Source organism: Acipenser ruthenus, chromosome 55 (assembly GCF_902713425.1).
Source record: "Acipenser ruthenus chromosome 55, fAciRut3.2 maternal haplotype, whole genome shotgun sequence".
Lineage (NCBI taxonomy): Eukaryota > Metazoa > Chordata > Actinopteri > Acipenseriformes > Acipenseridae > Acipenser > Acipenser ruthenus.
Genome location: NC_081243.1, coordinates 6,880,218 through 7,024,396, shown reverse-complemented (window position 1 = coordinate 7,024,396; position 144,179 = coordinate 6,880,218). Strand labels below are relative to the sequence as shown.

General features: G+C 42.1%; 4 protein-coding genes across 6 annotated transcripts; 2 read left to right on the top strand and 2 right to left on the bottom strand.

The window, feature by feature from the left end:
* Positions 1-6,815: 6,815 nt before the first annotated feature.
* LOC131723390 (macrophage mannose receptor 1-like) lies at positions 6,816-13,135 on the bottom strand. Its single transcript, XM_059017120.1, has 4 exons — positions 13,069-13,135; positions 12,201-12,521; positions 10,624-11,003; positions 6,816-6,827 (listed from the first exon to the last, which is right to left on the bottom strand). Exons 1-4 carry the CDS (start codon positions 13,133-13,135, stop codon positions 6,816-6,818), a joined length of 780 nt encoding a protein of 259 aa, XP_058873103.1.
* Positions 13,136-68,163: 55,028 nt separating this feature from the next.
* Positions 68,164-86,116, top strand: LOC131723428 (zinc finger protein 286A-like). The gene is made up of 3 exons (XM_059017242.1): positions 68,164-68,733; positions 69,698-69,795; positions 81,959-86,116. The coding sequence occupies exon 3, from the start codon at positions 81,994-81,996 to the stop codon at positions 83,374-83,376; it is 1,383 nt and encodes a 460-aa protein (XP_058873225.1). The 5' UTR covers positions 68,164-68,733; positions 69,698-69,795; positions 81,959-81,993; the 3' UTR covers positions 83,377-86,116.
* Positions 86,117-97,984: 11,868 nt separating this feature from the next.
* LOC117417532 (B-type lectin plumieribetin-like) lies at positions 97,985-115,226 on the top strand. 2 transcript variants are annotated; one of them, XM_034029680.2, is made up of 7 exons: positions 97,985-98,101; positions 98,471-98,518; positions 99,558-99,575; positions 99,693-99,710; positions 101,422-101,439; positions 105,525-105,609; positions 115,059-115,226. In XM_034029680.2, exons 1-7 carry the CDS (start codon positions 98,001-98,003, stop codon positions 115,071-115,073), a joined length of 303 nt encoding a protein of 100 aa, XP_033885571.1. In that variant the 5' UTR covers positions 97,985-98,000; the 3' UTR covers positions 115,074-115,226. The 2 variants fall into 2 exon arrangements, with proteins under 2 accessions (XP_033885571.1, XP_033885570.1); XM_034029679.3 differs by lacking the exon at positions 115,059-115,226 and adding an exon at positions 105,835-107,262.
* LOC117417538 (zinc finger protein 883-like) lies at positions 115,056-125,217 on the bottom strand. Of its 2 annotated transcripts, XR_009320276.1 has the most exons (5): positions 124,975-125,217; positions 123,681-123,938; positions 122,567-122,987; positions 117,179-118,745; positions 115,056-115,226 (listed from the first exon to the last, which is right to left on the bottom strand). XR_009320276.1 is itself a non-coding variant. In XM_059017236.1 (4 exons), exons 1-4 carry the CDS (start codon positions 124,981-124,983, stop codon positions 117,478-117,480), a joined length of 1,956 nt encoding a protein of 651 aa, XP_058873219.1. In that variant the 5' UTR covers positions 124,984-125,217; the 3' UTR covers positions 115,517-117,477. The 2 variants fall into 2 exon arrangements, 1 of the variants encoding a protein (XP_058873219.1); XM_059017236.1 differs by lacking the exon at positions 115,056-115,226 and having other exon boundaries at positions 115,517-118,745.
* Positions 125,218-144,179: the final 18,962 nt, after the last annotated feature.

The window sequence follows — 144,179 nt, the reverse complement described above, 5'->3', positions numbered from 1 at the left end:
CTGGCAGGCTGGTTTATAATGGGCACATGCCTGGCAGGCTGGTTTATAATGGGCACTTGCCTGGCAGGCTGGTTTATAATGGGCACATGCCTGGCAGGCTGGTTTATAATAAGCACATGCCTGGCAGGCTGGTTTATAATGGGCACATGTCTGGCAGGCTGGTTTATAATGGGCACTTGCCTGGCAGGCTGGTTTATAATGGGCACATGTCTGGTTGGCTGGTTTATAATGGGCACATGTCTGGCAGGCTGGTTTATAATGGGCACATGCCTGGCAGGCTGGTTTATAATGGGCACATGCCTGGCAGGCTGGTTTATAATAAGCACATGCCTGGCAGGCTGGTTTATAATGGGCACATGTCTGACAGGCTGGTTTATAATGGGCACATGTCTGGCAGGCTAGTTTATAATGGGCACATGTCTGACAGGCTGGTTTATAATGGGCACAAGTCTGGCAGGCTGGTTTATAATAAGCACTTGCCTGGCAGGCTGGTTTATAATGGGCACATGCCTGGCAGGCTGGTTTATAATGGGCACATGCCTGGCAGGCTGGTTTATAATAAGCACATGCCTGGCAGGCTGGTTTATAATGGGCACATGTCTGGCAGGCTGGTTTATAATAAGCACATGCATGGCAGGCTGGTTTATAATGGGCAATTGCCTGGCAGGCTGGTTTATAATGGGCACATGCCTGGCAGGCTGGTTTATAATGGGCACATGCCTGGCAGGCTGGTTTATAATGGGCACATGTCTGACAGGCTGGTTTATAATGGGCACATGTCTGGCAGGCTGGTTTATAATGGGCACATGTCTGGCAGGCTGGTTTATAATAAGCACATGCCTGGCAGGCTGATTTATAATGGGCACTTGCCTGGCAGGCTGGTTTATAATGGGCACATGCCTGGCAGGCTGGTTTATAATAAGCACATGCCTGGCAGGCTGGTTTATAATGGGCACATGCCTGGCAGGCTGGTTTAAATTAAGCACATGCCTGGCAGGCTGGTTTATAATGGGCACATGTCTGACAGGCTGGTTTATAATGGGCACATGTCTGGCAGGCTGGTTTATAATGGGCACATGTCTGGCAGGCTGGTTTATAATAAGCACATGCCTGGCAGGCTGATTTATAATGGGCACATGCCTGGCAGGCTGGTTTATAATGGGCACATGCCTGGCAGGCTGGTTTATAATGGGCACATGCCTGGCAGGCTGGTTTATAATGGGCACATGCCTGGCAGGCTGGTTTATAATAAGCACATGCCTGGCAGGCTGGTTTATAATGGGCACATGTCTGACAGGCTGGTTTATAATGGGCACATGTCTGGCAGGCTGGTTTATAATAAGCATATGCATGGCAGGCTGGTTTATAATGGGCACTTGCCTGGCAGGCTGGTTTATAATGGGCACATGCCTGGCAGGCTGGTTTATAATGGGCACATGCCTGGCAGGCTGGTTTATAATGGGCACATGCCTGCCAGGCTGGTTTATAATGGGCACATGCCTGGCAGGCTGGTTTATAATAAGCACATGCCTGGCAGGCTGGTTTATAATGGGCACATACCTGGCAGGCTGGTTTATAATGGGCACATGCCTGGCAGGCTGGTTTATAATAAGCACATGCCTGGCAGGCTGGTTTATAATGGGCACATGTCTGGCAGGCTGGTTTATAATGGGCACATGTCTGGCAGGCTGGTTTATAATGGGCACATGCCTGGCAGGCTGGTTTATAATAAGCACATGCCTGGCAGGCTGGTTTATAATGGGCACATGCCTGGCAGGCTGGTTTATAATGGGCACATGTCTGGCAGGCTGGTTTATAATGGGCACATGCCTGGCAGGCTGGTTTATAATAAGCACATGCCTGGCAGGCTGGTTTATAATGGGCACATGTCTGGCAGGCTGGTTTATAATGGGCACATGTCTGGCAGGCTGGTTTATAATGGGCACATGCCTGGCAGGCTGGTTTATAATAGGCACATGTCTGGCAGGCTGGTTTATAATGGGCACATGCCTGGCAGCCTGGTTTATAATGGGCACATGCCTGGCAGGCTGGTTTATAATAAGCACATGTCTGGCAGGCTGGTTTATAATGGGCACATGCCTGGCAGGCTGGTTTATAATAAGCACATGCCTGGCAGGCTGGTTTATAATGGGCACATGCCTGGCAGGCTGGTTTATAATAAGCACATGCCTGGCAGGCTGGTTTATAATGGGCTCATATGCCTGGCAGGCTGCTCATTTTTCACTAAAGTTAGATCTTTTTAAAAGTGATTCTATTATTTGTAATGTTAAACTGCAGTTACAGTGTGATTTTATGAAGCACTAGTTTTTGTTGTGAATGAATGCAGGCACGTTCCTCCTTATTCTGTGAGTGATGCGGTTTGCTCAGAATTCCACCTGCGGTCGGGTAGTCTTCGCTCGAGCTTCATCCCAGCCGTGGACACTTTGTGGGTGTTTATCGGGTTAAAGTTTCTACTTACATGGAGCTACCCTTCAGTTCAGACACCTCGTACAGAAAAGTGAACATGTTTTGTGAACTGTTTGTAAAACATGTTAAGAATAAAAGCACAGCTAACTTTTTTATTTTTTTTATTTGGATTCGAGTGCATGTTCGTGTTTTGGTCTCTGTGTGTGTTCCCAAGTCAAAGCCTCCTTCCTGGCTTTAGAGAAGAGAGTGTCATGCCTGTGCTGTTATGATATGCTGAAATAAAGTTGCTGAATGTAATCAGACTGCAGCCAGTTGATTTTATCAACTCGTCATTCAAACCGGAGACTGGTTGCTATTGTGGTTACTGTGTTGACGCCGACAGCAAACACTATTCCAGTCCACGCACCTGGACTCGCAGGGCCCTCTGGTGGTCCTTTAAAGAGAGTACACCTGCGGCAACTTCAGGTGATATGTGGGACAGCACTCCCTAGTGGTCATGATGGGAATGAGTATCCATTGTTTGACCCTGGGGCCCCACTAGACTAAGTGAGGTCATATCTACAGAGGAGAGAAAACAAAATGAACACAAAAATGCAGATATGTGACCATAAAGTGGCATAGTCTGCTTCATGACAGGCGGCACTTTGAATGAAGTCATGCTGTAACCCTTTCAAGACCAGATTATTTATTTAAACCTGCAGACAATGTCAGCAACTGCTGGTGAGCTGGTGATCAGCTATGACTTGGGAGCTGTTACAAAATGAACATCAAATAGATTCATTTAGGAGTGTAGACAACAAACAGCTGATATAGATCCATTCAACCAGCACCCAGTCACATGAACCACACTGTATAGAAAGGGATCCATCGCTATAGAGCAGCCTTGTTAGAGGACTGTAGTCTCTGTGAAAATAGTAATAATAATAGAAAAGATGCAATAGATTTAGATTGAAACTTTATTGAAATAAATCAGCAAAAATACATTCAAGAATACAGAGTAGTAGAGTATTGTTATCATGCACAACCCTTCATACAATACAGTGACATGAATCACGTATTTTCTTTGGTACAGCTCGTTTGATTTCTATGTGTTTGCATGAGATGAACATGTTTCATGAATGCATGGATTTGCCCCCCCTCCCCTGCTCCCCATACACTATAATGAGAAATAAAACTTTTTCAGTGACCCTGTTATTTTTTGTTTTTACAGCAATATAAATTAAATATCAGAAAAATAAGGCATTTCCATTGAAATCATAAGCTGTAGCAAACCACCCTACTCATAGCCTTAATGACTGAACCCCATGTTGTATTGCACCCTGCAGACTGCACATATATTTCTGTGTGATAATGCAGACCTATTTAAATACCATAGGGGGCGCCACAGTGCTAGTTTATGCTGCAGCTTCACTTGCATTGCGACAGGCTCCAGTCCTGGAGGGCTTTTCCTCCAGGTAGAAACACAGCCATGGTTGGAACACAGACCTGGACTGGAAGAGACCAGCTTGCTGAGCTGCACTAGGACAACTCCTCTCACTTATCCAGACAGAGGCTTTAGCTGCCCATGTCATTGCACTGGAGGATCATGTGAAAAAGAGAACTGTCCTTCATCTGCCATCTACCTTAGCCCTGTCCCCCTGATAAGCAATTCAACACCTGTATCCTGGCTGCTGTTTGTAATGTACTGCAGCATCAAGACCTTGCAGGTGATTGTATAATTATACAGGAGCTTGCTCCCTTCCTCCCTCAGTAAATGTGTTTGTGGTGCCCTCTATGGGATTTAATAGTACACTGCAAGTTATACATTCATTCTGTAAATCCATGCTCTGCCATGCCCTGGTGAAGAGGCCTGTTACTCTGTTACCACTCTGAATATATTCTTTACAAGGTGAAAGAAACTTGCACCAGTAACTAATGTAACCTCTATTAGAATCATTTACTACATTAAAACACACACCCCAGCACCTTAATATAAATATGTGCTGCACCAGTAAATAATTGAACATATATTTAAATTATTAAAATATATGTTCAATTATTTACTTTAACTTATCATTAAATTAAAAACACACACCCCATCACCTTAATATAAACCAGTGCTGCACCAGTAGATAATGTCAGAGTAATATAAACCAGTAGATAATGTCAGAGTAATATAAACCAGTAGATAATGTCATATTAATATAAACCAGTAGATAATGTCAGAGTAATATAAACCAGTAGATAATGTCAGAGTAATATAAACCAGTAGATAATGTCAGATTAATATAAACCAGTAGATAATGTCAGATTAATATAAACCAGTAGATAATGTCAGATTAATATAAGGCAGTGCTGCTCTGAAAGCCCCCGCTTGTCATTGTGGGTGCTGGTATCTCACAGCTCGAAGTACTTCTCCTTCTCCTCCTCCTCCTCCTCCTCTTCCTCCTTGTGGAATATCTCCCCGTCTTGTTTTCTCCAGCGCAGATTAACACCGTCCATTGGAATGTTCTTGGAGAGGTGCTCCCGAATCTGAAACAGCAACACAAGAAACACAGTGTTATCAAGAGCACCACATCTCTCTGTGTATCTATCAGGGAAACGAGAGGAAACTAGAAGGAACTAAAGAGAAGCAAAGTCAACGTGAGATTAGCTCATCAGTGTCACACGAAGCCCAGTACACAGGAAGCAGTGTCAGTTTGGATTTCTGAAAGGGCGTGTCACCTACCTGCTCTAAAATGGCTTCGCTCACTTTGGGGTCTTCAAGATTCACTCCTTTGGGTACGTTTAGTTTGACCCTTGCTGTTGCCATGTTATCTGTGCAGACAAACAGAAGAGTTCACACAGCCATTAAATAAACCCCATGTCAAACAATAAGACCAGTGAGGAACCTTCGATGATGCACTAACCCTTTGAATGTATTCATTTTGTTGCATTATACAATTTTGAAATATAATTTAATTAAAAAAACTGCCTTGGTTTAATATTGCTAATTACAGCTTTATTAAAACACAGGTAGCATAGAAATAAATAAAGTAAACAATAATTAAACACACAATTCATTTTCCTTCAATACTTCAGGAAAGCCCCGCCTTGAGTGCAGTGTCTTAGACCTCAGTTTTCAGCATAGTGAATGCAGTGTCTTAGACCTCAGTTTTCAGCATAGTGAATGCAGTGTCTTAGATCTCAGTTTTCAGTATAGTGAATGCAGTATCTTAGACCTCAGTTTTCAGCATAGTGAATGCAGTGTCTTAGTCCTCAGTTTTCAGCATAGTGAATGCAGTGTCTTAGATCTCAGTTTTCAGTATAGTGAATGCAGTGTCTTAGACCTCAGTTTTCAGTATAGTGAATGCAGTGTCTTAGACCTCAGTGTTCAGCATAGTGAATGCAGTGTCTTAGACCTCAGTTTTCAGCATAGTGAATGCAGTGTCTTAGATCTCAGTGTTCAGCATAGTGAATGCAGTGTCTTAGATCTCAGTTTTCAGTATAGTGAATGCAGTGTCTTAGTCCTCAGTTTTCAGCATAGTGAATGCAGTGTCTTAGATCTCAGTGTTCAGCATAGTGAATGCAGTGTCTTAGATCTCAGTTTTCAGTATAGTGAATGCAGTATCTTAGACCTCAGTTTTCAGCATAGTGAATGCAGTGTCTTAGTCCTCAGTTTTCAGCATAGTGAATGCAGTGTCTTAGATCTCAGTTTTCAGTATAGTGAATGCAGTGTCTTAGACCTCAGTGTTCAGCATAGTGAATGCATGCTTTGCCATTGTTGCCATCTTATTTGCTTTCTTGTTTCCTCTACGTGTTTATGACTGGCAATATGATCTTTTAATGGTACTGACTCATGCATGATCAACGGCAGCAAAGCTTGAACAATAGTGTCCCACCATCCTCATAGAGATCATCAGATTTTGTTTTAGCTCTGTCTTTTACTGAAAGATTGTTTTTTTTTCTTCGTTGGTGCAGCTGTCATGTTGAGTTTCAGCAGCACAGACACGCGAGTGAAGTCACCTAAACTCAACTTGCAAACAAACGCATGTGGTATGTCGTCTTCAATCACTACACTGTACTGTACATTACATTTTTGACAGTTTCTAAACGCTTGATATGATGGTATTTCTGAAATGTTTGTTTTTTAAATAAAACAAAACCCGTGAAAGTATGAGTATTGTGATTTTTATTTAGGTTTATTTATGTTGACTATTTATACTTCTAAATAATGCAGTAAGATTGAGCTTCAAAAACGTTTTCTATTACATGATGCGTTCAAAACTGAGACGTTCCTAAGCAGCACCGGGCAGCCCTCTCCATAGAGGCAGAATCTCCAGATGCCTGCTTCGCCCGCCCTGCACTACTGGATTCACTGGAGCCCGAGCGAGCTCTGTACTAATGTGACGTGCATTTTAACAGGGAAATCAGAGAATCATCTGCAAGACACACGGAAACATGCTTATGTTAATGCTTTGCACAAATGCTCTCAAAATGAGATGTTGGAGTCTCGAGGGAGGTTGATATATGATAACTTGTAAAAGTTAATAAACTGAGTGGAAGGTTGTTGCCAGTTACTGTGTAAAATGTGCGCATTTCACCCTTAGAGGAAACACTGAATGTGAGTTAAGTGCAGGGCTCAGGTGAGGTGCTGGTACCTAGAACACAAGAAGTAGACGTGTAGAGGTAGACTTTCAGCGATTAACTCTTCTGTTTAGATGTTTAGATGAGTGTCTAATGTTAGGGCAGTTTTCAACAGTATAAACAGGGTTACCTGTAGACAGATTATTTGTACTGGACAATATAATGTAACTCTATACATTAGGATTCCAAACCGAAAGACAACCTTCTGCTCTCCTAGTGTTGTTGCTGAATAGTTGCACACAGCTCTCCCACAGCTTATATAGCTCTAGTGGATCACATGACACGTGAGGTGGGCTGTCAATCACACTAAACAGACTGCCATCTTCAAACTGCACTTACCTTGAGAGAGCGGAGTGGAAGGGGGTCTCGAGGATTCTGCTTCTTTTAAAAGAAAGAGAAAAAAGAAAGTTTATAACAAAGCCAGATTCCTGCAGTGGTTCTGAATCCACTGAAGTGATTACACTGCATACCTTGAGAGACTGGAGTGGAAGGGGGGCTTGTGGGGTCTGAATCTGTAAAGAAAACACACAACAACAAGATTTAGTGTTTCCTGTTTCAAGTGTATTGTTCAAATGCATTTAAATGAAACTGTGTCTATGCTGCTGTCTCCACCAGGGCAATGCTGACAATGACATGGTTTATTGTTTTAAAATAAATATAATGAATAGACAGTAAGAATGTATATCACAGCACACGCCTCTCCTGGGTATAACAATGAGGGGTAGCTGCTCCGTCTCACACTCTTAATGACCGGGCTGGATTCTGGTTCTTCAGATCTCTAGGCTACACCCTGTCCTGCTCTGGAGGTCAGACAGCTACTGTAGGATCAGATGGACTGAGCCTCTGAGTCCCTGCTCACAGACTGGGGTACAAACACTGAGCTGAATAATTAAATGAACCCATGCAAAACAATAAGACCCCACGTCGTCTGTAATGTGCAGCACAGAACGTGAGTTAAGTGCAGGGCTCAGGTGGGGTGCTGGTACCTAGAACACAAGAAGCAGGCGTGTAGAGGTAGACTTTCAAAGATGAACTCTTGTGTTTAGATGTTTATAGGAGTGTCTAATGTTAGGGCAGTTTTCAATAGATTTAAACATGTTGTCAGTCATGTAGTCAGTTGCCTCACGCTAGATTCAGCTTTCACATTATTGTTGCACACAAATCTCACATGGCTTCAATAGGTCTTGTGGTTCACATGACATATGTCATAGCCATTCTACTGTGGTTTGTGAATCACACTGAAGTGATTACACTGCATACCTTGAGAGACTGGAGTGGAAGGGGGGCTTGTGGGGTCTGAATCTGTAAAGAAAACACAACAACAGGATTTAAGTGTTGCGTCCGTCGCTATCGTTGCAAACCAGGCGGAAGTGTAGCGTGACGTACTAAACAAACGCAACGCTGTGAGCATCATTTTTCAACTTTTGAAAGCATGTTTTAAACAGTCGCAATTGTTGCTGACATTTCTCAGTCCAGTTTTTCTTGTGCGTTGCCAGTTGTGCTAAATGTACTTTTGAGGTGAACACCCAAGTACCTAGTTTTGACTAGTCAGGGTGTACTTACAAGCCTTGAAAACACATTTCTATGACATTTCTGGTTTTCCCAGCAAGTTTGGCTCAAGAGCCTGCACATATGCAGCAGTGTGGAGTGGTGGTTAGGGCTCTGGACTCTTAACCGGAGGCTAGTGGGGTCAATCCCACATGGGGGACATTGCTAAGTTTGCTACAGTAAAAACTGTATAAATGGGTAATTGTATGTAAAACATAATGTGATATAATTGTAGAAGTTGCCCTGGATAAAGGCGTCTGCTAAGAAATCAATAATAATAACGTGCACCTCTAACCCCTCCAGCTCATTCTGAGCATCTGTATAGGACCAGGATCTATTGTGTGTTGACTGTTTAAGCTACTAAGTAGACCAACTTAAAAATAATAAATTAAAATTAAAAAAACCCTAAAATCATTTAGTTTCAATTTAAAATAATCTTTTATTCGCATTGCACAGCAATGTGTACAAGGCAGCAGCATGATTTATTTGATGTTACCAGCAGGCTAAAGTACAAAAAAGTGCACTAGGTATTCATTTGATTTTAATACTGTACACTGTATAGTCCTACTGTACAGATTTCTATTTGTACATAATGTAATGTGTAGCCTCCCCAAAACACATGAGTGTTATTTCAGTGCAATGATTTATATTTAAAATACATTGAGAACTATGAATATATGTGTGTGTGATTGTATTGTATTGTATATATATAACAGTATTAAAATAGGTAAAATGAAGACAGAACAGAATGCATTGTACAGATGACGTTTACATTTAACAAAAACAATGTTATTTTGATTCTTGCATCCTTGCATGTACAGACGTTATTCTTCAGGCACCCTCTGCTGTAGCAAACCACAACTCAACTGCCACTATTTGTCACATGACTCTCGCTAGAGATCTTACTAAGGTGACGCAAATGATATTTAAATTAGTATATTGCAGCTCTTTTCATCAACACATTTTCTCTTCAGTACATATGACAAAATGGATATTTTGGGAATTGTCACAACGTAAATATGTAGTGTTCAAATGCATTTCAGTGAAACTGTCTATGCTGCTATCTCCACCAGCAAAATAAATAAATGCTAATAAATTCAAACAATAAGTCATTTATTACAAAGCCACATTCAAACTGAACTGATACAATGGTGAACTCCCTGTTAAATTATTGAGGTTGATAAGAGCACTGAGATTCATTTATAACTCATGGTGTGGGCTGTCAATCACACTGAACAAACTGCCATCTTCAGACTGCACTTACCTTGAGAGACTGGAGTGGAAGGGGGCTTCGAGGATTCTGCTTCTGTAAACAGAAAAAAAGAGAAAAAATAAAGTTTATAACAAAGTCATATTCCTGCAGTGGTTCTGAATCCACTGAAGTGATTACACTGCATACCTTGAGAGACCGGAGTGGAAGGGGGGCTTGTGGGGTCTGAATCTGTAAAGAAAACACAAGAAGAAGATTTATTGTTTCCTGTTTGAAGTGTATTGTTCAAATGCATTTCAATGAAACTGAACTGTGTCTATGCTGCTGTCTCCACCAGGGCAATGCTGACAATGACATGGTTTATTGTTTTCAAATAAATATAATAAATAGACAGTAAGAATGTATATCACAGCACACGTCTCTCCTGGGTATAACAATGAGGGGTAGCTGCTCCCTCTCACACTCTTAATGACCGGGCTGGTTTCTGGTTCTTCAGATCTCTAGGCTACACCCTGCCCTGCTCTGGAGGTCAGACAGCTACTGTAGGATCAGATGGACTGAGCCTCTGAGTCCCTGCTCACAGACTGGGGTACAAACACTGAGCTGAACAAGAGCACAGACTGAACAGGGAGCCTTCAAATCACAGCAGAACAATAGGTACTGATAGCTGCAATCCACATCACCCCATTACCTCTGGAAGGATATTGACCATCCCATCAGCCTGAGCAGGGAGCCTGTGACTGATTCTCAAAGTGGAAACTGCTAGATTTGTCACCACCAGGACCTATTGAAGATCTAATCATGCTTCCCTCTTTGAACCTGAAGGTTTGTACTGAAGTAAATGAGAACACAGTCAAAACAGTGTCCTCACCCTCACAGCACAAGAAGGACATCTGATTGTTGCAGCCATAGTCAAACCATCCACCAGTGTTACTCATCGCCACACAGTTCTCATCCCCTCCCCCATTGTTTGGATCCCCTTTGCTCCAGCTGTGAAATGTGTAGTTATCCCCCTGGTGTGACCACTTCCAGGGCTCATTGAACAGGCCTATCCAGAAGCGCTTGCCCTGCGCTTTCTTCACTATTTCTTCATTTTCACTGGCGTTCTTTATACTGACGAGGTCAGTGTGGTGTTCTCTACAGTACTGCTGAGCTTCAGTCCAGGTTTTCAGTTCTTCAATCAGGGTGTATCTCTCAGCGATGTTGCTGGTCTCTGTAAACACAAACAGCAGATCAAAATCAATGTCAGCTGTGGAGGTGCGCTGGCTCTCCTGTTGTATAGTGATTGAACCCGAGTCACACCCGGCTCAGCTATCAAGGTCATGAAAAGCAGCATCTCTAGCAGTGCATGGGAGTCTCTTTAGTTTATGTCTGAAAAGTATTTAATAGCAAAGTGGGGGATGGGGGAGTCTATTTAATGATTTAGGAATAATCATTGTTCTTTTTCAAATTGATCATTCATATTTTCCTCACAGTCGGTGCACAATCAATATGAAGCAAACAGTATCACTATAAACACCCCCCATGTGCTTTCATGTCTTTCCTGTACTGGCTGCTATTTGTCTGTTTAAAAGTTCCAATGACAGTTTCAACATTCTAAAGCTCTGAGGGTGTCGACTGCATGATAATGAGCACCCTACTAGGAACCTGATTGGCTGAGGCAGTGCAATGACGGCTTAGTTCAGGTGGCTGTGGTATTATTATTATTATTATTATTATTATTATTATTATTATTATTATTATTATTATTATTTCAAATGTAAATAAAAGCTACATTTGTCACAAGCAACAAGACTGGCTCATCACTGTGGAGGTTGTACCTCATGAAACATGGCACCTGCTGTGCTATCAGCTGTGTATCAAAGTCTGTCCTTCGCTCATGGTGACTGAAACTAACTTGCAACAGGGAGATGCAGCTTGTATATATTGCAGAATACCTGTCAGACTTAATTTGCATAACAAACAAATCAGTCATGTGAGGTTCAGCCCACTACACCCAATACAGCAAAACTGCAACCCTCTTTATCACCTTTTATTCTAATACAAATAGTTATTTAACTGCTAAACATATTTCTTCTACATGTCTGATAAGGGCTACATATTTAAGACGAGGATTTTGCTGTCTGGAATATAAACAATCTAAACCAAAAAATAAGAACATTTCTTTGAAGAATTCACATTTTCTTAAGTTTCTTATGAAGGAAAAACAATCATAAGAAACTGTTATGAATAACACACCTTCTTAACATTTTTTCTTAATAATAAACTTAGAAACATACTGTATTTGAGAGGATGTTTCTTCTTTTGAACGTTTTAAGATTACAGCCCCTGTGCAGTATCCAGGGAATCTGGCTTCATCCCCCAGTCCAGTCAGCTGTTTCATTAACAAAGGAATTGAATCTCAACTCACCGCTGTAGCACATGAAATAGTTTCCCTGACTGCAGAGTGAATCCTCCCACTCTCCCTTTGAATTGACTGAAGCACAGAAGAGGTATCGTCCCCAGTTGAAGTAGATGACATCACCTCCACTGGACCACTGCCAGTTCTCTTTATCATGATGCAGCCCAATCCAATACCAGTTACTATATGAAGGTATAAGACCTATAAGCTCATTAACCCTGGCCTGGTCTTGAATGCTGGGCAGGTCTCTGCCTTGGTTTCTGCAGTAGCTCTGAGCTTCCTGCCATGTCTTCCAAGCTCCTTCATAGAAACACTGACCAGAGGAGCCGCCTGGGGAGAGGGGACAGCACAATAAAGATGAGTGAAAACGTGTTCTTCAGTGAAAAGAATTCCACTGGAAATGGAACCAACAGTCACAGATTACTGGTCTTGTAAGAATGTGGGACACTAGTAGAAGTGTATGGTGATAATAAATATACTAACAACATGCTTGTGGTTTGTACTGTAACACGAGTATCATTCTGGCATGAGTGACGAAGGTCATGGAAACACCAGGTAGACAAAGAAATCGTTGTGAGAAAAACTCAGTTCACTGTCAATCAATGCTAATGTTATTTTAGAATGTGTAAAGGTACATGTCTTGTTATTATATGATATTGCACAGCACAGCACAATACCTTAAAGCCTAAGGAAATATAACTGGGGTTTTGTTTATTATTTTTACCCAATTTAGACCCTCTGTAATTGATTCTCAAAGTGGAAACTAGTAGATTTGTCACCACCAGGACCTATTGAAGAGATCTAATCATGCTTCCCTCTTTGAACCTGAAAGTTTACACTGAATTAAATGAGAACACAGTCTGAACAGGGTCCTCACCCTCACAGCAGAAGAAGGAGATCCAGTTGTTGCAGCCATAGTCAAACCATTCACCAGTGTTACTCATCATCACACAGTTCTCATCCCCTCCCCTATTGTTTGGTTGCTCATAGTTCCAGTTGTGAAATGTGTAGTTATCCCCCTGGTGTGACCACTTCCAGGGCTCATTGAACAGGCCTATCCAGAAGTGCTTGCCCTGCGCTTTATTCACTATTTCTTCATTTTCACTGGCATTCTTTATACTGACGAGGTCGGTGTGGTGTTCTCTACAGTACTGCTGAGCTTCAGTCCAGGTTTTCAGTTCTTCAATCAGGGTGTATCTCTCAATGATGTTGTTGGTCTCTGTAAACACAAACAAACAGCATCTGAGAGGCTGGGAACTGTGTGTTTTCATCAATCCTACAATTTATCAGAAACTGCAACTTGTCTACAGTCAAGTACATCTGTGCACAATAGAAAGAAAGAAACACTGATGTACAGGTAAGTAAGCTGGGCTGAGTTGAGTGGGGGACAGAGGGGGATGATTCTCGGACGCCAGAATCACCGTCGAGCCCTCTTGAGGTGTTGTGGGCTAGTCGACAAAACACAGAGGATGGAAGGTGCCCACTTGAAGACCCCAGAGATGTAGCCTACTTAGCTCAATCCAGGCGGTTGTCATGCTGATGTGCTGGGGAGACAGCTTATCTTTTATGACCTGGAGCCAGCATCGCAGCCTTGTGTGTGCTGATGCGACAGGGAGGGAATAAGCTGATCCCTGGAGCCAGCATTATACTTCAGCCATCAACACCAGACAGAAGGATATCTACATCATCATATGGAAGGAAGCGCAAATGGATGGAGACACATATGGATCACATTAGTTTACTGTAAAGCTACGTCTTAGTTGGTGCTTATCTTGGCGAGAGTCGAGTTCAAATCAGCATGAAGTTTTAACATCTACTCTCGTGTAATGGAAATCATTATATATAGTACACACACACAGGACACAGACACACAGACAGACACACACAGACAGAAACACACAGACAGAAACACACACAGATATAGGTAGGACACAGACACGCACACACACACACACAGACAGGACACACACAGGACACAGACACACACACACTGAGATGATCAAATGGCAATGTCAATCTACTGCTGAGCTGGAAGGCTATCAGCAAGACAATGCCTGGCAATGTGAGGAATCCAAAAATGAGATCTTGCATTTAATCCTGTACTTTAGAGTACTATAATCTGTCACAAGTGTTATTTAATCTGTAGTATTTTGTATTTAATTATATCCTGATGTAACTATCACTGACACTGTTATCTGCTCCGTTATTGAATGGTATTTTGTCATATACTTGTACTTGCTTGTATTTATCTTGCTCTTAATTGTATAAATACTTGTACTGTGATTCTTGAAATGTATTTTGTTTACGACTGTAAGTCACCCTGGATAAGGGTGTCTGCTAAGAAATAAATAATAATAATAATAATAATAATAATAATAATAATAATAATAATAATAATAATAATAATAATAATAATAATAATAGATATATAGACACAGACAGACACACACAGACAGACAGGACACATAGACAGACACCGACAGACAGACACACAGACACACACACACACAGACACACACACACAGACACACACACTGAGATGATCGAATGGCAAAGTCAATCTACTGATGAGCTGGAAAGCTATCAGCAAGACAATGCCTGTCAATGTGAGAAGAATCCAAAGATGAGATCTGCATCAAGAGTTGCCCACTATGCTGCTGTTGGGGGCGACTGGCCCTCAAAGATGAGATCTGAATCCAGAGTTGCCACTATGCTGCTGTCTGGGGCGAAAGGCCCTCAAAGATGAGATCTGAATCCAGAGTTGCCACTATGCTGCTGTCTGGGGCGAAAGGCCCTCAAAGATGAGATCTGCATCCAGAGTTGCCCACTATGCTGCTATCGATGGCGACAGGCCTTCAAAGATGTTGAAATTCAAAAGGACATGGTCCAGAAGATAAACTCTAAGGGTTCTATGTATTATTGATTTTTCAACCTGAACTGAGAACTAATGGTTTACACCAAGTCCATAAGTTAGCATCAACTATCAGCAAGTTTCAGCATCACCATTGAAGGACACATCAGTCATATGCAGGATATTATGAATGACTGGGGACTGACAAGTGATCTACATGAGGCCAGACTGCTCGCTCTCACACTTGTAGACACAGTACAGGAGTGGACCAGGAAAAATTTTGAGAAACTGTGTGCTGCCTTAACACGGAAATGCTCCAAGTATGGCGATCCCTTCACAGCCCTGCACACAGCCTGTCTCAGACAATCTAAGAAGGATGAGGACCCGGCGATCCCTGCACAGCCCTGCACACAGCCTGTCTCAGACAATGTAAGAAGGATAAGGACCCGAGAGACTTCTACAAGGAACTGAAACTCCTTTACTATGCAGGTGAAGCACATCCAGGGGACAATGTAGACAAGAGCGTCAAGCTGCTGTTCATATGTAACCTGTCTGCAGAGGTCAGAGCTGCCATGAGCGCAGTGGAAATGCAGACAACTCATTGCCCACCATCCTGGAAGCTGCCAAGAGTATGGTGAAATATACATATACTCTGTCCAATACCAGCAGCACTCAGGTACTAGGAGATGAAGAAGAGCCTGACTTTCCTGGATCTGAAAGAAATGAAGTGCAACAGAACTCCCAGAGAAAATTCCATCCTTCACACAGCAAGCCCCAGCCCAGAGGGGAAGGTAAACCTGACAGCCCTACACCTCACCAGAGGGGGGTAACACAGTGTTATAGATCCATCCATCTATCACTAACAAAATGTAGGTATCTTTTGGAACTGCCTCTGAAACACACCAAACACATCTAATAACCGTATGTTTTTGTATCCTTTCAAGGGCAACTTGGATTCAGGGTTTTGACTGAAAATATCTGCAAGCTGAAATACTTGAGATATTAGCAGCTGTAGGAGTGGGTGGATTTGCAAACTCATACAAGCTCCTCTCACAAGGATACTTAATAATTATAAGAACTGAAATAAATGAATAATCAATTGCAATATAGCAATAATTATGTCTTTACCTTTGTAGCACATGAAGGCTTTTTGAAGGTGACAGGGTAAATCAATCCAATTTCCATCTGAATTGACGGAAGCACAGAAGACGTCTGCCCTCCAGTTGGAGTAGATGACATCATCGCTGTTAGACCACTGCCAGTTCTGTGTGTCATCATGATACAGCCCGATCCAGGAACCCCAGAGAGAAGCTCCTGCAATATTTAAGAGCTGCTCTGCTTCTTCCTGGCTGCGCACAGTGGCCAGGTCTGTGTGCTTCTCTCTACAGTAGCTTCAGACCAGCTCTTCTTAGTTTCCACAAACACGTGTTTTCTGAACTGGTTGTACACAGGCACACAAAACCCTGATAAAGAATAAACAGCATTATTAACATGCTGATAGCTAGTGGAGTGAAAGATTAATAGACTGAGACAGGCTAGCATCCTAGACCAGCTCATTCTCAGAAATGTTCTGTCCCCGCCGAGGAACTGAAAAAAATAGATTTTTATTTGTCTTTAAATACATTTTAGAAACATATTTTCATATATTTTAACATCAATGGAGATTTATTCATTTTTAAATATATTGCAATATGTTCCACCAAATACATGAAGATATTTTGAAATCTATTCTGATTGATGTAAGGTATTACCCTGTGTGGCGCTGTAGCCTCCCAGATGGTATTTGCAGGCACAGACACAGAAAGCTGCACGGTTAAATGCACTAATGAGCCTTTTAATTAAACAAATGAACAACACAAAATGATACAAAAACTAACAAAACCACACTGGTCAAAATAAAAGGCACAAGGGCTGACAGCGGTGCGAGGTATTCCTGCAGCGTAATGATGCTAGAGGCAATGCTAACAGCTGTGCGGGGCGCTGCGGCAGAGGAAATGATGCTAGAGGCAACGCTAACAGCTGTGCGGGACGCTGCAGCAGAGGAAATGATGCTAGTGGCAATGCTAACAGCTGTGCGGTGCATTGCGGCAGAGGGAATGATGCTAGTGGCAACGCTAACAGCTGTGCGGGGTGCGGCAGAGGAAATGATGCTAGTGGCAACGCTAACAGCTGTGCGGGGTGCGGCAGAGGAAATGATGCTAGTGGCAACGCTAACAGCTGTGCGGGGCGCTGCGGCAGAGGAAATGATGCTAGTGGCAACGCTAACAGCTGTGCGGGGCGCTGCGGCAGAGGAAATGATGCTAGTGGCAACGCTAACAGCTGTGCGAGGTGTGGCAGAGTGGTTGCAGTGATGACGTCACGGACCAGGAAGAAGCAACACATAAACAAAGAAGGGAGGTAGTGAAACTGCAGCGCTACAGCGCTCAGCGTTTTATTAAATAATAAAATAAAAGATTTAAACAAAACAAGAAAGAAACAAAAGGGCACGTTGGCCAAACAAATAAACAAATGAGTATCGTGCTAGTGAAAACCAGCATGCTTAGCAGTTTTTAGCAGTTATTTTTAGCTCTCCTTGCTCGCTCTCCCGTACTCTCCTCTGTACACTCTCCGCGAGGGTAGACAGCTACAGGTTTATATACAGTGACCATCTCCCGATTAGCAACAATTAATCAATGAATTAACTCGGGAGATGGGCACCGTCTGCACAAGTTTAATAAGGATGTGTGACTGTCAGCTAGCTAAATAAATCACTAGCTGATCAGTCACGCATCCTCACAAGGTTTTTAAAATCTAAAAACTGTAACAAATATGCAGCGTTTTTATCCGCGCTGCAAACAATAATACAAATCATAATAACACAGTGCACATATATAAACATAGGGGCAGGACACTCCACCACACATGCCCCTCCTTGTGTGCAGCACACATGGTCTTTTCAGCCACCTCCCCCCTTAGTCCCCAAAGTCCCGGCTAGCAGTCCCGGCCCAGGAACAGGGACAGCAACAGGCCAAAGGTGGCGGCCACGGTGGGATGTCCTCCTCCCACCCAAACAGCTGTAGCGTCCCAGTGGACCGCGCACAGGCCGGCTCCTCCAGCCAAGGACATTTTGGGGGTGGTCTCCAGACCTCCCCCCCTTCTTCATGGCCATCAGCTCCCCTCCTTGGGGTTCCGGCCACCCGTTCTTCTGCAGCAAATTTGCTGCGGGGGGAGCTGGTCTCCTGACCCCCCCCTGTGGCTGGCAGCTCCCCTTCATGGGGCTCCAGCCACATTATTTCCTGCCGCATGGAGGGACTAGTAGCGACCCCAGGTGAAGCAGAACCCTCGACGACCCGAGGCGATGCAGGACCCTTGGGAGGCGACGGCAGCAGCAGCGGACCCTCGGGAGGCAACGGAAGCAGCAGCGGACCCTCGGGAGGCGACGGCAGCAGCAGCGGATCCTCGGGAGGTGAAGGCAGCAGCAGCGGACCCTCGGGAGGCGACTGCCACAGCAGCGGACCCTCGGGAGGCGACGGCAGCAGCAGAGGACCCTTGGGAGGTGACGGCAGCGGCAGCGGACCCTTGGGAGGTGACGGCAGCAGCAGCGGACCCTTGGGAGGTGAACTCGGGAGGGGAGCCCCTGGCCATGGAGGCGGCAGCGGGAGCTCCACTTCTCCCTCGTACCCTGTAACTGATGGCTCCACAGGCGATGCGGAGCAGCAGGCATCCTTGGGCAGTGCGAGGCAGGCATCCTTGGGCGGTGTAAGGCAGGGCAGGAGCAGTCCTTTCCATGGTGGTGGAGGTGGAACCAGCAGGTATTCACCCTCTGCTGGTGGAAGTGGGAGGGGCAGGAGCAGTCCTCCCACGGTGGCTGAGGAGGAACCAGCAGGCATTCACCCTCTGCTGGTGGAGGTGGCGGAGGCAGAGGCATCCCCCACTGCTCTGCTCCTGCTGGTGGATGTGGTGGAGGTGGCGGAGGCAGAGGCAACAGGTATTCTTCCTCTGCTGCTGGAGGCCTAGGTTCTGGACCTGTGGGTCTTCCCCCCTTGGGCTGTGGCCTCCCAAGTTCCCCCTTCTGGGCGCTGGACGCACGGGCTCCCCCCCCCTTCTGGGAGCTGGATGCACGGGCTCCCCCCCTTCTGATCGCTGGACGCACGGGCTCCGCCCTTCTCGGCACTGGACTCACAGGCCCCCCCTTCTGGGTGCTGGACACACGGGCTCCCCCCTTCTGAGCGCTGGATGCTCACGCTCCCCCTTCTGGGCGCTGGATGCTTGCGCTCCCCCTCTTCGTATTGCATGGGGCATATGGCCAATCTGTGCCCATATGCCCCACAGCTAGGGCACAACTCCGCCACGACGTTCGTAATATAAACCTCCCAACCATCCTCCCCGATCTCCTCCTGCTGTTGCTGCAGTTGCTGTTGCTGCTGCAGCTTACCTCTCCCCCTTCTCTTCCTGCCTTCCTCTCCTGGGCCGGTTCCTCCTCCTCGTCCTGGAAGAGGCAGATCGCTACCGTGTGCCCGTACACACTGCAAGCAAGGCACCAGCCTTTGTGTCCAGACCACCGAGGAGGTCCTCAAACACAAAAAACACTTTCTGAAAAAAAAACAACAAAAAAAAGCCCTTTGCTGTTCCTGGTCCAGCCCCTGGAGGCGTTGTTTGTCCCACGCAGGACACCATATGTGGCAGAGTGGTTGCAGCAATGACGTCACGGACCAGGAAGAAGCAACACATAAATAAAGAAGGGCAGTAGTGAAACTGCAGCGCTACAGCGCTCAGCGTTTTATTAAACTGTAAAATAAAACAAAAGATTTAAACAAAACAAGACAGAAACAAAAGGGCACGTTGGCCAAACAAATAAACAAATGAGTATCGTGCTAGTGGAAACCAGCATGCTTAGCAGTTTTTAGCAGTTATTTTTAGCTCTCCTTGCTCGCTCTCCCGTACTCTCCTCTGTACACTCTCCGCGAAGGTAGACAGCTACAGGTTTATATACAGTGACCATCTCCCGATTAGCAACAATTAATCAATGAATTAACTCGGGAGATGGTCACCGTCTGCACAAGTTTAATAAGGATGTGTGGCTGTCAGCTAGCTAAATAAATCACTAGCTGATCAGTCACGCATCCTCACAAGGTTTTTAAAATCTAAAAACAGTAACAAGTATGCAGCGCCTTTATCCGCGCTGCAAACAATAATACAAATCATAATAACACAGTGCACATATAAATATAGTGGTGGGACACTCCACCACAGGGGCGCTGCTTCAGAGGAAATGATGCTAGTGCCAATGCTAACAGCTGTGCTGGGCGCTGCGGCAGAGGAAATGATGCTAGTGGCAATGCTAACAGCTGTGTAGGGTGCTGCGGCACAGCTAGCATTGGCAATGCTGATGACAGAACATGCTGCCTCCTCCAGACCTGCAGCCAGCCGTGTCAACCTGTCAGTGTAAATGCTGCCTCCTCCAGACCTGCAGCCAGCCGTGTCAACCTGTCAGCGTAAATGCTGCCTCCTCCAGACCTGCAGCCAGCCGTGTCAATGCTGTCAGTATAAATGCTGCCTCCTCCAGACCTGCAGCCAGCTGTGTCAACCTGTCAGCGTAAATGCTGTCTCCTCCAGACCTGCAGCCAGCTGTGTCAACCTGTCAGCGTAAATGCTGTCTCCTCCAGACCTGCAGCCAGCCGTGTCAACCTGTCAGCGTAAATGCTGTCTCCTCCAGACCTGCAGCCAGCTGTGTCAACCTGTCAGCGTAAATGCTGTCTCCTCCAGACCTGCAGCCAGCCGTGTCAACCTGTCAGTGTAAATGCTGCCTCCTCCAGACCTGCAGCCAGCTGTGTCAACCTGTCAGCGTAAATGCTGTCTCCTCCAGACCTGCAGCCAGCTGTGTCAACCTGTCAGCATAAATGCTGTCTCCTCCAGACCTGCAGCCAGCCGTGTCAATGCTGGCAGTGGAAATGCTGACCACAGCGCGAGGCACTCCAGCCACTCCACCTGCTCCTTGTGGAGGGGGCAGTTCACTGTGAAGTGCCCACAACTCCCATAGGTGGAGCACCAATGCAAGACTTCCAGAGTGCTCAGGTAATCATCCTAGCTGCCCTCCTGTTGCGTAGCTGGCAGGGGTGCGGATATTCCGGCAGTGGTGATGGCCCCTGTGGCTCTGGAGCTGGCACTGGCTTCTTGGCTCGCCTCTGGGGATGACCCCCCCTCCATTTCCTCGGCACTCGAACTGGCAGCTGTTCCTCCTCCTCTTGGAGGGGGCAGTTCCTCCCGATGTGCCTGGACTCCCTGCAGGCAGGCGAGGCACCAACCTGAGGCCTCTAGCGTGATGAGGAAGGAGGGGGAAGGAAACACTGGGAAGGTGGGGAATCCACCTTTGTTGGTTGGAGAGCCTTGAGGCGGAGCCATTCTTCAAATGACTCCACTTCTTGGCCAAAGTAGGCCTTGAACAAGGGTCTACCCCCTTGCACTCACTATGGATGTGCCCAGAGTCCTGACATACAGTGAGCCTCTTCTGCTCCTCCACACTCTCATCCTGCTCCCTTTTCTTTCTCTCCATCTTCCTCTTTGGGGCAGGCGAGGCACCATGGAAGCACATCCTCCATCTGGATCTTTTGGGCAGGTGGCTGGGGTTGGATCCCCCAAAGGAGACCATCCCTCCTCCATCCTCACCTCAACCTGATAGTGGCCTTCATGCCAGAGGGGGTCTTCGTCTGTGCCCACGTCCTGCCGGTGCCCAAACTCCTTGGAGGTGGCTACCTTTAGCCAGCGCTGCTGCTCCTGCTGGATTTCCTTCTGCTCCATTTTCTTTACTTTGTTTTCTTTTACCCTGCAGTTCCTGGTCTGTCACTAGGGGCGCTGTCCCGCTTCTGACACCGTATGTGGCGCAGTAGCCTCCCAGATGGTATTTGCAGGGTCAGAGACACACACAGAAAGCTGCATGGTTAAATGCACTAATACACCTTTTAATTAAACAAATAAACAAAACAGTACACGCACTAACAAAACCACACTGGTCAAAATAAAAGGCACAAGTGCCAAAACTAAAGGTTTGACAAAAACCTCACAAAATGTAAACAAAACAGGCAGCATGGAACATGAAAAAACAGAACACAGCCCTCCACCTCTATCATATCAATCCTAATCCTTACCAAAGATCTGCTCTATACAGTAGATAGCCAACTATCACACCAATCCTAATCCTTACCAAAGATCTGCTACATACAGAAGATAGTCAGCTATCACACCAATCCTAATCCTTACCAAAAATCTGCTACATACACAAGATAGTCAGCTATCACACCAATCCTAATCTTTACCAAAGATCTGCTACATACACAAGATAGTCAGCTATCACACCAATCCTAATCCTTACCAAAGATCTGCTACATACACAAGATAGTCAGCTATCACACCAATCCTAATCCTTACCAAAGATCTGCTACATACACAAGATAGTCAGCTATCACACCAATCCTAATCCTTACCAAAGATCTGATACATACACAAGATAGTCAGCTATCACACCAATCCTAATCCTTACCAAAGATCTGCTACATACACAAGATAGTCAGCTATCACACCAATCCTAATCCTTACCAAAGATCTGCTACATACACAAGATAGTCAGCTATCACACCAATCCTAATCCTTACCAAAGATCTGCTACATACACAAGATAGTCAACTCTGCCTTTTCTTTAGTCCCTGTCGAAGTAGTGCATCATGGGAATCCAAAGAGTTCCCATAGCGCCTTATCCCCTATCTGTAGAATGTAAAATATGCTTCATTTCCTATTCAAAGCATTGTCTTTTTAAAATGATTGTATTTTTAAACACGATTCACTTAGATTTATTTTGAGCTTCCTTAAAACATACGTGTCATTATTTCTATGATCAATGTTTTCACCTGGCCTGACAAGAGCTCTTTATCGCTGAAGTGCTGTCAGAAATTGCCACTGTCATGCATATTCATGAGCAGTCAAGCAGTGTGGCTTGGTTGTCAAGAATAGACAACAACTAGTACTACAGTATAATACCTCGGAGGTTGTGGCAGACAAAGCTGCAGGTCTTTTAGAACATAAGAACATAAAAAAGTTTACAAACGAGAGGAGGCCATTCAGCCATATTGCTTGTTTGGTTGTTAATAACTTATTGATCCCAGAATCTCATCAAGCAGCTTCTTGAAGGATCCCAGGGTGTCAGCTTCAACAACATTACATTGGTTCCAGACCCTCACAATTCTCTGTGCAGTGTAGAGTAGTGGTTAGGGCTCTGGACTCTTGACTGGAGGATCATGGGTTCAATCCCAAGTGGGGACACTGCTGCTGTACCCTTGAGCAAGGTACTTTACCTAGATTGCTCCAGTAAAAAACAACTGTATAAATGGGTAATTGTATGTAATAATAATGTGATATCTTGTAACAATTGTAAGACCTGGATAAGGGTGTCTACTAAGAAATAAATAATTATTATTATTATTGATCCCAGAATCTCATCAAGCAGCTTCTTGAAGGATCCCAGGGTGATTTCAGGAGTTAAAAGTTAAAATTTACAAAAGATCATCCCGCGGAAGATTGAAAAGGGAGATATTACTATTTTTTTTTTAATGTGTTGCCACAATTAAATGAGGAACACCCCCGAGGCATTAGTACTACGCGTAGTAGTGATTGCAATAATATTAATAATATTAATAATATTAATAATATTAATAATAATCTGCCCGCTACCAAACCAAACCACGCCCCAGTCTTGACTGCTCATGAATATTCATGACAGTGGCAATTTCTGACAGCACTTCGGCTACAAAGAGCTCTCGTCAGGCCAGGTGAAAACATCGATTGTATAAAGAATAACACGTATGTGTTAAGGAGGTGTGTCTCAAAATAAATCTAGGTTAATCTTGTTTAAAAATGCAATCGTTTTAAAAAGAGAAGCCTTGGAATAGGAAATGAAGCAGATTTTACATTCTATAGATAGGGGAAAAGTCGCTACCGGCACTCTTTGGATTCCCATGATGCACCGCTCAGGCACGGAAGGAAGTTCCAATGTTAAACCAGCGGAGGTGACCATCTTGTGTAGATAGAAGATTTGTGTCCTTACTAATTAGAGCCTATTTAATCACTTAATCATGAATTCGCTTGTCGGCTCCAGCCACATTCCCACGTGATCTGACAGGGAGAAATGTAACCCCCTCCCTCTCTGCCAACCCAACATACCCCCTACACACACGCACACGCGCACGCACGCACACACACACACACGCACACGCACACGCACACGCACACGCACACGCACACGCACACGCACACGCACCCTGTGACAGGCAGACTGAACACAGAGGACTGGGAACCTCTCCAGATACATGTAAAATAATGTGTAACATACAGGCAGGGAATGTGGGAAATATCAAAGCAAATAGTGAGAAAAACAGAAATAAAGGAAACCCACCTGCAAGCAGAAGGATGAGAAACCCCCTCTCGCCCATCACAGCAGACTCTGCATTAGAAACGGAAGACTTTCTGTTAATCACCTTCATAGAGGGAACGCTTCAAATATAAAAAACACAGCAAAACAAAACAACAATAAAAACACAACACTCAATCACATTGGAACCGCAATAGAAATGTTTATTTCACCTCAATAGAAATGTTTATTTTTATTATTTATTGAGGAATTACATTGCATATGTGTTCCATGTTCCAAGACTGCTGTTTACAAAATAAACACTACAGTATATTTGATAGGTCTGTGATACCACAGTGCTGAAGAGAAATAATATCATTAGAACTGAATATTTTCATTTGTTCAGTTCAGTGTTCGGTATTGAAGAGTTTGATGCATGCCCGTGCTTAAACACTTAACAATTCCTCATCTGCATTGCTTTCTTTAGGTTCATGATGTATTGGTGCTTTCACAGTAATGTTTTACTCGTTAACAATTACAATAGAGCCTGCAATATCCGATTCAATTGAGACGAACAAAAAGACAAAAACATAATACTGTACATGGACAGGACGGGAAAACATGCTGTATTACATAACAACGGATCCACTTCTAACAGATGTGACAGCGGTCGTCATGGAAACGAGTTCAGAGCCCCAACACTGTCCATTTAAACATCATGAATGTGGACAGGTATATCGCATCTGTATCTCTACTGTACAGGTACTGAAAAGTGAGTCAGGACAGAAAGTGGTTTCGTACGGGTATATTCAATACCGAAACAAACTGTACCGATACAAGTGTGAACAGCGCTTAAAAACACTGTTGTGCCTGCTGATCTGATTGAGATCAGTCGATTGAATGGGACGTTATCAATCAAAAATCATCCCATAGGAATGAGCCAGTAGGTACCTACTAGCCTGCTAACCACTAAATCTACCCCCTACCCCTAAACCTAATGTCTACAACTAACCTAATCTCAACCCCTAACCCTAACTGTGTTACTATTAAAGTAATTTTTACTATTATTTCAGCACCGCCTGTTTAGCGCCCTCTAGCGGCTACTACATCCGACGTCCATTAAAGCGCTTGATCCGGACCGACTCTACCCGTTATTAGGAGGCTAGCAGGTACCTAGAGGCCCATTCCTATGGGATGATTTTTGTTTGATATATATATATATATATATATATATATATATATATATATATATATATATATATATATATATATATATTGACTTTTCCAAAATACATGTATTAAATACCCTGATGTCGTTTGAAAGGCAGCATCGCAAAAATAAAATAGTTAAAATAATCCCCTGTACCTAGAACAGCCAAAGCAGTCACTTTGACTGCCTTTTACAATACATGTTTTTATTTTTAATATAACCAGCAATATTCTATGTTTTTTTTTGTATTTTATTTTTTTAATATGGGGAGGTGGGGACAGCAACGACTGTACCTGAGGCTGGAGAGGTGGGACAGTAAGGACTGTACCTGAGGCTGGAGAGGTGGGGACAATAAGGACTGTACCTGAGGCTGGAGAGGTGGGGACAGCAACGACTGTACCTGAGACTGGAGAGGTGGGACAGTAATGACTGTACCTGAGGTTGGAGAGGAGGGGACAATAAGGACTGTACCTGAGGATGGAGAGGTGGGGACAGCAACGACTGTACCTGAGACTGGAGAGGTGGGACAGTAAGGACTGTACCTGAGGCTGGAGAGGTGGGGACAATAAGGACTGTACCTGAGGATGGAGAGGTGGGGACAGCAACGACTGTACCTGAGACTGGAGACGTGGGGACAGCAACGACTGTACCTAAGACTGAAGAGATGGGGACAATAAGGACTGTACCTGAAGATGGAGAGGTGGGGACAGTAATGACTGTACCTGAGACTGGAGAGCTGGGGACAGTAAGGACTGTACCTGAGGATGGAGAGGTGGGGACAGTAATGACTGTACCTGAGACTGGAGAGGTGGGGACAATAAGGACTGTGGAGAGGTGGGGACACATTTGAACAGCAGTGCTGAGGGCAGTTATTCTTCATGTTGTATGGCTCTGTCCACTCTCTCTAGAAAGATCATGTAAGAATCCTGCTGGTTTTTAGGCAGTCTGATGTGTTGTGTGCGTTGAGTATCATTACATTGAAACCATTCCTCATCTTTTCACACCCAGGCAACACAGTGGCCATGGCTGATGGTTTTCCTTTGTGGGAATTACAACCCTGTCATGCTTGAAATTGGCAAGTGCTGTATTAATTGCAATATCATATCATTTTAATGAACTCATAAACAATATGGGGGATAATTAATTCCGTGTTTGAATTTTAAAATGGCTCTATATAAATCTGGTCATACTGAGCAGTATGTTTATTTTCTAACTCAGCACAAGTGACATTCATTTTCGGTATGAATAAACATATAAAATGCATTCATGTCTTTACAAAATCATTTTCATTTCGGAATATTCTTTTAAAAACTGTAAACAGGATCATGTTATTATTCATGTCTTGTTGTTGTTATTGTTAAACTTCCTGCATCCCTCTGAATGAAATCTCTCCTGTAACAGTGTCGTTGCTTGCAATTGCTGTACTAGATACATGCTAGAGGCTGCGCCCCCACCAGTTTAATTTAATCTTAATTGTATAATAAGTAACACTACACACAGGGTCACTTTCAGTTCATTATTTAAAAGCACAGAGAAGTTAACAGTTTTAATACCCACAGCAACATAGATTTATTTGTGGAATGGAACGGTATCATTAAACTCCCGACCGTACCATAACAACAAAAGAGAGAGGGGGGAAATGAAAATCGTATTTCCTAAATTAACAAATTATTATTAGTTTCCCCAGTGTTGAAGTCACAAACAAATAAAAAAAATATATATTATCACGGATTACAATTTTGATCCAGACAGAAACACAGATGTGACCCCTGTGTGCTGAACTATGTATTCCATGTCTCCCTATTCAATGCAATGGAACGGTCGCAATTCACTCTGCCTAGCAACGACGTCAGGCAGCAGTGACGTCAGACTGCTAGCTTTGGGGTTCAGTTTCTGTAAAACTAGGACCACCCCGAAAATATATTAATTATTGCACATGTACACCCCCGGGATTATGTGTATGTCGAGCGGGGTTCTTTAATTTGCTATACTTAGAGATACAGGTGTATAAAAAAGCATCTTAATAATTTAAAATAAAGAAACTATGTATCTCAAAAAGTATTCCGCCAAGTGCTACCCCGTTCTCATGGTTTGTTGAGCCTGCATATCCGACCACACATAAACATGTTCATGCATATCGGTGGGATGTTACCTCCCTTTTGAGCTGTTTGTAAAATCGACTTTAAACAGGACCTTCTTTCAGACCTTAACGATGCATGTGCGACCGCGCAGACACAACATTAAACAGTTCTACAACCATCTCCACTCTTAACGAACAGTACTTAATCACAAAAATGTTTATGAAAAAATCTACATATTTCAATAAGAAACTGGGATATGATGATAAAGTAAATACGAGGTTTACTCTACAGTTTTATATATGCATTTGTTAAAAATGTACACACTGGCAACTGTTTCTCTTTTTAAAGCTTGTGACGCATAATAACTTAAATAACAGTTATTCACATTTTGGGTTAGTGTAGGCTCATATTTTAGATACTGCAGTAATCTGGCGTGTATCCGCACGTCACATATCCTAAGTGTTTATCCTCCACGATCAAGCTCTTCAGCAACGTTAGTTTATTATTGAACAGAGAAGATGAGTTCAGAGATTGTAGATCCCACCACAGTTTTCGTACACTGTGTTGTATGTGAGCTGTTCAGTGTGTTGATATGTAAATAAATCCTGCTCGCCTGCGGGGGGCGTATCAACTTCAACCTCTGTCTTGATCTCCTGCCTGTCACTCAGCAGTGAATGCACGCATCCACATGGCAGACGGATACTCTGTCAAGTCCTAATACCCGCTATTTTTTTTAAACAAGGGATTTAGGGGAGCTACCTAATAAAAGCTGAATCTCAAAACAAGAATTGTGTGAATATAGTAATTGTTACAGCTGTGTGTAATGGTATTTAAAACAGGATTCATTCATCCACTTTTTGCATATCCACCCTTACTCTGGTCCAACCACAGTCAGATATGAGACGGATTACTGTACTTTGCAATTATTTCTGTTCAGTGGAGTTATATACTTAAAATATGACATACTGCATTAAGAATCAATGTGTAATATGCATAATTTGGAACTGATTTCATTATTATTATCCCCTTCTTGTTTGAAAAGAAACAAACTGCAGTTACATCACTGACCACTTGGTGTCTGTCTCTCTGTGAGTCCAAATAATTATCTTTACTGAAATTATTCAACAGTTTAGATAACATTCCTAAAACTATGTATCAGGACACTTTTCTTGCACTAATTAAACAAATTTTATTGTAGCAAAAACTCATATAAAATGTATAACCACGTGTGTTGTAGAGGTGAATTTAACCCACTGCATCACCTAGCCATCCAGCTAGGACCATATGTCTCCAGAGAAAGGTGACAGACTAGTCTAGTGCATTAACATTAACCCACAGCACCACCTACCCATCCAGATTGGAACCCAGGCCTCCAGAGAAAGGTAACAGACTAGTCTAGTACATTAACATTAACCCACAGCACCACCTAGCCATCAAGATTGGAACCCAGGTCTCCAGAGAAAGGTGACAGACTAGTGTAGTGCATTAACATTAACCCACAGCACCACCTAGCCAACCAGATTGGAACCCAGGCCTCCAGAGAAAGGTGACAGGCTATCCTGATGCATTAACAATAGCCATCAATAACTATTACACACTCAATAGTGCTACATTTAGAAATACTAAAAGAAGGTGTTTCTTAACATTAACATAAACCCAGTGCAGCACCTAGACCCCCCCCCCTCACCCTGCCCCGCCCCCACGCTAGGACCCCAGGCCTCCACAGCAAGGTGAAAGGCAGGACACCAGTTTTGATTTGCAGACAGGTTGCTTTCCCTCATGTGACATATCTGAGTGCTTTGCATGATCACATTTGAATCAAAGGTGAGCCACAGGACTGGTCTGCTGTGGAGCGCCTTTGATTCAAATGTGATAATCAAAACAGACTCTTCTTTTTTGCTTGTTCTTTTTTTCTGTTCACAGTGAATCGCAGAACTTTTAACACTTTGTATCCAGGATTGTATTGTATTTCTTGCTCTTATTGTATTACTTGTATTGTAACAGTTGAAATGTATTTGCTTACGATTGTAAGTCGCCCTGGATAAGGGCGTCTGCTAAGAAATAAATAATAATAATAATAATAATAATAATAATAATAATAATAATAATAATAATAATAATAATAATCCAGGATCCACAAGCGAAAGGCTTGTAGACTATTCATTTATTTTTACACTTTTTTAATGATTTTGAGTAGGGCTGTCAATTAATCGCCGTTAACTTCTGTGATTAACGCGTTAATGTTTTTAGAGATTAATTATTTTAACACGTGTTAATCGCATTGCTGTGTCTTGATCCTTTCGGCACACCGTGCTTCAATCCCGGCCGTGGCAGCATGGTATTGAGTGTCTGAGTGCAGTTATTGTTTAAATAGAAAGTTAGTCACTGAACCGCTTAATGGTGAAAAGCACTAAAAATGAATGGGATTTTTTTTTTGACGGCTCACTGGACAGAAAGACGCTTACTTGTCTACTGTCAAAGTGAGTTCCAGTATCACACACGAGTACATCTAGGCTGCTGCGTGCTGAACACGCCTTCATCTCTCAAAATACACGAGCAGCTCTTCAGCTACAGACAATAACAACAACAAATTAAACCCACCAGTTTTGATAGAAATGCAGGATCTCTGCAAGCCCATATGAAGCGAAGAATGATCATGATAATAAATGAGTTAGGCTGCGTTGCTCCTTTTTTCATGTAGTATGTAAAGCCTGACAATTGTTAATTTGCAGTTTTTGGATATGATGACAGTTTTTTTTTTTGTATGTTCTCTTCACAATTAACAGTTCATTTCCTAGAAGTGCTTCCTATAGCTACATATTTATAATTTTATTAAAAAAAATAATTTATTTCAGTTCACAATCACATTTAAAAATAGATATCCTATGTATTGTGTTTTCTGATCTCTGTATGCTGCTGATCAAGCTTGAACCGCACATGTTATTGTGTTGGTTGTATTTGTAATTTCTAAATTATTGCCCCTAGTACATTTTGGTGGTGGTCTCAATGGGTACATTTCCTGGTTAAATAAATACATAAATAAACACATTTTAAACAATTTTATTTACAGTTAAGGATAATAAAAACAATAGCATCAGTAATAAAACACATTTATATTCAATGGATGTAGTAATTGTGACAATTTAATATGCAATTAAAACTGAGATTAACTAAGATTCATTTTTTTAATCGTAAGATTAATCGCGATTATTTTTTTTAATTGCTTGACAGCCCTAATTTTAAATTCTAGGCCCAATTAAGGGATTATTTAACTATTCAGACAGTTCACATGGGTTTCAAAATCACCAGTGTGGAGTAGTGGTTGGGGCTCTGGAATCCTGACCGGAGGGTCGTGGGTTCAATCCCAGGTGGGGGGGGGGGGACACTGCTGCTGTACCCTTGAGCAAGGTACTTTACCTAGATTGCTCCAGTAAAAACCCAACTGTATAAATGGGTAACTGTATGTAAAAATAATGTGTAAAAAATAATGTAATTGTATGTAAAAATAATGTGATAATGGCGTCTGCTAAGAAATAAATAATAATAAAAATGATTTACAAAGGATTTGTCGATAAGGACAGGGGGTGACCCGGCTGTCAGGAAGCTCATAAATATGGTAACAATATCTCAGAAGGGTGATACAGCAAACCTGGGCAGGTACAGACCTATCAGCCTTACATCCAGGACATGTTACACTATGGAAACAATAATAAGACCATCCTCAGTATACAGCCACAACACTGAGGTCTGCTGCTGGACTGATCAAACTAATGGGCTTGAAAATCCCTTTAAATATAAATTGTGGCTAAGTCGCTTATTTTTAAACAAACAAACTAATATTCCATAAGCTCCCATTGCCTCTGCTTGTGTTATCCCTGCTCTGTGGTGACATAAAGAGGACTGGTCTCCAATCCACCACCTTCAGAGGAATAGAAAAATAAAGAAATGAAAGAACATTTGAAAAATCACTGAGATGTGTGCTTACCGATTACTAGTGAGTGGAGTAGCTGCTCTCTGTCTCTGTGTCCTGCTCCTTCGATGTGAAGGTGCTGCTGTATTAACACCTGCACATGAATGAGATCACACTGTCAAACCCATCCCAACATGCAAATCAATACTGTGCAAGACATCGAGACATCTTTTATTATAGATTCACAAAGAAACCCATTCCCAATACAACCTGATTGCTGATCATTAACTTCATTTACTAATTCACTATCAACAATAAAAAAACCTCTTTACATATGTATCCATGGAAATACACAGTGGTATAAAAAACATATGCAGACAGATCCCTTAGGTTTCAATATGACCAATGTTACACTATATCAATAAAATGATAAGTAATCAGTATTTACTGATCCCTGGAGCCAGCATTACACTTCAGCCATTAACACCAGACAGAAGGATATCTACATCATCATATGGAAGGAAACGTAAATGGATGGAGACGCATATGGATCACATTAGTTTACTGTAAAGCTACGTCTTAGTTGGTGCTTATCTTGGCGAGAGTCGAGTTCAAATCAGCATGAAGTTTTAACATCTACTCTCGTGTAATGGAAATCATGAAGATCTGGATACGTCCAGTGACTGCTGTGAATAGTGCAGCTGGCAACAAGGGAAAGACCTTGTGACAGCCTGGAGAGACAGCTGACAGGAGGAAAGAGACCCCATTGGGGCTGGTAAGGGTTAGCTACCCTTGTCGGCAGTATCCAGCTCTGTTTACAGGATGAGGGAGACACCCGCCCAAGGCTTCTAAGAAATTAAAGAGAAAAATACCCCTAGAGTCTGCGAGAGCGGGGGCGGAAGATGACTCAACATTGGACAACACGGTTAACGACTTAGGAACGGAAACGGTTATGAGTATGGAGAGTACTTCACAAAAGAGCAAGGCGACAATGGTCAGGGGTTTGAAGATTCATCAAGGGAGAATGAAATGCTTGAGGGAGAAGGGACAAGGGCCTCACATTGATCAGTACTTCTTACGAAGTCAGTCAAGTCAGTTGAATGAAATCCAGCGACAGGAAGCAAACCACAGTTCGCAGGATATCAGCACCCCTGTCATAGATGTGAGGAGGACTTGCATGGACACAGTTAGTGATGAACCTAATGATCTTTGTGAACCCGGTCAGACAAACCAGCATAAGAGAGAAAAGAACCTCAACGGGCACAAGCCTGGAGTTAAATGGCCAAGAGCTTGTGAGAAAACTGCATGGGCCACAGTAAACACAGATCTCTGCGTTGCATTGGAAAGATTAAGTGGAACAGTTGAAAAGAAGCTGGATAAATTTGGGGACATCATCTACGCATATGGAAGTGAGAGGTTTGGAGTTGAAAAAAGGAAGGAAAAAGTACAAACTATTCCTGGAAAGTCTAGACGGCAGCAGGAGATTGAACGCTTAGTTAGAGAAAGGAGACAGCTGAGGAACCAATGGAGAAGAGCAGAACAAAGTCAGAAGGAGGGACTCAATCTCTTACAAAGGGTCATAAAAGATAAGCTTGCAACATTGCGCAGAGCTGAGCGCCTACGGAAACGCTACAAAAAGAAGGAGCGTGCGAGAGCTAACTTTTATAAAGACCCATTCAAATTTGTAAAGAAGTTATTCACCAGTGAGAAGAATGGCACACTAAAAGCATCTAAGGTTGAGCTGGAGAGATATTTGGAGGAAACACATACAGATTCAAAAAGGCAGGAGCCTATGTCAATTCCGTCAGACATCCCACCTATCAATCCACCAGAATACCAAATGGAGGACTGTGCACCTAAGTGGAAAGAAATAGAGCAAGCTGTGAAAAAAGCAAGGGCTTCATCATCTCCAGGGCCTAATGGAGTTCCGTACAGAGTGTACAAGAGTGCTTCAGGAGTTCTACGAATTCTGTGGAAATTGATGAAAGTGGCATGGGAAAAACAGGTTGTACCAAGAGCATGGCACCGAGCAGGTGGAGTCTTTATACCTAAAGAAAAAGATTCTACAAGCATCAGTCAGTTTCGTCCCATTTCCCTATTAAATGTAGAAGGCAAGATTTTCTTCAGCATTATTGCTCAGAGATTGTCAGCTTACCTATTAAAGAACTGCTTCATTGACACTTCAATACAAAAAGCGGGCATTCCAGGTTTCCCAGGTTGCTTAGAACACATCAATGTGATCTGGCAACAAATTCAATCAGCTAAAAAGGAGAGGAAGGAGCTCCATGTGACATTCCTGGATTTGGCTAATGCATATGGTTCAGTGCCACATGAACTACTTTGGGCAGCATTTGATTTTTTCAGTGTACCGATGACAATAACAAATTTAGTGAAAGCCTATTTTGGAGATTTGCAATTCAGTTTTTCAACTTCAGAATTCAGCACTACATGGCAATGCCTAGAGGTTGGAATAATGGCAGGATGCACCATTTCTCCACTGGCTTTTACCATGGCAATGGAAGTAATCATTAGGGCATCAAAATGGGTAGTAGGAGGAGAGCGCTTGGCTTCTGGAATGCGACTACCACCAATTCGAGCATACATGGATGACATGACAACCATGACTACAACAGTAGCCTGCACTAATCGATTATTGGGCAAATTAACCAGTAACATTGAATGGGCACGAATGCAATTCAAGGCCACTAAATCAAGGAGCATCTCTATAATTAAAGGCAAAGTAGTAGATAAAACATTCTTCATTAATGGTGAGGCAATACCAACAGTGTCTGAGAAGCCAGTGAAGAGTCTTGGGAGATGGTATGACGGGGATCTAAAGGACACAGTTCGTGTGGGAGAAGTTAGACAACAAGCAGTGGAAGGGTTGAAGAGCATAGACAGCTGCGCTCTACCAGGTAAACTAAAACTCTGGTGCTTTCAGTTTGGTCTACTGCCGAGGTTGCTGTGGCCACTGACTGTGTACGAGGTTTCTTTGACAACAGTAGAGAAGCTGGAAGCTTTAATCAGTTCATACATCAGGAAATGGTTGGGAGTTCCACGCTGCCTCAGCAGAGTGGGACTTTATGGTAAAGGAATACTGCAGCTACCAGTCTCTGCTCTAACCGAGGAGTTTAAGTGCGCCAAGGTCAGCCTGGAAATGACATTAGTAGAGTCACGCGATAAATGCGTAAGGGAGGCAGCACCTGTGTTGAAAACTGGAAGAAAGTGGGCGGCAAAGAAAGCTGTGGAAGATGCAAAGGCTGCCCTTCGAATTGGTGATATCATGGGGCAAGTTCAGCATGGAAGAGGGGGTCTTGGTTTCAGTTCAACTCCTCCTACATGGCACAAGGCGGCCCCAGCTCAAAGAAGGAAGCTGGTAGTCAACGAGGTGCAAAAGCAGGAGGAGAGGATGAGGTGTATAAAGGCCATTTCCCAGGCCAAACAGGGAGAATGGATGAGATGGGAGAGTGTGGAACAACGCAAGATTGGCTGGCAAGACCTATGGTCAATGGAACAGAGCAGGATCAGTTTCCTCATCAGGTCAACATATGATGTTCTCCCATCACCACAGAACCTAAACCTCTGGGTAGGAGAGGATCCCTCATGTCCTTTGTGTTCATCACCTGCAACATTAAGGCACATTTTGACAGGATGTAAGGTGGCTCTTAGCCAAGGACGGTTTACTTGGCGCCATGACCAGGTGCTGCGATGTTTGGCCTTAGCATTGGAAGACAAGCGTAACATGACCAATAAGTTGCCACCTGTTCCATCAAAACATTACACACAAAAGACAACATTCCTCCGCCCAGGAGAGCAACCACCAAGAAAAGGTGTTAAAACCAATCCTCGCCCAGGACAACTGGAAGCTGCTAGAGACTGGAATATGCTGGCAGATGTTGGTCAACGGCTTATTTTTCCACCTGAGATTGCCACCACTAACCTTCGACCAGATATTGTCTTGTGGTCTGGATCAGCACGCCTTGTTCACCTGGTAGAGTTAACAGTGCCATGGGAGGACGCTGTAGATGAGGCGTATGAGAGGAAGAAACTGCGGTATGCTCAACTAGCCACTGAAGCGGAACAGCGAGGATGGAGAGTTCGGGTTTACCCAGTGGAAGTGGGTTGTCGAGGATTTGTGGCACACTCTACAACCCGGTTTCTCAGAGACGTCGGATTCAGTGGCCAAGAGTTGCATCGCACAGTGAAGAACTTATCTGAAGCAGCAGAGAGGAGCAGCAACTGGCTGTGGTTGAGACGGAAAGATTCTGGCTGGGGACAGGTAAGTAAGCTGGGCTGAGTTGAGTGGGGGACGGAGGGGGGTGATGCTGGGACGCCAGAATCACCGTCGAGCCCTCTTGAGGTGTCGTGGGCTAGTCGACGAAACACTGAGGATGGAAGGTGCCCACTTGAAAACCCCAGAGATGTACCCTACTTAGCTCAATCCAGACGGTTGTCATGCTGATGCGCTGGGGAGGCCGCACTTTGGTTGATCCCCGGAGCCAGCATCGCAGCCGTTGTGTGTGCTGATGCGCAAGGGAGGCAAAATAAGCTGATCCCTGGAGCCAGCATTACACTTCAGCCATTAACACCAGACAGAAGGATATCTACATCATCATATGGAAGGAAACGTAAATGGATGGAGACGCATATGGATCACATTAGTTTACTGTAAAGCTACGTCTTAGTTGGTGCTTATCTTGGCGAGAGCCGAGTTCAAATCAGCATGAAGTTTTAACATCTACTCTCGTGTAATGGAAATCACAAAGACTTTGTTTAAACAAAAAAATACATTCAGTAAATCTGACACTTTACCTACACATACCCTGAACCACCTAGCCCCCCAGATTGGAACCCTGGCCTCCAGACAAAGATGACAGACTAGTCTAGTGCTTTAACATTAACCCACAGCACCACCTAGCCATCCAGATTGGAACTCAGGCCTCCAGACAAAGATGACAGACTAGTCTAGTGCATTAACATTAACCCACAGCACCACCTAGCCACCCCCTGATTTGAACCCAGGCCTCCAGAGAAAGGTGACAGGCTAGTCTAGTGCATTAACATTAACCCACAGCACCACCTAGCCACCCCCTGATTTGAACCCAGGCCTCCAGAGAAAGGTGACAGGCTAGTCTAGTGCATTAACATTAACCCACAGCACCACCTAGCCACCCCCTGATTTGAACCCAGGCCTCCAGAGAAATTTGACAGGCTAGTCTAGTGCATTAACATTAACCCACAGCACCACCTAGCCACCCCCCAGATTTGAACCCAGGCCTCCAGAGAAAGATGACAGACTAGTCTAGTGCATTAACATTAACCCACAGCACCACCTAGCCATCCAGATTGGAAACCAGGCCTCCAGAGAAAGATGACAGGCTAGTCTAGTGCATTAACATTAACCCACAGCACCACCTAGCCCACCAGATTGGAACTCAGGCCTCCAGAGAAAGGTGACAAACTACTCTAGTGCATTAACATTAACCCACAGCACCATCTAGCCACCCCCACAGATTGGAACCCAGGCCTCCATAGAAAGGTGACAGGCTAGTCTAGTGCATTAACTTTAACCACAGCACCACCTAGCCACCCCCTGATTTGAACCCAGGCCTCCAGAGAAAGATGAGAGGCTAGTCTAGTGCATTAACATTAACCCACAGCACCACCTACCCATCCAGATTGGAACCCAGGCCTCCAGAGAAAGGTAACAGACTAGTTTAGTGCATTAACATTAACCCACAGCACCACCTAGCCACCCCCTGATTTGAACCCAGGCCTCCAGAGAAAGATGAGAGACTAGTCTAGTGCATTAACATTAACCCACAGCACCACCTAGCCATCCAGATTGGAACCCAGGCCTCCAGAGAAAGACGACAGACTATACTAAAGCATTAACAATAGCGTCCCATAAATATTACACACTCAATAGTGCTGCATTTAGAAATACTAAAAGAAGGTATTTCTTAATATTAACATAAACCCAGAGCAGCACCTAGACCCCCCCCACCCCATCCCCGCCCCGCCCCCCCGCTAGGACCCCAGGCCTCCACAGCAAGGTGAAAGGCAGGATACCAGTTTTGATTTGCAGACAGGTTGCTTTCCCTCATGTGACATATCTCGAGTGTTTTGCATGATCACATTTGAATCAAAGGTGAGCCACAGGACTGGTCTGCTGTGGAGCGCCTTTGATTCAAATGTGATAATCAAAACAGACTCTTCTTTTTTGCTTGTTCTTTTTTTTCTGTTCGCAGTGAATCGCAGAACTTTTAACACTTTGTATCCAGGAATGTCTAGTGCATTAACATTAACCCACAGCACCACCTAGCCACCCCCTGATTTGAACCCAGGCCTCCAGAGAAAGATGACAGACTAGTCTAGTGCATTAACATTAACCCACAGCACCACCTAGCCATCCAGATTGGAAACCAGGCATCCAGAGAAAGATGACAGGCTAGTCTAGTGCATTAACATTAACCCAAAGCACCACCTAGCCCACCAGATTGGAACTCAGGCCTCCAGAGAAAGGTGACAAACTACTCTAGTGCATTAACATTAACCCACAGCAACACCTACCCATCCAGATTGGAACCCAGGCCTCCAGAGAAAGGTGACAGACTAACCTGATGTATTAACTATAGCCATCCATAACTATTACACACTCAATAGTGCTACATTTAGAAATACTAAAAGAAGGTATTTCTTAACATTAACATAAACCCAGTGCAGCACCTAGACCCCCCCACCCCATCCCCGCCCCCCCACCCCGCCCCGCCCCCCCGCTAGGACCCCAGGCCTCCACAGCAAGGTGAAAGGCAGGATACCAGTTTTGATTTGCAGACAGGTTGCTTTCCCTCATGTGACATATCTCGAGTGTTTTGCATGATCACATTTGAATCAAAGGTGAGCCACAGGACTGGTCTGCTGTGGAGCGCCTTTGATTCAAATGTGATAATCAAAACAGACTCTTCTTTTTTGCTTGTTCTTTTTTTTCTGTTCGCAGTGAATCGCAGAACTTTTAACACTGTATCCAGGATTGTATTGTATTTCTTGCTCTTATTGTATTACTTGTATTATAACACTTGAAATGTATTTGCTTACGATTGTAAGTCGCCCTGGATAAGGGCGTCTGCTAAGAAATAAATAATAATAATAATAATAATAATAATAATAATCCAGGATCCACAAGCGAAAGGCTTGTAGACTATTCATTTATTTTTACACTTTTTTAATGATTTTAAGTAGGGCTGTCAATTAATCGCCATTAACTTCTGTGATTAACGCGTAAATGTTTTTAGAGATTAATTATTTTAACACGTGTTAATCGCATTGCTGTGTCTTGATCCTTTCGGCACACCGTACTTCAATCCCGGCCGTGGCAGCATGGTATTGAGTGTCTGAGTGCAGTTATTGTTTAAATAGAAAGTTAGTCACTGAACCTCTTAATGGAGCAAAGCACTAAAAATGAATGGGATTTTTGTTTGACGGCTCACTGGACAGAAAGACGCTTACTTGTCTACTGTCAAAGTGAGTTCCAGTATCACACACGAGTACATCTAGGCTGCTGCGTGCTGAACACGCCTTCATCTCTCAAAATACACGAGCAGCTCTTCAGCTACAGACAATAACAACAACAAATTAAACCCACCAGTTTCGATAGACATGCAGGATCGCTGCAAGCCCATATCAAGCGAAGAATGATCATGATAATAAATGAGTTAGGCTGCGTTGCTCCTTTTTTTCATGTAGTATGTAAAGCCTGACAATTGTTAATTTGCAGTTTTTGGATATGATGACAGTTTTTTTGTGTGTTCTCTTCACAATTAACAGTTCATTTCCTAGAAGTGCTTACTATAGCTACATATTTATAATTTTATTAAAAAAAAATATATATATATATTTCAGTTCACAATCACATTTAAAAATAGATCTCCTATGTATTCTGTTTTCTGATCTCTGTGTGCTGCTGATCAAGCTTGAACCGCACATGTTATTGTGTTGGTTGTATTTGTAATTTCTAAATTATTGCCCCTAGTACATTTTGGTGGTGGTCTCAATGGGTACATTTCCTGGTTAAATAAATACATAAATAAACACATTTTAAACAATTTTATTTACAGTTAAGGATCATAAAAACAATAGCATCAGTAATAAAACACATTTATATTCAATGGATGTAGTAATTGTGACAATTTAATATGCAATTAAAACTGAGATTAACTAAGATTCATTTTTTTAATCGTAAGATTAATCGCGATTATTTTTTTTAATTGCTTGACAGCCCTAATTTTAAAGGCCCAATTAAGGGATTATTTAACTATTCAGACAGTTCACATGGGTTTCAAAATCACCAGTGTGGAGTAGTGGTTCGGGCTCTGGAATCCTGACTGGAGGGTCGTGGGTTCAATCCCAGGTGGGGGGGGTGGCACTGCTGCTGTACCCTTGAGCAAGGTACTTTACTTGAATTGCTCCAGTAAAAACCCAACTGTATAAATGGGTTACTGTATGTAAAAATAATGTGTAAAAAATAATGTAATTGTTTTTAAAATAATGTGATAATGGCGTCTGCTAAGAAATAAATAATAATAAAAATGATTTACAAAAGATTTGTCGATAAGGACAGGGGGTGACCCGGCTGTCAGGAAGCTCATAAATATGGTAACAATATCTCAGAAGGGTGATACAGCAAACCTGGGCAGGTACAGACCTATCAGCCTTACATCCAGGACATGTTACACTATGGAAACAATAATAAGACCATCCTCAGTATACAGTCACAACACTGAGGTCTGCTGCTGGACTGATCAAACTAATGGGCTTGAAAATCCCTTTAAATATAAATTGTGGCTAAGTCGCTTATTTTTAAACAAACAAACTAATATTCCATAAACTCCCATTGCCTCTGCTTGTGTTATCCCTGCTCTGTGGTGACATAAAGAGGACTGGTCTCCAATCCACCACCTTCAGAGGAATAGAAAAATAAAGAAATGAAAGAACATTTGAAAAATCACTGAGATGTGTGCTTACCGATTACTAGTGAGTGTAGTAGCTGCTCTCTGTCTCTGTGTCCTGCTCGTTCGATGTGAAGGTGTTGCTGTATTAACACCTGCACATGAATGAGATCACACTGTCAAACCCAACCCAACATGCAAATCAATACTGTGCAAGACATCGAGACATCTTTTATTATAGATTCACAAAGAAACCCATTCCCAATACAACCTGATTGCTGATCATTAACTTCATTTACTAATTCACTATCAACAATAAAAAAACCTCTTTACATATGTATCCATGGAAATACACAGTGGTATAAAAAACATATGCAGACAGATCCCTTAGGTTTCAATATGACCAATGTTACACTATATCAATAAAATGATAAGTAATCAGTATTTACTGATCCCTGGAGCCAGCATTACACTTCAGCCATTAACACCAGACAGAAGGATATCTACATCATCATATGGAAGGAAACATAAATGGATTGAGACGCATATGGATCACATTAGTTTACTGTAAAGCTACGTCTTAGTTGGTGCTTATCTTGGCGAGAGCCGAGTTCAAATCAGCATGAAGTTTTAACATCTACTCTCGTGTAATGGAAATCATGAAGATCTGGATACGTCCAGTGACTGCTGTGAATAGTGCAGCTGGCAACAAGGGAAAGACCTTGTGACAGCCTGGAGAGACAGCTGACAGGAGGAAAGAGACCCCATTGGGGCTGGTAAGGGTTAGCTACCCTTGTCGGCAGTATCCAGCTCTGTGTTTACGGGATGCTGGAGACACCCGCCCAAGGCTTCTAAGAAATTAAAGAGAAAAATACCCCTAGAGTCTGCGAGAGCGGGGGCGGAAGATGACTCAACATTGGACAACACGGTTAACGACTTAGGAACGGAAACGGATATGAGTATGGAGAGTACTTCACAAAAGACTAGTTCAAGATCTGCAGTTAACAAAGACATGGAACTCCAGGTTTGTGTCTGCGGCTGGAGCAAGGCGACAATGGTCAGGGGTTTGAAGATTCATCAAGGGAGAATGAAATGCTTGAGGGAGAAGGGACAAGGGCCTCACATTGATCAGTACTTCTTACGAAGTCAGTCAAGTCAGTCGAATGAAATCCAGCGACAGGAAGCAAACCACAGTTCGCAGGATATCAGCACCCCTGTCATAGATGTGAGGAGGACTTGCATGGACACAGTTAGTGATGAACCTAATGATCCTTGTGAACCCGGTCAGACAAACCAGCATAAGAGAGAAAAGAACCTCAACGGGCACAAGCCTGGAGTTAAATGGCCAAGAGCTTGTGAGAAAACTGCATGGGACACAGTAAACACAGATCTCTGCGTTGCATTGGAAAGATTAAGTGGAACAGTTGAAAAGAAGCTGGATAAATTTGGGGACATCATCTACGCATATGGAAGTGAGAGGTTTGGAGTTGAAAAAAGGAAGGAAAAAGTACAAACTATTCCTGGAAAGTCTAGACGGCAGCAGGAGATTGAACGCTTAGTTAGAGAAAGGAGACAGCTGAGGAACCAATGGAGAAGAGCAGAACAAAGTCAGAAGGAGGGACTCAATCTCTTACAAAGGGTCATAAAAGATAAGCTTGCAACATTGCGCAGAGCTGAGCGCCTACGGAAACGCTACAAAAAGAAGGAGCGTGCGAGAGCTAACTTTTATAAAGACCCATTCAAATTTGTAAAGAAGTTATTCACCAGTGAGAAGAATGGCACACTAAAAGCATCTAAGGTTGAGCTGGAGAGATATTTGGAGGAAACACATACAGATTCAAAAAGGCAGGAGCCTATGTCAATTCCGTCAGACATCCCACCTATCAATCCACCAGAATACCAAATGGAGGACTGTGCACCTAAGTGGAAAGAAATAGAGCAAGCTGTGAAAAAAGCAAGGGCTTCATCATCTCCAGGGCCTAATGGAGTTCCGTACAGAGTGTACAAGAGTGCTTCAGGAGTTCTACGAATTCTGTGGAAATTGATGAAATTGGCATGGGAAAAACAGGTTGTACCAAGAGCATGGCGCCGAGCAGGTGGAGTCTTTATACCTAAAGAAAAAGATTCTACAAGCATCAGTCAGTTTCGTCCCATTTCCCTATTAAATGTAGAAGGCAAGATTTTCTTCAGCATTATTGCTCAGAGATTGTCAGCTTACCTATTAAAGAACTGCTTCATTGACACTTCAATACAAAAAGCGGGCATTCCAGGTTTCCCAGGTTGCTTAGAACACATCAATGTGATCTGGCAACAAATTCAATCAGCTAAAAAGGAGAGGAAGGAGCTCCATGTGACATTCCTGGATTTGGCTAATGCATATGGTTCAGTGCCACATGAACTACTTTGGGCAGCATTTGATTTTTTCAGTGTACCGATGACAATAACAAATTTAGTGAAAGCCTATTTTGGAGATTTGCAATTCAGTTTTTCAACTTCAGAATTCAGCACTACATGGCAATGCCTAGAGGTTGGAATAATGGCAGGATGCACCATTTCTCCACTGGCTTTTACCATGGCAATGGAAGTAATCATTAGGGCATCAAAATGGGTAGTAGGAGGAGAGCGCTTGGCTTCTGGAATGCGACTACCACCAATTCGAGCATACATGGATGACATGACAACCATGACTACAACAGTAGCCTGCACTAATCGATTATTGGGCAAATTAACCAGTAACATTGAATGGGCACGAATGCAATTCAAGCACACTAAATCAAGGAGCATCTCTATAATTAAAGGCAAAGTAGTAGATAAAACATTCTTCATTAATGGTGAGGCAATACCAACAGTGTCTGAGAAGCCAGTGAAGAGTCTTGGGAGATGGTACGACGGGGATCTAAAGGACACAGTTCGTGTGGGAGAAGTTAGACAACAAGCAGTGGAAGGGTTGAAGAGCATAGACAGCTGCGCTCTACCAGGTAAACTAAAACTCTGGTGCTTTCAGTTTGGTCTACTGCCGAGGTTGCTGTGGCCACTGACTGTGTACGAGGTTTCTTTGACAACAGTAGAGAAGCTGGAAGCTTTAATCAGTTCATACATCAGGAAATGGTTGGGAGTTCCACGCTGCCTCAGCAGAGTGGGACTTTATGGTAAAGGAATACTGCAGCTACCAGTCTCTGCTCTAACCGAGGAGTTTAAGTGCGCCAAGGTCAGCCTGGAAATGACATTAGTAGAGTCACGCGATAAATGCGTAAGGGAGGCAGCACCTGTGTTGAAAACTGGAAGAAAGTGGGCGGCAAAGAAAGCTGTGGAAGATGCAAGCTGCCCTTCGAATTGGTGATATCATGGGGCAAGTTCAGCATGGAAGAGGGGGTCTTGGTTTCAGTTCAACTCCTCCTACATGGCACAAGGCGGCCCCAGCTCAAAGAAGGAAGCTGGTAGTCAACGAGGTGCAAAAGCAGGAGGAGAGGATGAGGTGTATAAAGGCCATTTCCCAGGCCAAACAGGGAGAATGGATGAGATGGGAGAGTGTGGAACAACGCAAGATTGGCTGGCAAGACCTATGGTCAATGGAACAGAGCAGGATCAGTTTCCTCATCAGGTCAACATATGATGTTCTCCCATCACCACAGAACCTAAACCTCTGGGTAGGAGAGGATCCCTCATGTCCTTTGTGTTCATCACCTGCAACATTAAGGCACATTTTGACAGGATGTAAGGTGGCTCTTAGCCAAGGACGGTTTACTTGGCGCCATGACCAGGTGCTGCGATGTTTGGCCTTAGCATTGGAAGACAAGCGTAACATGACCAATAAGTTGCCACCTGTTCCATCAAAACATTACACACAAAAGACAACATTCCTCCGCCCAGGAGAGCAACCACCAAGAAAAGGTGTTAAAACCAATCCTCGCCCAGGACAACTGGAAGCTGCTAGAGACTGGAATATGCTGGCAGATGTTGGTCAACGGCTTATTTTTCCACCTGAGATTGCCACCACTAACCTTCGACCAGATATTGTCTTGTGGTCTGGATCAGCACGCCTTGTTCACCTGGTAGAGTTAACAGTGCCATGGGAGGACGCTGTAGATGAGGCGTATGAGAGGAAGAAACTGCGGTATGCTCAACTAGCCACTGAAGCGGAACAGCGAGGATGGAGAGTTCGGGTTTACCCAGTGGAAGTGGGTTGTCGAGGATTTGTGGCACACTCTACAACCCGGTTTCTCAGAGACGTCGGATTCAGTGGCCAAGAGTTGTGTCGCACAGTGAAGAACTTATCTGAAGCAGCAGAGAGGAGCAGCAACTGGCTGTGGTTGAGACGGAAAGATTCTGGCTGGGGACAGGTAAGTAAGCTGGGCTGAGTTGAGTGGGGGACGGAGGGGGGTGATGCTGGGACGCCAGAATCACCGTCGAGCCCTCTTGAGGTGTCGTGGGCTAGTCGACGAAACACTGAGGATGGAAGGTGCCCACTTGAAAACCCCAGAGATGTACCCTACTTAGCTCAATCCAGACGGTTGTCATGCTGATGCGCTGGGGAGGCCGCACTTTGGTTGATCCCCGGAGCCAGCATCGCAGCCGTTGTGTGTGCTGATGCGCAAGGGAGGCAAAATAAGCTGATCCCTGGAGCCAGCATTACACTTCAGCCATTAACACCAGACAGAAGGATATCTACATCATCATATGGAAGGAAACGTAAATGGATGGAGACGCATATGGATCACATTAGTTTACTGTAAAGCTACGTCTTAGTTGGTGCTTATCTTGGCGAGAGCCGAGTTCAAATCAGCATGAAGTTTTAACATCTACTCTCGTGTAATGGAAATCACAAAGACTTTGTTTAAACAAAAAAATACATTCAGTAAATCTGACACTTTACCTACACATACCCTGAACCACCTAGCCCCCCAGATTGGAACCCTGGCCTCCAGACAAAGATGACAGACTAGTCTAGTGCATTAACATTAACCCACAGCACCACCTAGCCCCCCAGATTGGAACCCTGGCCTCCAGACAAAGATGACAGACTAGTCTAGTGCATTAACATTAACCCACAGCACCACCTAGCCACCCCCTGATTTGAACCCAGGCCTCCAGAGAAAGGTGACAGGCTAGTCTAGTGCATTAACATTAACCCACAGCACCACCTAGCCACCCCCTGATTTGAACCCAGGCCTCCAGAGAAATTTGACAGGCTAGTCTAGTGCATTAACATTAACCCACAGCACCACCTAGCCACCCCCTGATTTGAACCCAGGCCTCCAGAGAAAGATGACAGACTAGTCTAGTGCATTAACATTAACCCACAGCACCACCTAGCCATCCAGATTGGAAACCAGGCCTCCAGAGAAAGGTGACAGGCTAGTCTAGTGCATTAACATTAACCCACAGCACCACCTAGCCATCCAGATTTGAACCCAGGCCTCCAGAGAAAGGTGACAGACTAGTCTAGTGCATTAGCATTAACCCACAGCACCATCTAGCCACCCCCACAGATTGGAACCCAGGCCTCCAGAGAAAGGTGACAGGCTAGTCTAGTGCATTAACTTTAACCACAGCACCACCTAGCCACCCCCTGATTTGAACCCAGGCCTCCAGAGAAAGATGAGAGGCTAGTCTAGTGCATTAACATTAACCCACAGCACCACCTACCCATCCAGATTGGAACCCAGGCCTCCAGAGAAAGGTAACAGACTAGTTTAGTGCATTAACATTAACCCACAGCACCATCTAGCCACCCCCACAGATTGGAACCCAGGCCTCCAGAGAAAGGTGACAGGCTAGTCTAGTGCATTAACTTTAACCACAGCACCACCTAGCCACCCCCTGATTTGAACCCAGGCCTCCAGAGAAAGATGAGAGGCTAGTCTAGTGCATTAACATTAACCCACAGCACCACCTACCCATCCAGATTGGAACCCAGGCCTCCAGAGAAAGGTAACAGACTAGTTTAGTGCATTAACATTAACCCACAGCACCACCTAGCCACCCCCTGATTTGAACCCAGGCCTCCAGAGAAAGATGAGAGACTAGTCTAGTGCATTAACATTAACCCACAGCACCACCTAGCCATCCAGATTGGAACCCAGGCCTCCAGAGAAAGACGACAGACTATACTAAAGCATTAACAATAGCGTCCCATAACTATTACACACTCAATAGTGCTACATTTAGAAATACTAAAAGAAGGTATTTCTTAATATTAACATAAACCCAGAGCAGCACCTAGACCCCCCCCCACCCCATCCCCGCCCCCCCACCCCGCCCCGTCCCCCCGCTAGGACCCCAGGCCTCCACAGCAAGGTGAAAGGCAGGATACCAGTTTTGATTTGCAGACAGGTTGCTTTCCCTCATGTGACATATCTCGAGTGTTTTGCATGATCACATTTGAATCAAAGGTGAGCCACAGGACTGGTCTGCTGTGGAGCGCCTTTGATTCAAATGTGATAATCAAAACAGACTCTTCTTTTTTGCTTGTTCTTTTTTTTCTGTTCGCAGTGAATCGCAGAACTTTTAACACTTTGTATCCAGGATTGTATTGTATTTCTTGCTCTTATTTTATTACTTGTATTATAACACTTGAAATGTATTTGCTTACGATTGTAAGTCGCCCTGGATAAGGGCGTCTGCTAAGAAATAAATAATAATAATAATAATAATAATAATCCAGGATCCACAAGCGAAAGGCTTGTAGACTATTCATTTATTTTTACACTTTTTTAATGATTTTAAGTAGGGCTGTCAATTAATCGCCATTAACTTCTGTGATTAACACGTAAATGTTTTTAGAGATTAATTATTTTAATGCGCGTTAATCGCATTGCTGTGTCTTGATCCTTTCGGCACACCGTACTTCAATCCCGGCCGTGGCAGCATGGTATTGAGTGTCTGAGTGCAGTTATTGTTTAAATAGAAAGTTAGTCACTGAACCTCTTAATGGAGCAAAGCACTAAAAATGAATGGGATTTTTGTTTGACGGCTCACTGGACAGAAAGACGCTTACTTGTCTACTGTCAAAGTGAGTTCCAGTATCACACACGAGTACATCTAGGCTGCTGCGTGCTGAACACGCCTTCATCTCTCAAAATACACGAGCAGCTCTTCAGCTACAGACAATAACAACAACAAATTAAACCCACCAGTTTCGATAGACATGCAGGATCGCTGCAAGCCCATATCAAGCGAAGAATGATCATGATAATAAATGAGTTAGGCTGCGTTGCTCCTTTTTTTCATGTAGTATGTAAAGCCTGACAATTGTTAATTTGCAGTTTTTGGATATGATGACAGTTTTTTTGTGTGTTCTCTTCACAATTAACAGTTCATTTCCTAGAAGTGCTTACTATAGCTACATATTTATAATTTTATTAAAAAAAATATATATATATTTCAGTTCACAATCACATTTAAAAATAGATCTCCTATGTATTCTGTTTTCTGATCTCTGTGTGCTGCTGATCAAGCTTGAACCGCACATGTTATTGTGTTGGTTGTATTTGTAATTTCTAAATTATTGCCCCTAGTACATTTTGGTGGTGGTCTCAATGGGTACATTTCCTGGTTAAATAAATACATAAATAAACACATTTTAAACAATTTTATTTACAGTTAAGGATAATAAAAACAATAGCATCAGTAATAAAACACATTTATATTCAATGGATGTAGTAATTGTGACAATTTAATATGCAATTAAAACTGAGATTAACTAAGATTTATTTTTTTAATTGTGAGATTAATCGCAATTATTTTTTTTAATTGCTTGACAGCCCTAATTTTAAATTAAAGGCCCAATTAAGGGATTATTTAACTATTCAGACAGTTCACATGGGTTTCAAAATCACCAGTGTGGAGTAGTGGTTCGGGCTCTGGAATCCTGACTGGAGGGTCGTGGGTTCAATCCCAGGTGGGGGGGGTGGCACTGCTGCTGTACCCTTGAGCAAGGTACTTTACTTGAATTGCTCCAGTAAAAACCCAACTGTATAAATGGGTTACTGTATGTAAAAATAATGTGTAAAAAATAATGTAATTGTTTTTAAAATAATGTGATAATGGCGTCTGCTAAGAAATAAATAATAATAAAAATGATTTACAAAAGATTTGTCGATAAGGACAGGGGGTGACCCGGCTGTCAGGAAGCTCATAAATATGGTAACAATATCTCAGAAGGGTGATACAGCAAACCTGGGCAGGTACAGACCTATCAGCCTTACATCCAGGACATGTTACACTATGGAAACAATAATAAGACCATCCTCAGTATACAGTCACAACACTGAGGTCTGCTGCTGGACTGATCAAACTAATGGGCTTGAAAATCCCTTTAAATATAAATTGTGGCTAAGTCGCTTATTTTTAAACAAACAAACTAATATTCCATAAACTCCCATTGCCTCTGCTTGTGTTATCCCTGCTCTGTGGTGACATAAAGAGGACTGGTCTCCAATCCACCACCTTCAGAGGAATAGAAAAATAAAGAAATGAAAGAACATTTGAAAAATCACTGAGATGTGTGCTTACCGATTACTAGTGAGTGTAGTAGCTGCTCTCTGTCTCTGTGTCCTGCTCGTTCGATGTGAAGGTGCTGCTGTATTAACACCTGCACATGAATGAGATCACACTGTCAAACCCAACCCAACATGCAAATCAATACTGTGCAAGACATCGAGACATCTTTTATTATAGATTCACAAAGAAACCCATTCCCAATACAACCTGATTGCTGATCATTAACTTCATTTACTAATTCACTATCAACAATAAAAAAACCTCTTTACATATGTATCCATGGAAATACACAGTGGTATAAAAAACATATGCAGACAGATCCCTTAGGTTTCAATATGACCAATGTTACACTATATCAATAAAATGATAAGTAATCAGTATTTACTGATCCCTGGAGCCAGCATTACACTTCAGCCATTAACACCAGACAGAAGGATATCTACATCATCATATGGAAGGAAACGTAAATGGATGGAGACGCATATGGATCACATTAGTTTACTGTAAAGCTACGTCTTAGTTGGTGCTTATCTTGGCGAGAGCCGAGTTCAAATCAGCATGAAGTTTTAACATCTACTCTCGTGTAATGGAAATCATGAAGATCTGGATACGTCCAGTGACTGCTGTGAATAGTGCAGCTGGCAACAAGGGAAAGACCTTGTGACAGCCTGGAGAGACAGCTGACAGGAGGAAAGAGACCCCATTGGGGCTGGTAAGGGTTAGCTACCCTTGTCGGCAGTATCCAGCTCTGTGTTTACAGGATGCTGGAGACACCCACCCAAGGCTTCTAAGAAATTAAAGAGAAAAATACCCCTAGAGTCTGCGAGAGCGGGGGCGGAAGATGACTCAACATTGGACAACACGGTTAACGACTTAGGAACGGAAACGGATATGAGTATGGAGAGTACTTCACAAAAGACTAGTTCAAGATCTGCAGTTAACAAAGACATGGAACTCCAGGTTTGTGTCTGCGGCTGGAGCAAGGCGACAATGGTCAGGGGTTTGAAGATTCATCAAGGGAGAATGAAATGCTTGAGGGAGAAGGGACAAGGGCCTCACATTGATCAGTACTTCTTACGAAGTCAGTCAAGTCAGTCGAATGAAATCCAGCGACAGGAAGCAAACCACAGTTCGCAGGATATCAGCACCCCTGTCATAGATGTGAGGAGGACTTGCATGGACACAGTTAGTGATGAACCTAATGATCCTTGTGAACCCGGTCAGACAAACCAGCATAAGAGAGAAAAGAACCTCAACGGGCACAAGCCTGGAGTTAAATGGCCAAGAGCTTGTGAGAAAACTGCATGGGACACAGTAAACACAGATCTCTGCGTTGCATTGGAAAGATTAAGTGGAACAGTTGAAAAGAAGCTGGATAAATTTGGGGACATCATCTACGCATATGGAAGTGAGAGGTTTGGAGTTGAAAAAAGGAAGGAAAAAGTACAAACTATTCCTGGAAAGTCTAGACGGCAGCAGGAGATTGAACGCTTAGTTAGAGAAAGGAGACAGCTGAGGAACCAATGGAGAAGAGCAGAACAAAGTCAGAAGGAGGGACTCAATCTCTTACAAAGGGTCATAAAAGATAAGCTTGCAACATTGCGCAGAGCTGAGCGCCTACGGAAACGCTACAAAAAGAAGGAGCGTGCGAGAGCTAACTTTTATAAAGACCCATTCAAATTTGTAAAGAAGTTATTCACCAGTGAGAAGAATGGCACACTAAAAGCATCTAAGGTTGAGCTGGAGAGATATTTGGAGGAAACACATACAGATTCAAAAAGGCAGGAGCCTATGTCAATTCCGTCAGACATCCCACCTATCAATCCACCAGAATACCAAATGGAGGACTGTGCACCTAAGTGGAAAGAAATAGAGCAAGCTGTGAAAAAAGCAAGGGCTTCATCATCTCCAGGGCCTAATGGAGTTCCGTACAGAGTGTACAAGAGTGCTTCAGGAGTTCTACGAATTCTGTGGAAATTGATGAAATTGGCATGGGAAAAACAGGTTGTACCAAGAGCATGGCGCCGAGCAGGTGGAGTCTTTATACCTAAAGAAAAAGATTCTACAAGCATCAGTCAGTTTCGTCCCATTTCCCTATTAAATGTAGAAGGCAAGATTTTCTTCAGCATTATTGCTCAGAGATTGTCAGCTTACCTATTAAAGAACTGCTTCATTGACACTTCAATACAAAAAGCGGGCATTCCAGGTTTCCCAGGTTGCTTAGAACACATCAATGTGATCTGGCAACAAATTCAATCAGCTAAAAAGGAGAGGAAGGAGCTCCATGTGACATTCCTGGATTTGGCTAATGCATATGGTTCAGTGCCACATGAACTACTTTGGGCAGCATTTGATTTTTTCAGTGTACCGATGATAATAACAAATTTAGTGAAAGCCTATTTTGGAGATTTGCAATTCAGTTTTTCAACTTCAGAATTCAGCACTACATGGCAATGCCTAGAGGTTGGAATAATGGCAGGATGCACCATTTCTCCACTGGCTTTTACCATGGCAATGGAAGTAATCATTAGGGCATCAAAATGGGTAGTAGGAGGAGAGCGCTTGGCTTCTGGAATGCGACTACCACCAATTCGAGCATACATGGATGACATGACAACCATGACTACAACAGTAGCCTGCACTAATCGATTATTGGGCAAATTAACCAGTAACATTGAATGGGCACGAATGCAATTCAAGCCCACTAAATCAAGGAGCATCTCTATAATTAAAGGCAAAGTAGTAGATAAAACATTCTTCATTAATGGTGAGGCAATACCAACAGTGTCTGAGAAGCCAGTGAAGAGTCTTGGGAGATGGTACGACGGGGATCTAAAGGACACAGTTCGTGTGGGAGAAGTTAGACAACAAGCAGTGGAAGGGTTGAAGAGCATAGACAGCTGCGCTCTACCAGGTAAACTAAAACTCTGGTGCTTTCAGTTTGGTCTACTGCCGAGGTTGCTGTGGCCACTGACTGTGTACGAGGTTTCTTTGACAACAGTAGAGAAGCTGGAAGCTTTAATCAGTTCATACATCAGGAAATGGTTGGGAGTTCCACGCTGCCTCAGCAGAGTGGGACTTTATGGTAAAGGAATACTGCAGCTACCAGTCTCTGCTCTAACCGAGGAGTTTAAGTGCGCCAAGGTCAGCCTGGAAATGACATTAGTAGAGTCACGCGATAAATGCGTAAGGGAGGCAGCACCTGTGTTGAAAACTGGAAGAAAGTGGGCGGCAAAGAAAGCTGTGGAAGATGCAAGCTGCCCTTCGAATTGGTGATATCATGGGGCAAGTTCAGCATGGAAGAGGGGGTCTTGGTTTCAGTTCAACTCCTCCTACATGGCACAAGGCGGCCCCAGCTCAAAGAAGGAAGCTGGTAGTCAACGAGGTGCAAAAGCAGGAGGAGAGGATGAGGTGTATAAAGGCCATTTCCCAGGCCAAACAGGGAGAATGGATGAGATGGGAGAGTGTGGAACAACGCAAGATTGGCTGGCAAGACCTATGGTCAATGGAACAGAGCAGGATCAGTTTCCTCATCAGGTCAACATATGATGTTCTCCCATCACCACAGAACCTAAACCTCTGGGTAGGAGAGGATCCCTCATGTCCTTTGTGTTCATCACCTGCAACATTAAGGCACATTTTGACAGGATGTAAGGTGGCTCTTAGCCAAGGACGGTTTACTTGGCGCCATGACCAGGTGCTGCGATGTTTGGCCTTAGCATTGGAAGACAAGCGTAACATGACCAATAAGTTGCCACCTGTTCCATCAAAACATTACACACAAAAGACAACATTCCTCCGCCCAGGAGAGCAACCACCAAGAAAAGGTGTTAAAACCAATCCTCGCCCAGGACAACTGGAAGCTGCTAGAGACTGGAATATGCTGGCAGATGTTGGTCAACGGCTTATTTTTCCACCTGAGATTGCCACCACTAACCTTCGACCAGATATTGTCTTGTGGTCTGGATCAGCACGCCTTGTTCACCTGCTAGAGTTAACAGTGCCATGGGAGGACGCTGTAGATGAGGCGTATGAGAGGAAGAAACTGCGGTATGCTCAACTAGCCACTGAAGCGGAACAGCGAGGATGGAGAGTTCGGGTTTACCCAGTGGAAGTGGGTTGTCGAGGATTTGTGGCACACTCTACAACCCGGTTTCTCAGAGACGTCGGATTCAGTGGCCAAGAGTTGTGTCGCACAGTGAAGAACTTATCTGAAGCAGCAGAGAGGAGCAGCAACTGGCTGTGGTTGAGACGGAAAGATTCTGGCTGGGGACAGGTAAGTAAGCTGGGCTGAGTTGAGTGGGGGACGGAGGGGGGTGATGCTGGGACGCCAGAATCACCGTCGAGCCCTCTTGAGGTGTCGTGGGCTAGTCGACGAAACACTGAGGATGGAAGGTGCCCACTTGAAAACCCCAGAGATGTACCCTACTTAGCTCAATCCAGACGGTTGTCATGCTGATGCGCTGGGGAGGCCGCACTTTGGTTGATCCCCGGAGCCAGCATCGCAGCCGTTGTGTGTGCTGATGCGCAAGGGAGGCAAAATAAGCTGATCCCGGGAGCCAGCATTACACTTCAGCCATTAACACCAGACAGAAGGATATCTACATCATCATATGGAAGGAAACGTAAATGGATGGAGACGCATATGGATCACATTAGTTTACTGTAAAGCTACGTCTTAGTTGGTGCTTATCTTGGCGAGAGCCGAGTTCAAATCAGCATGAAGTTTTAACATCTACTCTCGTGTAATGGAAATCACAAAGACTTTGTTTAAACAAAAAAATACATTCAGTAAATCTGACACTTTACCTACACATACCCTGAACCACCTAGCCCCCCAGATTGGAACCCTGGCCTCCAGACAAAGATGACAGACTAGTCTAGTGCATTAACATTAACCCACAGCACCACCTAGCCATCCAGATTGGAACTCAGGCCTCCAGTGAAAGATGACAGGCTAGTCTAGTGCATTAACATTAACCCACAGCACCACCTAGCCCCCCAGATTGGAACCCAGGCCTCCAGAGAAAGGTGACAGGCTAGTCTAGTGCATTAACATTAACCCACAGCACCACCTAGCCACCCCACAGATTGGAATCCAGGCCTCCAGAGAAAGGTGACAGGGTAGTCTAGTGCATTAACATTAATCCACAGCACCACCTAGCCACCCGCTGATTTGAACCCAGGCCTCCAGAGAAATTTGACAGGCTAGTCTAGTGCATTAACATTAACCCACAGCACCACCTAGCCACCCCCTGATTTGAACCCAGGCCTCCAGAGAAAGATGACAGACTAGTCTAGTGCATTAACATTAACCCACAGCACCACCTAGCCATCCAGATTGGAAACCAGGCCTCCAGAGAAAGGTGACAGGCTAGTCTAGTGCATTAACATTAACCCACAGCACCACCTAGCCATCCAGATTTGAACCCAGGCCTCCAGAGAAAGGTGACAGACTAGTCTAGTGCATTAGCATTAACCCACAGCACCATCTAGCCACCCCCACAGATTGGAACCCAGGCCTCCAGAGAAAGGTGACAGGCTAGTCTAGTGCATTAACTTTAACCACAGCACCACCTAGCCACCCCCTGATTTGAACCCAGGCCTCCAGAGAAAGATGAGAGGCTAGTCTAGTGCATTAACATTAACCCACAGCACCACCTACCCATCCAGATTGGAACCCAGGCCTCCAGAGAAAGGTAACAGACTAGTTTAGTGCATTAACATTAACCCACAGCACCACCTAGCCACCCCCTGATTTGAACCCAGGCCTCCAGAGAAAGATGAGAGACTAGTCTAGTGCATTAACATTAACCCACAGCACCACCTACCCATCCAGATTGGAACCCAGGCCTCCAGAGAAAGGTGACAGGCTAACCTGATGCATTAACTATAGCCATCCATAACTATTACACACTCAATAGTGCTACATTTAGAAATACTAAAAGAAGGTATTTCTTAACATTAACATAAACCCAGTGCAGCACCTAGACCCCCCCACCCCGCCCCGCCCCCACACTAGGACCCCAGGCCTCCACAGCAAGGTGAAAGGCACAATACCAGTTTTGATTTGCAGACAGGTTGCTTTCCCTCATGTGACATATCTCGAGTGTTTTGCATGATCACATTTGAATCAAAGGTGAGCCACAGGACTGGTCTGCTGTAGAGCGCCTTTGATTCAAATGTGATAATCAAAACAGACTCTTCTTTTTTGCTTGTTCTTTTCTTTCTGTTCGCAGTGAATCGCAGAACTTTTAACACTTTGTATCCAGGATTGTATTGTATTTCTTGCTCTTATTTTATTACTTGTATTGTAACACTTGAAATGTATTTTCTTACGATTGTAAGTCACCCTGGATAAGGGCGTCTGCTAAGAAATAAATAATCATAATAATAATAATAATAATAATAATAATAATAATAATAATAATAATAATAATCCAGGATCCACAAGTGAAAGGCTTGTAGACTATTCATTTATTTTTACACTTTTTTAATGATTTTGAGTAGGGCTGTCAATTAATCGCCATTAACTTCTGTGATTAACACGTAAATGTTTTTAGAGATTAATTATTTTAACACGTGTTAATCGCATTGCTGTGTCTTGATCCTTTCGGCACACCGTACTTCAATCCCGGCCGTGGCAGCATGGTATTGAGTGTCTGAGTGCAGTTATTGTTTAAATAGAAAGTTAGTCACTGAACCGCTTAATGGAGCAAAGCACTAAAAATGAATGGGATTTTTTTTTGACGGCTCACTGGACAGAAAGACGCTTACTTGTCTACTGTCAAAGTGAGTTCCAGTATCACACACGAGTACATCTAGGCTGCTGCGTGCTGAACACGCCTTCATCTCTCAAATTACACGAGCAGCTCTTCAGCTACAGACAATAACAACAACAAATTAAACCCACCTGTTTTGATAGAAATGCAGGATCGCTGCAAGCCCATATCAAGCGAAGAATGATCATGATAATAAATGAGTTAGGCTGCGTTGCTGCTTTTTTCATGTAGTATGTAATGCCTGACAATTGTTAGTTTGCAGTTTTTGGATATGATGACAGTTTTTTGTTGTATGTTCTCTTCACAATTAACAGTTCATTTCCTAGAAGTGCTTACTATAGCTACATATTTATAATTTTATTAAAAAAAAAATATATATAAGGGATTATTTAACTATTCAGACAGTTCACATTGGTTTCAAAATCACCAGTGTGGAGTAGTGGTTGGGGCTCTGGAATCCTGACCGGAGGGTCGTGGGTTCAATCCCAGGTGGGGGGGGGGACACTGCTGCTGTACCCTTGAGCAAGGTACTTTACCTAGATTGCTCCAGTAAAAACCCAACTGTATAAATGGGTAACTGTATGTAAAAATAATGTGTAAAAAATAATGTAATTGTATGTAAAAATAATGTGATAATGGCGTCTGCTAAGAAATAAATAATAATAAAAATGATTTACAAAGGATTTGTCGATAAGGACAGGGGGTGACCCGGCTGTCAGGAAGCTCATAAATATGGTAACAATATCTCAGAAGGGTGATACAGCAAACCTGGGCAGGTACAGACCTATCAGCCTTACATCCAGGACATGTTACACTATGGAAACAATAATAAGACCATCCTCAGTATACAGTCACAACACTGAGGTCTGCTGCTGGACTGATCAAACTAATGGGCTTGAAAATCCCTTTAAATATAAATTGTGGCTAAGTCGCTTATTTTTAAACAAACAAACTAATATTCCATAAGCTCCCATTGCCTCTGCTTGTGTTATCCCTGCTCTGTGGAGACATAAAGAGGACTGGTCTCCAATCCACCACCTTCAGAGGAATAGAAAAATAAAGAAATGAAAGAACATTTGAAAAATCACTGAGATGTGTGCTTACCGATTACTAGTGAGTGTAGTAGCTGCTCTCTGTCTCTGTGTCCTGCTCGTTCGATGTGAAGGTGTTGCTGTATTAACACCTGCACATGAATGAGATCACACTGTCAAACCCAACCCAACATGCAAATCAATACTGTGCAAGACATCGAGACATCTTTTCATCTTTTATTATAGATTCACAAAGAAACCCATTCCCTATACAACCTGATTGCTGATCATTAACTTCATTTACTAATTCACTATCAACAATAAAAAAACCTCTTTACATATGTATCCATGGAAATACACAGTGGTATAAAAAACATATGCAGACAGATCCCTTAGGTTTCAATATGACCAATGTTACACTATATCAATAAAATGATAAGTAATCAGTATTTACAAATAATTTGTTTAAACAAAAAAATACCTTCAGTAAATCTGACACTTTACCTACACATACCCTGAACCACCTAGCCCCCCAGATTGGAACCCTGGCCTCCAGTGAAAGGTGACAGACTAGTCTAGTGCATTAACATTAACCCATAGCACCACCTAGCCACCCCCCAGATTTGAACCCAGGCCTCCAGAGAAAGATGACAGGCTAGTCTAGTGCATTAACATTAACCCACAGCACCACCTAGCCCACCAGATTGGAACTCAGGCCTCCAGAGAAAGGTGACAAACTACTCTAGTGCATTAACATTAACCCACAGCAACACCTACCCATCCAGATTGGAACCCAGGCCTCCAGAGAAAGGTGACAGGCTAACCTGATGCATTAACTATAGCCATCCATAACTATTACACACTCAATAGTGCTACATTTAGAAATACTAAAAGAAGGTATTTCTTAACATTAACATAAACCCAGTGCAGCACCTAGACCCCCCCACCCCGCCCCGCCCCCACACTAGGACCCCAGGCCTCCACAGCAAGGTGAAAGGCATGATACCAGTTTTGATTTGCAGACAGGTTGCTTTCCCTCATGTGACATATCTCGAGTGTTTTGCATGATCACATTTGAATCAAAGGTGAGCCACAGGACTGGTCTGCTGTGGAGCGCCTTTGATTCAAATGTGATAATCAAAACAGACTCTTCTTTTTTGCTTGTTCTTTTTTTTCTGTTCGCAGTGAATCGCAGAACTTTTAACACTTTGTATCCAGGATTGTATTGTATTTCTTGCTCTTATTGTATTACTTGTATTGTAACACTTGAAATGTATTTTCTTACGATTGTAAGTCACCCTGGATAAGGGCGTCTGCTAAGAAATAAATAATAATAATAACAATAATAATAATAATAATAATAATAATAATAATAATAATAATAATCCAGGATCCACAAGCGAAAGGCTTGTAGACTATTCATTTATTTTTACACTTTTTTAATGATTTTGAGTAGGGCTGTCAATTAATCGCAGTTAACTTCTGTGATTAACGCGTTAATGTTTTTAGAGATTAATTATTTTAACACGTGTTAATCGCATTGCTGTGTCTTGATCCTTTCGGCACACCGTACTTCAATCCCGGCCGTGGCAGCATGGTATTGAGTGTCTGAGTGCAGTTATTGTTTAAATAGAAAGTTAGTCACTGAACCGCTTAATGGAGCAAAGCACTAAAAATGAATGGGATTTTTTTTTGACGGCTCACTGGACAGAAAGACGCTTACTTGTCTACTGTCAAAGTGAGTTCCAGTATCACACACAAGTACATCTAGGCTGCTGCGTGCTGAACACGCCTTCATCTCTCAAAATACACGAGCAGCTCTTCAGCTACAGACAATAACAACAACAAATTAAACCCACCAGTTTTGATAGAAATGCAGGATCGCTGCAAGCCCATATCAAGCGAAGAATGATCATGATAATAAATGAGTTAGGCTGCGTTGCTGCTTTTTTCATGTAGTATGTAAAGCCTGACAATTGTTAGTTTGCAGTTTTTGGATATGATGACAGTTTTTTGTTGTATGTTCTCTTCACAATTAACAGTTCATTTCCTAGAAGTGCTTACTATAGCTACATATTTATAATTTTATTTAAAAAAAATATATATATTTCAGTTCAAAATCACATTTAAAAATAGATTTCCTATGTGTTATGTTTTCTGATCTCTGTGTGCTGCTGATCAAGCTTGAACCGCACATGTTATTGTGTTGGTTGTATTTGTAATTTTTAAATTATTGCCCCTAGTACATTTTGGTGGTGGTCTCAATGGGTACATTTCCTGGTTAAATAAATACATGAATAAATACATTTTAAACAATTTTATTTACAGTTAAGGATAATAAAAACAATAGCATCAGTAATAAAACACATTTATATTCAATGGATGTAGTAATTGTGACAATTTAATATGCAATTACAACTGAGATTAACTAAGATTCATTTTTTTAATCGTGAGATTAATCGCGATTATTTTTTTTAATTGCTTGACAGCCCTAATTTTAAATTATAGGCCCAATTAAAGGATTATTTAACTATTCAGACAGTTCACATGGGTTTCAAAATCACCAGTGTGGAGTAGTGGTTGGGGCTCTAGAATCCTGACCGGAGGGTCGTGGGTTCAATCCCAGGTGGGGGGGGGGACACTGCTGCTGTACCCTTGAGCAAGGTACTTTACCTAGATTGCTCCAGTAAAAACCCAACTGTATAAATGGGTAACTGTATGTAAAAATAATGTGTAAAAAATAATGTAATTGTATGTAAAAATAATGTGATAATGGCGTCTGCTAAGAAATAAATAATAATAAAAATGATTTACAAAGGATTTGTCGATAAGGACAGGGGGTGACCCGGCTGTCAGGAAGCTCATAAATATGGTAACAATATCTCAGAAGGGTGATACAGCAAACCTGGGCAGGTACAGACCTATCAGCCTTACATCCAGGACATGTTACACTATGGAAACAATAATAAGACCATCCTCAGTATACAGTCACAACACTGAGGTCTGCTGCTGGACTACAGTCTGCACGTTTTAAAAAAGAAAATACAAGTCAGGCTGATCAGATTAATGTGATGGAAAATCCCTTTAAATATAAATTGTGTCTAAGCTGTTTATTTTTAAACAAACAAACTAATATTCCATAAGATCCCATTGCCTCTGCTTGTGTTATCCCTGCTCTGTGGAGACATAAAGAGGACTGGTCTCCAATCCACCACCTTTAGAGGAATAGAAAAATAAAGAAATGAAAGAACATTTGAAAAATCACTGAGATGTCTGCTTACTGATAACTAGTGAGTGTAGTAGCTGCTCTCTGTCTCTGTGTCCTGCTCGTTCGATGTGAAGGTGCTGCTGTATTAACACCTGCGCATTAATGAGATCACACTGTCAAACCCAACCCAACATGCAAATCAATACTGTGCAAGACATCGAGACATCTTTTATTATAGATTCACAAAGAAACCCATTCCCAATACAACCTGATTGCTGATCATTAACTTCATTTACTTATTCACTATCAACAATAAAAAAACCTCTTTACATATGTATCCATGGAAATACACAGTGGTATAAAAAACATATGCAGACAGATCCCTTAGGTTTCAATATGACCAATGTTACACTATATCAATAAAATGATAAGTAATCAGTATTTACAAATAATTTGTTTAAACAAAAAAATACCTTCAGTAAATCTGACACTTTACCTACACATACCCTGAACCACCTAGCCCCCCAGATTGGAAACCAGGCCGCCAGAGAAAGGTGACAGGCTAGTCTAGTGCATTAACATTAACCCACAGCACCACCTAGCCCCCCAGATTGGAAACCAGGCCTCCAGAGAAAGGTGACAGGCTTGTCTAGTGCATTAACATTAACCCAAAGCACCACCTAGCCCCCCAGATTGGAACCCAGGCCTCTAGAGAAAGGTGACAGACTAGTCTAGTGCATTAACATTAACCCACAGCACCACCTATCCATCCAGATTGGAACCCAGGACTCTAGAGAAAGGTGACAGGGTAGTCTAGTGCATTAGCATTAACCCACAGCACCACCTAGCCACCCGCTGATTTGAACCCAGGCCTCCAGAGAAATTTGACAGGCTAGTCTAGTGCATTAACATTAACCCACAGCACCACCTAGCCACCCCCTGATTTGAACCCAGGCCTCCAGAGAAAGATGACAGACTAGTCTAGTGCATTAACATTAACCCACAGCACCACCTAGCCATCCAGATTGGAAACCAGGCCTCCAGAGAAAGGTGACAGGCTAGTCTAGTGCATTAACATTAACCCAGTGCAGCACCTAGCCATCCAGATTGGAACTCAGGCCTCCAGTGAAAGATGACAGACTAGTCTAGTGCTTTAACATTAACCTACAGCACCACCTAGCCACCCCAACAGATTGGAAACCAGGCCTCCAGAGAAAGGTGACAGGCTAGTCTAGTGCATTAACATTAACCCACAGCACCACCTAGCCACCCCCCAGATTTGAACCCAGGCATCCAGAGAAAGGTGACAGACTAGTCTAATGCATTAACATTAACCCACAGCACCACCTAGCCACCCCCAGATTGTAAACCAGGCCTCCAGAGAAAGGTGACAGGCTAGTCTAGTGCATTAACATTAACCTCTGCTGCCTTTGACACTGTTGATCACTCTATTCTACTATTATCTCTTGCTGACCTGGGGATCTCTGGCACTGCTCTGGCCTGGTTCTCCTCCTACCTCTCCAACCGCACTTACCAGGTAACCTGGCGTGGAGCAACCTCCACACCTCACCCTCTCTTAACTGGAGTCCCCCAAGGGTCAGTCTTGGGTCCTCTCCTGTTCTCTCTCTACACTCGCTCCCTGGGCCCCCTCATCGCATCCTATGGTTTCTCATACCATTTCTATGCTGATGATGCTCAGATTTTCCTCTCCTTCCCCACCTCTGACTCCACCATCTCCTCCCGTATCTGTACCTGTCTGTCTGCTATTTCCTCCTGGATGCACTCTCATCACCTCAAACTCAACCTCTCTAAATCTGACCTCCTTTTCTTTCCCTCCTCCTCCCCCTCTGATCTCTCTATCTCTGTTCCTCTGGAATCTACCACACTCTCTCCCTCTTCCTCCGCTAAGAACCTCAGAGTCACCCTGGACCCCTGCCTCTCTTATTCCCAGCACATCTCCACTCTGGCACGCACTTGCCGATTCTTCCTGAGCAACATCCGAAGAATCCGACCCTTCCTCACCAACTATGCTACCCAGCTCCAGGTCCAGGCCCTGGTACTCTCCCACCTAGACTACTGCAACTCCCTCCTGGCTGGCCTCCCTGCGTCCGCCACCCGTCCGCTCCAGCTCATCCAGAACTCTGCTGCCCGCCTGGTGCTCTCTCTGCCTCGCTTCGCCCACGCTACTCCACTACTCCGCTCGCTCCACTGGCTCCCGATCACCGCTCGCATCCAGTTCAAGACTCTTGTACTAGCCTACAGATGCCATGACCAGACTGCACCCAGCTACCTCCAGACCCTCATTTCTCCCTACACCCCCACTCGACCTCTCCGCTCCGCCTGCACTAGAAGGCTGGCTCTACCTCCGCTACGCTCCCCTGCCTCCAGAGCCCGCTCCTTCTCCACCCTTGCTCCGCAGTGGTGGAATGACCTTCCTACACCTGTCAGGACTGCCCAGTCCCTGACCACATTCCGGCGCCTCCTTAAGACTCACCTCTTCAAACAGCACTTGTAGAACTCCTCTGTTTGTATCCTGGGACACTATCACCCTTCATTTAAATGTGCTTTATTTTGCTCTTAACTGCCCCCTATTTTACTGCATTTAATCCTGTACTTCAGAATACTGTAATCTGCCAAGTGTTTAACCTGTAGTACTTTGTATTTAATCACATCCTGATGTAACTATCACTATTTAATCATATCCTGATGTAACTATCACTATTACCTGCTGTATTATTGAATTGTGGTTTGTCACACTTGAAGAAAAGTTATTGTATTTCTTGCTCTCATTGTATTACTTGTATTGTAACACTTGAAATGTATTTGCTTACGATTGTAAGTCGCCCTGGATAAGGGCGTCTGCTAAGAAATAAATAAATAAATAATAACCCACAGCACCACCTAGCCCCCCAGATTGGAACCCAGGCCTCCAGAGAAAGACGACAGACTATCCTGATGCATTAACAATAGCCACCAATAACTATTACACACTCAATAGTGCTACATTTAGAAATACTAAAATAAGGTATTTCTTAACATTAACATAAACCCAGTGCAGCACCCAGACTGTGATAATAATGTGATAATGCAAAACAGTCTGTTCTTTTTAGCTTGTTCTTTTTTTCGATTCGCAGTGAATCGCAGAAGTTTTAACACTTTGTATCCAGGATCCCCAAGCAATGGGCTTGTAGTCTATTGATTTTCTTTTTACACTTTCTTTAATCATTTTAAGTTATAGACCCATTTAAGGGATTCTGTAACTATTCAGACAGTTCACCTGGGTTTCAAAATGGCCAGTGTTAAGTTATATCCATTTATAAACAACAATGAGAAGTGAAAATGATTTACAAAGGATTTGTCGATAAGGACAGGGGGTGACCCGGCTGTCAGGAGGCTCATCAATATGGTAACAATATCTAAGAAGGGTGATACAGCAAACCTGGGCAGGTACAGACCTATCAGCCTTACATCCAGGACATGTTACACTATGGAAACAATAATAAGACTTTCCTCAGTATACAGTCACAACACTGAGGTCTGCTGCTGGACTACAGTCTGCACGTTTTATAAAAGAAAATACAAGTCAGGCTGATCAGATTAATGTGATGGAAAATCCCTTTAAATATCAATTGTGGCTAAGCTGCTTATTTTTAAACAAACAAACTAATATTCCATAAGGTCCCATTGCCTCTGCTTGTGTTATCCCTGCTCTGTGGAGACATAAAGAGGACTGGTCTCCAATCCACCACCTTCAGAGGAATAGAAAAATAAAGAAATGAAAGAACATTTGAAAAATCACTGAGATGTGTGCTTACCGATTACTAGTGAGTGGAGTAGCTGCTCTCTGTCTCTGTGTCCTGCTCGTTCGATGTGAAGGTGCTGCTGTATTAACACCTGCACATGAATGAGATCACACCGTCAAACCCAACCCAACATGAGACATGTTTTATTATAGATACCCAGAGAAACCCATTCCCAATACAAACAGGGTGAATACTTATCTAATGAAGACTTTTCAGGTTGTTATTTTTAATTGATTTGTTTTTTGCCCCCACCCCCCCATTTTTTCACACTTTGAAAGTGTTAAGTAGGTTGTGTAAATCAAAGGAGAAAAAATCCCATTTAAATGCATCACAATTTCAGGTTGTAACACAACAAACTGTGAAAACGTCCAGGGGGGGTGAGTACTTACTATAGTCACTGTATATAGTGAAAAGTGTTGAATTAAAATCAAGGGAGACATACAGAACACCACACCTGTAGGTTTGCATTCAACAGGAGAATAGTTAGAGGTGAAACACGGCTTCATGTTACCCTGAGAATTTCAAAAATAAACAAATAAATAAATTATACCACAGCTTTATAACAGATCATTGTTTAATTGTAGCAGAATAAATAAATAAATAAATAAATAAATAAATAAATAAATAAATATTCCTGTGTTTGACCGCTAGGGGGTGCTGCAACCCAAAAAAATTATTATAATAATACAAAAGTAAATAAGTCACCATATTTATCTACTTCTTTACCTTTGTACATGAATCTGTGTATATAATCAGATTATCATCACACAATATCAAACTTATCTAGGATTGTCTTTATTTTGCCATGTTATTATTTATTGCTTAGCAGACACTATGGTGGTTTACAATTGTTACACATAATTCCATTATAATTTTTTTTACACTTTATTTTTACATACAATTACCCATTTATGAGTTGGACTTTTACTGGAACAATCTAGATAAAGTACCTTACTCAAGGATACAGCAGCAGTGTCCCCCCCACCTGGGATTGAACCCACGACCCTCCGGTCAAGAGTCCAGAGCCCTAACCACTACTCCACACTGCTGCCCTGTTCTTTTACAGTTAACTTTTCTAAGGAGCAGAGCAGACCCCATCAGAGATTATACAGCAATGAACTGGGTGAGGAGGTGATTTAACTCTAGTCATTACCATTGCAGGCATGGAGATTACACACACAGAGCAATGAACTGGGTGAGGAGGTGATTGAACTCTAGTCATTACCATTGCAGGCATGGAGATTACACACACAGAGCAATGAACTGGGGGAGGAGGTGATTGAACTCTAGTCATTACCATTGCAGGCATGGAGATTACACACACAGAGCAATGAACTGGGGGAGGAGGTGATTGAACTCTAGTCACTACCATTGCAGGCATGAGATTACACACACAGAGCAATGAACTGGGTGAGGAGGTGATTGAACTCTAGTCATTACCATTGCAGGCATGGAGATTACACACACAGAGCAATGAACTGGGGGAGGAGGTGATTGAACTCTAGTCACTACCATTGCAGGCATGAGATTACACACACAGAGCAATGAACTGGGTGAGGAGGTGATTGAACTCTAGTCATTACCATTGCAGGCATGGAGATTACACACACAGAGCAATGAACTGGGTGAGGAGGTGATTGAACTCTAGTCATTACCATGGCAGGCATGGAGGTAACACACAGAGCAATGAACTGGGTGAGGAGGTGATTGAACTCTAGTCATTACCATTGCAGGCATGGAGATTACACACACAGAGCAATGAACTGGGTGAGGAGGTGATTGAACTCTAGTCATTACCATTGCAGGCATGGAGATTACACACACAGTGCAATGAACTGGGTGAGGAGGTGATTGAACTCTAGTCATTACCATTGCAGGCATGGAGATTACACACACAGAGCAATGAACTGGGTGAGGAGGTGATTTAACTCTAGTCATTACCTTTGCAGGCATGGAGATTACACAGGAATGAAACAGGAAAATTCTTAGAAGTTACATTTTTTTGAAGAGAGGAAATTATGTTTCACAAAAAAAAATATTTTGTTTTGATCAGCCATCAACTTATTTTACATTTTCCCATTAGTGGCGTAGTAGATCACTGAAAGTATAATTTAAAAAGCAAAATGGGTTCAACATAATAATCTATTTGAAGACTTAAACACTAAACACAAATGTTTGTGTACATTCACTTTATTATGCAGCAGTTTAAACTAAGAATTAAAGAATGTTTTATATTGTAGTAAAAACACCCAATCATTTCAATATTGTATCACAAAAAAACAGTAATTCTGTTTGAAATATCTAGTCCCGTCCCTTTTTACTGAACTCATTCAAGGAGGAATGTACATTATCGACCAATGCAGTCTCAGCGGTACAATGTAAAAGCTGAACAGTGTTTTGGTGCCACCTACTGGATAAATCGAATCACTTACATTTTGACGGTTTTGTTGCAATTTAACTTGTAACTTGTCACTCAGATAGAATACTGGTGCTTATTAATAAAACCTGAGAGATGTCTCGTCATGTTTTAATAATAAACGCTCTCAATGCACACATTCTGTAGGCTGCTTATTTGCTGTTACAGTATTTCTGATGATCACATTCGTTAAACAGAAAATAATACCAATTTGAATGCATATATGTAAACATATATAATCTAAAGTACTATACGATAGTGTCGAAGCATTTAAAACAATTTAAAATAAATAACTACAATGGGCCCCTCGTTGTAACGTCCCTGTGCTGCCCCTCCACTTGTGTCACTGAAGACTCTGCTTCTCCTGAATGAATACACTTGGTACAGACCGGGGACAACAACTATAGACCCAAATACAGCTTTACAGAAAGTACTGTTGGGAGCAGTAATATAAATGCAGAGTATTGTATGAGAATATTTACCTTTATTTCCAATCTGGACAGTCAGAAACAGTTAAACTACTAAAACATTTAAAAAATACTGTAACTGGACTGTTTAATAAACTAAATGTATTGAATGAATAATGAAATCAGATCATATATGTCAGAGAGAGAGGGGTTTGTATTAACCTGCTCTGTCACTCCTCTGGGTAGTTACTCATATAATAAAAAGCATTTCATTCCAAGAGATTTAGTTTTCTAACGCCTCTCAGGTTTTTCTTGTGGAATGGGACGCTTTTTAATCACAATAAGACACCTCAGGACATCTTTTCAAAGCTTTTACGCCAGTCTTTAATTAACTCCTATTTATTTTAAAGAGGTAAACCACGTGTTCATTTTACAAAACTAGAACCACACAGCTGAGTGATACACTGTATTTCAAGCCCTCTTCAGCACTCTCAGTGTGTTTAGTTTTTCATGTTGTAACATTAACATGATGTCTTGTCCTTTTTAAAACCAATAGCAGTTAATTAAAGCCTGGAGGAAGCGCTTTGATAACGCGTCCCCTCGAGTCTCACAGAGCAGCGCACTCCTTGGCGTGTCTCATTGCTGGTGACTCTTCTGCTGCTGTGGACGCGGCTCTGTTGCCTGGTTTAGTTCGCAGCGCAGTCTGAGGAAGAGTCTAAATCTGTGCCGCTGGACAGCAGGGAGGAATACTGTCCTGGATAAAGAATAGGAGACAATCATACAGTTTAAGAGAAACTAAATAAAAGCATGGGGTAGAAATAGCAGAGGTTACTGCCTAGAAGTTTACTCGTAAAGAATGACCTTTCTGCGACCCTGTGCTGTATTTACCAAAAACAAGTTCACACGCACTGAACCTGCAAGACTAGCGAAGAGAAAGCTATGAAACTGCGAGCATGCCTGCGCCATTGTGGATCTGTTTGTGACAACGAGCCTGAACTTGAATTAACCTGATATACTTCTAAAAAACATTATCAGGATTATCGCGTTAGTGTTTGAACATCTCATTCGGAAGAAGAGGACGGGAAATATCAATATAATTACACGAAACACAGATTATATATCTGCGTGAAACTCGCTGCATCGACGCTGCTGCCGCCTGATAGAGAAAGGACTATACCAACTCCGGCATGGGGGAGGGGTTACCTGAATTCAAATTGTATTCACTGGGAAAATATAGAGCTACAAACAGCTCGATTATGATGTTAAAATTGAAAGTCATATTCATTTTTAATTAAAAGATCCCCGGTATTACAATTCCCTTTGCGGTTCATATTAGATGAATTGTTAAACCTGCTGTGATCGGTTTGTATTTTGTGATTGGTATATTCCTCGTCCTGTGGGAGACAGACCCGTTCAGACACTGAGGGAGAGCAGAGAGGAGGTGAGAGAGTCTGCATGGAGCTCTACAATGTGTTTATAAACTACAGAGCGCTGTTATATTGTATTATTTTGAAAGGTCCGGGTTGTAGTGTGGTAGGAGCGCGTTGTTTTATCCGTTCAGACACTGAGGGAGAGCAGAGAGGAGGTGAGAGAGTCTGCATGGAGCTCTACAATGTGTTTATAAACTACAGAGCGCTGTTATATTGTATTATTTTGAAAGGTCCGGGTTGTAGTGTGGTAGGAGCGCGTTGTTTTATCCCTTCAGACACTGAGGGAGAGCAGAGAGGAGGTGAGAGAGTCTGCATGGAGCTCTACAATGTGTTTATAAACTACAGAGCGCTGTTATATTGTATTATTTTGAAAGGTCCGGGTTGTAGTGTGGTAGGAGCGCGTTGTTTTATCCGTTCAGACACTGAGGGAGAGCAGAGAGGAGGTGAGAGAGTCTGCATGGAGCTCTACAATGTGTTTATAAACTACAGAGCGCTGTTATATTGTATTATTTTGAAAGGTCCGGGTTGTAGTGTGGTAGGAGCGCGTTGTTTTATCCGTTCAGACACTGAGGGAGAGCAGAGAGGAGGTGAGAGAGTCTGCATGGAGCTCTACAATGTGTTTATAAACTACAGAGCGCTGTTATATTGTATTATTTTGAAAGGTCCGGGTTGTAGTGTGGTAGGAGCGCGTTGTTTTATCCGTTCAGACACTGAGGGAGAGCATAAACGAGATCAAATATATTTTCAGTATCAAACAATTATTATTTCACCGAGTGGAGTGTGTGCATGTGTACCGTAATGATTGTAAAAACAGCGCATTCCAAAATGTTAATATAGTGACTGTGCCATTTTCACACTTACATGAACACGCATGGAAACCCGGCTTTCTGCCCTTCTTAATGTGTTTGAAATCATTTTAAAATATTCATTCAATGAAGTGTATCATTGTTACCTCTACTAGTTCTATTCTATTCAAATCCCACCTCAGCCACTGACTCATTCTTGTGTGACCCTGAGCAAGTCACTTCTCCTCCTTGTGCTCCGTCTTTCGGGTGAGATGTAATTGTAAGTGACTCTGCAGCTGATGCATAGTTCACACACCCTAGTCTCTTTAAGTAGCCGTAGATAAAGGCATCTGCTAAATAAACAAATAATAATAATAATAATAATAATAATATTCTTGTGGTATCATTTAAAACACTGAGGGAGACCTCACTTCCAAACTCGTGCTGTGGAACGTCACACAGGGTTTTTAATATTACTACCTGAAAGAAACACGTTTTTTATTTTGATGCAGGATATCTGGTACTACATGAGGTTACAATACGGGTTTACAAGCCTTGCTTTCAGACAGTGCTGCACTTCCTTGATCACCTGGGGGGTGAAATTGTCCCTTCCTCTTGAATGACTCCTTTCACAGTAACTTAATCTGTATTCTTGTAATCTCATAGTACAGTATACATCTGTGAAAGTGAACTAAAGCAAATAATATATGTAAAAAAAAAAAAAAAAAAACTTTGTTCTCCTTGAACTAAACAAACACATTTTCAGATCTGAAGAGAAGAAAGGACATATTCACTGAGGAGACGGTCAGAGTGAGTGACTGGAGCACTAGAGCCGTGCTGCACATCCCACTGACAAGACCTGAAGTAAGTGTCTCTCTCTCTCTATTCATTCAACTTCAATCAGCTTCATACTGGCTCTATATTGTCTAATTGTAACTGAGTGTGTCAGAGCAGGCAATGTGTTACTGGGCAGGATTGTAATTGTGTGCAGTGCCTTGTTTATTATTGTGACATTGTTGCTTAATATTACAGAAAGAAACGTATCTGAAAGGCTAAGAGTTTAGCACAAGAATGTGCGTTACAGTACCATTAATCTTTGTTATTTCCACAGATTAAAAAGGGCTGTTCACTTGCTTTCAATTCATTTTTCAGTAGATCTCTTTTCCATGACTCATTTGCAACTGTTTCTTAAATCAACAATACTATGGAAGTTATTGCTCTGCACAGAGGTGCCTCAAATCAGTACTATGCAAGTTATTGCTCTGCACACAGAGGTGCCTCAGATCAGTAATTGCAGTAACATTCTAAACAATTAGCCTTGTTTTTAATAAGTAAAAACATTAGAAGGACAATTCCATGAAGAAGTGCCACGGCCATGAAAAAAAAAAGTTGTATTTATCAAAGTCCAGCTTCCATACACATTAGGTATCAATGGTAGATACATGTTTTAGTCACACATTTGTAAATATGTCACATTTTGACTCTGGGTATATTACCAAGTTATTATTATTATTTATTTCTTATCCAGGGCGACTTACAATTGTTACAAGATAGCACATTATTTTTTTTACATACAGTTACCCATTTATACAGCTGGGGATTTACTGGAGCAATCTAGGTAAAGTACCTTGCTCAAGGGTACAGCAGCAGTGTCCCCCACCTGGTATTGAACCCACGACCCTCCGGTCAAGAGTCCAGAGCCCTAACCACTACTCCACACTGCTGCCCAGTTACTAATATTACATTTTCTTGGGATGAAGGAAAATATTTTAGTGATTCAAAGTAATGGTGTTTAAATTAAACCAAATGTCACAGCCATCACGTTTTCTAGGTAAAGTTTCTATAAAAGTTGTGTACTACATTATATATTTTGTTCAAACTTTCTCTGCAAAGCTAATTTTTTAAAATGTATGTTCTGGAATCAAAATGTTGACCCTTTCTTAATAGTACGTGCCCAGATTAGCGTCATGGATGTGATCGTTCTGGACGTGACTGGTAGTAAGCTTGATGAGATTGCAGAGTAATCACATGTCTAATCATGCACAAGCTAAATATTAATTGAAATCACTGAAGGGCATCAGAGCACATTGTCATGAGACCATATAAACAGATCTCAAGACCAAACAATCATGTCACTCATCTTAATGGGGATTAAAGTGTTTTCTGTCATCTGCTGGTCTTACATTTTTGTGTTCATGTTAACGCCCCTCCTTAGTAAAATGTTAAAATGACAGTTGGTGGCAATGTGCTAAAACACGCACATTTCATTGATTTACTGTAAGATCAACAAAATACACGTAGCTTTAAACTGCAGTCTCATCATGTTAGTTCAGTCTCTTCAATCAAAGCACTTGCGTTTCTCTTTGCATCTCGTTATTATAACCATTCAGGACGCACTTCAAGAAGCTTTTATTTCTTATTTCTGTGCCAGTTTACATGTTTTTATTTATTAATAGGGGTGCTCTGATAATCGGGAGCCTGTCTGCATGGCACCGATAAGAGGAAATAAACACACACACTCGTCTATCTGCAGTGTGTGTTATTTTAGCTGATAATGTACATCCATATACATGATTGAATTTCATCCAGCACAGAATTTAATGTTTGCTCAGGCATGCTTACTAATGATGCAAGAACATTGAGACACTCATTTTCCCAGTGCTGTGTAACGTGTGATCATCCTGCAGTAAATATGTCTCAAAAGAGCCGTGTTTGGATTTTTAATATCTGAAGACAGCAATAGGATAGCGAGTTGTGTGCAGCAGAACAGACTTGATGCTACATTAAATCCAACGATGGACTGCGAGTAGAATATTATTCTGATGCTTTAAAAAACAAGCAGATTAGTTTCTTTTACTCTGGTGTTAAATGCAGGGTCGACTCGCCATGTTGTACTTTCTGTTTTGCTTTGGGATCGGGAGTTTTGATGACGTTGGTATGAACGTTCAGTTAACAACGAATTAGGAAAGCGAGTCAAAGGTTAACTGCGTGACTTTGTTTTAATTGGCCATGATTATTTTGCTGGCGCTACAATGAGGGAAACTACAATGCTTATATTTACGTTTGCTTGGCTTGGGAAGCTGGTGGGTGGTGATATAACGGGTACAAATAGCACTGTTCTATATTGGTGACATTTGTTCAAATAGAGTAGCTGGCGGTATGCGAGGGTGGCGTTATAAAGGGGGGCGGTATAACGCGGGACAGCTATACTGCGTTAGTCTTTGTATTCATTTTCTGAAGTAAATGCAACACATAAACAATACCTGTTCATTTTTGTCATAAATACAACAAGTAAGGCCAAATAAAAAAATAAAGTGTAGTTTGGGTTACGCTTGAAGAAAAAATCGGGTGGGTAGGTACATTTTTATTTTCTTATTTTTATTACCAGACTAAGCAGTGAGCTAGTGAAAGTTTCCAGGACATTAATAACCCTGCTGTACTTTCATTAGTTACACTGTCATCTCGCTTCATTCTCCCATCATCTCCCCTTTCTCCACCTCACAGCTGGTTCTCATTTTGAGGGTACATTTTCATTAATAAACTTTCCACCTGCCTTGTTTTATGCTACAGGCAGGAAGCTGTAAGGAGTGAAACCACTGGGACTAAAATATAGCAGCAGCATTATTGCTCGGGGTGCACTGATAATCGGTAGCCTATCAGCATGCCACCAATAAAAAGAAAAAAAACACACTCGGCTATCGGCAGTGTGTGTTATTTTAGCCAGTAATGTACACCGATATTCAGGATTGAATTTCTTCCAGCACATAATTTAATGTTTGCTCAGGCACAGTTACTAACCAGGCAAGAACACTGAGACAGTAATGTTCCCAGTGCTGTGTAACATGTGATCATCCGAAATATGTTTCAAAAGAGCGATGTTTGGATTTTTTTTCTTTAATATCTGATGACAACAATAGCGAGTTGTGTGCAGAACAGACTTGATGCTATAAAATCCAACGATGAACTGCGAGTACAATATTATTCTGATGCTTAAATAAAAAAAAAATAACATTGAAGAATAATAATAATAATAATAATAATAATAATAATAATAATAATAATAATAATAATAATAAATATTGCACATTGCCTAGACTGTTTCTTTTCTACTGTACAGTACAGGTAGAGGTTATGATACACAATGCTAGACAGCAAGTGGCTATACAAGTTCATGTCACATTCTAGATGTTTTTTTCTACAGAATTATTTTTACTTGTACAAATGCAAAGTGTTATTTTTGTATGACTGTGTCACAAAGACGGCCGGAGTGGGTGGCGTCAGACCAGACAGGAATTCAAACACAGACAGCGGTTGTGATGAGCTGAGTGCAATGGCTGCACTCAGCGTTTATTAACAAATAAAAGGTTTTAAACGGTACACAAAACACAGGACACGGCACTTGTAGCCAAAATAAAAAGACAGACAAAACGGACTAACACTAAACAAACGGTGCACGGAGAGACAAACAAACACGGTGAGAACAAACACTTTACGTTTACTTTTAATGATTTTAACTCTCCTCTCTCTCTCTCACCTGTTCTCCTCTTCCGAACACCTAACCACGAGTGACTAAACGTGCATCTATTTATACTGTTGTGCTGGGATTCAATTACTAATTAATTACTCACTTGAATCCCAGCATGTGAATTCATTACGTGAAACCCCGTGTTCACATATTATATTTTAAATGCACGTGCGTGATGTGCAATCCCGTGCCTAAATACAAATATACAATTTAAATACACGTGAAACACAGACCCGTTTATATCCCGTGTACCAATCTATACACCAACATTAACATACGCACCCATACATACATACACAGAACACACAAATGCACACAGGGGCGGGGCACTTTGCCACGGACTGTTAGAAAACAAATGTATAAATTGCTGTCCAGCACACAGTATAATACTACGTTATTCTTTGTATTCATTTTCTGAAGTAAGTGCAACACCTAAACAATACCTGTTCATTTTAACATTCATAATTGTAAAACAGTTTACATTTGGCCCTGGGTCTTGTTCTAGTAGTTTACAATAGCTCACATGCACTGTCTATTATTATCGGTATCGGTCAATATGGGCAGAGAACCATCGACTATCAGTATCGGTCAAGAACATCTTTATCGGTGCTCCCCAAATTACTGCAGCACTTCATGACTGTCAGCACATTACTTTATACTCTGAATTACTGCAGCACTTCATGACTGTCAGCACATTACTTTATACTCTGAATTACTGCAGCACTTCATGACTGTCAGCACGTTACTTTATACTCTGAATTACTGCAGCACTTCATCACTGTCAGCACATTACTTTATACTCTGAATTACTGCAGCACTTCATCACTGTCAGCACATTACTTTATACTCTGAATTACTGCAGCACTTCATCACTGTCAGCACATTACTTTATACTGTGAATTACTGCAGCACTTCATAACTGTCAGCACATTACTTTATACTCTGAATTACTGCAGCACTTCATGACTGTCACTACATTACTTTATACTCTGAATTACTGCAGCACTTCATCACTGTCAGCACATTACTTTATACTCTGAATTACTGCAGCACTTCATCACTGTCAGCACATTACTTTATACTCTGAATTACTGCAGCAGTTCATGACTGTCACTACATTACTTTATACTCTGAATTACTGCAGCACTTCATCACTGTCAGCACATTACTTTATACTTTGAATTACTGCGGCACTTCATGACTGTCAGCACATTACTTTATACTCTGAATTACTGCAGCACTTCATCACTGTCAGTACATTACTTTATACTCTGAATTTTTTGACATAAAACATCTGCTGCAAATAAAGTATTTTTTGTTGTAGAGGGAAAAAAGAAGAGAGATGAGTCCCCTTTGTTTATATTATTATTTGTATTATTAATAGAGATGCGTGCCCTTTGGTTATATTATTATTATTTGTATTATTAATAGAGATGCGTGCCCTTTGTTTATATTATTATTATTTGTATTATTAATAGAGATGCGTGCCCTTTGGTTATATTATTATTATTTGTATTATTAATAGAACATAAGAACATAAGAACATAAGACAGTTTACAAACGAGAGGAAGCCATTCAGCCCATCTTGCTTGTTTGGTTGTTAGTAGCTTATCAAGCAGCTTCTTGAAGGATCCCATGGTGTCAGCTTCAACAACATTACTGGGGAGTTGGTTCCAGACCATCACAATTCTCTGTGTAAAAAAGTGCCTCCTATTTTCTGTTCTGAATGCCCCTTTATCTAATCTCCATTTGTGACCTCTGGTCCTTGTTTCTTTTTTCAAGTCAAAGAAGTCCCCCGGGTTGACATTGTCTATACCTTTTAGGATTTTGAATGTTTGAATCAGATCACCACGTAGTCTTCTTTGTTCAAGACTGAATAGATTCAGTTATTTTAGCCAGTCTGCATACGACATGCCTTTTAAACCCGGGATAATTCTGGTCGCTCTTCTTTGCACTCTTTCTAGAGCAGCAATATCCTTTTTGTAACGAGGTGACCAGAACTGAACACAATATTCTAGGTGAGGTCTTACTAATGCATTGTAGAGTTTTAACATTACTTCCCTTGATTTAAATTCAACACTTCTCACAATATATCCAAACATCTTGTTAGCCTTTTTTATAGCTTCCCCACATTGTCTAGATGAATACATTTCTGAGTCAACATAAACTCCTAGGTCTTTTTCATAGATTCCTCCTTCAATTTCACTATCTCCCATATGATATTTATAATGCACATTTTTATCGCCCGCATGCAATACTTTACACTTTTCTCTATTAAATTTCATTTGCCATGTGTCTGCCCAATTTTGAATGCTGTCTAGATCATTTTGAATGACCTTTGCTGCTTCAACAGTGTCTGCCACTCCTCCTATTTTGGTGTTGTCTGCAAATTTAATGAGTTTGCTTACTATATCAGAGTCTAAATCATTAATGTAGATTTGGGAATAGCAGAGGACCTAATACTGATCCCTGTGGTACACCACTGGTTACCTCACTCCATTTCGAGGTTTCTCCTCTAATCAGTAATTTCTGTTTTCTAGCTGTTAACCACTCTCTAATCCATGTGCATACATTTCCTTGAATCCCTACTGTGTTCAGTTTGAGAATTAATCTTTTATGCGGGACTTTGACAAAAGCTTTCTGGAAATCTAAATAGACCATGTCATATGCTTTGCAGTTATCCATTTTCAATGTTGCATCCTCAAAAAAGTCAAGTAGGTTAGTTAGACATGATCTCCCTTTCCCAAAACCATGCTGGCTGTCTCCCAGGATATTGTTACCATATAGGTAATTTTCCATTTTGGATCTTATTATAGTTTCCATAAGTTTACATATAATAGAAGTCAGGCTTATTGGTCTGTAGTTACCTGGTTCGGTTTTGTCTCCCTTTTTGTGGATCGGTATTACGTTTGCTATTTTCCAGTCTGTTGGTACAACCCCTGTGTCAAGAGACTGTTGCATGATCTTGGTTAGCAGTTTGTAAATAACTTCTTTCATTTCTTTGAGTACTATTGGGAGGATCTCATCTGGCCCAGGGGATTTGTTTATTTTAGAGCTCCTAGTCCCTTTAACACATCTGCCTCTGTTATGCTAAAGTTATTTAAAATTGGATTGGAGCAGGTCGACATGTGTGGCATGTTGTCTGTGTCCTCCTTTGTAAAAACCTGTGAAAAGTAATCATTTAATATATTTGCTATTTTTTTTTCTTCATCTATGATTTTGCCATTTGTGTCTCTTAGACATTTAATTTCCTCTTTGAATGTTCTCTTTCTGTTATAATATTAGAAAAACATTTTGGAATTGGTTTTAGCCCCCTTAGCAATATTGATTTCTATCTCTCTCTTGGCCTTTCTAACTTCCTTTTTGACTTGTGTTTGCAGTTCCAAGTACTCTTTCTGTGTACTTTGTTTTTGGTCCCTTTTAAACGCTCTGTAAAGTGCCTTTTTTCACTGAATATTTTTTTAATTGATCTTAAGAGATGAGTGCCCTTTGGTTTTATTATTATTTGTATTATTAATAGAGATGAGTGCTCTTTGGTTATATTATTATTTGTATTATTAATAGAGATGAGTGCTCTTTGGTTATATTATTATTTGTATTCTTGTTTGCGGTGCGGATGAAAAGCCGCTGCCATTATTTGGTATTGTTTTGTATTTTGTATTTTAAAAACCTTGTGAGGATGCATGACTGATCAGCTACTGATTATTTAACAAGCTGACAGTCACGCATCCTTATTAAACTCGTGCAGACTGTGGCCGAGGGGTAATAAGATAATTAATAGCTAGTTAACCCCTCGTCCAGAATATAAAATACGTTCTGGCTCAATACCAGCACGATACGTGTTTGGTTCCTTTTGTTTTGTGTTTGTTTAAGTCTTTTATTTACTATTTTAATAAATGAACTGAACGCTGTAGCGTTTCAGTGTTGCCCCGCCAGTACCTGTTTGTTTTGGTTTTGTGTTTCTGGTCTGACGTCACCCACTGCAAGCCATCTTGTTCACAGTCTCCCATTTAAAATAACACATCTGCAATCAATTTAGTCGTGATGGAATGCAGAAAATAACTATAAACAGATGTGGCAATGAATTAACAAAGTGAAGTGAAACAAGTCAGAGTTTTAGCTTTAAAACTACATAAGTTGAGTGTTTTTGTGCATTTTCAAATTAACACTTGAACCGCCAAAATTTCTGACTAGTTACAACCGCCACAGCGGTTCATTAAAACAGCTTCGATATGAAAATGAAAAACAATCGGATACAACTTAATATTTTTATTTGTGAACACCATATATAACATTTGCACAGCAAAAACTGTATAACACATATACATAAATATGAAAAACTATAATAAACATTACACAATAACTACTGTGTAAACAGGTGTAGAAAGTTGTATGCACATACAAAATGATAAAAAAATAAATAACTAATTCTAAAAATAAACAAATATAACATAAGCGACATGAATGTGCTTTGAGGGAAACAGAGTTCAAAGGCACATCTATTACAGCTGTATAATTAGTACAATCCACACAGAAAACACACTTTTCAACTTTACCAGTGCATGTACCACAGATTGCCTGTTCACAACGGGCGCAGGCATCCAAAGTTTTTTGTTTCTGTTGCATTTAGCAACCTGGCATTGTCTTTTCTTCTGTGTGCCAGTGGGTGCAACGCTGGCTGAAGGTTGAGGGGCATTCGCCAGCCGGATTGCACTAATCAAAATGTTTCTGCCGCAGCTCCAGGGCTAGCTGCAGAATGAATTTCCTCCGGGAGATTGTGTTTCCAGTGCACTCCTTGTACAAAACAAAAGCCAGGTCCAAAACATTATAAAAAAACAGCCACAGGCCACCTGTGAGAAGCACCTTTGACAGAATACTGCCGTGCCATTTGATCAAGTACATCCACACCGTACTCCGTTGCGTTGTAAAATGAAACACACTCTGGCTTTCGTTTAGCATCAGTCCTGATGGTCACTGATTTATGCAGAGAGCTTAGAATTAATAATAATAATAATAATAATAATAATAATAATAATAATATATGATGTGTAGAATGACTTTCATCAGTGTTTCAAGCACTCAGCAGGATTATAATAGGCGTTTGGATTGCAATGTTTTACTGTTCTGTATTTAACATGCATCTTTTTGTAAATGGCCCCAACATTTAATCTCAACCTTGTGGAATAAGCCATTATAAAGAAACATTTCAATAATAATGTCTACATATAAGATTGTTACTGATATGAGCGAGTTTCTGAAAATTTGCTCTGTGATTTCATTTCCTGCAGCGGGAACATACGTTTCAGTATGTACAAAAGCAGCTGACAGCATTTACATCATTATATAATAATTTGATTGTTAGGGAACTTGTAAATAAATGACCTACCTGCTTGAAAAATCATACTGTTAGTTGGATGGGAAAATGTTTATTTGCATGTAAATCATTATATTATGTGAAGATTGGAACTAAGTTTTAGGCTACCAATAATCAGGATAATAATTAGAATTAATAATAGAAATGCTGGAAAATGCTGCCAATCTGTCTGTGGAATAAAGAAAAGGAGACTCTCACTCTCTAAACTAGGAGAGCTATCCTTGCCTGTTCTTGAGAAATATTATTTGCCTGCAAGGCTATATTCGGTGCAATACTGGATTTTCAAAAATGTTAATGCCGGATGTACCCACATGAAACCATCTGGAAAACTATCTGACTATTCACTCCTAACTGGTCCCAAAAAACAGCTGCTATAAATCATTCATATATGAACAATGATGTAATGGTGATGGTAGATGCCCATTTTAAGGCGTTTTAAACAACTATTGGTTGCTTACCAAATGACTGACATCTCCAAAGGCTCCAACAACCAATCAGGGATAGTTTTATATACTTTCAAAACAAAAGTAGTTAGACCGAAAGCTAGATGAGTGAGTTTATTTATTTTTTCTCTGTCGGGAGATTCGGCGATCACAAGTACAAGCTTACCAGAAAACAAAATATTCATAGGATAAACATCACAGATGACCGTCCAATCAACATGCATTTCACTTAAGCCCCAGCCCAAGAGAAATACATTTTATTATGAGGTGCAGCATTTCAGTGTCTTAGGTTTCGGTTTAGATGACTGGTATATACCATGATTTTAAAGTGCAGCATTACTGGAGAGTAGACTAAGTTGCTTTACAGTACCAAGAATGCTTACCGACTGTGGCAGTGTGGTTTGCAGTGTACAGGTGCAGGAGTGATGTGGTGTGTAATTATCAGACAGAGATTTATAATCCAGTTGGAAGTAATTTATTTTTAACAATCCAGGTCTGGTGACCAAATAATCATCCCTGGCAATACACAGCAATGTGTAGAGCACGGGGTAAATAATAACGGGTTTGCAGTCTCAAATAAAACACACAAGTATCCCTCCTACAATATAAATACATGGTCACCAGTCCTGGGTGCTTGCTGTAGTGCTCGTGGTGGGTTATACAGGTTTATCAGTGACAATAGTGCAGTGCTGCTCCAGGTTTTGTGCTGGCCCTTGGCAACAGTTCTGGAATGTGTTAGCCGTCTATTAATACAACAACCAACAATTATAGGCAAAACAAAACACTCACGATAAGTTATCACGATACTGCACAGGTCCTTCCAGGTTATTTTCTCATAACCAAAGCGAAGGAACAGATTGCGATTCTCCGTCCCCATTTATGCCGTCACACATGACCCCTTGGTAAACGAGTGCAGCTGCCCCTCCAATCTGCGACTGCCATGTCTTTTCCCTTCCAGGTCAATGAGTTAATTAACCAGAGTTCCACCCCCTTTCTAGCTGGCCGTCTTCCCCTGAACCCTGGGAAAGAACTGTCGGGCCAGCCCGTCCAAGGTACAACTCTGTTCTCGCTACTTATCGCACTGACAGGTCAGGAAGGAGATTTACCACCAAGAATCACTGTGTTTATGTCACACCGACCCAAAAGAAAACTTTAATTTTTATTACAGAAAGTGTTGATGAGTTGACAGATCTATCTGATGTTGAACTTCTTCACATTACGCACACATCAAACAATTTGGTGTAAAATGATCCTGAAACACAAGCTGAAAGTCACGTTCTGTCAGTCAGACCTCAAACAGGTAGAATGTTCACCGCAGCGGAAGGGTTAAAAGCAGCAGGAGATGGTGCCTCCCTTCCAAATCGAGGCAGATCATTCCACACCTGTGGGGCTCTGAAGCTGAACGCTCTGCCACCTGCCTGCTTTCTCTGTGTCCTTGGAATACTTGTCATGGGTAAGAAAATACATGGGAGTTACTGTTTACATTTCCACGTGAGACGAGTTGTCAGACAGAGGTGTAAATGAAGACAATAACACCTGTTTCTTGAAACGTCTGATTTGCACGTTTTCAATGCTCTGCTCCATTTCTGATGACAGAATGAAATCTTAATTGGCACGGAATGACCACCTTGGAGTAGAAACACACAAGTGACTCAAATGACAGGCTTGCTGTTGATTTAAACACTTCCGCCTCTGTGTTTTGGGAGGGGAAATGTCTTCGCACAAGGGGTGGTTTATATGATGTCATCGGGCATGCACTGCAGTTCAGGGGCTATGTGCGCGTGTACGGGGCCAAAGCCAGCCTAGGTCTGTGCTCAAGTGTAAACAGGGGCTCAAATGATAGGACTCTTAATCTGATAGACCCTGTGACAAAGTGCGAATGAATCTGAATCAACAATCTCCCTCTCGACCTGTGAGAGCACTGTACAGCAGGAATTGCGTGCCCCGTACTGAATGTTTCGGCAGTTCATTCCGGGGGCCGGAAGCCGGCCATTCAGGAAAGGGATGGCATCAAGGTACCAGGAGTCCCCGCCCTAGTACGGCAAGCAAAGTTTCATTCATGAATTGGAGGAGACGTGATTGAACTAGCTATCGGAGGTGGCGGGGCTGAGGGTACTTTAGGGGGACGTGACGCCATAATCAGTTCTTTTGTTGTGGTTGATGGGAGGAAACGAGGATTGTTTGGAGCGAGGGTTAAGTGCTTTGTGTTTGATAAGAGACACACGGTTGCAAAACATTCTCAGAATAATTAAGCACGGATCTGGGAGCTGCAGCCTGGGGCCAGCGATTCACCCGGACTTCACCGCACCTGCACTTAATCAAGTATCACTGTTTCAAGCACCGCACCTGCACTACGAGCACGCACTGTCCGGAGACGTGACTGTGTTTGTGTTGTGTTTGTGGTTTTTGTGATTTATTTTGGGACTGCAACCCCTTGTTTTGATGCTGGCAATACCCATTGCTGGGTAGAGCCAGCTTTATTATTTAATTTTTGTTCAAGAAATAAAAAGGAACTTGAACCGTGAACTTTGTGTTTGTCCTTGTCTGGAGCACCTGCATCACCCTTTCACTACGCACTACAACCCACATGCTCACAGACCCTGAGTCAGTTCAGGTCCGAGTTGTAAGTGTAAACACACCGATAGAGAACAGATCGTAATACTTCATTTCATTTTCTGCTTTCAGGACTGCCTTATCCTGGTGAAAGCCAATGAACAAAGATGAAGTTGGTACCTATCTGCATTAAACAGGAGATGCCTGAACTGGAGCCTGTCCACATTAAAGAAGAGACTGAACTGGAGCCTGTCCACATTAAAGAAGAGACTGAACTGGAGCCTGTCCACATTAAAGAAGAGACTGAACTGGAGCCTGTCCACATTAAAGAAGAGACTGAACTGGAGTCTGTCCACATTAAAGAAGAGACTGAACTGGAGCCTGTCCACATTAAAGAAGAGACTGAACTGGAGTCTGTCCACATTAAAGAAGAGACTGAACTGGAGTCTGTCCACATTAAAGAAGAGACTGAACTGGAGTCTGTCCACATGAAAGAAGAGGAGACTGAACTGGAGCCTGTCCACATGAAAGAAGAGGAGACTGAACTGGAGCCTGTCCACATTAAAGAGGAAGAGACTGAACTGGAGTCTGTCCACATTAAAGAGGAAGAGACTGAACTGGAGTCTGTCCACATGAAAGAAGAGGAGACTGAACTGGAGCCTGTCCACATTAAAGAAGAGGAGACTGAACTGGAGCCTGTCCACATTAAAGAAGAGGAGACTGAACTGGAGCCTGTCCACATTAAAGAAGAGACTGAACTGGAGCCTGTCCACATTAAAGAGGAAGAGACTGAACTGGAGTCTGTCCACATGAAAGAAGAGGAGACTGAACTGGAGCCTGTCCACATTAAAGAGGAAGAGACTGAACTGGAGCCTGTCCACATTAAAGAAGAGGAGACTGAACTGGAGCCTGTCCACATTAAAGAAGAGACTGAACTGGAGCCTGTCTACATTAAAGAGGAAGAGACTGAACTGGAGCCTGTCCACATGAAAGAAGAGACTGAACTGGAGTCTGTCCACATTAAAGAAGAGACTGAACTGGAGTCTGTCCACATTAAAGAAGAGACTGAACTGGAGCCTGTCCACATGAAAGAAGAGACTGAACTGGAGTCTGTCCACATTAAAGAAGAGACTGAACTGGAGCCTGTCCACATTGAAGAAGAGACTGAACTGGAGCCTGTCCACATTGAAGGGGAATCTGCTGATTTGTTGTTTAAGGATACAGAAAATATATCCCGGCCAAAGAAATCACATCAGTGTAATGAATGTGGGCAGAGCTTCAGCCAGCCAGGAAGCCTAAAAACACACCAGCACATTCACACTGGAGAGAAGCCGTATCACTGTACTGAATGTGGAAAGAGCTTCCGTCAGTTAGCAGTCCTAAAAATACACCAGCGACTACACGCTGGAGAAAAGCCGTATCACTGTACTGAATGTGGAAAGAGTTTCATGGAGTCAGGAAGCCTAAAAAGACACCAGCGAATTCACACTGGAGAGAAGCCTTATCACTGTTTTAAATGTGGGAAAAGCTTCACTGACAACGGAACATGAAACAAACACCAGCGAATTCACACTGGAGAGAAGCCGTATCACTGTTTTGAATGTGGGAAGAGCTTCAGTGCGTCAGGAAGCCTAAAAACACACCAGCGACTTCACACTAGAGAGAAGCCATATCAATGTTTTGAATGTGGGGAAAGCTTCACTAACAAAGGAAAACTAAAAAAACATCAGAGAATTCACACTGGAGAGAAGCCGTATCACTGTAGTGAATGTGGGAAGAGCTTCAAAGAGTCAGGAAAACTAAAAATACACCAGCGAATTCACACTGGAGAGAAGCCATATCAATGTACTGAATGTGGGAAGAGCTTCAGTGAGTCAGGAAGCCTAAATAGACACCAGCGAATTCACACTGGAGAGAAGCCGTATCGCTGTGATGAATGTGGGGAGAGCTTTAGGCAGTCAGGAAGCCTAAAAAAACACCAGCGAATTCACACTAGAGAGAAGCCATATCAATGTAATGAATGTGGGGAAAGCTTCACTAACAAAGGAAAACTAAAAAAACATCAGAGAATTCACACTGGAGAGAAGCCGTATCACTGTAGTGAATGTGGTAAGAGCTTCAAAGAGTCAGGAAAACTAAAAATACACCAGCGAATTCACACTGGAGAGAAGCCATATCAATGTACTGAATGTGGGGAGAGCTTCAATGTGTCAGGAAGCCTAAAAAGACACCAGCGAATTCACACTCGAGCCAGCCTCCCTCCCTCAGTCCCTGACCTCTCCACCCTGCTTGTTTGAGTGTGTGGAGAGCTGACTGATTCCTTGTCTCTCTCTCACCCTGCAGTAAATGAAGGGGGTCCCCAGGAGTGAGAGCCAGCCTGAATCGAGAGACACTGAGAAGGGGAGCGTGTCAAACTGAAGACCCATTCTTTCAGAATGAACTGCATTGGAAATTTATCTCGCTCATCATGCTGTGAGGATTTATGCCAAGCTTGTTTCTGTGAACACATTAAACAAAGATGCCAAAAACACATTTTTAAAATACCATTACTGTACCAGTGTCGGTGAGAAAAGTAGTAAATTATTTAAAAGAAACTAAAACTAAAAATCTCTTCATGGGTGTGGCAGCAGTGTGCCCTTCATATTACTAGAATGACCTCTAAGCTATTGCACCAGTGCAAGCACACGCTGAAGCAACCTTTTTTTCTTTTTTTATATCACGTGGTGCAAACTTTGCACTGGAGCAAATGCTGTTTTGGGTTTGAATGAACTTGACTGCTTTGAGTGTTTAAAGGGCACATATAGACCTTTTATTTTATTGTGTTACATGTTCCCATGTGTTTACGTAAGGTGTGTATTGTTTTCATTTTTTTGTACATTTTGACCACTTTTTAAAACTTTTAAATTGCATTCCCTGCCTCAAGATGGCTTCCCATGTACCTACATGGACCTCTCAGAACTACATTTCCCATCATCCTCCTGCTCATATGTAACTGAGATAAATTTACCACTGAGCAGGAGGATGATGGGAAATGTAGTTCTGAGAGGTCCTTGAGGCAGGGAATGCAATTTAAAAGTTTAAAAAAGTGGTCAAAATATAAAAATAAAACAACAAATTAAACAATACGCACACCTTCCATAAGCAGTTGTAGCAACACATGGGAACATGCGACCCAATCAAATAAAAAGGTCCTTACGCACCCTTTAAGTACTGAGAACCTCCAAGCTTGTTGTATACTGGAGCCCTGCTTCAATGAGAGTACATTATTATGTTTCCATTACCTCTGTATGCAAAAGGTTTGTCATTGTTTAAACTGTTAATGATTCCTGAGATATAGATCTGCAGTGGAACTGAACAAACCCAAGGGAGACATTGAAAAATACAAGCTTGTCAAAGGGGGAGGTGCTGCTGTGGATTTGTTAATATGGGCTTGTGGTGAATATTCCCTGAATATGATATTAATGCATAAAAGTGTATTATAAATGTAACTGGACAGATTAATGAAATCTGTGTCTTGAAGAAAAAGGGCTCCTCTCCTGCAGACACACTGAACTGTGTGACCCCTGAACTAGGTGAGCAGCGCTGGGTGACATCTGGACTGGATTAGGCTGAAAGGACAGTTGAATTCTGTACAGGTAATTCACAATGGCAACAAGTGAGTGTAGACAGTGTCAAATTTCACTGGTCCTGCTCGCTGCTGTAACGCAGGCTGAGAGGTTTGACTGACCTGATACTACAGATATATGACCAAATGTTTTGCCTCACTACTAGAACTGTTTGTTGTAATCTATATCTACCTATCTAGCAGTTGCCTTTTGAAATGACTCGTATTAACCTTAACCCCTGTACAAAAATGGAAATTTCAGATACATTCTTAAAATACAGTAAACGGAATACTTACAGGATAGCCAGGAGAGTACTGTGTGTATAAATAATAGTTCTGTAATTGCTCTTATTTGAAATCATTCTCATGCATTTATCATGCTTACTACGTGTTCTTAATGGACTCATATAAGCAAATAGTTACTATCAGGTTTAGCTGCTCTTAGTCGAATTCGCTCTTATAATTTACTGTGTGCTTTATTATTTTGCTCTTACTTGAATTGATCTTATTGTACTTTCATAACTGCTCTTATGTGTATTATGATATTCTGTAATGTGATCTTTTATAACGTGATCCTTTGTACTGTGATAACTTTTAACAATTGTAAGTCGCCCTGGATCAGGGCGTCTGCTAAGAAATCGATTAATCAATCAATCAATCAATAATAAAGTAATTGCTGATTTTCACTACCTGTACTATTCATTGCAAACAGCAGAGGGCACCAGCAACCGCGTGTCACTGAGCTGTGTTCAGATAAAAAAAAATATTTTTTTAGAACCAACTGTTCTACTAAATGGCCACACGATGGCAGCATTAGATAAGGAATAGCGAGAGTTAAATTCAACGCCCTCTTGTCGGCGCCGGATCTGTAAAAACCTTCTATTGGTTTTAATTTAATTTAATTTCTCAAGACTCAGTTTTCATAAATGAATCTATTTTGTGCATAAATCAAACACAGCAGTGTTGTTTCTTGTTGCATCTAAATCAATAGCTATGCTTTTTATGTCTCTTTTTTTAATTGGTCAAACAGCATAATAGGGAGTAGAGATCACGTAGATTTTGTTTAAAAATGTTGGTTAGGGTTAGGGTGAAGGAATACATTATATATCAAAACACATCATTCATGGGTAAAGAAACTAAATCTTCCTTAAATGCGCTTTACTTGCACTTATCCCTATTTGTCTGCATTTAATCCTGTCCTTTACAGAGTACTGTACTGTAATCTGCCACAAGTGTTATTCAATCTGTAGTATTTCACATTTACTTGTATCCTGATGTAACTATCACTGACACTGTTATCTGCTCCGATATTGAATCATATTTTGTCATATACTTGTACTTACTAGAACTGAAGTCATTGTATTTTATCTTGCTCTTAATTGTATTAATACTTGTACTGTGATTCTTGAAATGTATTTTTGTTTACGCCTGTAAAATGCCCTGGATAAGTGTGTCTGCTAAGAAATAAATAATAATAATAATAATAATAATAATAATAATAATAATAATAATAATAATAATAATAATAATAATAAAGACATGAATATCTTATTCTGGTTTATTGACCTGCACTGACAACACATAATAAATAATACATCTCTAATAAAAACATATTGTGAAAAAGGCAGAACTAAAATCAGAATTTAGCAGATTCAGGTAAGATAGGTAAGACAGACAATTAAAATAAATAAAATCATAATTTTGAAGTGTGAATTTTATAAAGTGTATAGAAATGAAACTGCTGAGGATGAGAATTCACTGGACAATGAAATGAGGAGGGATCAGATGTGAAGTACAAATCCCACACACACACATACAATAATATGAGAAAACAGACATATCTAATGTGCATACAGAATACAGAATAAAGACAATCCATGTGTATGAGATTAGAAAGAAAGAAACAGTGATTAATACATATACAATTGAAAAAAAATAAATATAAAAAAGACAAAACTACTTGTGTTAATAAATAAATTCAATGGCAATAACTCTGTTGAAGTAACGTTAAGGTTTGGAAATTGCAAGTTCAGGAAGCCACACAACCTTAACTCTGCACCCTTATGTGTGTGTTTCCCATCACACCTGACATCATCAATGACATCACTAAGCACATGACACATTCTCCCTGAAGACTGGCCATGCGGACCCAACACTGGAAATCACAGTCCTTGCAGGGGGAGGGGCCAGTCTTCTTCAATGCAATGAATAATAATTAATTTGAAATATCTACAATGCAGGCTGGTCCTGTTGCTTTTGCTGGTCTTTCTCTGCTCTGCATACCAGTGATCTACTGTGCTGCTTCACTGCTTTCATTCAGTGTGTATGAACAAACAATAAAAAAGAGTGACTTTATACAACAAAAAACATTATCTTAAGAAATCTGACCTTCTTTAGCTTTCTTTCATCCTTTTCAGTTAATTGAAATGATTTCTCAAGTTAAACTTTCTTAAACCTTTTAAAGGATACTGTAACTGGACTGTTTAATACAAACCTCTCACTCTCTGGCATATATGATCTGATTTCATTATTCATTCAATACATTTAGTTTATTAACCCGCTCTGTCACTCCACTGGGTAGTTATTCATATAATAAAAAAGCATTTCATTCAAAGAGCTTTAGTTTTCTAACACCTCTCAGGTTTTTTTTGTGGAGTGGAACGCATTTTAATCACAATAAGATACCTCAGGACATCTTTTCAAAGCTTTTACACCAGTCTTTAACTCCTATATATTTTAAAGAGGTAAACCACCTGTTCATTTTACAAAGCTAGAACCAAACAGCTGAGTAATACACTTATTATTATTATTTATTTATTAGCAGACGCCCTTATCCAGGGCAACTTACAATCGTAAGCAAATACATTAAGTTTTACAATACAAGTAATACAATAAAAGCAAGAAATACAATAACTTTTGTTCAAGCAAAGTACAAGTGTGACAAACCACAATTCAATAATACAGCAGATAATAGTGATAGTTACATCAGGATATGATTAAATAGTGATGGTTACATCAGGATATGATTAAATACAAAATACTACAGGTTAAACACTTGGCAGATTACATTATTCTGAAGTACAGGATTAAATGCAGTAAAATAGGGGGCAGATAAGAGCAAAATAAAGCACATTTAAATGAAGGGTGATAGTGTCCCAGGATAAAAACAGGAGTTCTACAGTTGCTGTTTGAAGAGGTGAGTCTTAAGGAGGCACCGGAATGTGGTCAGGGACTGGGCAGTCCTGACTTCTGTAGGAAGGTCATTCCGCCACTGCGGAGCAAGGGTGCAGAAGGAGCGGGCTCTGGAGGCAGGGGAGCGAGTGCATCCAGGAGGAAATAGCAGACAGACAGGTAGAGATACGGGAGGAGATGGTAGAGTCAGAGGTGGGGAAGAAGAGGAAAATCTGAGCATCATCAGCATAGAAATGGTATGAGAAACCACAGGATGCGATGAGGGGGCCCAGGGAGCGGGTGTAGAGAGAGAATAGGAGAGGACCCAAGACTGACCCTTGGGGGACTCCAGTTAAGAGAGGGTGAGGTGTGGAGGTTGCTCCACGCCAGGTTACCTGGTAAGTGCGGCTGGAGAGGTAGGAGGAGAACCAGGCCAGAGCAGTGCCAGAGATCCCCAGGTCAGCGAGAGATGATAGTAGAATAGAGTGATCAACAGTGTCAAAGGCAGCAGAGAGGTCGAGGAGAATTAGGACAGAGGAGAGAGAGGCAGCTTGGGCACACTTTAGTGAGTTGGTGACAGACAGGAGGGCGGTTTCTGTGGCGTGAGCAGAGCGGAAGCCAGATTGGAGAGGGTCAAGCAGAGAGTGGTTGGACAGGAAAGCAGAGAGCTGGCGTGTACAGTCCGCTCGAGGGTTTTGGAGAGGAAGGGTAGGAGGGAGACAGGACGGTAGCTCTGGAGGGAGGTGGGGTCGAGGGTAGGTTTTTTGAGGAGGGGAGTGATGGAGGCTTTTTGAAGGCAGAGGGAAAGATACCAGAAAGTAGAGAGGTGTTGAGGAGGGAGGAGATGAAGGGGAGTAGAGCAGGAGCAGGAACTTGAAACAGGTGAGTGGGGAGGGGGTCCAAGGCACACGTGGTGGGTTTGTGACCCTGGAGCAGGGAGGAGAGGTCAGAGTCTGAGAGGGGCAAGAAGGTGGAGAAGGAGGGCGAGTTAGTAGGGGATGTAGTGGGTGTAGGGGTTGGAGCAGGAGAGGGTGCGGAGGAGGGAGAGGTGTTAAAGAGTTTGTGGATATCTGAGATTTTAGAAAAGAAGAAGGAGGCGAAGTCATCAGGGGAGATAGAGGAGGGAGGAGGAGGTAGAGAATAGTTTACGTGGGTTGTTAGTGGAGGCTTGGATTACAGATTGGAAATAAGCACATTTAGCAGAGGAGAGAGTAGAGGAGAAGGAGGAGAGGAGAGTGCGGTAAAGGTCTAGGGCAGCAGGGAGTTAGGTTCTCTTCCATTTCTTTTCAGCAGATCGCAGTGCGATTCTTGCCGAGCGGAGCGCCGAGGAGAGCCAGGGATGGGGAGGGGAGGGGACAGAAGGAGTCAAGGGAGGAGGTGAGTGAGGAGAAGAGTGTGGAGGTAGCAGAGACACTGTATTTCAAGCCCTCTTCAGCACTCTCAATGTGTTTAGTTTTTCATGTTGTAACATTAACATGATGTTTTGTCCTTTTTAAAATCAATAGAAGTTAATTAAAGCCTGGAGGAAGCGCTTTGATAATGCGGCCCCTCGAGTCTCACAGAGCAGCGCACTCCTTGGCGTGTCTCATTGCTGATGTCTCTTCTGCTGCTGTGGAGGCGGCTCTGTTGCCTGGTTTAGTTCGCAGCGCAGTCTGAGGAAGATTATAAATCTGTGCCACTGGACAGCAGGGAGGAATACTGTCCTGTATAAAGAATAGGAGACAATGATACAGTTTAAGAGAAACTACATAAAAGCATGTGGTAGAAATAGCAGAGGTTACTGCCTGGAAGTTTACTCGTAAAGAATGACCTTTCTGCTCCCCTGTGCTGTATTTACCAAAAACAAGTTCACACGCCCTGACCCTTCCGAGACTAGCGAAGAGCAAGTTGTGAAACTGCGCGCATGACTACGCCATTGAGGATCTGTTTGAGACAACGGCGCTCAACTTGAATTAACCTGATATACTTGAAAAAAAACATTACCAGGGGTATAGCGTTAGTGTTTGAACATTTCGTTCTGAAGAAGAGGGCAGAAAATATAAATATCGATAAACAAAACACAGACTATTTATCTGCAAAAAACTTGCTGCATCGGCGCTGCTTCAGTCACAGCGTCCCGGTTGATTAACTCCCGTCGCAGTCAACTATCACACGGTAGAGCCCACATCGCCAGGCACTCTCTCTTAAATATCTTTTTTTTTATAATCTGCACATTCTTAGACAAGATGGATAATTACACACAATAAATAGCACTAGTGTATACACACAGAAGCAGCTATGAGAAAGAAAGACATGAACCATTTCTTTACATTAAATATATTATAATTGTGGGCTCTAGTTGTTAACATCACTGAGCCCCTTGTGCCTGTGGTTTGCAATGTGGAAACATATAGAGAATGTATGGGAATGGTCAATGAACATTGATTTCTAATACTGGACCCTGTCTTAATACTGTATTACATTCTGAATATGAATACAGCTGAATTATTAACTGTAGATAATACTTAGAATACCAGATACATATTTAGCATTAAAAAGCAATACGTGTGATTTCTTTAACAGTCGTTCATTATTTTGTGTATCAGCCTCCACACAAGGCGGAGCGCAGTGCGGTATACTGTAATGATGCTCCAGTCAGTGTGCCCGGACTGCACCTGAACCATCTTGAAAACACGAAGCCTCTAATAAGCTCATTTGTAAAAGTTAGTAAAGAATTGCGCTCTATAATATAGCGAAGCTAAATTTGAACTCCTAGCTGGTGCAGCGAGAGGGAGAGAGGGGGCGGGGTAGAGAAGGAGTCTCCTCCATTTGCATGTTGGAAATGCCTCGTTTGGTTTTGGGATAGAAAAATGCATTGTGGGACCGGCCGATATTTACACATGAACATTGGATCAGGGTTTGGTTTGGTCCGGTCTAAGTCACAATTCCGAGATACTGGCCAATACTCATCAAGGGTTTAATATCAATTCGAAATTACCAACACTTTTTACATATTAAATAAAATACAAATTAAAGTTAACACACGTACGTCACAGCACATACAGTTTTGTCACTTTTCATTCATTTATATGCACTGTACGGTTTGTTTGATAGGACACTGCTCAGCTGACTGTGGCTAAAACTGCCTTTATTGTGATCCAGCACATGCTGAAGTAAAATGCTAAACTAAACTACTTTATGAGAACAGTCTTTATGACAGTTTACTGCATAGCAGTACAAGCACATGTATTCTTTTTAGAAAGTGTTGGTAATTGCGAATTGTTGTAAAACCATTGATGAATACAGACCACTATCTCAGAAGTCTGACTTACTAAGTACAGTATATGTTTTTCTGTTTGAATTGTACTTAAAATACTGTATCTGGGCTACTTAAGTTAAGAAATGATTATTAATAGTATAATGTATACCTTTCTTTTGTTAAACTCTATAACGCCACCCTCACTTTATTGCCAGGTTTTCCTTGGCCCTATAAAAAGGCAGTATAAAGAGGCTTGACTGTACAAAATATGTTTGTATTCCCCACCATCCACTTCTTTCACTCTTTTCACTGTTTCTTTTTGACTAGATAAACAACTGACCTTTCAGCTTACATTTGTGGAAACGATGACAGACAAAACCCAAACAGGTACGTGCTGGTTCAGTTGTTTATTCATTGTTTATCTGACTGGCCCTGATCAACTTAAGATAAGCCCTGTAAATGGATCAAACACTGCTATGCATAAAACAAGCAAGTTAATCAGCCTGCTATAATAAATCTATTGCATTCTGGAATCTAGAAATCCATTGTTTTCAGTCACTACTTTAGGAATATGCCCTAAGACACTTTAGGGTAGTGGTACTAAACTGGCCTAGTCGCAGTGCAAAGTAAGTGCAGTCTGCATTCTCGTTACGACAATTCAAAGTATACATTTCATCTTCTGTACTAAGAAACACTATGTAGATGAAGAGAGCTGCAATACTGCTAATTTAAATACAGCATTTAGTTCAATGACATTTATAGTGGCATTGATGGTTTGTAGCCGATACCGTAATTGAAAAAGGTGGCGTAATGCCCCCACATTGACAAGCATTGCAACTGCTCAATAAATGGGCTACTATAACTCTCTACTACTGTATACTGTTAGGTTATTACCATAACCCTGGTTCCCTGAAAGAGAATGAAAACCGTTACCGAATAGGAAGAGCCCTCTCTGACCGCCAATCACTGAGCTGCCCTATCAGGGCCCTGCTGTGAGGGGGAAGTCCCTCCCACCTCCTGCTGAAGAGGGACGTCCTCACAGTAGCACATCGCCATTTTCTTTCGAAAACAGAGGTCAGCTGGGGACACGTCCTCGAAGAGTAATGGTTGTCGTTCCCTTTCAATTGAATGACAACCATTACCGAATGGGAAGCTGTACCAAAGCTGTCGTGGCTCCAGATTACCAACAGTACAGCCTCACGGCGATAGCCACAGAGCCCACATGACGCCTAAGGGCATGCCGCAAGCAACACCCTAGAGCCCAGAGAGGGTCTCGCTCGGTTTGTAACATCAAGGCGGTAAACTCGTGCAAATGTCTGACTACCTGTCCATGTAGCAGCATAGCATAACTCATCTAAGGAGGTGCCATAAAGGAAAGCCCACGAATTTGCCTGGCCCTTGTAACGGGGAGTCCGTCTGTTCATACGCCAAGCGTATCACATCTGCCACCCAGTGCGCTAGACGCTGCTTCGATAGGGCCTGACCTCTAGAGCGGGACCCATAGCAGACAAACAGCTGGTTGGACTGTCTCCAGGACGCCGTCCTATCCAGGTAACAGCGCAGAGCCTGAACTGGGCATAGCCTGTGCTGTCTACGGTCCTCCTCTGATTCGTGCGGGGGAGGTGTGAAAGTTTCCAAAACCACTGGCTGGTTAATATGGAATGAGGATACCACCTTTGGCAAAAAGGATGGATTTGTTCTTAATGTTACCCGCGAGTCATTTCCAGTGAAAGCCATGCATGTGTCACCTATGGACAGCACATGAAGCTCACTTACTCGTCTGGCAGATGTAATGGCTATTAAAAATACCACCTTCAATGAAACAGGGCGTAGTTCTGCTGACACCATGGGATCGAATGGGGCACCCATAAGGGACCATAGTATCAGTTCTAGATCCCACTTGGGGACCATACTTTTCATAGGAAGACGACAACATTTCAGAGAGGAGAGCAAACCAGGGGTATCTCAGCCATCTGGGTGCAACCAGCAGAACCTGTGCTCTCTCCACCCTGATCCTCTCTAGTGTCAGAGGTAATAATGGTAGCGGAGGGAACTCATACAAGAGCCCCTGTGGCCAGGGGTGAGCTAGTGCGTCTACTCCCATGGGGCCCCCGTCTCTCTCCATGGAGAACCATAGGGGGCAATGAGTTGACTCGGCTCTGGCAAGAGGTCGACTCGTGCTGGTCGAAACTTCTCCCAAATCTGCTGCACCACTTGAGGATGCAGTCTCCATTCCGAGCTGTCTGGAGCTCTTCTGGACAGGAGGTCTGCTGCCTTGTTTTCCACACCGGGGAGGTGAACTGCCCTGATGGAACGCAAGTTTCTGTGCGTCCAGGACAGGAGTCTGTGCGCTGCATGGTGAAGGCCCGGTGAGCGCAGGCCGCTGGGCCTTCACCATGCTTGGTTGCTCTTCTGTTGATGTATTGAGAGCCTTAACTTCATCACATGATCTATGACCTGTTTTGTGTGCGCCTCTGCACGTCTTTTGGAATGCGCTCAAACTAGCCAATCGTCCAGATAGTTCAGGATCCGAATACCCCGCAGCCTGAGTGGAGAAAGTGCTGCATCCATGCACTTTGAAAATGTGCGGGGCGCCAGCGAGAGGCCAAATGGCAGCACACAAAATTTGTACGCGTTGCCTTGAAAGGCGAAGCGCAGATACTTTCTGTGCGTGGGACGGATCAGGACATGGAAGTAGGCGTCTTGCAGGTCGATCGATGTCAACCAGTCACCCGGTTGGACGGACTGGAGGATACGCTGTGCTGTCAACATGCTGAACTTCCTCTGTTTGAGGAAGAAGTTGAGGACTCTGAGGTCCAGAAGGTCTGAAACCGCCGTCCCTCTTGGGCACCAGGAAGTACCTGGAGTAAAAGCCGCTGAGGGCATTGCTTGGATCTACCAAGCACACAGCATTCTTCTGTTGAAGATTGGCAATCTCCTGTTGAAGGAGTATCGCTCTCGCTGGTTCGACGGTGGTGAGGAGCACACCCTTGAAGGGTGGCGGTCCTAAGCGGAATTGTAGAGCGTATCCATGTCTCATTGTCAATAGCACCCAGGAGTCCTGGGAGTCAGTCTGTGCCGAGGTCGGTGCCGGGCTGTAGACGGCTCTGAAGCTATTCACCGGTGCCGAGTCAATCAGTGCAGGGATCAGCGTCGAGGAGAGCGCTGTCGGTGCCGAACAGTCGGTGCCGAGTCAGATGGTTCCAAGGTCGGTGCCGATGGTAGGCACGGTCGGCGCTGGGCTGTAGGTGGCGCTGAAGATGGTTACACTGGTGCCAAGTCAATCGGGGTCGGGTAGGCACTGTTTTTCTCAGCCTCAAGGTCGGCGGGAAAACCACGGTCGATGCCGGGGTATGCAGTCGGCATGGTCAGCCGCGCTAGGTGAGCCCGAGGCTTGAGAGGGGCACTAGCTTTTTTTTTTATTTTTTTTTTGGTCGCTGTGGCTGATTAAATCGGCGTAGAGGACGATGCCGCGAGCCGCGGGGTCTCCTTACAGCACCAGAACAGCTCTCACACGGTATAAGAAAGCTACACAAGGCCTCGTGCAGTGAAAGAGAGTAATGGCCGCTTACCAATCTCCAAAGAGGGGTCAACCAGCTCTAGTCAGTAAACTAATGCGAGAATTAGGTAGGAGCACTTTCAAAACCGATCGAAAGACTAAAAGTGGCGGGGTTTACATTCACGTTAGAGTTGTGCCAAAGTGGTGCTTTAAGTGTTAACTGTAATGGTTCTGCTGAATTGCAATGGCTGCGTTATATAGACAGGTCCTTACCAGTTTTGTCCGGATGGGCTTGCTGTACGTTTTCGGGGCCGTGTTGCTATCCACGCTCTACGGTTGTGGAAGAGCGACTTCAAGCGTCGTTCTGTGCTGGTGCACCACTTGTAGGTCGCTCTATATTGCTGTTACACATTAGAACAATTATCCCAAAGACATACCCAAAGTCCGACACTTTGAGATTTGCCTGTAACATACAATGTTTAAGATGGCAGAGTAATTATTGGGAAGGTTTTTTTTTCAAGCATGATGCATGAAAATCTTCCTTTGAAACCATTTTTCGGCAATTGGAAGAAATCCTGGCAATGATGTGTGGTATTTCATTTCAGATTTGGAAGTCCAGATTAAAAACCAAGGACTTGATCCAAAGAAATGGAAGGAATTGTTAAAGAACGAGTTTCAAGTTACATCAGTTGAGGCTCTCCAGCATTTAAACAAAGACGACTACCAGAAGCTTGAAAAGCATGCAGAAGCTGACTGGGAAAGACGTGCTTTAGCCCGGCTGGTTAATGTTGACATTTCACCAAAATCAGGTAACCAGAAAGAAGTGGTACGATTAGCTAGTGTGTGGTGAGACAAGCATTACCCTGCTGACTTAAATCCTCCCCACCCGTGCGGCGCTTGTGTATCACCCCCCCATGGAACTTCCGGCCATAGTCAGCGATGGCATAGCCTGGATTGGAACCAGCGATCTCCAGGCTATAGGACGCACCCTGCACTGCCGGTGAAGCGCCTTAGCTGGATGCAATGCCACTCGGGAACCCCATATATTCTGAATTTAAACTAAGGCCTGGACAAAATCAAAACTTTGACAACCCGCTAATGGCACTACAAAACTGTATTTAATAGTGTCTAACTTCTCCCACACGAACTGTGTCCTTTAGATCCCCGTCGTACCATCTCCCAAGACTCTTCACTGGCTTCTCAGACACTGTTGGTATTGCCTCACCATTAATGAAGAATGTTTTATCTACTACTTTGCCTTTAATTATAGAGATGCTCCTTGATTTAGTGGGCTTGAATTGAATGCAAAAGTATTGGGAGAGGTAAGCTTGGCAATACTGGTCTAAAAGTATCTGCTGATAAATCCTTGAGCACTTTAACAGAGTTAATGAATAAAATGGACACATTAAAATCTAACTCAGTGAAACGAACAGAATGGACACCGTCTGATTTAATTTACAGAGCATCAGAAGGTGGCGTTTTCAGAGGAATCTTGTTCAGTAATGACGTTAAGGATGAACAAGTCTATCGAGGTATTATCTTGGATAAACCAGTGGAATGTTGCTTGCTCAGGCCATTCTTGAGCATGCAGGAGAAATCATACACCTTTCAGTCTTCAGAACATGAGAGCTCATTTGAAAGCAGTCTGCAAACATGTGGCGCTAGTTATTCAACTGAACTCCATGGATCCTATGCGGGATTCAGTGTGGAGGCTGGTGGAGGAACAGCAGGCAGCTCTACAGATAGCAGCAAGACAAGTCGGGCCAAGGCAGTGTCCTATGGATCTGTGATAAAACAAACATTCATGCCCATGGCTTCATTTGAATTCACCCACACACAGTTCAAGCTATCTGAAGACGCCTTGCATGTCTTGAAAGAAATAGATGATTTTATCAGCAGAGATTTGATTCGTCGACAAATGGTTGTTTTATTGCAAAGTCAGGCTATTAAATTTCTGAAACGATTTGGGTCTCATGTAAATGGCAGCGTTGTCCATTTTGGAGGTATACACTGTGTTAAGGCGTCATCACATGAAGTTCATTCCAGTCAAATTAAATCAAAGTTCAGTGAAATGTCCAGATCTATTGATGCTCATGTAAAGGCTTCCTACTCATTTTATGGGGGTGGTGGATTCTCAGCTTCACACAACAATAGTGATACCAGAGAATCAACAGGAACACATGAGACCAATACAAGTGACATTGATATTGCAGTTCAGATGATCGGCGGGCCCCAGGAGGCTTGTTCTATTCCAGAGTGGAAGAGAGGGCTGGTTGAAAACCAGAGCACCTGGAGTGTGATTGACCGCGGCCAGGCCAGCAATTTTATCCCAGTCTGGAACATCATTATGGACAACCACTTCAAGAATTTCAATGATCCAATGGGACTGGCTTGCATTCTGAGGGAGTGTTGGAGAGAAATGGTTGCAAGCCAGGCACGTGGAAAGGGTGCCAGAGTAGATCATCCTAAGTGGTGGGATGATGAGACGATTGATGATTTTTAAAAGAATGGAAAAGCTTTGACATAACTGATATAACTCAGTTGTGGGCAGTGAAGAGCTTAGAAAATCTGGTGAAGAGAAAGAAGTCTGACAACTTCATCAGAAAACTATGAAGAGCAGGAATCGTAAATCAAAGTGAAGTGCGAGAGGCTGAGTAGTCTAATGGATGAATACATGGAGGGGAAGCAAGCAGATGATCTGTGGAAAGCCTTTGGTACTGAATTAATCAGCGACAGACCTAAAAAGGAAACAGGTGGACAGAGGTATGGCTACTATCATTTATCACGTTTATCTTTTCTATTCTAAAAATACCAAGCTTTACCAGGTTTACTGTGCTCGTCATTTAGCACGTGTAAGGTAGCGGGACCCAGTGGCTAGTGAAATAAAATGCACAGGAGTCCAGATAGAGTACAATGGTGGAGTTTTATTGTACTGCCATCAGGTGCACAAACACAGGGAACAAAATGCAAACAATGAAACACAAGTAGCCATATACAGCAGACATTCAGGATAGACTCTATCCAGTATTGGTGTACTGCTATCATTCACCCGTCCAACCCCACCCTTGGACTAAACTACTGTAACTGAGCCAGGACTGTACATGACAGTGTAGACATTTCTTTCTTTTACAGGGTTGCCCCTCATATTATCGGGGAACTGAAAAGAATATACAAGGACAAGTAAGTTCATTTACAACTCTTATCTTTATTTTACCGTAACAGTGACACCACATAACCATGTCCATATTATGCCGTCAGGTAAGTTATATTAAATCACAGGTTATATTGGTAAATGGTCAGGGTTTGGCATTAGTGATGGAGCGCAGGAAGATTCTCAATCACACCATGGCATGGTCTACCATATTTATTATTTACCATGGTGTATATACCACCTTTACTGTTTGCAATACCCACAATATCTTACATCAGGGCTCGACACCCTCAACATAACAAGAACGACTCAACAAAACTTAACGATTCTGAACTCAATTATCAGGTGGTAAGACCAACACTAACACTAAACTTAAGAAACACACTGGGCAAGGCATGGAGTACAATTTTACTGTATTTAATAAAAATAAAAATGTAATTCTTTCAATAAAGACATTGCAGCTGCTATCGTCTTTTCAGTCAACAACGCACAGCATAAGCATTGATTCCGCACTTCCTCGTGATGCTGGCTGCGTGCTCTCTCACGAGCAACAACACAGAAGCAGGCTGACAAAGAGCTATGCTTTTATAATGAGGCGACGGATCTAATGAATGTTTTATTCCAGTGTAATACATTGGTAAAGAAACTCAGAGGGGCTGCCAGTTGCTGACCCGTCTTACATAATATGATTTCATTGCAAACCTATTTAAATTGCAACACAATGTTTTAGTTTTGACAGTTAGTTCTCATTATATTAAATGTTAATATTAAATTCCAGTACAGTACTGAATGATGAAATATGAATTAAATACCTCACAATCTGTGGGTTATGGTGAATAAGCATTTTCAATTGTATGTGCTTCTCTCAACACAATTTACCACCTAGACATTGCTTTGAAGCCAGTACTTTTGTTTTTCTTTACTGCTTGCTACTATCTCTTTGAACATGTGCACCTGTCAAGGGAAATACCAGCACTCAGCCTTTAGATGCTCCTTTTTAAACACGTCCTGGTATTTATTCATTCATGTATTCATCAATTTATTTATTTATCCCTTATTCTCCCACAGAGAAGAAGAGGCTCGAAGGTAAGTCTTTTTTCTTTTGTTTTCTGGAGACAGTTCAGCCTTTAGATGGTCCTATTTAAACACGTCTGGTATTCATTCATGTATTGATTCATTTATTTATCCCTTATTCTCCCACAGACAAGAAGCATCTTGCAGGTAAGTACATTGTTTATCTTTAGTTTTACAGGGTTGTAATATGCTATCTTACCTGTGTCTTCCCCAGTATCTACAGGGTACCCCTGCAATCTCCTGTCTAATAATAATAAATACATGAATAAATTAGTAAAATACAAAACAGTTTGATTGTGAAAGCCCTATTAAAATAACACACTCAATTTGTAACGGCTTTTGCTGCTGTGCTAAATTTGTTTTTACAGATTGAAAAAACACACCTAATCTAACCAAATCAAAACTTTGACCCACCCGCTAATCGCAAATTACAAACCTGGTAGCCTACTGATGGCGGATTTTTTGTTTGTCTGAAGGTTATTCCACCCCAGAAGGAACCCACCATTGACACTGAGTTTGTCATTTGTGTTTAGCGGGTGGTTGAAGTTTTGACTTGGTCCAGGCTTGAATGTCACAGGGGAGGTATGGTGGCATGGTGGTTAGCGCTGCTGCCTCACAGTTCCAGGGTCCTAGGCTCGATTTGGCCTAGGGGTCTGTCTGTGGAGTTTGCATGTTCTCCCCGTGTTCTCATGGGTTTTCTCCGGGTACTCTGGTTTCCTCCAGTCCAAAGACCAAAGACCTGCTGTTCTGGTTGATTGGTCACTCTAAATTGCCCTCTGTGTGAGTGTGTGAATGAGTGGGTGTGTGTGGTGCCCTGCGATGGACTGGCGTTCTGTCCAGGGTGTAGTCCTGCCTTGTACCCTGTGTCTGCCGGGTTCGACTCTGGCTCACCGCGACCCTAAAGGATTAAGCTAATATTGATAATGAATGGATGGATTAAATGTCACAGAGCAAGGATTATTTATTAAAATAATTTTAAACTTTTAACATTTTGTATTTTTGTGAAACATTGGAACAAATGTTGGTTGGTGTGTATAAGTTTATGTTCCTTTAGTATATTTGCATGTAATGTTGTTTGCAATAATAAAAGCTTCTGGATACCCACAGTATAAATTGAAATGTTGCCTTACATAATATGATTTAATTGTGAACCTATTTAAATTGCAACATAATGGCTTAGTTTTGACTATTATTTATTATATTAACATTTTAAGTTATGCTAACATTTCATTCCAGTACAGTACTGAATGATGAAATATGAATTAAATACCTCACAGACTGTGGGTTATGGTGAATAATCATTTTCAACTGGATGTGCTTCTCTTACCACCATTTACCATGTCTTACCTTTAATGTGCTAGCCTATCATTTGAACTGTTGTTCACCCTGCTTTACTATGATTTACAATGATGTACTCTGCTACTGTATACTGTGTTATTAGCACAGTTTACAAGGATATTACAATAGTAGGCAAATGGAAGGCAAAAATTAAAGAAAAACAGATACAAGAGTCTACTTAATTGATAAAAATGAAGAACATGATTAAACGTTGTTGTGTATAGTTTTACATTTATCACAACATACACACTGAAAGGAGCGGCTGCCTTTTGTTATACTGTACTGAATCCATATTTACCATAGAATATATAACAATTCTAAACTGAGGAGTTAGATGTTGCTTTTAATACAGTACATTTGTTTTTCTTCACTACTTTCATGCCTTCCGTGTTTCACTCGGAACATGTGCACCTGTCAAGGGAAATATCAGCGCTCAGCCTTTAGCAGCTCCTTTTTAAACACGTCTGGTATTTATTCATTCATGTATTGATTCATTTATTTATCTCTTATTCTCCTACAGAGCAAAAGCAGCCCGCAGGTAAGTCTTTTTTTGTTTTACGTGATACCCTGTATCTTCCCCTGTATCTTCCCCTGTATCTTCCCCTGTATCTAGAGGGTACCCCTGCAATCTCCTGTCTCATAATAATCAATACATGAATAAATTAGCACAATACAAAACAGTTTGGCTGTGAAATAACACACTGAATTTCTAATGGTCTTTACTGCGGGACTGAATTTGTATACATTTTTACAAATTAATTAAAATGTTACAGAAGATGGATTAATCAACAAAGTTATATTTTTTTCAATTAAATTTTAGTTTTAATATTTTGTATTTTTCTGAAAAATTTGGAGCAAATGTTGGTTGGTCTGTATGCATTTATGTAATTTTAATATCTGCAGATAATTCTGTTTGCAATAAAAAAGAAATCTTCAGGATACACTCCATATGAATTCAAATGTTGGCCATAATAATTTCAGTACAAACCTATTTACATAACAACAAAATGTTTCAATTTTGACAATTAGTTTTCATTATATTAAATGTAACATTTAATTACAAGGAGATCACATATCATGGAGGTGGCTGCTTGCTAGGGAGCTCCTAAAACCACTTTGCTGTTTTGAATTGAATTCATCCATTTGCATTACCCCGTGTCTTTTTTTCCTGTTTTATTTTAAGTGCACAGTGTAGGATTACCATGGCTGCTTCGCGCAAGGCATCCGTTGCTTCTCCTCAGTCAGCAGAGGAGGGAAAGCGCTTAAAGAAGTCAGCGGGCCCCGATGATTGGGAGACTCGCTTTGCCGAGGTTACACTTGCCTTTAGGGATCAGTCCAGGAAGCAATTGACGCAGCCTTGCTGCCTGTTCTTCAAAGTGTTGCCGATACCACTGTTGTCCTCAGTGGTTACTGATATTGCTTCCTCTGTAAAGAACTGCCAAGCAGGACATCACCAGAACAGCAAAAAGGTAAAATGAATCAATGCAACTCTCGTATTGACAAATGCAAGACAAGATGGCAGATCTTGAGGACAGAAATCATTGCTGCAACGTAAAGGCTGGAGGGCCTACTGGAGGGAGCCGAGGGTGATGACCCCGTGCCCGTTCGCTTTCTTCAACAAGAAATTCCACGTTGGTTTCCAGCAATGAAGTCTATGGTGATCACCCCTTTCTGAAGTTAAACAGAGTACATCGCATTTACTCTGGTGGTCCTAGGGATTCCAGTCGGGCCCACACCTTGACATTTCAGTGCCTCCGTTACACTGCCCGACAGCGCATTCTTCAGGCTGCTCGAAAATCAGATCCGGTTCTCATCCAAGGTTGTAAACTGTCTTTCTATGTGAGTTATTCTGCTGTTACTGCTGCGAAGAGGAGGGTGTTTGGAGAGGTAAGGGCGAAGCTTTGTTGCCATGGAGTCGTTGTATTTTTTAGTTTACCCTGCTGTTCCGAAGGTTAACCATGGCGGGCGTGCTTGTCCTAACACTTAGGATGAAGTTATTTCCTTCCTCGGCCAGCATTTCCAGGATTCTGCGGTGCCTACAGATTTCTCTGCGCGCAGGGCCCTGTGATTCCCTTCGAAGGAGAAGATGGATTAATGTGTGTCTTTTTAATGTGGTGTACGGTACTGTCAGTATATAGCTTAGAATAAGGGATATAGACATCTCGTTTTTTTATTATTATTTGACATCCCCCCCTCCCCCCAATATATGCATATATAACTGTCGAGTTGTGGACAGTCTTATGCGTGTTGCAGTTGTTCAGCTAATGTGTTTTTTTTGTATATGTGGTTTTAGGTTCTAGTGAGCCCCCTTGTGGTATTTTGGTTCACAGGGATTGCAGTGTGCAGTGGGGAGGGAGGTCAGGTGGGTGGTGGGGAGGGAGGTTGGCAAGGACGGGTGAATATGTCTATTGGATTTTATTTTTGGGTTTTGCTGTGAGATACTCTAAGAACGAGATCGCAAACACACTATTCTAACATTAAGAGACACCTATCACTGTTAATATGATTAATGCAACTACGTTGTATCGCCCAAGTCCATCCTGAAATTGCCTGCTGCTCATGCATAATCAAGAGCACACTGCCTTTGGAGACATGGCTTGCTTGTCAAGGGGTGGATGAGATCTCTGTATAGTCATCTCTCTGTATATGTGGAAACACAGTGTATAAAAAGGCGATATCTCCTTGTGAACAGGATGGCTACAGGGCTGATGTCAGACCAGAAACACAGACTCCAAACAATGAATGGTGGGTGAAAACCCAGCCGTGGCGCTCAGTATGTTTATTTAACAAACAAAAGATTTGAACAAAAATACACACAAATAAACAAATAATAAACAGAAATAAAACAAGAATGGTGCTGGTTTTTAGCCAACGCGTATAGCAATTGTTTTCTCAGAGTTACGTCTCTCCTCTGACACTCTCAACCTTGAGACAGCTGCAGGCTTTTATATTCTGGCCGAGGGGTTAACTAGCTATTAATTAATAGCACGAGATTAATAAGGATGCGTGACTGACAGCTAGTTTAATAATCAGTAGCTGATCAGTCACACATCCTCACGAGGTTTTTAAAAATAAAACAATATACAAAACACGGCTTTTCGCCGTCACATTTATACTTATAAATCATAATACAAAATAATAATAAACAAAGGGGCGGGAGACTCCGCCACACTCCTTTTTTAGATTTCCACAGGATGACCTCTTGTAAGTGATTTTCTAACTCGCTAATGATACAATACCTGTTTTTCTTCTTTATTTGTGTATTTCTGGACAGCTGTAATTAAATTCTCAGTATAAGAAGTGGTATTGCACAGAACTGTTTCCTGCCAGGACACGGTAGTAGAGGTAGTGATCAATTACTAAACATACACATAATGGTAATTATTATTTCTGTCCAGGGACACCTTTCTCCAAGCCGACTTAATGATTAAATCATTGAAATACAAATTCACTCACCACGGGGAACACTGCAATATTTTGTATTCAGTTAATAATAATCTGTTATGAATAGCATTGGCCTTAGCATTGGAAGACAAGCGTAACCAGACCAATAAGTTGCCACCAGTTCCATCAAAGCATTACACACAAAAGACAATATTCCTCCATCCAGGAGAGCAACCACCAAGAAAAGGTGTTAAAACTAAACCTCGTCCAGGACAACTGGAAGCTGCTAGAGACTGGAAGATGCTGGCAGATGTTGGTCAACGGCTTATTTTTTCTGCCTGAGATTGCCACCACTAACCTTCGACCAGACATTGTCTTGTGGTCTGGATCAGCACGCCTTGTTCATCTGGTAGAGTTAACAGTGCCATGGGAGGATGCTGTGGATGAGGCGTATGAGAGGAAGAAACTTCGGTATGCTCAACTAGCTGCTGAAGTGGAACAGCGAGGATGGAGAGTTCGGGTTTACCCAGTGGAGGTTGGTTGTCGAGGATTTGTGGCACACTCTACAACCTGGTTTCTCGGACGTCGGGTTCAGTGGCCAAGAGTTGCATTGCACAGTGAAGTACTTATCTGAAGCAGCAGAAAGGAGCAGAAACTGGCTGTGGTTGAGACAGAAAGATTATGGATGGTGATCTCAAGCACAATAGAAAGAAAGCAATGCTGATGTACAGGTAAGTAAGCTGGGATGAGTTGAGTGGGGGATGGAGGGGGGGGATGCTGGAACGCCAGAATCACTGTTGAGTCCTCTTGAGGTGTCGTGGGCTAGTCGACGAAACACCGAGGATGGAAGGTGCCCACTTGAAGACCCCAGAGATGTACCCTACTTAGCTCAATCCAGACTGTTGTCATGCTGATGCGATGGGGAGACCGCACTGTGGTTGATCCCCAGAGCCAGCATCGCAGCCGTTGTGTGTGCCACTAATGGGACATTGAAAGTTATTATTATTAATTTCTTAGCAGACACCCTTATCTAGGGCAACTTACAATTGTTACAAATATTTACTGGAGCAATCTAGGCAAAGTACCTTACTCAAGGGTATAGCAGCAGTGTCCCACACCTGGGATTGAACCCACGGCACAGGAATCCAGAGCCCTGACCACTATTCTACACTGCTGTGCTCAGATATTTATCAGTCTGAACAATAGAATAACTATTTTCTTCTGTTTGTTTCTTACCAGAACCAACAAACTGGAATTGGACGACTTCCTCACCAAGGGACAATGCATCTTTTCAACAAATGGCAAATACAAAGTTATTTTTCAGGTGGGTCATTCATATAACACAAAAGTTCAAACTTTTCTCATAACCTAAGTAAGTGTGTGACACATTGATGACTTGCCAATACTATTTTATCAAACAATACAAATTTGTAATAATGTAAAATAACATGAGAGCATGAACTAGTTGAAGCATTGTGAATAGGAATCAGTCATTGAACATACCTGAATTGCATGCACTAATCATCATGATACCATTATATCTTTAAAGAATGATGGGAATTTCGTGGTGTATGAATACCGCGAAGGTGTGCCAATATGGGCTAGCGACACTTGGGGAAAAAGGAATGCTGACAAGGTTATCATGCAAGGAGACTGCAATCTGGTGATGTACAACACCAAAGGGACTGCCCTGTGGAAATCCAACACTCACATGCCTAACTGCCAAGCCTGTTGCCTGACTATGCAAGATGATGGCAACGTGGTCATTTACAGAGACAATAAAGAAATCTGGTCTGGCAAGAAAAAATAATATTCAAGCATCTGTTTTGAACAGGTTTGCTGACACCGCTAAGATGACCGCCAAAAATGTGCTCTATGGGCCTGCAGGGAGGATAACGTCCAGCACAGCAAAGTGTGCTTGGCGTGTCAGCAATACAAAAATCACTTCTTAGTCCCTGCACCGCCCTCTCTCAACAAATGTTTGAGTTGGAGCTGTATGCTCGGGAAAGAGGAAAACCTTTTCAGTCAAACCTCCCACAGATCAAGCTCTTTGCATTTAACTCAGTATGCAGATAATATTGTATCTGTCCAAGCTAGTACTTGCACCTCCCTTTCTCAACAGATCTGTCTAATAAAGTGAATGTTATCCAGCTTTATAAGAACGGCCTCCAAGATGTCAAAATCAAAAGCCTAAATTGAAAGTTTTTTTAAGATAAAACTTTCTACTGTAATCAGTTGTGTAGTTTCTTGCCTATTTGCTGTAAAGACTACAATATATGTGCATGAAGTTACTCCAGTATAACTGCACTGACATTTTTGCCTTGGATCTATCACACCTTTATGGGCATTGAAAAAAAAGCATTAATCCTGCATTGACTTGTAAGGCAGGAATTTGTAGTATTGCTTTACATAACTATTAAAGTATTTAACAATATGCAATCCTTTTATATTTTTACAATATGTACTAACAATATATTATTCATGTATGCATTTTTATAATGCACTAGACATAACATGAACAAGCACAGATAGATAGTGAGTAACAGAGTAGAGCACCCTTTTATTGTTTAATAAGAAAAGGAATCACTGTTTGTAAAAAAGCTAAGCCGCTTCTGCATCTCGTGCACTTTGTCTGCTTTCTGAATCAATGCTGCCTGGAAGCAGGGTATGCTGATAACTCCAAGTGGAACGAGGAAAGAAATAGATGTTCAAGGCTAACAAGAAAGAGAGACGGAGGAGTGAAATTCCTGTAAGCCAGGCTGAGTAAAAGTCAGGTGACCACAAAACTGATAAGAGAAGAACAAGGAGGGGAAATGGCAAATTTCTATGAGCGAAATGTTATTTTTGTATCAGGACAGATATACAAGCTTTGTAACCTCTGCTGCGATCAAAGAATCTGGAGGAGACTCTCTCCAGCATGCTGTTTGGCTTTGTTCTTGCATATTACAATAAAGCAACTTCAGGTTTTGAAATCAGAGAGCAGGTGTGTGGCATATTTATTTTCCAACAATGTATTCTGTATATTATACATTTATTAGAATAAAAAGTTATTACAGTTTTCAGGCAAAAATAGCCATACAATATATTGTCTTTAAGAAATGCACATTACTGAGATTCTTCTACATTCATGTTGTAGATTCAAAAATCACTTCTTAGTACTTGCAACTCCCTTTCACAAATCTGTCCAATATAGTGAATGTTCTCCAGCTTTATGAGAACGGCCTCCAAGATATCTAAAATGAAAGAAAACATCTTTTAATCATTTAGTGTACAAGAAAGCGGATTTTGAATCCAGAGGCTCTGATCCCAATTTCTACACTTATGTTTCACTTTAAAAACAATATTAGGCCTATTATAAGGGTCGTCCTGTTAGTGTATATAATAATCAAAACACAGTTTTAAAATATAAATATTTATACCCCCCTGCCTCTCTCAGGACTGATCTGATCAGCTGGATATATTGGAAGGTGGGAAGGAGGCTCCTCTTTATTCCAGTCCACAGTTTTTTACACAAACACAAGGAGTGCTGCAGTTGTGCTGATAAATTGAAAATGTATCAATTGTCTTTGTTTACATCATAAGACTAGGGCTGCCAGCAGACTCCACAATCCCAGGACACTTTGAGACAGAACAGGGTTCTGAACTTGCCCCTAAGCTCAATGAAATGAAAGCATAAATGAACTATTACACCTTTGTTAAAATGAATATCTGTTTTCCGCACTGCCTCAGATCAGACCAAATGAACAGCTGTGCAACAAAGCTGATTTGATTGGGAGAGTCATTGCATGTTATAGACAATTTAATATAAATGAACAGAAATAAATATCAACGTTAACTTATTAGTGGCTGCAAAAAATTATTAAAACATGATACAATTGTTTGCTGTGCATGGTATTTAAGCACCGACATTAACTGAAGCAAAGGTGTAATATTTAATTCACACTTTAATTTCATTCAGTTTAGGGGCAAGTTTAAAAAAAAAAAAGTGAAGATGCACTTAGATCAGGAAACACAAATAGTAATCTGATTTTCAGTGTTGTAATGTGAACAACAGCAACTACAGTAGCTGTTCAAGACAGGCCTTATACATGTGTGCCAGATCAGCTCGCTGGAAGACTGGAAACAATCTTTTATGCAGGAGTCCATGTCAGTCACCAACTTGTATCTTAATAACAAATGTATATTTCAATAGGCACTGGGGTAAAATTAACAAAATAAAATAAAACACATTCTGTATTGTTGAAACAACTGTATAAACCAATGCAAGATTTCCACAGTGACTGTACAGAAGGTCATTTACCAGGAAAATGAGAGAGAGAAAAAAGGAGACGCTGGCATGTATGCATACTCATATTAGTTTACAAGCACACAGCTAAAAAATGCATATGAGAATACAACAATAATAACTATGTAGTAGTGAAGTTTAAAATCAATACTTTAAGAGGGGATGGAGCTCTCTGGGTTCAATGTTGCCATGGGTTGAACGTTGCACAGCTGAAGATGTACCAGCATTCCTTCTTCTGTGGAGCTCCTCTGTAATTATTCAAGCTTTGTTTGGTCAAATGGCATGTTCTATGGCAGCTGCCCATCATTGTGGCCTTCATGCCACCCACATCATTGAGTCTTTCAGTGTCATTGTTTATTGGCATGTGCCCAAGTTCCTGAAACTGATGGAGGTGACCAGCTAAAGAGTTGTTGCCACTGCCAGTGGGTGCCCTAGTTGATTTAGCTGGACAGTGCAAAGCTTCCCCAGTCTCCTTTTGACAAAGTACACAAAGCTCCCGATTAGTAACCAGCTGCACGGAGTGCTATCAGGTACTTTATTTTAACAGGTTCAACGACTGTCCATTTTTTATTTTATTTTTTTATAAATATGGATATATACACTTTTTTATTTCAAATGAAATATTAATGTAATGTGTTCAATATATTACTAGGCTAGGGACAATAGTCCCGTTACATATGATTTATTGTTTATTTACTAGCAATGACGTGTGTGTATGTAATGAGACTCCATTAAGAGAGCCCTTAAAGTCGACTCTATCCAAGGTAACATCGTGATAATGGAAGTCATTTGTAGATAGCAAGTGTGATTTTCCTGTCATTCACACCCTCTGACTAGGTGGCAGTAGTGGGTTCCCTAATGACGGCATATCCATGTGCCCCTCTCTGTCTGTTAGTAAGTCTGCAGTAGGACAGACTTACGTTATAACGCAACTGCGTAGGCAATACATCTACGCATATGCGGAGCTGCGCCTCAGCGTCTATGCTCGCAATGAAACCTGTCCTAAGGTGGAAAAGTCAACACCATGTTGGCATCCTGAAGTGCCATAGAGTGTAGTAGAGATGCTCCAAATCGTGGAGCAGAGGAATCCAGTACTTTCAACCGGTAAAACCTTTTGCAGTGTAGCCCAACTGGCTACTGCGCAAATGTCAGACACCGGCACCCCTCTAAAGAGGGCCCAGGATGTCGCCATACCCTTAGTGGAGTGCGCCTTCAACTGCCCTGGTGGCGGAAGGCCTGCAGATTCATAGGCTCATTTAATAGCATCCACTTTCCAATGGGAAAGGCGTTGTTTAGACAACGGCTGACCCAAAGTCCTAGAACCATGGCATATGAGCAATTGTTCTGTTTGCCTCACAGTCGTTGTACGGTCAATGTAACACCTCAATGCCCGCACAGGGGAAGAAAAAGGAGGAGGATGGAAGGCCATCAACTCAACTGGTTGGTTCATATGAAACGGGGATATGACCTTGGGTAAAAAGGCTGGATTCGGGCGCATGAAGACCTTAGAACCGTCTCCTGCGAAACGAGTACATGATGAATGCACTGACAGTGCATGTAACTCACTGACACGTTTGGTTGATACCACTGACAGCAAAAACGCAGTTTTTATAGACATGAGCTTCATATCCAGGGTGTGGAGAGACTCAAATGGTGCCTTGGTAAGGGCTTCTAGCACCTCGTCAAGGCTCCATGACGGTAAACTGGTCGTTCTTGGAGGTTGCAAACATCTTACGCTGTTCAGGAACTGCGATGCCAGAAAATGGCAACCTGGTGATAAACCGTCAATGCGTACATGGCAAGCTGATATGGAGGCTAAATACACTTTAAGTGTAGAGGGAGATTTCCCTTCATCTAACAGTTTCTGTTGAAACTGTAAAATCACTGCCATAGGGCAAGATATTGGGTCATGACCCCCCGCCAGACACCAATCTTGGAACAACTGCCACTTGTACGTGTACTGCGACCTAGTAGAGGGTGCTCTAGCACTCTGAATGGTCGAAATCACCGCCGTCGAGAGCCCTAAGGCTGACAGACACTCCAGTTCAGGGGCCAAGCCCATAGCTGCATGAGCTTGGGGTTCGGATGCCAAAGCCGTCCTTGGGCCTGGGACAATAGGTCCACTCGGAGGGGAAGCTCCCGCGGTTGACCATACAGCAACTGCACCAGGCTCAGAAACCATATGCTCCGAGGCCACCGAGGAGCGACCAGGATCACTGTCGCTTGCTCTACCCTGACTTTCTCTAAGAAGGCGGGGAGCATCGGAATCGGTGGAAACGCATATAGGAGCCCTGGAGGCCATCTAACTGCCTCTCTAGCCGCTGAATAGCCCTTCTTTAAATGAACCTCCGTGGTCCTGCACTGTCTGTTAGGACATGCAGGGTCTTTAGTTAGGCCCGAGAGCATCGTCTAACCAGGGCTGCAAAGGCGGCATCAACTGGTGCGAAGGACGTCAGTCCAGCCTCACTCGCTCCCTGCATGGCAAACGCGGAAGCCTTCCACGAAGTTGCCGGTGAAGAAGCTGGGGCCCTATGTGGCGATTTGCTCACTCCACCAGTTACCACAAGGGATCATTGGTGTCCAGCACCTCCAACTCAGTGTCTTGCTCTGAGTGCTGAGAGGTTAGTTCAGCTTCCACACTGTCCTCCTCAAGGAGAGGCTCCCCTTCTGAAGCATCCCTTGAGATGGCATCTACGTCCCAAACCCCTTGGGGTTGTTGGGCGACCGGGGTGGGCAGAGCCGGTTGATTGGCAGTTGGCCCGACCTGTGCGTCAGTGGCTCGTGGTACCATATTAGTCAATGACATGAGCAACGATTGCTGACCCATCATCACGTCCATAAACTGGGACATCTTTGACGTGAGCTCTGCCACGCCTGACTTGTCCCCATAATGCCTGTCTCTACGAGGGCGGGGTGACATGGAGCGAGACCGTAACTGGCGAGGGCATTCCCTGCGAGGGGAGGGGCCTCTGGGTCGGATAGACGGGTTGCGAGAGCGTTTCCGAGCACGTCTATGGTCTGGGGATCTCTGACCAGCTGTAAGCTGAGAGGGGCTCCTGGGTAGCCGCAGCTTGACAGGCGGAGTCGCTGTAGACGATGGTGGGACAGACAGGGTGTAAGACGACCCAGAGGAGGGGGAGTGGCTCCCAACCACTTTCCTCGCCCTCTGGCGAAGAGTGCGCGGCTGAAAATTAGCACACAATGCACAAAACGATCTGTCTGCCAAGGCAGACGCGGCGTGCTCTGGTCCCAGGCACGCCACACAGTCCTCATGCGGGTCGCTTGCCGGCAATTTTGCCTGGCAGGTGACGCAACGGTGGAAGCCGGACATCTTTAGACACCCTGATCGCCGAAGCGTCGCGTGTCGATGGGTTGCGTCGAGTGCCGAAGCATCGAAGCTATGCGTGTCAATGAGCGTCAAGGTGTGTGCACCGATCAATGCGCCGAGCATCGAGGTGCATGCGCCGAGCGTCAAGGAGTCGAATGGCCGAGCGTCAAAGCTTTGAGCGTCTAGGCGTCGATGCACCGAGCGTGGAGCGCCGAGGTGCGTGCGCTGAGCGTCGAGGCGTCAAAGCACCGAGCGTGGAGGTGCGTGCAACGAGCGTTGAGCGCCGACGCGTGGAGGTGCGTGCACCGAGCCCCAAGTCCGAGGCACTAAGCACAAGGCGCCGAAGTGTTACACCAAAGCGCCAAAGCGCTGACTCCGAAAACACCGAAGCGCTGTGCGCCAGAGCGCGTGTACTGAGCGTGAAGACGCTATGCACTAGATGCCAAAACGTCAGCTGACCCGCAGAGCGGAGGCGCTAAGTGCTAGTACAGTGTCTAGTCTAATGACAATGGTGTTGTGCTATACTTACCTGTTGTTAAAAGGGGCAAGTGAAAAGTGTAGTTGGCGGTAGTCTTCCTAGTATGTTGTATGGGAAAAGAGAATCCTTTTTTTATTTTAGAGGAACTGCAGCTGCATTGAAGTGCAGATATTTGTAGCGTAGCTACAGTATACAGCAACCACGCGGTGTGATGTTACAATCCGCGGGTGGTATTATTGGAGTGGCTTCTAGTAGCAAACTGAACTCCGGGTCTAGCGGAGGCGAGACCGAGGCTGCAAAAAAAAAATATATATATATAATACTCAGTAGAGCGAACACTGAAATAAACTCAGAGAAGGGGCGGTAGCCAGCTTCTCAAGCTCAAGGCTGACGAGTACATGCAGCTCACTGTCCGCAACGACGAGGAGCTCAACAAGCTGATAGGAGGCGTCACCATCGCTCAGGGCGGAGTGCTGCCCATCGTCCAGGCCGTGCTGCTGCCCAAGAAAACCGACAAGCACGCCAAGAAATAAATCATTCTGACGCCGCTTTTAAGATCTGTACAACCCAAAAGGCTCGTTCAAGAGCCCCCCACTCTTTCAGTGAGAGATCATTGAATCTGTTCATGTTTAACAATCAAATTAGTTTAAATTGAGAAACACTGATTATTTTTGTAAATGGTGACACGTCACATTGTATATACGTAGCAATATCACAGACCTACAGTAGGTGTTGCCCTGTAGCAGGTGCACAGATCCACACATTGCGTTTATAATCTGCTTCGTTTATTGCAGTTAAATATGTTGAGTGGTTGAATAAGTGTTTCTTCCCGCCTCCCCTGATATAGTTGCTGCTTGTATTATATATCCCCTGCCCTGTGTTGTCTGAGCTCCGCTCTTTCTCTGCGCAGAGGCATCTCTGTCTCCGGCATGAAGGCAGCGTCTCTGATTACCTCTGAAGACTCACCGCAGCCAAGAGACACTCAACTCGACTGAGACAACCGCTCGGGCTCATAATGTTGAACCCAGTCACGCCTTCAAAAGCGCTGTTTTCCTTCTATTTACTCATACTCATACTATTTACTGAATCTTTTTTCCTCTTTGCCAGGAAGGGTTTTTGTTTATTATGGGATGTTTTTGCTGCATAATACAATTAAACACAATCTGTCTGCTTGAAAACAGTATGACAGACAGACACTGATTGGCTGAGAACACGAGCACCCAGACTCTGATCCAATCACAAAGCAGCATCTCTTTCGTTTCTATTACAATGAAAGTAAGCGCTACCTTCTTAGACCACACAAGACAAATGCGCAAGTTGTGATTATATATATATATATATATATATATATATATATATATATATATATATATATATATATATATATAATCTCACCGTATTCTGAATTGATTCTAAGCAATTGGATAAAATTGAAAATTCTGTGGGCGGAGGCTAATTCCGTGATTTTTACGTGACCTTGGAATCTTGGAGGGACTATTTAAACTTTTCTTGCTGAAGTAGTTTTAAATACATAAATTAATAAATGGTTAAGTAAATAAATGTACAAATAAATTAATAATAAATAGCAAAGCACACTGTTCCACACACGAACGTACACACACGCACACATGCACGCAGACACGCACACTGAGACACACACACACTGTGTGGAGTAGTGGTTAGGGTTCTGGACTCTTGACCGGAGAGTTGTCGGTTCAATCCCAGGTGAAGGACACTACAGCTGTACTCTTGAGCAAAGTACTTTACAAGATTGTTCCAGTAAAAACCCAGCTATATAAATGGGTAATTGTAAGCTGCTCTAAATCAGTGTCTACTTAGAAACAAATAATAAAATGTCTGATCCCATTATAATGTGTTAGTATGTGCTACCCTTTACTAGTCCTCTACCTTTTCATTCTGAAGTCCTTTATACCATGATTATGCTTTAAATTCATACTCTTATATATGACTACTTATTACTCTCTTGCCTGATTGTCTATGTATTACCATGCACAACCTCTAATCTCTCTCCCTCACATTATTCATTATTTGATAGAGTAAAAAAGAAGCAATATCTATTGAAAAGAATTGTAAAAAAAAATGTAAAAAAAAAACAAGTTAGAAAAACATAACAGGTTGGACAGGTGCTGGGGCACAACATTCACACAATTTTTGCTTATTTGCTTGATGCTTGACAAGATTGCCCTAATTGCTTCTCCTACCTTGTGCTTTTGTGTTTGATATCACCCCTTTAAACAGCTTATGTTTCTCTAACTTGTTTTTTTTATATTGATTTCACTTACAGGACAGTGTCCTGCATACATTAATAGCTGAAACTGAGGCGATCAATACATTCCATATTGTTCATATCAGATGCACTTTGATCAGATTTTAGGCTCTAGATATAGCAGCAAGGTGGTGTATAAATGAGACAGTACTGCACCTTTAATTTACAGAACAGACCGAGTCCTGCATACAGTAACACAACCAGCCCTTCAAGTGATAAAGCCAACAGAGAGGAATAGATATTCTAGATTACACAGCTGCGCTTTCCTCAGATCATATACAATTAATTATATCAAGGGAGCTCTCTAACCTTTCATTTACAGTCCTACATACAGTAATAAAGTCAAAACGGACAAGATCAATTCAAAATGTCTTCATTGTTTTGTTCTCTAACAGGGCAGGGAACTATAGCCGCTGGACAAGAGGCTGAAAAACCTGTTTTTCAGGAGCTGCATCCTCTGAGCAAAGGATCGTACTGCTTGGGAGAGGGGGCTGGGAAGAGTTCATCAGGGAACACCATCCTGGGCAGAGTGCAACTTAGATCTGGACGCCGGGACTTTAGAACTAAGAAATAAATAAAAATAATGCAAAGTCACGAACATAGAAAGTCCAGCTGATTTTTGGTGAGAGCTTTAAGGAACACAATGATTCTTTTAGCATGTCGCTTAAGACTGTGCCTGCAAGATGTATTGAATTGATTAGAAGTTTGCAGCACATTATGAATGCAATGCAACACCATGCTTCTTTTCTCAGGTGGATTGTTCAAGTTCAAGTGTTTATTAGCTTCACATTGCAGCCGTAACGCTTAACTGATTACAGGAAATAGAAAAATAAAAAAGCAGGGCCCAGTCCACTTTACATTCTTTAATTTTATTTATTCTGGAAGTTTTGTGCAAAATAAATTTAGAAAGCCATGGCTAAAATAATCCAAATCCTGAGTGAAAAGAAAACCCCATCTTGACGGTTCTTGTTGGTTACCATGTTTACCATTATCTGCACACGGCGGATTTATACCTTTCGTGGGGATAGCTTGGCATTCTTTCATTGCTCTGTCGTTTGAGTAGCACATAGACTGGAAATAAAATTCATGGAAACGAGGTAAAAGAAATAGCCACAAAACTCCTTTCCACATCAGCCTCCATCGCTCGTACAGTTGTTACCTGTCCATGCTTTTTAAAAGGGAAACACAATACTATCCCACAATGCCTCTGGGTCGTCCTACAGCAGGCAAAGAACTTTGGGTAATGGCCTATTTTTTTTCCCCCAAAATATAAGAATTTGATTTTATCAACATTCTCAACTAATAGTAGTGTCCAAATAGATGATGGGCAATTTTATGATTACCAAAATTTCCAATTAACTCCAGAGCTCCATCCAGTGGTTATTTCAGTGCATTGCAGCAGGTTTAATTATTATTTAAGTTTGGGATTTCCAAACCACATGAGGTACAAGCAAGAAGTGTGTGTGTTAATATAGAAATACTGTATGTAGTAAAGATGTGTTTCAGTGACAATTCCAAATCCCAAATCACAGAAATTTAGAAATATTGTATGAAAAAAGTGAGAATTCAAATTCCCATTTATAAGTTTCACCTCACGTAGACCATTAGGTTACCATTTTCTTTACCCAGTTTAACCTAATTTCTCCCCCCTGAAAGCTTATCTCTGCATTATGGTGTTAAACCCCAAAACTCCCTGTATAGACAGCAGGACTGTATAGGTCTGTGATTCAAATGCAATGCCTGTATACAGAAAGAACTGGCAACACTGTTGATGATAAAAAAAATATATATAATTAATTTATGCCCGAATATTTATTTTCTTGGTATAAATAAATCAATTACACTATTTTTAACTAAATAATTCTACCCCATTACAAAAAAAAAAACCTTTCCGAAATGCCAACTGTCCAGTAATAATACTCCAGGGTTACTTTAAAATGCAGTCCTAATGGAATAGGCACCTCATTTTCTATTTCTAGTATTGATGAGTTTATGGATGTTTCTTGTTGTTTATGTATAATATTTATTGTTAACATTTATTGCTAACAATGGTTTCCAGACTGCATTGTATATTCTCTAAATAACTGCTATTCTGACACTAGTCATTCCTATTTTCTCTTTTGAAAATTAATTAGAAAAAATGAACAAAACTAACTTACTAAAAAGCTTAGTGATCCTTGTCACATTGTGACGAGCTTGGGCCACTCGAAGGTAAATATTCTTCACTGATATTTTCACTAACACCTGATTCAGTAGAAGAATTTAAATCTGAATTCAGTGTAATTTCTTGTACTTCTTTCCCACAGAGCATTTCCCACCGTTTTCCAGACATTGTGGACATTTTTTGACTGGGTTTAGTGTGTGTAATTCCGTCAGTATCTGGCAGATGGCGCAAGAGACCACTACAAGGTGTTACAGACACCCAGTGTTAAAACATCAGATTATCAGCAGTTTTGTAGACTCAGTAATTCAAGTTCAAAGTTCAAATTCAAAGCTCAAAATTTGCATAACGTACCAGTACATTCATACTTCCTGGGGACCATTAATTCAATGACGTACTGGTACATTCGTACTACTCAAAGGGTTAAAGATTTTTGGCAGGGTCTGTCTCCACAGCTCAGGCAGCTCTGCGACAATGAAACAGAAGCTGGCTCTTCTGACCAAAACAGACCAAAGTTATTTCTTACGGAACATCACTGAAATCTAAAGGTGTTTTTTTTTTGGTTTCTCTCTTGCATGAATTCACTCGTGTCTTACAAGGTGTTATGACTTATAGAAACTCTTCCCACAGTCAGAGCAGCAAAGCATTTTTTATCATGTGTGAATTCGCTGGTGTTTTACAAAGTCTCTTGAATCACTGTAACTCTTCCCGCAATCAGAACAGTGATACGGTTTCACTCCTGTGTGAGTTCGCTGGTGTGTTTTAAGGTGTCCTGATTGATTAAACCTCATCCCACAATCAGAACAGCAATATGGTTTCTCTCCTGTGTGAAGTCGTTTGTGTACAACAAGGTATCCTGACGAACTGAAACCCTTCCCACAATCAGAACAGTGATATGGTTTCTCTCCTGTGTGAACACGCTGGTGTTTTACAAGATCTCCTGACTGAATGAAACTCTTCTTACAGTCCGAGCAGTGATATGGTTTGTCTCCTGTGTGAATTCGCTGGTGTGATACAAGGTTTGTTGATGAACTGAACGTCTTCCCACAGTCACAGCGATACGGTTTCTCTCCTGTGTGTGTTCGCTGGTGTGTTTTAAGGTGTCCTGACTGATTAAACCTCATCCCACAGTCAGAACACTGATATGGTTTCTCTCCAGTGTGAATTCGATGGTGTATTACAAGGGCTGCTGAATGACTAAACCTCTTCCCACAGTCAGAACAGTGATATGGTTTCTCTCCTGTTTGAATTCGCTGGTGAGATGCAAGGTTTCCTGACTGACTGAAACTCTGCCCACAGTCAGAGCGATACGGTTTCTCTCCTGTGTGTGTTCGCTGGTGTGTTTTAAGGTGTCCTGACTGATTAAACCTCATCCCACAGTCAGAACACTGATACGGTTTCTCTCCTGTGTGTACACGCCGGTGTTTTACAAGATCTCCCAAGTGACTGAACCCTTTCCCACATTCAGAACAGTGATACGGTTTTTCTCCTGTATGAATTCGCTGGTGTATTACAAGGGTTGCTGAATGACTAAACCTCTTCCCACAGTCAGAGCAGCGATACGGTTTCTCTCCTGTGTGTACACGCCGGTGTTTTACAAGATCTCCTAAGTGACTGAACCCCTTCCCACAGTCAGAGCACTGATACGGTTTCTCTCCTGTATGAATTCGCTGGTGTATTACAAGGGTTGCTGAATGACTAAACCTCTTCCCACAGTCAGAGCAGCGAAATGTTTTTTCTCCTGTGTGAATTCGCTTGTGTGTTGCAAGGTTTTCTGACCGACTGAAACTCTTTCCACAGTCAGAGCAGAGATACGGTTTCTTTCCTCTGCGCGTTCGCCGGAGTATTCTAAAACCCCCTGACTTGGTGACACCATTCCCACAGTCACTGCTTGCACTTGCTTTAGCTGCTGTTCTGGAACCTGGAAAATACAAACAGGAGAGAAAGTCAGACTGTTTCAAGTAGGGAATGCTGCAATTGTATCTTCCTCATTTTGTTGTTTCATAACCTTTTTCTACATTGGGTTATTAGCAAACACCGAACTGTAGCGTAGTCTCCACCAGGGAGGTTGCAATTACAGCAGGCGGATTTCTGGAGCCAGCATTATACTTCAGCCAATAGGAAAGCTATGAGTAAAATAAATCAGGAAATGTACACATTATCATCTCTTTTGTTCCAGATTGTACCCGTTTTGTCATAAGAAATGGTTGAAAGTTATATAGTGTTGAACTTGTCTTTCAGTATGTTTAAATAGGTTTCTAGTTTACAACAAACACAAACTTCTGTAACCACAATATACAAAGAATAAAACAAAAGCAATAAATACATAAATAAATAAAACACATGTAGGCAAAATCATAAGCTAAATAGACACTAAAATGCAATCTCTCACTTAACAGCCACCAAACAATTACACATGAATGATACAGGGTCCCCCCCAGGAATTTTCAGTCTCCAGGGTGGCAGGCTAAAGCAGCTGGGTGGCAGAATGTTATAAACCCGCCCAATCTTGTCAAGCATCAAGCAAATAGGCACAACTGGAATGGTGATGGGGCCAGGATTAACTGTTGTTTCTAACTTGGCTTCTTTTTATGAATACCTTCACAGATATTAGGAGAGTAAGCAGAAGTTCAATTTTAACAGCTCATTTTAAATGCCCTTGGTCGACATTTGCCAGTGTAGCAATGAGAGGTATTATATTGATTTGTATGGCACTGCTGAGATAATAGATAATATTTTGTTTTGAGACACAGGTAATAAGTACTATTGTGTGGGTACAGAGTAATAAGTACAGCCCACACAACACAGAGAGCTGCATATGAGGCCCACCATGTTAAACAGGTTGAGAACCAACTAACTGATCTTCAAAACAAGGATACTTACATTTTAACAGGCATACTTTCAACTGTAAAAATAAAGCAGAACATGGCCCAGACCAAACCAAAACCTGCACAATCTGCTAATCACACTTTAAAAAACACACTGCTATAAATGCTGTTAAACACTGTTTCTATAAAGTGAGATGAGCAGCTTACGCAGGTTTTGATTTGGTCTGGGTCGATGTCTCTTAGGATATTTAGGCAATGGATATCAATGTTGACAGAATTCAATTTTTTTTCACTGTTTTGAATCTTTAGCTTGACTTCCGATTAATATTGAACCCTTGGGATAGTAAATACTTGGAATTTTAGTAAATTTTACCACTTGTTAGTTTTTGTAGGCTAGGTATCCTAAACATTACGACTCGTCATCCAGTCACTGTGCTCCACATCACTTCCAACTCTTAACTTAAAGAATAATTCCAGCGTTCAGACTTCCCAATCTTCAGAAAACAATAAGCTTGTCTTTACTTACATCCAATAATAGTCAGACAAGTGGAGAACCCTTCAAATACAGCAATATGTCTCGTGCCAGTAACTCCATCCAAGCACAAACGAATATTCTTCAGTGTAACTATTTTCTTATCATTGTCTTTACATCCTTTAAGAATGTAAAAGGACCGAAGGATAGTGTCACTTATGATTTCTATGTATACAGTCTTGTTATTAATCTATATACGTATCAAACGGTATCAACGGTCAAAAACTGTATTCGCTCCTCCGCTTACAAAAACTCACTGCGTCATCTGTGTTCTTTATCGTTTACTTTCAAAAACGAATTCTAAAATAGCGTCATTAGCTATAAACAAAACTACCACTTGAGGGCGCAGTGCATAGAAAAGGAGCACATACCAATCTAGAAACAGTAATAATAATAAATAATAATAATAATAATTACACATATCTAAATAAACTCAAATAAGAATACATTCTTTTTTATAATCAAAATACAAAATTCTAATTCGTTAGAATTTTATTATTATTATTATTCATGTCTGATTTACTGCGGAACGGCCCTTCAGTGCGATTCTAAAACTCAGATGTACAAGACTAGCGATCCCCTTTTTATTAGCAGTGACCCAGTTCTCGATAAAAGCTCGATATCCCACATGGCGCTGCGCTGCTCACGTAAATGTCACAAACGCATTAGACGCCACATAAGCAAACAGACAATGCAAATCCCCTGTGTATTAATGAGAAGTCTATGTGCAAGTGCAGAATGCATTTAAAATGTGATCATACTCGGAAAGGTTTGCTTTAATAATAGAGGATGTTCAAAATACCAAGGTGGCTCGCAAAAAATAGCAAACCTAAAACTCACAGGCCTACAGAGGGGAAAAAGGGACGTACTTTCCATTGCTCAACTGGTGCAGGAGGTGGGTTCACTTCAGACAACATAGAAAACCACCAGCACTGGGCAGGGCAGTGGGTTGCTGAGGATTGAAAAGCTCTCTGAAACAGCCCAATCCAGGAGATATCCTTCAGAAGCTTTGAAGAGTCACTTATTAAAACCAAAACAACTGCATTAATGACTGTTGACAATGTGACTTTGTTTAAGCTCTTCATTCAAGTATTCCAGTGAAATTGTGTCTGTTCATTAGGAACAACATTAAAGAACGATAATTTCCAATCCAAAGATGATTCTGTGGCAACCTACACACACATTCAAGGTCTGTTCACATTCATAAGTCTGTTATTGCTAAACCAACAAAAAATAAAACATGAATCTCTTCAGTTAAAAATCAAGGAAACAAACCCAGCGACAGTATTTTATCTCCTTTCAATGGTCTCATCACTGTGCCACACATATATCAAATTTATAACGAGTTCACTTGTCACTCAGTACTATGCTTCAGCTCATTCTGTGGTATTTCGGCTTGGGGTCGTTTGCATTTGGAAGGACAATTTCTCTCGATAAAATTAACTCTCATGCAAACGGCACTGTAGGGAAGTCATTAGCAAAAGAGAACAAGTTAAAAGCGACCCCGTTTTTCACTTTCTGCATGTAAACATGGCCATGGTCTCACGTCACAGGTGTTCATATTCTAATTAAACTTTCTTATGTTCTTATGTTCTAATTGTTCTGATTATCTTTTACAATTCACATGTCAATGCTTTTAGTCACAAAGAACAGTGACCTTTCTTCACTTCTAAAGCAGTGGTTCACAGCCTGGTCCTGGGTCCCCTTGTGTCTGCTGGGTTTTGTTCCAACTGAGCTCTCAGTTACTTAAATGAACACTCAAATGAACTAACAATTTGGTTAATCACATTTTTAAACTATTTTTCAGCTCATAAGTAGTTGATTAGATTTCAAGTTCTATTCATTTTCATACAGAACTTGAAATATCCATCTCTTTCAAATCATTCAACAGCTTTGATAAGGCAAATAGTTGAACTGAGTGTTTTTTGTTTAATTCGATTATAAATGGTTAGTCAATAGAAAAGGTTTCTACCTGCAGTGACCGGACCAAGAAGTGATTAAACAGGACTCAGTTTCCATTGACTTACATCACACTATAGGGCAGCAGGGCTCTGGACTGTTCACTGGAGGGTTGTGGGTTCAATCCGAGATGGGGGACACTGCTATTGTACCCTTGAACAAGGTACTTTACCTAGATTGCTCAAGTAAAAACCCACCATTACAAAAAGGGTAATTGTATGTAAAAATAATGTAAGGGCATCTAAGAAAATTACAGTAATCATACTGGGGGCAATGTAACTGAATGATAATGGGAGTGCGACATTAACAGGAGTGATATTAAGTAGCTTGTAGCGTAACCCATCTGCTCCCTGCCTCTCAGTCCTGCTGTGGATAATATGACACAGTAGAGTGACGTCGTCACAGCTACTCAGAGTTACTCACCTGCTGGACTGCACTCTGAATGGGAGCTCCCCCCGTCTTCCTTTCCACATCCTCGCATGCTGTTGGGAGAGCTGGCTTCTGCTCCAGCGCCCTGCACTCTCAGGCAGATTCTCTTCAGCACCACACTACACGCCCGCAGGCGTACAGGACCCAGCGCAGGGGGGGCTGCTTTCAAGGAAACGAGTTCTTCTGTCTGGCAGATCTCCAATTCACTGGGTTCAGCTTTAATCCCAGCACACCCCTCTGGCTTGATGCCACTGCATGGCATGATCTCACAGAGCTCCTGTTTAATGGGGAGGGAAGCCAGTGCAGATAACAGTGTAATGGGGACCACTTCAAGTTCAGGGAGCTCCTCTTTAATCGGGTCAGATTCAGTCTTCACACTGTCCATGGCATCACACATGGTTCTGCTTAGTGGCTGCTGTAAGAAGAAAATGAAAAAATGATTCAAAATGCTATGAAAGCTGTTTAAAAAGAGCGGCTATCTGGGTTTTTAAAAAGATGAAGTTCTCAGTCCCTGCATGTTGTTGCTGAGTAACATTCATGCAATTTTCACCTCCAGTGTTAATATCCAGATAAGTTTTTACACTTCAAAAAAAGAAAATAAATTAGTGGTGCCCTGATAAGATTGTCTTGGCCAATACAGAGAGCCGATTCGAGTTTTGATTTTTTGTGTTTTACCTCATTAGATAAACAGACAGAAAGACACAGAGAGAACACAGACAAGCAGCAAGACAGACAGAATGCAAACTTAAAAAAAATGTACTGTAGAAGAGATTTGATTTTAGCATCATTTAAAAAGATTGCCATTATGGAGAGCAATGACAAACCTGCTAGAGAAATGAAGTGCTTATGTGTGAAATAATATCCATCACCTATAAATGAGGCGTTGAAGTAAAGAAATGGGATCCTCCAACACCAGGTCCTTTCCAGGCTGGAGCTGGCATGAAAACTGATTTTTCACAGAGGACAGTCTTAATTTTTTGATGAGGACAGCACTTAAGAAACACATCTTTGCATGTTACCAGCACAAAGGAAAGAAGCAAAGTTTGTGGGTTTGACATCATTACCAGGTTAAGTGGCATCTACACAATACAATATATTTCATACATACCATTTCCAGCACCTCTTCTTTAATGGGACCTGGTCCTGCTGTCTGGGGGATCTCCAGTTCATTGCTCTCAGCTTTAATACCAGACACCTCTGACTTGATGCTGTCACATAGCATCTCCTGTTTCATGGGGAGGGAAGGCAATCTGGAGAAAACCAGTCTAATGGGGACCAGTTCAAGCTCAGGGAGCTCCTCTTTAATGGGGACAGACTCCATCTTCACACGATCCCTGGCATCAGACACGGGGGTTCTGCTGAGTAGCTGCAGCAAAAAAATAATGAAAAATGAGTAAAATTGATCAAATCAAAAGACAATTAAGGGATTCACAAAATCTTACTAGCAGGGTGTCTTTAGTATTGAAGGAAATGAGAACTGAACTTGTGTTGCAGGTAAAGTTAACAGAGGTTCAGCAGCAACTCTGTGCTCCCTATGTGGTGAAAGCAGTCAATATTATAAGTGGCACCATTATCTCAAGTAGCCAATCAGAATGCAGTATTTTGAACTTTAACTGGCTACCCTTTTAAACCAATCATATATTTGTATTTTACTGGTAATTTGAGAATGCATCTTTGTTAGTGTTTTGAGAAGGGGGATTCATCTTGGTTTGTAATTTGATAAATCAATAGAGAATAATTTATCATTTACAGTGACAAAAAAATGGAAATACAAGTGGGTCAAGCGATGTTGACAAAGTTAAAAAGAACACATGCTATTGTAGGACATATATACACACACACACACACACACACACACACACATTATATATGCCAAGCACAGACTACAATACAATAACATTTACAGTTTAAAATAGCATATATGCATTCACTACTATCACTAAAAGGATCGCTTGTAACGTTACACTGTAACAATCAAACTTTGAGCACCAGGCCAACCCGGTATTTCCAGAATAAGAACAGGTTACTACCAAAGACCCTTTAAATAATACTGTATAAAGTAGATGGCAGGAAGGCAGTTTGACAGCAGTAATAGGATTGCTAGGCTCGCTGGTTGCAAACAGTTTAATTTCTGTTCCACGCACAAGCATACACACGAATGGAACACTCAATAAGCACCTAAGGAGCGCCAGTAACCATGGAGACTAATAGACCAGAGCGCACTAGGAGAGGGTTGAAATTAACCACTAAGATTGTGGCACAGGTAAGAACAAAAGAAAAAGAAAAACACAACATTTGCTAAATGACGTTAGCCACACTACATACAGTAATGCGTATATGCAACCAATAAGGCAACAGCGTTTGAAAACAAATGCAATGCCTCGAATATAACAGTCTCGTACCCTGCTCATCAAAAAACAGCCCAACACAGAAAATAAACGTATTGTTAAGATACAAAAAAACAGGAAACAAAATAAAACAAAAAATCGTGCAGCAGAGAAAACCAACAAAACACCAGCAGGAAATATTCAAGAGCTAAACAGCAAGGGAGGAGAAGCGTCAGCAAAGCTACTCTCTACCAGAAAACTGTACATGAAAACAAAAGCTAGTAAAAGCATTACGCTTTCTAACTATGTAGTTTTACAATAAACAAAACTCGGTAAAGCCAACCTGAACACTTTTAAATATCCCGCGGCAAACCTTCAGCCCTGAGCAACAGATGGAAACTTCCCTACAGGAAAAGATGCCATCCCATAGTGCATCAGTGCAGGGTTTAAAAAGGTCAAGGCCTCCAAACTCATTTAAAGGGGCAATGTTTCCCCTAACCAGCACTTAAAATGGAAACGCTAAACAGAACTTTTTGACTTAAATTGTCATTATTTTTATGCTTATTAATGGACCATTTAATTAATATTTACTTTTGTGTGACAGGCGTCAGATTGTGTTCAATCTGTATGTGATTTTATTGGAAAGTGTTTCTTATTAACATAAAATTTCGCATTTTTTTAAAAAAAACGCAATTATCGTTTACTGATTTGAATAAATAATAACATATTTTGAGCTCCGACACAATACTTTGCTGTCCTGTTTTTTAAATAAAAACAAATCTGTAAAAACTAAGCTCTTTAAATGCTTCTTGCAAAGTTAGGTTAACAGTTCAGTGCGTGCGTTTGTTGGTACCCTTACATCTCATTGAAATAATGCTTCATTCCTCCTGAAAAGTGATGAAATTAAAAGCTATTTTATCATGTATACTTGCATGCCTTTGGTATGTCATAGAATAAAGCAAAGAAGCTGTGAAAAGAGATGAATTATTGCTTATTCTACAAAGATATTCTAAAATGGCCTGGACACATTTGTTGGTACCCCTTAGAAAAGATAATAAATAATTGGATTATAGTGATATTTCAAACTAATTAGTTTCTTTAATTAGTATCACACATGTCTCCAATCTTGTAATCAGTCATTCAGCCTATTTAAATGGAGATAAGTAGTCACTGTGCTGTTTGGTACCATTGTGTGCACCACACTGAACATGGACCAGAGAAAGCAAAGGAGAGAGTTGTCTGAGGAGCTCAGGAAGAAAATAATAGACAAGCATGGTAAAGTTAAAGGCTACAAGACCATCTCCAAGCAGCTTGATGTTCCTGGGACAACAGTTGCAAATATTATTAAGAAGTTTAAGGTCCATGGAACTGTAGCCAACCTCCCTGGGCGCGGCCGCAAGAGGAAAATTGACCCCAGATTGAACAGAAGGATAGTGCGAATGGTAGAAAAAGAACCAAGGATAACTGCCAAAGAGATACAAGCTGAACTCCAAGGTGAAGGTACGTCAGTTTCTGATCGCACCATCCGTCGCTTTTTGAGCAAAAGTGGGCTACATGGAAGAAGACCCAGGAGGACTCCACTTTTGACAGAAAAACATAAAAAAGCCAGACTGGAATTTGCTAAAATGCATATTGACAAGCCACAATCCTTCTGGGAGAATGTCCTTTGGACAGATGAGTCAAAACTGGAGCTTTTTGGCAAGTCACATCAGCTCTATGTTCACAGACGAAAAAATGAAGCTTTCAAAGAAAAGAACACCATACCTACAGTGAAACATGGAGGAGGCTCGGTTATGTTTTGGGGCTGCTTTGCTGCGCCTGGCACAGGGTGCCTTGAATCTGTGCAGGGCACAATGAAATCTCAAGACTATCGAGGCATTTTGGAGCGAAATGTACTGCCCAGTGTCAGAAAGCTTTGTCTCAGTCGCAGGTCATGGGTCCTCCAACAGGATAATGACCCAAAACACACAGCTAAAAGCACCCAAGAATGGATAAGAACAAAACATTGGACTATTCTGAAGTGGCCTTCTATGAGTCCTGATCTGAATCCTATCGAACATCTATGGAAAGAGCTGAAACTTGCAGTCTGGGGAAGGCACCCATCAAACCTGAGACAGCTGGAGCAGTTTGCTCAGGAAGAGTGGGCCAAACTACCTGTTAACAGGTGCAGAAGTCTCATTGAGAGCTACAGAAAAAGTTTGATTGCAGTGATTGCCTCTAAAGGTTGTGCAACAAAATATTAGGTTAGCGGTCCCATCATTTTTGTCCATGCCATTTTCATTTGTTTTATTATTTACAATATTATGTTGAATAAAAAATCAAAAGCAAAGTCTGATTTCTATTAAATATGGAATAAACAATGGTGGATGCCAATTACTTTTGTCAGTTTCAAGTTATTTCAGAGAAAATTGTGCATTCTTTGTTTTTTGTGGAGGGGTACCAACAAATTTGAGCACGTCTGTATGTATTTACTCTCTATTTTTTTAATGTCCACTGTTGTCTGTGGCTAATTTATTACAGTGAAGTTGTTACATTGTAATGTTTATAGTAGATTGTATTTTGCTGCTTGATAAACCTTGGAAAAAGTAGTCTGCAATAATAATAATAATAATCATCCTAAATTACACTTAATGTGTTCAATGCAACATTGGGCCTGTACTGTCAAAAACATACTTTCCAAGTATGGAAATATTTCAGTAGAATAGCACGGTGTAACCCTCTGCGGTATGAGGCCTCCACCAACACTATACTGTATATTTATTGATGTTTTTTTTAATAGGGTACAGCAATGCAGAATGAGAGAAACTATGAGGACTGTTGATCCAATTGGGACACTTTTGTGAAGACTTGGCATGAACGTTATCCAACGAAGAGCCTACAGTGTTACTTCTCCTTTGTCACTCTGGCACATAGATGGGAATCATAAGTTAATTCAGTAAGTACACAAATACAAAACATACTTTAAATTTGAACACAAAGTATCAATACATTAAAAATGTATTTACAAGCATAAGGCAATGTATATTACTAATAGTGTGTAGTACATCACTGCATCACCTTGTATTTCAATGATGTTCAACATTGCATTCACTGCAGAACAAGATACTGGAGCATCCTCGTCGCGTACCAGGTGCTTTTCCCTCATAAGTTTAATTTTATTTTGTTGGGTAAATTATTACAGAACTTATTACAAAACCAAACATAAAAATACATCAATCATCTTTGTAACTGCCATTGAGGTATTTCAAGTGACGTCACTGCTGTTGGGTCTCCATTTTGAAGGGCAGAAAGCACTGTATGCCAATGGCAGAATAATGTTATTAATATAATTAAAAATATTATTAAGTTAAAGACTTTTAAATTGTATCACTGACTATTTTGAAATATGTATGCACAAACTGGTTTACACTATACAGATTTAAGTGATGCTTCGTATTTTTTTAAAATCCTTATATAAAGTTATTATGATATTCGTTTTATGAGCCAGTCCAATTAACTACGTATAAACGTTTACATAGAAGTACTGTAACTAACTGTATATAACTTCATTCATATTAGTTTTGTATTTTTAAACAAAGTACTGAAAATGTAACATGTTTAAACCTTGGTCTGATAACAAATAATTAATTTATCTAAATGTCAAGCAATCAATAATAATAATAATAATAATAATACGCAATCATTTTATTCATGATACAATTGTTTGTTGACATGTACCTGCTGAGAGCTACATTTTCCATCAAGAACCCTCTCACATGACTGTTTTAAATTGTATATAAACTTCTTAAATGTATACTACTATATTGAGATGCTAGTTCAATTTGGATACACAACATCTTATTGAAATTGCATTTAAAATAAAACGTACTCTCTACATCCAAGAGATAATCCCTCCAATGACATACTGCTTCATTTTCTCTCTCAAACTTGTTACTCCCACAGTCAGATCGCTGCTCTTTGAATAGCTCTTCAAGCACATCAGCAGTCAGCTTCTCTGTCGATTGACAGAAAATAGGTTTGAAGGTTTCAGGGTGGGCCTTCATAGAATCCATTACACCGAGAGAACGGAGTCCTTCTTGCAACCTGTGCAAAATATTTGAATAATGATTGTTCTGAATTAGTAATACAGTAGACACTTGAAAAAAAGATGTACATACCCCAATGCAATGCTTGTTTTCAGAGCATATAAAATATTCTCTTCAATAATAATGTAAATTTTGTTTTTAAATATATAAAACAAACCACTGGCTTTCTTCAATACATTAATTATTTCATTAAGTAGCCCAGAGGTGGGGAGGGGGAATGTGATTCTGAATGTATTAGTATAAATATGCAGCTTGGTGCTAGTCACAACATATAATAAGTGATATTTCTTCAGCACAATATAGGGACAAAGTAGATTCAGTTTGGTTTTCAATTCAGTACACATCTGCACGCTACATAATAACATAGAACACTTTGATTAAACTTCTCAGAACACATTTAATATTCTAAAGAAAATTAATATAAAAATGAGGCTGTGAATTTAAAAGGCTGAGTCTGTGCTTTGCCTGGCTGAGTTTAGGAATGGAATGAGTCGACTGTATAACTTTTTTGTAACTATGGAGCATCAACATTAGGTGGATACTGTTCTTTGTAATATTAGATTTTCTGTAAAAAGCAGACCTTTCAAACTGTGTTCTTGTTCGCTGAAGAACATACCAGTCGATCACGTCTTGCACTTCATCATTTTTATTTTGAAGTGTGATGTTTTTCCGACACCCAGCCTGGCTCAGGAGGTTTACAGTGCTCATAACCGCCTCGTCCAGTTCCTTTTTAATTGTCTGACTTTGAAATAAAGAGAACATGCATGCGCATTGAAGCAAAATATAAATCCAAGGGTCAGCATCCACAACAAATCCTCTTCAGTCCTGACATCCAATATTTATTTATTTTCTAAATATAACCTGTTAATTTATGTTTCTGGGTTTAGGACAATTTATTTGCATAAAAAAATATCAATATACTTGTTTTAAATACATACAAACATCCACTAAACAAGGAATGCAACGGAAGAGGACAAATAATGAGATTCATTCTGAGAAGCTAGGCAAGAATGAGAGTACACATGATTTCATTAAAACCTTCTTTCAAGTTTAAGCAATGCTTCAAATAATCCACTTTGAAACATTACAGTTTTTTTTTTATTTAAAAAGGGCATAGGGGTGCTTCTTGACCAGCCAACAGCTTAAACACAAATATTTTGGGGCGTAGATACAAATTCCATACAGACACAAACAACAAAGTATCAATCAAAACTCAATTACTGCATTTCATTTCCAGTGTATTATTATTATTATTATTATTATTTATTTCTTAGCAGACGCCCTTATCCAGGGCGACTTACAATCGCAAGCAAATACAAATACATTCAAGTGTTACAATATAAGTCATACAATAAGAACAAGAAATACAATAATTCTCAAGTGTGACAAACCACAATTCAATAATACAGCAGATAATAGTGAAAGTTACATCAGGATATGATTAAGTAGTGATAGTTACATCAGGATATGATTAAGTACAAAATACTACAGATTAAACACTTGGGAGATTACAATATTCTGAGGTACAGGATTAAATGCAGTAAAATAGGGGGCAGATAAGAGCAAAATAAAGCATATTTAAATGAAGGGTGATAGTGTCCCAGGATACAACAGAGGAGTTCTACAGGTGCTGTTTGAAGAGGTGAGTCTTAAGGAGGCGCCGGAATGTGGTCAGGGACTGGGCAGTCCTGACATCTGTAGGAAGGTCGTTCCACCACTGCGGAGCAAGGGTGGAGAAGGAGCGGGCTCGGGAGACAGGGGAGCGTAGCGGAGGTAGAGCCAGTCTTCTAGTGCAGGCGGAGCGGAGAGGTCGAGTGGGGGTGTAGGGAGAGATGAGGGTCTGGAGGTAGCTGGGTGCAGTCTGATCAAGGCATCTGTAGGCTAGTACAAGAGTCTTGAACTGGATGCGAGCGGTGATCGGGAGCCAGTGGAGCGAGCGGAGTAGTGGAGTAGCGTGGGCGAAGCGAGGTAGAGAGAACACCAGGCGAGCAGCAGAGTTCTGGATGAGCTGGAGCGGACGGGTGGCGGACGCAGGGAGGCCAGCCAGGAGGGAGTTGCAGTAGTCTAGGCGGGAGAGTACCAGGGCCTGGACCAGGAGCTGGGTAGCATAGTTGGTGAGGAAGGGTCGGATTCTTCGGATGTTGCTCAGGAAGAATCTGCAAGTGCGTGCCAGAGTGGAGATGTGCTGGGAATAAGAGAGGCAGGGGTCCAGGGTGACTCCAAGGTTTTTAGCTGAGGAAGAGGGAGAGAGTGTGGTAGATTCCAGAGGAACAGAGATAGAGAGATCAGAGGAGGGGGAGGAGGAGGGAAAGAAAAGGAGGTCAGATTTAGAGAGGTTGAGTTTGAGGTGATGCGAGTGCATCCAGGAGGAAATAGCAGACAGACAGGTAGAGATACGGGAGGAGATGGTGGAGTCAGAGGTGGGGAAGGAGAGGAAAATCTGAGCATCATCAGCATAGAAATGGTATGAGAAACCATAGGATACGATGAGGGGGCCCAGGGAGCGGGTGTAGAGAGAGAACAGGAGAGGACCCAAGACTGACCCTTGGGGGACTCCAGTTAAGAGAGGGTGAGGTGTGGAGGTTGCTCCACACTAGGTTACCTGGTAAGTGCGGTTGGAGAGGTAGGAGGAGAACCAGGCCAGAGCAGTGCCAGAGATCCCCAGGTCAGCAAGAGATGATAGTAGAATAGAGTGATCAACAGTGTCAAAGGCAGCAGAGAGGTCGAGGAGAATTAGGACAGAGGAGAGAGAGGCAGCTCGGGCACACTTAAGTGAGTTGGTGACAGACAGGAGGGCGGTTTCAGTGGAGTGAGCAGAGCGGAAGCCAGATTGGAGAGGGTCAAGCAGAGAGTGGTTGGACAGGAAAGCAGAGAGCTGGCGGTGTACAGTCCGCTCGAGGGTTTTGGAGATGAAGGGTAGGAGGGAGACAGGACGGTAGCTCTGGAGGGAGGTGGGGTCGAGGGTAGGTTTTTTGAGGAGGGGAGTGATAGAGGCTTTTTTGAAGGCAGAGGGAAAGATGCCAGAAAGTAGAGAGGTGTTGAGGAGGGAGGAGATGAAGGGGAGTAGAGCAGGAGCAGCAGCTTGAAAGAGGTGAGTGGGGAGGGGGTCCAAGGCACACGTGGTGGGTTTGTGACCCTGGAGCAGGGAGGAGAGGTCAGAGTCTGAGAGGGGCAAGAAGGTGGAGAAGGAGGGCGAGTTAGTAGGGGATGTAGTGGGTGTAGGGGTTGGAGCAGGAGGGGGTGCGGGGGAGAGAGAGGTGTTAAAGAGTTTGCGGATATCTGAGATTTTAGAAGAGAAGAAGGAGGCAAAGTCGTCAGGGGAGATAGATGAGGGAGGAGGAGGGGGGAGGGTTTAGGAGGGAGGAGAAGGTAGAGAATAGTTTACGTGGGTTGTTAGTAGAGGCTTCGATTACAGATTGGAAATAAGCACATTTAGCAGAGGAGAGAGTAGAGGAGAAGGAGGAGAGGAGAGTGCGGTAAAGGTCTAGGGCAGCAGGGAGTTTGGTTCTCTTCCATTTCTTTTCAGCAGATCGCAGTGTGATTCTTGCCGAGCGGAGCGCAGAGGAGAGCCAGGGATGGGGAGGGGAGGGGCGAGCAGGTCGGGAGGTGAGGGGACAGAGGGAGTCGAGGGAGGAGGTGAGGGAGGAGAAGAGGGTGGAGGTAGCAGAGTCTACAGAGAGTTGTGAAAAGGAGTCGATAGGAGGGAGGTGAGAGAGAGCAGTGGAGGCAAGGACAGAGGGGGAGAGAGAGCAGAGGTTACGGCGAGAGGTGACAGTGGGGGTAGGAGGATCAGGGAGAGGGGGGAGAGACAGAGAAAAAGAGATGAAATAGTGATCAGAGAGGTCCAGGGGGGTGACAGAGAGGGTGGAGGGGCAGCAGGCCCTGGAGAAAGTGAGGTCCAGTTGACAGCCAGCTTTGTGGGTAGGAGGGGATGGAGAGAGACAGAAGTCGAAGGAGTGAAGGAGAGGGAGGAATCCAGCAGAGTGGCTGGGGTTGGAGAGATGGATGTTGAAGTCACCCAACAGGACAGTCGGGGTAGACAGAGAGGGGAGGGAGGAGAGTAGATAGTCGAGTTCATCCAGAAAGTGAGTGAGAGGCCCAGGGGGACGGTACAGAACAATGAGCAGGAGTTGACAGGGAGAGGTTAGTTGGACTGCATGAAATTCAAAGGTACTGACAGAGAGGGAGGTGAGATCGGAGGGGACAGAAAAGAGTAAGGAGGGAGAGAGGAGAAGACCAGTCCCACCTCCCCATCCAGTGAGATGCGGGGTATGGGACAGGACGTAGAGAGAGGACAGGGCAGCAGGAGTAACAGTGTTATCAGGGGACAGCCAGGTTTCAGTAAGAGCAAGGAAATCGAGCGAAAGGTGGGAGGCAAAGGCAGAGATGAAATCAGCTTTGTTAGCAGAAGAGTGACAGTTCCAGTGTGCACTAGAGAGTGTGCGGGAGGGGGGGAGAGGCAGAGAAATGAGGTTAGAGGGGTTGGAGGAGCAGCAGCGGAGGGAGGGCAGAGGACGAGGACGGGGGGACAGAATAGGGATGTGAGAGACAGTCATAGCAGGACAAGCAAGACAAAAGGCACAGTAGGAGCAGTGGGGTGGAGGATACAGACCTGACCAGTAGATGGCTTCTTCCAGAGTGCTGTTAGGTTCGGATCTATTTGACCAGCGTCTCAGCGCAGGCCTTCCCTTGCTGGACTCCCACAGCTAGACTCCCGGCTCTTTTGTTGAGGCTCTTCGGTTTGCTGGCGCTTCGTGCTGGCGCCAAAATAAGCTGCTTGATTAAATGTTACACCTGCTTGGCAAAAGAACCAACTAAACTGTGTGGAAACCAATCAAATAGCAAAATCAACTGCTAATCAATTTAGCCACTCACCTGGTACTAATCGCACACTAACTCAGCCAATTCAACACCACCTTACAATGTCACCAAATGTAGTTAGTTACAATTACTAAAAGCAGGAACTTATCTATCTGCCTCTGTCCCTGTTTACCTGTAGACAGGTATCCAGGTACAGAGGTACTGATCGGTACTGTGGGGGGTATATGGAGGCTGTCTGTCACATCTACATTGTTACAAATGTGTAGCGAACCGCTTGTCCACTTAAGATGAACTTTTGGTTTGAAACTGGAAAATGAATGGTTATCATGCACAGGCATGATGGAAAATACGGTATAGTGACTGCTTCTTTTTTCTTTAATTCTCTGTGCAAACTCCCTGGCAGAACATGTAAAATCAAACCATGCTCAGTTGTTAGTGCTGTGAAAGAGCAGGCTGGAAATATCCGCTCCGCTCCCCTGCTCCATATACAATGGGCTCGCACCGCTCCGCACACAGCCTGCCACCGTGAGCTGTCAAGGCTGATTGATGGGCTATCAGGAGGCTCATTGAAACAATAGAAATGTCAACAGACCGCTCAGTTGAGGAATGCAGACTGATATAATCAAACTTCAATACATGGCTGTATGTCCTGACTGATGAATACAAATAATACCGCAACACCTCATTGTTATAATAGGTTTTCTATGCAGCGGTCAATTTGACTGCTCCTGGTCGGAATAGGTATGACAGTATTTTATCTCACTAATTTTTGGAGCGACGCGATTCTTTCTTTGTCAAGGTAATTAGAACATAGATTTAGGAAAAGTCAGGAAAGCACAGCTCTGTATCTTAATATTTAAATTAAAATCCAAAAAACGGTCAAAATGACCACCTTGCTCGTTCTAGTGTTAATCATGTTGTTTTTTCTTTATCAGGGTTTTGTGTGCCTGCGTACAACCAGATAAAAAAAAATGTGCTTGTGGAAACTGTGAAGAGTTGGTCTGAAGCTCAGAGGTACTGTAGGGAGAAGCACACAGACCTGGCCACTGTGCGCAGCCAGGAAGATGCAAAGCAGCTTTTAAATATTGCAGGAGCTTCTCTCGGGGATTCCTGGATCGGGCTGTATCGTGATGACACACAGAACTGGCAGTGGTCTAACAGCGATGATGTCATCTACTCCAACTGGAGGGCAGACGTCTTCTGTGCTTCAGTCAATTCAGATGGAAAGTGGATTGATTTACCCTGCAACCTTCAGGAAGCCTTCATGTGCTACAAAGGTAAAGACATAATTATTGCTATATTGCAATTGATTATTCATTTATTTTAGTTGTTATAATTATTAAGCATCCTTGTGAGGGGAGCTTGTATGAGTTTGCAAATCCACCCACTCCTACAGCTGCTAATATCTCAAACTATTTCAGCTTGCAAATATTTTCAGTCAAAAGCCTGAATACAAGTTGCCCTTAAAAGGATACAAAAACATACAGTTATTAGATGTGTTTGGTGTGTTTCAGAGGCCATTTCAAAAAATACCTACATTTCATTAGTGATAGATGGCTGGATCTATAACACTGTGTTTCCCCCTCTGGTGAGGTGTGGGGCTGTCAGGTTTACCTTCCCCTCTGGGCTGGGGTTTGCTGTGTGAAGGCTGAAATCTTCTCTGGGAGTTCTGTGGCAGTTAATTTATTTCAGATCCAGGAAAGTCAGGCTCTGCTTCATCTCCTAGTACCCGAGTGCTGCTGGTATTGGGCCGGGTATCTGTATATTTCACCATACTCTCCTTTAGCTTCCAGGATGGTGGGCATTGAGTTGTCTGCATTTCCACTGTGCTCATGGCAGCTCTGACCTCTGCAGACAGGTTACGTATGAACAACAGCTTGAAGCTCTTGTCTACATTGTCCCCTGGATGTGCTTCACCTGCATAGTAAAGGAGTTTCAGTTTCTTGTAGAAGTCTCTCGGGTCGTCATCCTTCTCATATTGTCTCAGACAGGCTGTGTGCAGGGCTGTGCAGGGATCGCCGGGTCCTCATCCTTCTCATATTGTCTCAGACAGGCTGTGTGCAGGGCTGTGCAGGGATCACCATACTTGGAGCATTTCCCTGTTAAGGCAGCGCATAGTTTCTCAACGTTTTTCCTGGTCCACTCCTGTACTGTGTCTACAAGTGTGAGAGAGCAGTCTGGCCTCATGCAGATCACTTGTCAGTTCCCAATCGTCGATAATATCCTGGATATGACTGATGTGTCCCTCAATGGTGATGTTCAAACTTGCTGATAGTTGACGCTAACTTGTGGACTTGGTGTAAACCATTAGTTCTCAGTTCAGGTTGAAAAATCAGTCATACATAAAGCCCTTAGAGTTTTTCTTCTGGACCATGTCATTTTGGATTTCAGCATCTTTGAGGGCCTGTCGCCTCCAACAGCAGCATAGTGGCAAATCTGGATGCAATCTCATCTTTGGATTCTTCTCACATTGTCAGCAGTAGATTGACTCTGCCTTTCGATCATCTCTGTGTGTGTGTGTCTGTGTCCTGTGTGTGTGTGTGCGTCTGTCTGTGTGTGTCCTGCCTGTGTGTGTCTTTCTGTCTGTCTCTTTGTCCTGTCTGTGTGTCTGACTGTCTGTAATCTGTCTGTCTGTCTCTGTGTCTGTCTGACAGTCTGTGTCTGTCTGTGTGTATGTGTCTCTGTGTGTCTGTGTCCTGTCTGTGTGTCTGTGCGTGTATGTGTTTGTTTGTGTATGATTTTATTTTCGATAGTAATTTTACTACATATCTCATACCCTGATAACCATTAGCTTGATACTTGCATGTACTTCCCGTTGGTATAGTTCAGTTTTAGGTAAAGCAGGACGTCTTAAGGGAACCAGAGACGTGGTACGTCAACTCCACAGCTCTGCAGCCATTCTGAAGGGACAACTTTGACTTGGATCTTCAGAACAAAGGGAGGACAGAGAGCGTTTCCGATTGGCTAGTCATATCAGAGCTGAGACACTGTTTGAAGTGGAGGTGCCAATCACTGTCTCCTGTGTCGGGCACACTTTGAGTAGATTACACATGGTGATAACCCGTGTCTCTGCGTTTGCATACTGAGTAAATTACATTGATTGATTAGTAATAACCTGTGTCTCTGTATTTTCATACTGAGTAAATTACATTGATTAATTAGTGATAGCCAGTGTCTACACATTCACAGACTTAAACTTATTACTGAGAATACCAATCGGTCTGCAATGTGATCTACAATACCAAACTGAGAACACCGAAACAGGAGTAAATTAACCAATTAGAGAATGCTGCCCCTTATTTTTAAATAACACACAGATGTACCTGACTGTAGACAGGATGCAGTTTGTGATAAATTGTAGGATTGATGAAAACACACTGTTTTGGGTTCAGAGCCAGCTCCCCTCCCAGCCTCTCAGCTGCTGTTTGTTTGTGTTTACAGAGACCAGCAACATAACTGAGAGATACACTCTGATTGAAGAACTGAAAAACTGGACTGAAGCTCAGCAGTACTGTAGAGAATACCACACCGACCTCGTCAGTATAAAGAACGCCAGTGAAAATGAAGAAATAGTGAAGAAAGCGCAGGGCAAGCCCTTCTGGATAGGCCTGTTCAATGAGCCCTGGAAGTGGTCACACCAGAGGGATAGCTACACATTTCACAACTGGAGAAACGGGGAACCAAACAATTGGGGAGGAGATGAGAACTGTGTGGCGATGAGTAAGACTGGTGGATGGTTTGACTATGGCTGCAACAACTGGATCTCCTTCTTCTGCTGTGATGGTGAGGACCCTGTTCAGACTGTGTTCTCGTTTAATTCAGTGTAAACCTTCAGGTTGAAAGAGGGAAGCATGATTAGATTTCTTAAGTAAGTCCTGGTGGTGACAAATCTACCAGTTTCCACTTTGAGAATCAATCACAGGCTCCCTGCTCAGGCTGATGGGATGGTCAATATCCTTCCAGAGGTAATGGGGTGATGTGGATTGCAGCTATCAGTACCTCTTGTTCTGCTGTGACTGAAGGCTCCCTGTTCAGTCTGTGCTCTTGTTCAGCTCAGTGTTTGCATCCCCAGTCTGTGAGCAGGGACTCAGAGGCTCAGTCCATCTGATCCTACAGTAGCTGTCTGACCTCCAGAGCAGGACAGGGTGTAGCCTAGAGATCTGAAGAACCAGAATCCAGCCCGGTCATTAAGAGTGTGAGAGGGAGCAGCTACCCCTCATTGTTATACCCAGGAAAGACGTGTGCTGTGATATACATTCTTACTGTCTATTTATTATATTTATTTGAAAACAATAAACCATGTCATTGTCAGTATTGCCCTGGTGGAGACAGCAGCATAGACACAGTTTCATTGAAATGCATTTGAACAATACACTTGAAACAGGAAACACTAAATCCGGGTGTTGTGTGTTTTCTTTACAGATTCAGACCCCACAAGCCCCCCTTCCACTCCGGTCTCTCAAGGTATGCAGTGTAATCACTTCAGTGGATTTAGAACCACTGCAGGAATCTGGCTTTGTTAAAAACTTTCTTTTTTCTCTCTTTCTTGTTACAGAAGCAGAATCCTCGAGCCCCCCTTCCACTCCGGTCTCTCAAGGTAAGTGTGTTTGAAGATGGCAGTTTGTTCAGTGTGATTGACAGCCCACACCATGAGTTATAAATGAATCTCAGTGTTCTTATCAACCTCACTAATTTAACAGTGAGTTCACCATTGTATCAGTTCAGTTTGAATGTGGCTTTGTAATAAATGACTTATTGTTTGAATTTATTAGCATTTATTTATTTTGCTGGTGGAGACAGCAGCATAGACAGTTTCATTGAAATGCATTTGAACACTACACATTTACGTTGTGACAATTCCCAAAATATCCATTTTGTCATATGTACTGAAGAGAAAATGTGTTGATGAAAAGAGCTGCAATATACTAATTTAAATATCATTTGCGTCACCTTAGTAAGATCTCTAGCGAGAGTCATGTGACAAATAGTGGCAGTTGAGTTGTGGTTTGCTGCAGCAGAGGGTGCCTGAAGGATAACGTCTGTACATGCAAGGGTGCAAGAATCAAAATGACATTGTTTTTGTTCAATGTAAACGTCATCTGTACAATGCATTCTGTTCTGTCTTCATTTTACCTATTTTAATACTGTTATATATATATATATATATACAATACAATACAATCGCACACACATATATTCAGAGTTCTCAATGTATTTTAAATATAAATCATTGCACTGAAATAACACTCATGTGTTTTGGGGAGGCTACACATTACATTATGTACAAATAGAAATCTGTACAGTAGGACTATACAGTGTACAGTTTTAAAATCAAATGAATACCTAGCGCACTTTCCTTTTATTTTAGCCTGCTGGTAACATCAAATAAATCATGCTGCTGCCTTGAACACATTGCTGTACAATGCAAATAAAATATAATTTTAAATTGAAACTAAATGATTTTAGGTTTTTTTTAATTTTAATTTATTATTTTTAATTTGGTCTACTTAGTAGCTTAGACAATTAACACACAATAGATCCTGGTCCTATACAGATGCTCAGAATGAGATGGAGGGGTTAGAGGCGCACGTTATTATTATTGATTTCTTAGCAGACGCCTTTATCCAGGGCAACTTCTACAATTATATCACATTATGTTTTACATACAATTACCCATTTATACAGTTTTTACTGTAGCAAACTTAGCAATGTCCCCCATGTGGGATTGACCCCACTAGCCTCCGGTTAAGAGTCCAGAGCCCCAACCACCACTCCACACTGCTGCATATGTGCAGGCTCTTGAGCAAAACTTGCTGGGAAAACTAGAAATGTCATAGAAATGTGTTTTCAAGGTTTGTAAGTACACCCTGACTAGTGAAAATTAGGTACTTGGGTGTTCATCTCAAAAGTACATTTAGCACAACTGGCAACGCACAAGAAAAAACGGACTGAGAAATGTCAGCAACAATTGCGACTGTTTAAAACATGCTTTCAAAAGTTGAAAAATGATGCTCACAGCGTTGCATTTGTTTAGTACATCACGCTACACTTCCGCCTGGTTTGCAACGATAGCGAAGGACGCAACACTTTAGTACCCCTAAATCTTCTTGTTGTGTGTTTTCTTTACAGATTCAGACCCCACAAGCCCCCCTTCCACTCCAGTCTCTCAAGGTAAGTGCAGTGTAATCACTTCAGTGTGATTCACAAACCACAGTAGAATGGCTATGACATATGTCATGTGAACCACAAGACCTATTGAAGCCATGTGAGATTTGTGTGCAACAATAATGTGAAAGCTGAATCTAGCGTGAGGCAACTGACTGCCTGACTGACAACATGTTTAAATCTATTGAAAACTGCCCTAACATTAGACACTCCTCTAAACATCTAAACACAAGAGTTCATCTTTGAAAATCTACCTCTACACGTCTGCTTCTTGTGTTCTAGGTACCAGCACCCCACCTGAGCCCTGCACTTAACTCACGTTATGTGCTGCACGTTACAGACTACGTGGGGTCTTATTGTTTTATATGGGGTCATTTAATTATTCAGCTCAGTGTTTGTACCCCAGTCTGTGAGCAGGGACTCAGAGGCTCAGTCCATCTGATCCTACAGTAGCTGTCTGACCTCCAGAGCAGGGCAGGGTGTAGCCTAGAGATCTGAAGAACCAGAAACCAGCCCGGTCATTAAGAGTGAGAGGGAGCAGCTACCCCTCATTGTTATACCCAGGAGAGACGTGTGCTGTGATATACTTTCTTACTGTCTATTTATTATATTTATTTGAAAACAATAAACCATGTCATTGTCAGCATTGCCATGGTGGAGACAGCAGCTTAGACACAGTTTCATTGAAATGCATTTGAACAATACACTGGAAACAGGAAACACTAAATCTTGTTGTTGTGTGTTTTCTTTACAGAATCAGACCCCACAAGCCCCCCTTCCACTCCGGTCTCTCAAGGTATGCAGTGTAATCACTTCAGTGGATTCAGAACCACTGCAGGAATCTGGCTTTGTTATAAACTTTCTTTTTTCTCTATCTTTTTAAAGAAGCAGAATCCTCGAGGCCCCCTTCCACTCCGCTCTCTCAAGGTAAGTGCAGTTTGAAGATGGCAGTCTGTTCAGTGTGATTGACAGCCCACCTCACGTGTCATGTGATACACTAGAGCTATATAAGCTGTGGGAGAGCTGTGTGCAACTATTCAGCAACAACACTAGGAGAGCAGACGGTTGTCTTTCGGTTTGGAATCCTAATGTATAGAGTTACATTATATTGTCCAGTACAAATAATCTGTCTACAGGTAACCCTGTTTATACTGTTGAAAACTGCCCCTACATTAGACACTCCTCTAAACACAAGTGTTCATCTCTGAAAATCTACCTCTACACGTTTGCTTCTTGTGTTCTATGTACCAGCACCTCACCTGAGCCCTGCACTTAACTCACATTCAGCGTTCCCTCTAAGGGTGAAATGCGCACATTTTACACAGTAACTGGCAACAACCTTCCACTCAGTTTACTAACTTTTACAAGTTATCAAATATCAACCTCCCTCGAGACTCCAACATCTCATTTTGAGAGCATTCGTGCAAAGCATTAACATAAGTATATTTCCGTGTGTCTTGCAGATGATTCTCTGATTTCCCTGTTAAAATGCACGTCACATTAGTACAGAGCTCGCTCGGGCTGCAGTGAATCCAGTAGTGCAGGGCGGGCGAAGCAGGCGTCTGGAGATTCTGCCTCTATGGAGAGGGCTGCCCGGTGCTGCTTAGGAACATCCCAGTTTTGAACTCATCGTATAATTGAAAACGTTTTTGAAGCACAATCTTACTGCATTATTTAGAAGTATAAATAGTCAACATAAATAAACATAAATAAAAATCACAATACTCGGGTTTTGTTTTATTTCCCTTTTAAAAAACAAACATTTCAGAAATATCATCTAAACATATCAAGCGTTTAGAAACTGGTAAAAATCTAATCACAATATTTGATTTGAAAATACACAGGTAAGTGTATTTTCAGGAGGCTGTGTGGTCCAGTGGTTAAAGAAACAGGCTTGTAACTAGGAGGTCCCTGGTTCAAGTCCCACCTCAGCCACTGACTCATTGTATGACCCTGAGCAAGTCACTTAACCTTCTTGTGCTCCGTCTCTCGGGTGAGACGTTGTTGTAAGTGACTCTGCAGCTGATGCATAGTTCACACACCCTAGTCTCTAAGTCGCCTTGGTAAAAGTGTCTGCTAAATAAACAAATAATAATAAGTTTTGCTGTAGTTGATCATGTATGAGTCAATACCATTAAAAGATCATATTGCCAGTCATAAACATGTAGAGAGAACAAGACAGCAACAATGGCAAAACACGCATTCACTATGCTGAAAACTGAGATCTAAGACACTGCATTCACTATGCTGAAAACTGAGGTCTAAGACACTGCATTCACTATGCTGAAAACTGAGGTCTAAGGCACTGCATTCACTATACTGAAAATTGAGGTCTAAGAAACTGCATTCACTATGCTGAAAACTGAGGTCTAAGACACTGCATTCACTATGCTGAAAACTGAGGTCTAAGACACTGCATTCACTATGCTGAAAACTGAGGTCTAAGACACTGCATTCACTATGCTGAAAACTGAGGTCTAAGGCACTGCATTCACTATACTGAAAACTGAGGTCTAAGAAACTGCATTCACTATGCTGAAAACTGAGGTCTAAGACACTGCATTCACTATGCTGAAAACTGAGGTCTAAGACACTGTATTCACTATGCTGAAAACTGAGGTCTAAGGCACTGCATTCACTATGCTGAAAACTGAGGTCTAAGGCACTGCATTCACTATGCTGAAAACAGAGATCTAAGACACTGCATTCACTATGCTGAAAACTGAGGTCTAAGACACTGCATTCACTATGCTGAAAACTGAGATCTAAGACACTGCATCCACTATGCTGAAAACTGAGGTCTAAGACACTGCATTCACTATACTGAAAACTGAGGTCTAAGACACTGCATTCACTATGCTGAAAACTGAGATCTAAGACATTGCGTTCAAGACGGGGCTTTCCTGAAGTATGGAAGGAAAATGAATTGTGTGTTTAATTATTGTTTACTTTATTTATTTCTATGCTACCTGTGTTTTAATAAAGCTGTAATTAGCAATATTAAACCAAGACAGTTTTTTTTAATTAAATTATATTTCAAAATTGTATAATGCAACAAAATGAATACATTCAAAGGGTTAGTGTGTCGTCGAAGGTTCCTCACTGATAATTGATCCTTTCTCAGTTAAAACGGCACATTTCTCAGAATCTTAAATGGGAACGCTGCTCCCGTTCTGTGCTGCTCGTTACACACTGCGTGGGGTCTTATTGTTTGACATGAGGTTTATTTAATGGCTGTGTGAACTCTTCTGTGCTGCACATTACAGGCTACGTGGGGTCTTATTGTTTGACATGGGGTTTATTTAAGTATAAATAGTCAACATAAATAAACATAAATAAAAATCACAATACTCATACTTTCACGGGTTTTGTTTTATTTCCCTTTTAAAAAACAAACATTTCAGAAATATCATCTAAACATATCAAGCGTTTAGAAACTGGTAAAAATCTAATCACAATATTTGATTTGAAAATACACAGGTAAGTGTATTTTCAGGAGGCTGTGTGGTCCAGTGGTTAAAGAAACAGGCTTGTAACTAGGAGGTCCCTGGTTCAAGTCCCACCTCAGCCACTGACTCATTGTGTGACCCTGAGCAAGTCACTTAACCTTCTTGTGCTCCGTCTCTCGGGTGAGACGTTGTTGTAAGTGACTCTGCAGCTGATGCATAGTTCACACACCCTAGTCTCTAAGTCGCCTTGGTAAAAGTGTCTGCTAAATAAACAAATAATAATAAGTTTTGCTGTAGTTGATCATGTATGAGTCAATACCATTAAAAGATCATATTGCCAGTCATAAACATGTAGAGAGAACAAGACAGCAACAATGGCAAAACACGCATTCACTATGCTGAAAACTGAGATCTAAGACACTGCATTCACTATGCTGAAAACTGAGGTCTAAGACACTGCATTCACTATGCTGAAAACTGAGGTCTAAGGCACTGCATTCACTATACTGAAAATTGAGGTCTAAGAAACTGCATTCACTATGCTGAAAACTGAGGTCTAAGACACTGCATTCACTATGCTGAAAACTGAGGTCTAAGACACTGCATTCACTATGCTGAAAACTGAGGTCTAAGACACTGCATTCACTATGCTGAAAACTGAGGTCTAAGGCACTGCATTCACTATACTGAAAACTGAGGTCTAAGAAACTGCATTCACTATGCTGAAAACTGAGGTCTAAGACACTGCATTCACTATGCT

Coding starts and splice junctions, on each gene's coding strand:
- LOC131723390 (XM_059017120.1), bottom strand. CDS start 13,135: ATGAGTAACACTGGTGAATGGTTTGACTATGGCTGCAACAACTGGATC. Junction 12,522..13,068: donor CTCCTTCTTCTGCTGTGAGG/GTGAGGACCCTG, acceptor CCCTCTCCCCAG/GCGGCTCCTCTGGTCAGTGT. Junction 11,004..12,200: donor CTATTTCATGTGCTACAGCG/GTGAGTTGAGAT, acceptor TTGTGTTTACAG/AGACCAGCAACATCGCTGAG.
- LOC131723428 (XM_059017242.1), top strand. CDS start 81,994: ATGAAGTTGGTACCTATCTGCATTAAACAGGAGATGCCTGAACTGGAG.
- LOC117417532 (XM_034029679.3), top strand. CDS start 98,001: ATGGATGAATACATGGAGGGGAAGCAAGCAGATGATCTGTGGAAAGCC. Junction 98,102..98,470: donor AAGGAAACAGGTGGACAGAG/GTATGGCTACTA, acceptor TTTCTTTTACAG/GGTTGCCCCTCATATTATCG. Junction 105,610..105,834: donor AATACAAAGTTATTTTTCAG/GTGGGTCATTCA, acceptor ATATCTTTAAAG/AATGATGGGAATTTCGTGGT.
- LOC117417538 (XM_059017236.1), bottom strand. Junction 122,988..123,680: donor AAGAAGAGGTGCTGGAAATG/GTATGTATGAAA, acceptor TTCTTCTTACAG/CAGCCACTAAGCAGAACCAT. Junction 118,746..122,566: donor TTCAGAGTGCAGTCCAGCAG/GTGAGTAACTCT, acceptor TGTATTTTCCAG/GTTCCAGAACAGCAGCTAAA.